The sequence below is a fragment of the Heteronotia binoei genome, chromosome 6 (assembly GCF_032191835.1).
Source record: "Heteronotia binoei isolate CCM8104 ecotype False Entrance Well chromosome 6, APGP_CSIRO_Hbin_v1, whole genome shotgun sequence".
In the NCBI taxonomy this organism is placed as follows: Eukaryota; Metazoa; Chordata; class Lepidosauria; order Squamata; family Gekkonidae; genus Heteronotia; species Heteronotia binoei.
In genome coordinates this window covers 88131957-88269322 of record NC_083228.1, presented here as the reverse complement: position 1 = coordinate 88269322, position 137366 = coordinate 88131957, and the positions used below count along the sequence as shown (strand labels likewise).

At 44.5% G+C, this 137366-nt stretch overlaps 1 protein-coding gene across 2 annotated transcripts; it reads right to left on the bottom strand.

The window, feature by feature from the left end:
• Positions 1-23348: 23348 nt before the first annotated feature.
• On the bottom strand, positions 23349-109648 carry SLCO2A1 (solute carrier organic anion transporter family member 2A1). Of its 2 annotated transcripts, none has more exons than XM_060242078.1 (14): positions 109252-109648; positions 81560-81697; positions 67428-67590; positions 60963-61172; positions 53143-53241; positions 47612-47745; positions 45962-46040; positions 42492-42656; positions 41020-41209; positions 39596-39755; positions 32133-32302; positions 31528-31592; positions 29834-29954; positions 23349-24252 (listed from the first exon to the last, which is right to left on the bottom strand). In XM_060242078.1, the coding sequence occupies exons 1-14, from the start codon at positions 109345-109347 to the stop codon at positions 24132-24134; spliced, it is 1911 nt and encodes a 636-aa protein (XP_060098061.1). In that variant the 5' UTR covers positions 109348-109648; the 3' UTR covers positions 23349-24131. The 2 variants fall into 2 exon arrangements, with proteins under 2 accessions (XP_060098061.1, XP_060098062.1); XM_060242079.1 differs by lacking the exon at positions 109252-109648 and adding an exon at positions 91887-92069.
• Positions 109649-137366: the final 27718 nt, after the last annotated feature.

Genomic DNA, 137366 nt, shown 5'->3' with positions numbered 1-137366 from the left:
GGAAGAGCCAGCCACTGTTTTAATCGTGCTAGCGGTAGTCCGGCCTGACGGAGGTGAAGCCCGAGACAACACGGAGAACAAGCCTGAGCAAATCTACTCAGAAGGCAGTTCCATTGTGGTCAATGGGACTTCCTCTCAGGATGGGATTGCAGCTTTAGGTGACTTACCCCGTTGTCACGATTTACGCAGGAGGGCAGGGGCCCCTGGCCCTTGCCCTGACCAATCCTATCCGATGGTTTATTTGATAAAACAGACTTGTAAAAGGTCAGGCCTCCTGAGATTGAAAGCATCGGGTTCTGGGGGAAGGGGGTGTGCCTCTCTGTTATGAATTTGAAGGGCTTTTTTGAACAGGAACGCAGTTCCGGCTGTCTTGGCGTCAGGGGGTGTGGCCTAATATTCAAATGAGTTCTTGCTGGGCTTTTTCTACAAAAAGTCCTGTGTGAAACAATGGTGCCATCAGGGGGTGTGACCTAATATGCAAATAAGTTCCTGCTTGGCTTTTCTTACAAAAAAGGCCCTGTGAGTTTGCATAGGACTCGGAGAAATTATAATTCAGGCTTTTATGTGGTGCAGTCCAGGCAGTTAAAGGGTGGGAAAGAGGGGAATTCTTCCCCTCCTTCTCAGTGGGATGAAGTTGCACTTTATATTTTCCTTAGAAAAGGAACTGGAGGTCATGCTTTATATGTGATATGAGGATAGAGCCAGACTGGCCATTTGAACTTTCAGGGAAATTTCCCATAGGGCCACTGGGGACTCTTGAGTGCCAGGCCCAGTGAAAGGTCTGAGCCAAGTGGCTCCTTAAGGAACTTGCACAGCTGCTGATGCTTGGCTCAGACCCTTCACTGGCCATGGAAATCAGTGTCAGCTCACCAGCCATCTCCACTCACACTGCTGCCAGAAGCAATGAGTGAGCGGATGCTGCTGGCACCATGGAGTACCTGGCTTGTACCACTGCAGCCCTGGCTTGTACCACTGCAGAGACCACTCAGCCTTGCTTGTTCCAGGGCCATTTTCACTTTCCAGTGAGAGCCAGTGTGGTGTAATGGGTAAGATCATGCCATGGAAGTTCATTGGGTGACCTTGGGCCAGTCACGCTCTCTCAGCCTAACCAATCTCCCACGGTGGTTGTGAGGATAAAGTGGAGGAGAGAAGTGCCAGCCACTCTGGGTTCCCGTTGAGGAGAAATGCAGGCACAAATGAAGTAAAAATAATAAATGCAATTTCCAGACCATTCCTGGATGCAGGGAGGAGAGTGTCAAGCATGGTGAACTTCCATTGATAATTGATTGTTATAGGGTCCTGCCTAACACTGGTCTGTGAAGTATCATGGAGGACCCAGCTTTGCTAGCTTTGTTATTCTTTCCCTACCCCCTTCTTGCTTTCTTGCCTGAAAAGTAGAAGTGAGAAACGAAATTAACTTAAGTAATCAGCACCTTCCCATACATTCCTGGGTAGGGAGTGCGACACATCTGGGGAAAGCAAGGACAGAGTCCTGATAACACTGTGAGAATGTAGACATTTATGATAGTTTATGTGTGAGAGCTATCCCGCATCCCCATCCTTTGGAATCCTTTTGAAGTAAGCCTTAAAAGTATTGTATCAATGTATATGCAGCATTACTCTCAAGAATCTGTTACACAGAAAGTATCGGTCTATCAATAAACATAGTCTTTGTATCAACTTCGACTCGTCATTGAACCCGCATGCTTGACAGAGAGTTCTTATCTTTGCTGACAGTTTGGGGTTTCACACTTTTTCATTGTAAATCTTAAAGCAACCTGAAAGCAAGGGTAAGAGGGCTATAACATGGTCCAGGACTGATCTCAGAAACTCACTTACCTCATTGTAGTCCCCCCCCCACAACCCCCCCCCTTAAGTAGAGATCTGTGTGACCCAGAAGTTGCCTTATCACACTGCTGAACATTTGTTGGCTCTGCTAGGACATGACTAATGATCCTATGACTTTTGTTGTGCTGTCCCATGTTATGAATTATTACCAATAAAATACCTAGAACTGCCAGATATAACATACAGGTTTACAGCCTTATTAGGCAACCCAAAACAAGAGAGCAATAACATTGCTGCCCTGTTTCAAACTTCAGTAAGTTAATACAACTGCTGCCTAAAGAATCCTGTTTTGCCTGTTATTCAAGCCCAAATCTGTAAGAGGAATGGTTTGCCAGTAGCATGAAGCTGCCAACAGATCAAAAGCACAGAGCAGGCTTTACAGTACCATCCTAAGCAGAATTACTCTCTTCTAAGCCCATTGACCAATTGGGACCTGAATTTCTCCCAGAATAATGTCTAATTTCCACAGAGATCGATGGAGAAAATGGCAGTCTCAGATGATATCCAGAAAGACACTCCTGTACTGATTCCCAAGCCATGCACCCCTGGAATGTGATATTGCATTGTAACCCTAGAATATTAATATGACACAGCAATGCCCTTTTGAATTGGAATGGTCTTTCTTGCGCATAAGGGAGAAAAATCCAGTTCCTTCTAGGCCCCGGGCAGGCTGGAATGATGTCAAGTCTGGTTCACAGGCTGGACAGACATGGTGGCCAAATGCTGAACGGCTAAGAAGCATCCATCTTTCTGCTCCTGGAAATGAAGAATTCCAGGCCCAGAAAGGGACACATAGTGGGCAGAGCTGTAAAAGTTCCTTCACTTCTTTTGGCAACCTTTTAAGTCCTGTTATCAAAACATAAAAAATAAGGGTTACCAGAATTGCTGCAACACAAATAAATGGCTGTTATTCTTCAGGGCAAGACAGCAGAAACACAAAGGCTAAAGGTTAAGTGGCCATCTTGTTGTGAATGTGTGGTATACCTGTAAACTGGTTTCACATTTCTGAAAGGGAACAAAGTTTCTATTTTTCTTTAGTTACTGCTAAGGCTATCAAAGTCAACCAATCTCCTGAACACTTGATGGATGCCTATCCACGTCTGACATTAAGGGAGAAATCTATCACTTTTGGGGAGCTTCAAAGGAATCAGTTTGGAAAAACAGGGCCATAAAAAGTCATTTGGCCAGTGTAATTAAAATTCCTCTATTGGGGTATGGATTTATGACACAATGATTTCTGATTGGGTATTCCACATATGACACTCTGCTTCCTCATTGGGTAATTGAATTGCTTGATGTGACGTAATTTACCCAAGAAAACAGGCAATCCCACCTGTCAGGATTAGAGAAAAAGGAGAAAAAAGGAAGAAAAGGGAATTCCTCCATCCTCTCTTCCCTCCATCCCTTCCTACCCTCACCCCCCTTCTTCTCAAGAGAAATCTCCCTCCAGAGCCTTGTGTTTCCTCTCACTGAGCCTACTCTGCAAGATCTAGGTATTGTATCACTACCCCATCCATACTTATTCAGCTAATCACTGTATTCCTCTTGTATGCTTGAAATTGTTTGATTGGAATGTAACTATTTGAAAACTTATACCTATAATAAAATCCATTATTAACCAAAGGATTTTCAGTGGTCTATCTCTGTAAACATTGACAGAGATCCTCGCTCACCTCACCTCTCGTAAACTCACCATTTTGAGCTAAGAAATATTTATATTCCCCAATAAAAAGTTAGTTGAGGTGTAACACAGAAGGGTGGTCTGTATGGCATCACATCCCTGCTGAGCTCCCACCCATCCACAAACTCCACCCTCCCCAGGGTCCATCTCCAAATCTCCAGGAATTTTTGGTTATGGCCCCCAGTTTGTCTGGTTTGTTTCATTTAATTTGTAATGCAACTGAATTTTTTAAATGTGTGTATACCATTTTTCCCCTTTGGGGAAGATATATTGTTAAATATTTGCTTTATAATAAACATGAAATGGCTTTTCAATCTCCCTTTGTATGAACAACAGCTTATTGTAACTCCCAGAGGTAGAAAAGCAAGAGAAATTAGCATTGTGAAGATAAGAATTTGTTTTGTCATTCAAAAGGTGCATGAACCCAGTAAACATCACAATAATTCTAGAGATCACAACATTGAGAAAAATGGTACATGTTAACATGGGGTAAATGCTTCTGAAAATACAGAATTAATCTAGTCAGTTTTACTGTAACAGAAGCTAAGTGGGCCCAATTTATGCTGTCTAAAGGTATGTAATGGCTTTGGAGACCTATAAAATATACAAAGAGTTAGTGTTTTATTGCCTCTAGGAAAAATGATTTTTTTAAAAAAGCACTACCAAAAGTTAGATATGTGGAGGAAAACACATCTTTACAAGTAATCTTATCTGTTTCCTCATTCACCCAGCTAACATAAGCCTTTCAGAAGCTATTTGCTCAGTGTAATTTTAAATGACTTGAATGATGAACCATCCATGCCTCCTGGGAATGCATGAGGCAGCTTAAATTTGTACCATTTGGGGCTTCTCTCCCTGTCATTCTGACCACAACTCTGTCATTGCTCCCCCCCCCCCCGCCTGCCCTGAAACTTAAGTACATCTAGGGGTCTCCTCATTCTCATTTGTGCACCAGCTTCATTTTATGACCTTCATATCAATTCCCCCAAATGGTGTGCATGGAACATGGCCGTAAATGCTACTACCTTCCTCTGATGCCCCATTTTTTACTGTTTGGCTTCACCCCACTCCTTTCCCCAGGATCTATAGTGCTTCCACAACAATCCTTTGTCTCCTTCTCCTCTTTCTTTCTTTGACTCTTCATCAGATCCTGCCTAAAGGCAGAAGGCTTGACTCACTTTACCTTGTGTAGCATCCAAGAGCTTTCTTCAAAAATCAGCTACTCTTCAAAGAGCAATGCAATAAGAAACAGTTCACAGGTAACAAGCAAACATTTCTTTACTAGGGAACAACAGAACAGCATGTGCAAATCCAATATAAAGAAACAAGAATGAAAAAAAAACCCTGAGAAGAAATTGAAAGATTTATAGAACTTGAAGATACATACAGGAAACATAAGTTAGCATGGTTAACCACCATATGGTTGCAGTGTTTAGGGTGTCATACTACAATCTTGAGCAGGAGTGTCAAATGCCTGGCCTGTGTGCCAGAACCGGCCCACCCAGGACTTTAATCAGGCCCATGGGGCTCTTTCCCCCTTCTGTCCTCACCCTCTGAAGCTCTGAGGCTGCCAAATTCCCAGCTCCTTCTTTCTTGTCTTTGCAGGCTGCAGCAGGAAACAATTCTGAGCTTGCAAAGCTGCAAAGAAAATGTGGAATGGATTTTCCTTTAAGGTCTCTGTGCCCAGGCAGGCTATTCTGGGAGTAGTCTATCTGGGCACAGAGCCCTTAATGAAAACCCATTTCATGTTTTCCTTGAAGCTGTGCTGCAATGTATTTTAATAGAGAGGAGCTCAATTTCACTTTTCAGTGTTTATATGACCAGTTAGAAGCTGTTCCTTGCTGGAGCTGTGGGACTTTGCAAAGAAAGGTTGGGTGCTTTGAGCCAGCATGTCTCTGCTGAATGGACCTTAGAACTGGTGCCTAGTGAGTACTCTAACCTGGGAACCCACAGTCAATGGGGGATATTACACTGAAGAGCCATTGCCAATCTGAGTAGACCTGGGGGCAGGGGGAGAAGCTTGCAATGCCCAGCCATTTCATGTTTTCCTAAGCCCAGAGCATTTTATATTTTTGGTTTATATTTTTTAGCTCCTGCTGTGATCCTTGTGCTTTTTCTTGATGTTTTATTTTAAAAATCGCATCACCAAATCCCACTATTCCACCGCCTTTCCATTTTAAACAAAATATTGCAAGAGTTTTAAGAATCAAAGATTTCAGGTTTTCACTGCTGGTAATATCATTAGGGTTTGTAGAATCTTTCGGGCTCAAGTGCCGTGTTCTACTGGAGAAAGTTTTCCTTCCAGACGTTTCGTTCTCCGCAGCTGAGAACGAAACGTCTGGAAGGACTTTCTCCAGTAGAACACGGCACTTGAGCCCGAAAGATTCTACAAACCCTAATGAGTTTTAAGAATGTTTGTAATTGAAGTGAAAAACAATATATGTAATTGTGTTTCTCTGTATCCAGGGCTTGTTTTATAGAAAAAGCCCAGCAGGAACTCACTTGCATATTAGGCCATACCCCCTGACAGCAAGCCAGCTGGAATTGTGTTCCTGCTCAAAAAAAGCCCTGTCTGTATCCTTTATAAAGTTTGTATTTTGTGCCATGCAGTCCCATTTATGTCAGGTCTGGCTGTCCTAACAAATGGGTTTGACACCCTTGCTTTACATTGCATTCTCAAGATCTTCCACTAGGGGCAGCATGTACCATTAAAAAGGTAAAGGTAGTCCTCTTATGGATTGCTGCCTTGACGTGGTGAGAGGGCTTGCGTGGTTCAGAGAGGCTGTGGGCTATGCCATGCAGGGCCACCCAAGATGGACAGGCCACAGCTGAGAACCCAGACAAAATGTGATCCACTGGAGAAGGAAATGGCAAACCACTCCAGTATCCTTGCCAAGAAAACCCCATGGACAATAACAAAAGGCTAAAAGATATGGCGCTGGAAGATGAGCCCCTCAGGTCAGAAGGTGCCCAATATGCTACTGGGGAAGAGTGAAGGGCAAGTCCAAGTATGATGGTATCCCAGTTGAGCTATTCAAAGTCCTAAAAGATGATGCTGTTAAAGTGATGCACACATTATGTCAACAAATCTGGAAAACACAACAGTGGCCGCAGGATTGGAAAAGGTCAGTTTATATTCCAATCCCAAAGAAGGGTAATGCCAAGGAATGTTAAAACTATCACACCATTGCACTCATTTTACATGCCAGCAAGGTCATGTTAAAGATCCTACAAGCTAGGCTTCAGCAGTATGTAGATCGAGAACTACCAGAAGTTCAAGCTGAGTTTCAGAGAAGAAGAGGAACTAGAGATCAAATTGCCAGCATACGATGGATTGTGGCAAAAGCATGGGAGAATCAGAAAAATGTCTATTTCTGTTTCATTGACTACGCTAAAGCCTTTGATTGTGCGGATCACAACAAATTGTGGCAAGCCCTTAAAGAGATGAGAGTACCAGACCACCTCACATGTCTCCTGAGAAACCTGTATAAGGGTCAAGAAGCAACTGTCAGAATGGGATATGGAACAACTGATTGGTTTAGAATAGGAAAAGGAGTTCGACAAGGATGTATATTGTCACCCTGCTTATTTAATTTATATGCAGAGTACATCATGTGGAATGCTAGCCTGGATGAAGCAGAAGCCGGAATTAAGATTGCCGGGAAAAACATCAACTACCTCAGTTATGCAGATGACACCACTCTAATGGCAGAAAGTGAGGAGGACCTAAAGAACCTCTTGTTGAGGGTGAAAGAGGACAGCACAAAAGTAGGCTTGAAACTCAACATAAAAAAATCTAAGATGATGGCATCCGGCCCCATCACACTTTGGCAAATAGAAGGGGAAGACATGGAAGTAGTGCCAGACTTCACATTTCTGGGATTCAATATTACTGCAGCTGGTGACTGTAGCCATGAAATTAAAAGACATTTGCTTCTTGGGAAGACAGCTATGGCAAAACTGGGCAGTATAATCAAAAGTAGAGACATTACTCTGCCAACGAAAGTCTGTATAGTCAAAGCGATGGTATTTCCAGTAGTAATATATGGCTGTGAGAGCTGGACCATAAGGAAGGCCGAGCACAGAGGAATAGATGCTTTTGAGCTGTGGTGCTGGAGAAGAATCTTGAGAATCCCTTGGACTGCAGGAAGATCCAATCAGTCAGTCCTAAGGGAAATCAGCCCAGACTGTTCCCTAGAAAGTCAGATGCTGAAACTGAAGCTCAAATACTTTGGCCATCAAATGAGAAGGGAGCACTCACTGGAGAAGATCCTGATGCTGGGAATGACAGAGGGCAAAAGAAGAAGGGGACAGCAAAAGATGAGATGGCTGGACAGTGTCACTGATGTAACAAACACAAATTTGAGCAGACTTCGGAGGATGGTGGAAGACAGGAGGGCCTGACGTGACTTTGTCCATGGGGTTGCAAAGAGTTGGACTTGACTGTGCGACTGAACAACAACAACAGTCCCCTGTGCAAGCACCAGTTGTTTTCGACTCTGGGGTGATATTGCTTTCACAATGTTTTCACGACAGACTTTTTACAGGGTGGTTTGCCATTGCCTTCCCCAGTCATCTACACTTTCCCCCCAGTAAGCTGGGTACTCATTTTATTGACCTCGGAAGGATGGAAGGCTGAGTCAACCTGGAACCAGCTACCTGAAGAAGACCACATGACTCCTCACTCTCCTGCCAGACAGACAGACTGTTTAGGCCAACAGCCATTGTTGTAGTAAAAGGATTGGTGTATTAGTAAGTTCTAAATCCATCTTTAAAGAGCAATTTTGGACAGATAAGTTGAAGGTATGTTCTAATCCTTTTCTTTAATTACTTTAGGCTACATTTTCACTGATTCATTTTAAAATTTTGTATAGTTGGGGTCAGGATTTTTTGAAGCAACCTGGTGGTGATCAAGGCTGATCAGGAATTACATTTTTCACTTTTTAAGACATAAAAGGAGAAGTTATAAATCATCCATCGAAAATGTATTCTCACAAATCAGGAGCTCAGAAAAGAAAGAATGAGAATACCATGAAAAAAGGGGCAACAAACTTCTTTCAAACTGTATTAAGGGCACCTTCTAAAAATTCTCATTCAACCTATCTATAGAAATATAACAATACTCTTAAAAACTCATCCCCAAACAAGGAGCAGTTGATTTGCATAATAATCAATACTCCCACTAAACTGTGGAGTTTTGTGAGCAAAAATTCTAGTTTGTTAGCTACTGGCATCACAGTTGTGAGCTACTGCATAAATGAGTTTGCTCTGAGGCCATTTTTCTTGAGCTATGATAAAAATGTTTGAGCCAGCGGCCAAAAAACTGTGAGCTAGCTCACACTAACTCAGCTTAGAGGGAAAGCTGGTAATAATATACAGGATTTTAATAAAGGAGCACAAACAGGAAATGACAAAAATGAATTGAAAGAAACAAAAATACAGATTTGGGTGGACATCAGTTTGGAAAATGAGAATAATACTGTAGACCTTGACACAGGTTGCAACACAACTGAGTTACCTTGTCAAAAAGAAATAGAAAAGTATGTTCCAATGGTCACATCTCATTGCTTGTCCTAAAGCAATTCTGAAAGACACCAGCAATCAAGATTTTCCACAAATCATTCTGAAAATTCAAAGTGCCAATGGAGAATAGCATGTAAGACACGGGCTTGTCTGGAGTCAACAGAAAGAAGCATCATATTGTTTTCCATGCCAATTATTTTGGCACAAAACTTGCAGCTCTGCATCTAAATTCTGCACTGGCATCAGCTGAAGGCTAGAACTAGAAAGGAAACCGCTTCCTGGGAAAGGAGTTAACACCATCTTAGAAGCATCAATCAAAACTGAAGCTGTGAAATGGTACAATATTTTAAAGTGTATAATTGATGTTGAATTCTTCTTGGTAGAATGTGGTCTGGCTTTTAATGGTTCATCCCACTGCATTGGTGATTCAAACAATAGAAACTTTTTAGGACTCAACTATTCTCTTGATGGGACCTCATCTTTCAGGAGCATGTACTAAGTGTACAGGAGTTCCAGAAGAGGGGTGAGCAACTTCTAGTCTCCTGAATGCTCAAATATTGTAAAACAACATATTTTGTTTGAGAGGCAGTCTGCAAAATACTTTGCAGTAATAGTAGATACCACACCAGATTCCTCACATATAAAACAAACAACATTTCTTTTGAGATTTGTAATTTTAAAATCAACACAGTATAAAATTCAAGAAAGATTTCTAAAGTTTGCAGATAGTAACAACAAACGAGGGGGAGAAATGAAGGAGAGAAATTGCTCAGTGATTGTAGAGCTCCAGCTCTTGACAATTGAACAAATATGGCTGGATGATATAACAACGCATAAGCAAAAATACAAGAACTGTGCCCAACCACAATTTTTCACCTTGTGGCTGTCACACACTTATCTCATGTGGAAATGCTGCTGCTGAATGCATACCTGAAGCAATAACCTTTTTTGGAACAATTCAAACTGTCTACCACTTGTTTAGTTCCAGTCTCAAGTGCTGGGAAATACTTGAAAACTGCATAGGCTGTTCTCTTAATGGTATGTCTGAAATAAGATGTTTAGATCGTGTTGAAAGTGTACAGCCTTTTACAACTCACCTGCCTGGAATTCAGTTAGCACTGCAAGACCTCCAAGAATTAAATTTGACATCCAAAACAAGAAATGAAGACCAGGGAGTTTTATTCTAAGTGACATCTTTTGTCTGCATATTAATGTCAGCTGTGTGGTACAAAATATTAGCTTGCATAGACAACTGCAATAAGGGAATCCAAGCCAGAAAATGCTACATTGGATATAAAAGCAGAAAACATTGAAATACTCTTCACAGATCTTACAAAACTTTGAAACGATTAGAAATGTATGTGGAATGAAGCCAAAATTGTTGCATCGACCCTTAAGCTAGAAATAAAATTCTTTTGTGGATGCGGTGGAGTTACACACAAAAGGGCAAGGCTGCGTGATAACAGACCTGATGCTAACTTGCAGGAAATAAATGACACAGATGATTCACCAGAAGAAACCTACTTCAAAAAATCTGTGTTTTATGTTTTGGTAGTGGGTGCGATAAGATGGGCTTTTTGGCCCACCATAGCCACCGCACCCCCAGATTTAATCATACATGCACATCTGCCCCTCACAGTTTGCCCATCATTGCCTCATTGTAGGACAACCTGGGAACTGAATAAAAAGCCACCCAGAACTTCCTGGTAACAAACTGCTTGCTGCACCTCTGTGGTGTGTTTCTGGTCGTCTGAACAGTTGAGGTGCACCATGGACATGTGAATGCTCCTCTGGTGCATGCACAGCCCATGCCTGTCTTGGCGTGCACCATCTGATTACCGTGGCATGCCTCAAATTACGTACTGGCTTTTTCAAAGCTGGGAGACCACTGCGACAACTTCCTAGTGAAATCCCACTCAGTGTTATAGCAGGATTAACTGTCAGATTCAATGTTGTGAAGTGCTTGACTGTGAAGCAGTTTCTTGTGGAAATACCTCACCATTTCTGATTTGAAAGTAGGGTGGCCAGATCGTCCCGCGCACCTGGGAAAGTCCCGCCCCTGCCCCCAAATTCCCGCCTCACGGGTTGGCTATCCCGGGTTCGCCAAATCATCTTCGTTTAGAGATAGGAGGCTTCTCAAAGTCTTTTGCCTTTGGATGCGGCTTCCGGGTAGCCGGCAACAGGCCGGAACCGGAAGCGAGATGTCAGGATCCCGAAGGCGCTGTAGCGGTTGAAGCAGGAAGAGAGCATGGCGGTGGCGTACAGGTGCAGGACTCCCCGCTGACGACGGGCACTGCCGCGATTTCGCTGCCCCCTGCCTGGGATGCTGCGCCCTCGCCGCCCGCCGCTGCCGCCTCGTCCGGCTGGTGGCAGCAAAAGAGCGCGGAGCCGAGGAGCGAGAGGCCGGCGGCCAAGAGCAGTCCCGAGTAGAAGGCGCCGGCGGCGGTGCCGAGGCAGAAGGGCTCCCCTTTCAGTTCAGAGCCCAGCGAGAAGCACTTGAGGCCCACGGTGGCGGCGCTCAGCGCGCAGGCGAGCAGGAGGCAGCTGGAGAGCGCGGCGCAGGCTCCCCGGACACTCCACTTCATCCTCCGCGTCTCCTCCTCCGCCGCCTCCTCCTCCCGGCCTCGCCTCCGCCTCCTCCTCCTTCTTCGCCTTCCTCCTGTCCTCATCCTCCCGTGTCCTCCGCGGCGCCGGCGGCCTTTGCCGAGGAGGCGGTGGCCGCTGTGCTCTGCGGGGACATAATGGTGGCGGCGGCGGTGGGCGGGGAAAGGGGGAGTTCACCGAGGGCGCTCTCTTTTCCGCGGCCGCCGACGCCTCTCCTCTGCAGGCAGCCCGGCTGGCTCTCGCGCACGCTTTCTGGCGCCCTCCTCCTTCCCGCCTGCCTCCCTCTCTCGCCGCGAAGCTGCTACTGCCGGGCTCTCCCGCGCTTCGCCACCGCAGCTGCTGGGAGCCAATGAATTATTGATGGCAGCAAGTTCAGGCGGGGAGCGGGGCAACAACTCGCGTGGCGCCACTGCCAGGCAGCAGCGGCGCAACTGAGCCGACCCCCCCACCCCCCTCCACACCACTGCGCCCCAACCGGGAAGCTCCATCCCTCTGAAGGTAGCGTGTGGCGCGCCAGGGAGGGGGGGGGAGGGAGCCATCAAAGTACTCGAGAGCAGGCGAAAAAGAAATATCTCTACCCCTGATGGGAGTCGGGACGTCTGTTTTCTCTCCCGCCTCCCTCTTTTGATTTCCCCCTGAACTTCGCATTCACCAGCTAGCGGAGAGCTCAGCGCCCCAAAGTCTGCCGTATTGTTACAACAACTCTTCTCAACTTTGAATGAGAATGTTGGTCCAAAAGCACAATGACACCACCACCCCACCATAGAGTTCCGCATCCTTGGCTAGTGAAAAAGACTTCTGAAAAGCTTCTATTTCACTGTATGCAAGGGTGCTAATTCAAGTAGGTGGCGGATCATAGAGTTGGAAGGTACCCCCCAGAGTCATCTAGTCCAACCCCCTGCACTTTGCAGGAAATTCATAAACACCTCCCCCTAAGTTCACAGGATCAGCATTGCTGTCTATCTAGCCTTTGTTTAAAATTTCCAAGGAAGAAGATCCTACCACCTCCCAAGGAAGCCTGGTCCACTGAGGAACTGTCAGGAGATTCGTCCTGATGTTGAGCTGGAAACTCTTCTGATTTAATTTCAGCCCATTGGTTCTGGTCCTACCTTCTGGGGCAGCAGAAAACAATCCCACACCATCCTCTATATGACAGCCCTTCAAAAATTTGAAGATGGTGATCATAATGATAGATATTCACACTGCATAGGTAAATTCAATCTGTTCCGCAAGAATGTATGGACATGGTGTTTACATAGGAATTCTGAGCAAATTGAGAGTTCTTTGACTTCTCTTACAGCAATAGCTCCTAGCTATAAAACTCTTTTAATGTTTTAGAATATATCTGCCGCTAAAGGATTTATATAGTCCTCATTTGGGAGCTGAGAAGATTGAACTAAAAGATCTATGTTACCCTCAAACCTTCTGTTGTGTGATCTGAAATACATGTTGTAAACCAGTATGGTCTAGTGGGAAACGATGTCACAGGAAGTGACTTCCTGTTTCCGGCGGTGGCATGACGTCACCGGAAGTGACGTCACTTCCTGTTTGCGGTTCTTTCCAGTTGTCATTTTTTCTGACAGCTGGAAAACCTTTTTTGAATTTTGTGGGAAGGAATGAAATATGACATTAGACTTGTTCAACTGTGGCTTGTTTTAATATTAAATAGGATAATGGAAATAAGTAAGTCTAGTTGTAGTGTTAATTAAGCAGTTGTTATATCAACAAGCTTTAAATGCTGTATTTTTAATTTAATTAATCTCTATGGGCTAAGATTGGAGCAACTCTGCATGGTATTGTGCTGTGTGTCCCACAACTGATCTAGGAAATACAAAATACTTTCAAATGAAACAACTTGCTCAATTTTGAATGATAATTACCTAGCTTGAACAACAAATTTCCTACCCTCCTACTTTGAAATATCACCTGATTTGTTTAAATATTTATATCCTGGTTTCTCTTCCAGTGAGGACCTAAAGCAGCTTAGAACAAAATTCTCCCCTCCTCCCTTTTATTCTCACAGCAGCAGCTCTGAGAGGTAGGTTAGGCTGAGACCCAGATTAGTTGCCAGCCTCCAAGTGGGGCCTGTAGATCTCCTGCTTTTACAACTAATCTCCAGCTGGCAGAGATCAGCTGCCCTGGAGAAAATGGCTGCTTTGAAGGGTAGACTCTATGGCATTGTACCATGCTGAGGTCCCTCGCCTCCCCAATCCCTGCCCTCTCCTGGATCCACCCACAAAGTCCACAGGTATTTTCCCACACAGACCTGGCAACCCTAGACCCAGTAGTGGGCCCAAGCTCACCCAGCAAGCATCTGTGGAAGATATGGTTGCCAGATCTGTGTTGGAAAATACCTGGGGACTTTGAGAATGGATCCGGGAAAGGGTGGGGTTTGAGGAAGGGAAGGGCTTCAGCATAGTACAATGCCATAGAGTCTATTCTTCAAAGCACCCATTTTCTCCAAGGGAGCTGATCTCTGCCTGCTGGAGATCAGTTGTAAAAGCAGATTTCCAAGCTCCACAGGTAGGCTGGCAACCCTAACTGCAAGAGTAAGGCTCCGAACCTGGGTTTCCCAGATTCTAGTAGGGTTGCTAGGTCTTACCTGGCTGCTGGTAGGGGAATTGTCCTAAAGTGCATACGGTACAATGACATCACTGGAAGTGATGTAATTGCACTGGGCGCATCATGCGGGGATGCTCTAGCATTTTGGTAAAATTTTACCAAATGCTAAAGTGTCCGTGAGCGATATACCTGGCAAGATTATATCATTTCCAGTTTATGTCATCACGCCGGGCACTAACAGAGCTCTTGGGGGTGGGGCCCCCTTGCCAGCCAATCCTGCGCTGGCAGGTTGGAGTTCTCAAAAACAGGGGAAACCCTGCCCTGAGCAGGTGCATAGGAACCCTAGATAGATGCTAGTCCAATAGTCTAACTACTGTCCCACACTTGCTGAGTTTGTCTTTCCTTAAGAGTGGTATTGGTAATTCTTTCAAGCTGTCCATGAAGAGAGCTTGCTATATTGCTTGGATGGGGTCTCCCCCAACCGATCTTGTAAAGCCTCAGTTTGCTGTTTTCCAAAAAGTACTGCTAGGGTTGCCAGTCTCCAGGTGGGACCTGGGGACTTCCTGAAATTACAGCTAATCTCCAAACTACAGATATCCGTTCCCCTGGAAAAAATGGAGGCTTTGGAGGGTTGGCTCTATGGCATTGTACCTCACTGATATCCCTGTCCTCTCCAGGCTTACACCACAAATCTCTAGAAGTTCCCCAACCTGGAGCTGGCAACCCTCCCTCTCCCCCCTGCTGATGGCCTGGAGAGACATGACAATCTTAGCTAAGCCTGAGCTGCTAGATAAGAACTGTCTCATTCATCAGCAAGCTACAATAAACTGCCATCCTGATCAGAGTTGCATTCTTCTAAACCTGTTGTTTTCTGTGGATTTAGAAGGATGTAACTCTACTAGAGAGCCCCATGGCGCAGAGTGGTAAAGCTGCAATACTACAGTCGGAGCCCCTCTGTTCACGACCTGAGTTCGATCCCAGTGGAAGCTAGTTCAGGTAGCCGGCTCCAGGTTGGTTCAGCCTTCCATCCTTCCAAGGTCGGTAAAATGAGTACCCAGCTTGCTGGGAGGGAAAGTGTAGATGACTGGGGAAGGCAATGGCAAACCACCCCGTAAAAAGTCTGCTGTGAAAACGTTGTGAAAGCAACATTACCTCAGAGTCAAAAACGACTGGTGCTTGCACAGGGGACTACCTTTACCTTTTTAACTGTACTGAACAATACTGACAGTGCAATCCTGAACAGAATTCTGGACCTTTAAAATGTAATTTCATCTTCTCCAAAGTGATTGTGATAGGGGAAGTTGGAGATCCCAATATATAAGTACATGACCATGTGCTGACTAATAAAATAATGAATACTTAAACCAGCTACTCAAATCATAGTAGTATGGACCTTTAGGGATGATTGCTCTTGTGTGTTAAGTGCCATCAACTTGCTTCCAGCTTATGATGGCCCTATGAATTAATGACGGTGGCTCTTATTGCACAATTTCTCATTAGTTACAGGGATCCCAGAGTTTTTCCTTGATGGTCCTTATAATATAAAATTATCCCAGAATTCCAGCTTTTGATTGCTTGGACTGAAAAATTAAGCAAGTAGGGCTATTACATATTTTTAGAGGCACTGAAAGGGGAGGGGGGAGCTATAGTTTATAGTTTTCCCTTCTATGCAATTCTTATATATACATGAATCCACTTGGGGTCTGGCCCTAATAACCCCAGGCAGGACCGGCTCACCCACGAAGCAAATTAGGCATTTGCCTAGGGTGCCGGGAGAAGGGGTGTTGAATTGGGCTCTCCCCGCCCCCTCCCAGTACCCAAGACAAATGCCTAATTTCCCCCCTGCCACCGCTTGTCCACTGGCTGGTGACAGGCCACCTTCCACACACACACCCTGGCCCAAGGGTGTGCTCAGAGGAGCACTGCTATCTTCAGCCCTACTCACTTCGACGCGGGCATCTCAGTGTTCTCTCTTAAGAGTGTGCCCAACGAGGCTTCACTTGCCCTCACTTCCAATTCTAGAAAAGAGGGGAACATCGGGCATTCTCTTAAGAGAAAACGCTGAGATGCCCACGTCAAAGCAGTTGCTACCTGGTTTTTGACACTCTTCCAGGAGTATGGGAAAGGGGCAGTGTTTTCAAGCAGACAACTAGAACAGCCATTCTTTTCCTGATATCCCAGGATCTGAGGAATGGGACTGGCAAGTCTGTTCCTTCATAGTTCTTATACCAGTTTATCTGTTGTATCGTCTCCAAAAGAATTAAAGAACTCTGGTTGGAATTGATTCCAATATTCTCTCCTCACCAAAAAACTGTATTTGAGAAGTGGGATTTATTTTATTTTAATTTAAGACTACTCTTCAGTCATAACTGGTTTCCATACAAGACAGAAAGTACAGCAATCCACAGGTTTCAGGGGGGCAGGATTCTTGGCCACAGACCAGAGGGTTCCTGGCTGCTTCCTACTCTCCTTCTGATGCCTATCAGGGCTATTTTTGTAGGGAAAGTCCAGCAGGCACTCATTTGCATATCATATTAGGCCACACCCCCTGATGCCACCATTGTTTTGCATATTTTTTGTAGAAAAACCCAGCAGGAACTCATCTGCATTTTACGCCACACCTCCTGACACTAAGCCAACTGGAACTGTGTTCCTGCTCAAACAAAAGCCCTGACACCTATCAATGACAATCAGAAGGTCCTTATTGCATGTGCAGCCTCCACCCCATTTAAGTTATAGCCTGACAACCTTGACTAATTTGGATTCACTTGGAGAGCTCAAAATGAGCTTGTGAAATTTGCTACCCTTTAGAGTTTTTTTCCCTAATCACCCCAAATGCACATAGAAAATGAATTAAAATTTGGAAATGAACTGCTGCCTGGTCCTCAGTTTCTTCTGCAATTCTATTTCTATTGTTCTGCAGTAAAAAGCAATAATAATTGAAGGAGCTCAAGAGCAAAGAAACAGCTGGCAGAACTCATAAAGAGACAAGAAAATGCGAACAAGGTTAACCAACCTGGTGTGATTGACGGATTATAAACTATATAGCTAGGAAAGTTATTGTGACACCGGACAAGCAGAACTCCACCTTCGGCATGTGAAGGGGAATGGCATTTATTGGAGCTTGAAAAGAGTACATTAAAAGAGTCACAAAAGTGTAGTGGTAAATCACACTATTCTCAGTTGCAGATTAGGAGATGCTGGATGGCAACCCAGTTTTGGTCTCTGAGTGCTTGAATCATGTTTATTAATATGACAGATATTAAACAGCTAACATTACTAATCACTTAACATTATAACAAGACCCAAAATAAAACCCAAACCAATGCTGGTTGTATGACAGTGCAGTCAGTTACCTGTCAGAAAGAATTCCACATACATGAACACAAAGCTAAAATGACTAAACTGAGGCTATCATACTTTGACCACATTATGAGAAGACAAAGTCAGTGGAAAAGACAATAATGCTAGGAAAAGCTGAAGGCAGCAAAAAAAGAGGGGGGGAAAGAGGAGGAGAAGATTGGATTTATACCCCACCCTTCCTTACCTGAAGGAGCTTTGGAATGGTTTACAATCTCCTTTCCTTTCTCCTCCCCTCCCCACAACAGACACCCTGTGAGGTAGATGGGGCTGAGAGCTCTGACAGAAACTTGGGATGGTGGCTCAGTGGTAGAGCATCTGCTTGGTAAGCAGAAAGTCCCAGGTTCAATCCCTGGCATCTCCAAAAAAGGATCCAGGCAAATAGGTGTGAAAAGCCTCAGCTTGAGACCCTGGAGAGCTGCTGCCAGTCTGAGTAGACAATACTGACTGATGGACCAAGGGTCTGATTCAGTATAAGGCATTTTCATATGTTCATATGTTCTTGAGCAGAACAGCTTCTTATAGTTACGACTGACTCAAGGTCACTCCAGCAGCTCCATTTTGAGAAGTGGGGAATCAAACCCAGTTCTCCCACATAAGAATCTGTGCTCTTAACCACTACACCAAACAGGCTGTCTGGGAAAACCCAACATGAGATGGATTCAGAAAAGCCATAGCCCTCAGGTTGTGAGACCTAAGCAAGGCTGTTAATGACAGGGCATTTTGGAGGATGTTAATTCCAAGGGTCAACCTAAGCCAAAGTGACTTGATGGCACTACACACACACACACCCTTCCTCTGAAGAACTCAAGGCAGTTCATCCTCACAGCAATCCCATAAAATAAAGAGAATAACTGGTTGAAGACCACCTTGTGCAACGCTGCTGAGTGGATTTGAACCCAGGTTTCTTCAGTCTTAGTCCAGTACTCTAACCACTATACCACATTGGGTCTCAAAGCTGCAAACCAACCTTTCGTGGCCATAAATGAATTCCAAAGCCTGGTTTAAATGCAATTAGAATTGCCTTTGTTTCTCACAGTAACACAAGAAAGCCGTGTGAAAAGCCTAAATGCCAAACAACAGCATTGTATGGGTCCATTAGCTCTGCAGAGAAGCAGCCACTTGAGGCAGAGGTTGATACTCAGCTGCCCTGAAATTATATTGTTCAGGCTGGGTTTACTCAAGATGTCTTTTTTTGCACTACTATCAGCCACAGCTTCAAGGATGCAGGATAAAGAGAAGACAAACCTGCTGGAGCTTTTGGACTAAAGGAGTAAAAAGGAGAACAGGACAAACTGTGAGAGTACACCTTGCACACCACCCTTTCTTGAAAGGCGATTCTTTTGTGGTCTCTTCCCCTCACCAAGTTTTCAGTAGAAGCTTGAAGAAATGGAATACCTATTACTGTAATCTTTCCAGCATATTAACAGGTGCAGAAAGAGCAGTTAGGCCAGTCTTCCAGGTGGGATTTTCTGATTTAAGCATGCAAAGAATGCAACTGTGCCAAAACTACCTCTCCTCCCCCCCCCCCCCGCCAATTTTCTATTTCACAAAAGTAATTCTATGAGGAATGCCAGTAGTATCTTCTGAGTAACCTGTCTCCAGCAGTGATGGATTTAGAAACCACAAGGACATTTTCTCTCTTCTCTCTCATTGCCTGAAATCAATCTGGAATTCTCTTTCTGTTCAGCCAATTTTCTCAGAACCCCACACATCCATACAGAAGGACCACAACTACTCAGCCTTGATACTGGCGGTTTCATCATTTTGAGTTACTGATCATGCCTTCAACATATGAAGCATATCATCCATACACAAAAGTTCTATGCTTAACTGAAGCCTAAAGGAAATACACTGTATGGCAGCAGCAATAAAGTTTGATGTTTCTCATTTGTAATGTCAGGAGAGAATGTTTAAACATTACAGCACAGAAATATGATGCAAAAACACAAGAGATGGAATGTGCTTATTACTAAGGCTGGCCCTGCTATGAGATACAGATAGAGATGTGGTGGCAGATTTTGGATGCCAGCAAAAAGGTAGCAAACTGTCAGATTTATATTGTCATGCCAAACACACACACACATGTATATGTTCCAGTGTGGTGTAATGGTTAGAGCATCAGACTAGGATCTGGAAGAGCTGGGTTTGAATGCCCCCTCTGCCACAAAAGGCTGCTGGGTGATGCTGGGCCAGTTGTACACATACTCCAACAGACTCACACACACTCAACAGGGCTCCTGTAAGGATAAAATGCTGGAAAGGAAGAATGATGTAAATTGTGTTGAGTCTCTGCTGGGGAGAAAGGCAGAGTATAAATGAAGAATATAAATATTCTAATAATCCAGGTTTAAAAATAAGCCCAGGGACCAACCATACATTAAACACATTTGCATCCAAGGAAGTCCTGTGGTCATTAAAAAAAAAAGAAAAAAAGGCCAATTTTGGAGTGGAATGGATGTATTTGTGTGTGTATGTGTGGAGGCTGCATGTATGTGTTCACTTAATCCTTTGCCTGTCACCCAAATTGCCCTCTCCCCATTGCATTCCCCCCTGTGGGGTTCCAGATATCTTTACACAAGCTGTTCAGAATTATACCCTGCCCCCGCAAGAACCCATCTCCTCATTCAAGATCTTATTCTCCCAAAACTTCTTTTCAATTTAAAATCTGTCCATGTCTCACCTTGGGACATATGAAGAGAGAGTGTCCAGCATCTCACCCTCCACACTCTGGATGGATGGGAATTCAGGTCAAAGAGTGTAAGTTCCAGGCAAGCATGAAATGGTACACACCTTAGAAGGACACCACTGAATTTTTTTACAGATAGTCAATGGGAGTACATTTCTGTTAAGTGGTAGCCTTCTTAAAGCTTGCAGTCAAAAGTATTTAAAAACATTGCTGCAGTGCCTTCTATTTTGTCACTTTCATTTGAGCATCTTACACACAAGGTAGAGATCAATGGTCTTTTAATTAGGCAATAGTGCCATCTAGAGGCACCTTCGTAATAACCAGATTTCAATATACCAGGCATGTCCAACTTCGAACAGGTCATGATCTATTTTTTCGGGACAAAAGTGCTGGTGATCTACCACCATGAAAATTAAGTTTCAAATTAGTTTCGAATTAGATTTTAACCCACCAAAGTTGGGTTCCACCGTTCCCCCCCACTTACAATGCACCTTCTGTCATTTACTGGTAAGCAAAACAAGCAAAAACAAAACAGACGAAGATCCAGAAATAACTGCAAACAGTTTTTCTTAAATTTTTATTGTTATAACTTTCTTTAACTGTCTTAATAACAATAACTTTCTTTAACTTTTATTGAGTAATTTGTGTTAAATGTAGGTCAAGTATTGATCCAAGCTGATCTTGCGCAATCTTTAAAACTTCGCTCTTGCTAATTAGTGAGACGTCTAAGCCTGCATTTCATCCACCAGCTTTTTGAAGTTGGGTGAATTTTGTGTGAGGGCCAGTCTCGGGGAATCCTGGAGATGTTCATCTGTCATGTTGGAAAGATGTGTACTCTGTCATTTTCAGATGGGGAAATGCAGATTCACACAAGTAAGTTGAACCGAAACAGGAGTGTATAGCTTCACTGCATCTTCTCAAATTGGGAAATTTGTCTCTAGGCACTAGCTTCCAAAACGATTCTTGCTCAGCATGGGTCTTGAGAAAAATGTTATTTTTAAGGGTTACTATTTCGTTTTCAAGAGATGCCTTGTTCAATCAGCAATTTTTACTGATAGCAACTGCTGCAGTTTCCTTAATGTCCATATCTGCTTTGAATGGGTATGACAAGTACTCCACAACTTTTTCAATTCTTTGGAAGTCACAGAATCTTTTTTCGAATTCCTGCATAACAGAGCAGATTTCTGTCACACACTTCTCGTTCTGAAAAACAAAATTTAAATATTGTCCCTGCGTATTAGGAAAATGATCAAATGTGTTGTTTGCAAGGTCAGTCATCATTAGCTCAAATTTGCTCTTGTAGGATGAAACTGTACTCATCATCTCACCAATGTATTTGTTTTTATCTTGTAGTTCAATGTTCATATCACTCAGTTCACCTGTAAAGTCAGTGAGAAATGCCAGATCACATAACCACTCATCATCCAATGCTGCTTTGTCATTTCCCCTCTCCTTCAAAAACCTTATTTCATTCAGCAAATCACAAAATCTTTGCAGAAATTTGTGCCTACTTTACCACCTTACATCTGTGTGCAAAATGATTTCCACTGCCCCTTCATCAAGAGTAAGATTGAAAAGCTATCTTTGAAGTGATCTTCCATGAACTGAATTTACAATTTTGAAGGTGATGTCCATGACAGTCTTCGTATTGAGTCTCTTGCTTGCCAAAATTTGCTGGTGAATGATGCAGTGGTAAGAAAGGAAATCTGGAAAGTCGTCATGCTGTCTACAGAGGCCTATGAAACTGTTAACCTCACCTCTCATTCCAAGTGGTTCTTCTTTAACACTGAAGTCTTCAAAAACCATCCGGATAAAGACTAGTAACTGGGCTATGTCTCTTATGTCTGTAGATTCATCCAGTTGGAGTGAGAAAGCAACACAAACTGAAACATCCTCCAACAATTGTTCAGTTGTGTCTCCACACATCTTTTCTATTCGCCACACGACAGTGTTTCTTGACAATTGTACATCTTGAACAGCAGCTATGATCTCTTTCTTATTCTTAAATCCTTCAAAAAGATGGTCTGCTGCTTCAAGAAAACAATCTTTTACAAATTCTCCATCATTGAAAGGTTTGCATTTCTTTGTGATCAAGTTGCTGACCTTGAAGGATGCCATGGTTGCATTGACCGAATGTGACCTTGGCTTCACCATCAGCTGTTGCTGTGCAGCGAATTTAGATTTAAGTTCTTTGAGCTTCAGTTTATGAATTTCACTTTTGGGTGGAAAATCAGCATCAAACTTATTGCTATGCAGAGCCTTATAATGATGCTCCAGATTACCCTTTTTGGGCAAGGATACAGCGGCATTATAAAGTAGACAACAACACTTGTCTTTCACCATGATGTAGTCTATTTCCCATTCATCATGAAAGTGGTAGGTTTTGCTCTTCTTTGGAACACTCATCTTCGTTATATTGGGGTGGCTGGGGTGCTAAGTTAACACTGGCTGAATCTGGTCCAAAACTGTCACTGTCCCAAAGTATTAAAGATCAACTGAAGACCTCTGGATGATGCCAAAACCCCACATGCAGTTCTAAAAGTAAAAATAAGAATTCATCATACTGGCACCAATAATCAAATACCACCACACCAAACAATCATAAAAAAACCCCCAAACACCTGTCCAGCAAACCATGAGACCAAGTGGGGCTGGTGATCTACCTCTGACCCCTCCGCGATCTACTGGTAGATTGCGATCTACCTGTTAGACATACCTGCAATATACCATACATCAGATGGTCTTTTAAATGTTTTTTTTTTTCAGCCTTGCCTTTCAAAACCCAAGGGAAGGTTCAGTTCATTTTAGTTTTTAGTAAATAAAATAAAATCAATGTATTTTCATTTTATCTGAAACTATGTATCTGGGATTCTTTCAGTGTCATGTATACGAAGCATTCTTTATACTTCAGAGCAAAACAATCTGTTGTAGAAACAATTCACCACACACATACTTTGATTAGCTCCATTCAAAGAATCCTGGGATCAGATGTGGCATCACTATAGCAACAAGAAAGCTTGGAGGCAAGGAGAATATTGGCAATCTGATTCTTTCACGGAGATCAATAAAGATACATGTACAAATTGGAAAAAAGTTGCTTTTATTTAAAAATTCAATATTTCATAACAATAACTTTAAACAGCGAGTGAAGTTTATATTCACTCTGACCTGTGTAATGGGGGTGTGAGGGGAAGAGGAGGGAGAAAAGGAAAGTGATATGAAAGAGATGATAGAAACCAAGAACTGTTGCTGCTCCAACAAGCAATACTGCCACGCCACCCCCTTCACCTTGGCACAACACAACACAGTCAGTACAAGACTGCATCCTTCTCTCAAAAGGGCTTCTAAGAAACTATGCTCTCTGTAACAGCTTTCATTTGCCATTCCTATCTTTCTAATGTTTTCCAAGAGTCCAGGTTGGCTTTCTTCCAACTGTCTGACCTACGTGTTTAGGAGATCAAAAGAAACGTCCACTCTTGGGCATGTCAGGTAGACCGTAGAATATAAGCACAGCTACACAATGGCCTTTGCTGGGTGTCCCTGTCCAAGACCCATGTATATTTTCTACTGAGACCTCCCAGAAATAACAGGGGGCTGCACTGGCTCTTTAACATTTACTTTCCTTTTGGACAGGCCTTGGCCATGGGGAGTCTAGCTTATGGCTCCATTTACTGGCATCAGGATGTTCATTTCACTGGACTGCACATAGCTGGAGCCTATATGCAAGAATTTAAAGTTCAGCTGTGAATATGTTGTCCCCTTAATGTAAAAAGGCCACAAAGGCTGTTAAGTAAATACAGGCAAGGTACAAAATATTGCTCAAGGCATAAAATGATGCTCTAGAAGTGTCCTTGTAATGCAGAACTATACTAGCCCACCGGCTTTGTCTTGCACATTGTATTCCTTGTTCTTGGTCATCTTCCAGCTGATTAAGGTCAACACCACAATACCAAGAAGTTTGTAGCCTACCTGGAGACCCAAGTACCTGCCAAGAGAAGGAAAAAAAGGGATGAAACTTCAATCGAATAACCCTTTAGTTGTATGGATTGGCCCACCCGTTTTGGAAAAACATCCAGGGGAGAAAAAGACTTCTCAAAAATGTAATAGGAATAGCAGTGGGGTCTAGAAAAAGAATATCTAGACCGGATTATAGGAACACGGAATTCTGGATGCCAGCACAGAAGTTCATCAAACACAAGCACCCATTGGCCATTGTGAACTTCTGAAAGATGGTAGCTAGCATGGCAAAAAAGATCCTTCTCTGGGGCTTAGAATGGTAGGCTTTCAAATTCCACCAAAGGAGGATGGAAGTCTCTTCCATTGTGCTCCAAATACCAAAAATGAAGGACGTTTCTTTTGTTAGTACCATTAAGACCCAATTGCCACAACAGATGACCCAACCTGAAACAAATATTAATAAAGAATCAGAATCGAGAGACTGTCCTTCCCCCAACAAATGGATCTCGGTAGGAAAGGGCTTCTGATTAAGAGACAGACTCAAAGGGAAGGTCACCTTAACCTATATCAGATTTGGAGACAGATCCACACGATGGAGTAGCAACAGTTAAGGTAGGATCTAATTGTCTTTTTTCTGTAAAGAGGACAGAAATTTACAGTAAGTTTGGAGTAGTGGTTAAGTGCACGGACTTATATCTGGGAGAACCAGGTTTGACTCCCCACTCCTCCACTTGCAGCTGCTGGAATGGCCTTGGGTTAGCCATAGCTATCGCAGAGCTTGTCCTTGAAAGGGCAGCTTCTGTGAGAGCTCTCTCTCTCAGCCCCACCTACCTCACAGGGTGTCTGTTGTGGGAGAAGAAGATGAGATTGTGAGCCACTTTGAGACTCTGAGATTTAGGCTGGAGGGCGGAATATAAATCCAATGTCATCGTCTTTAAATTCTGGATTTTGTTTTCACTGAAGGGAGGAAGGCAGTTAGTGTGGGGATGTTAAAGACGAGTACATCCTTTTTTGGTATTTTGTATATTTGTGTGTGTGCGTGTTTGCATCTGGAAGTCATGTTGACCTCTGGTGACTGATCCCTACTGGGGGCCTGGAGGATATTCAGAGAGGTAGCTGAATAAAGCCTGCCCCTGTCATCGATTGGGTATTTCAAGGAAGTCTCCCATCCAAGTACTAACCAGTTGACCTTGCTTAGCTTCTGAGATCTGATGAGACTGGGCTTGATTGGGCTATCCAGGTCAGGGCAAGATCAGTACATCCTTGAGAGGGTCACCCCAGCTCCAGTGCCAACCCACTTAATTCCACTTATTCATGGTTGTTCAAAGCCTCTGGAAGACTCATCAACCAAAAGGGGAGGGGCTGTGACTCAGTGGTAGAGCATCTGCTTAGCATGCAGAAGGTCTAGGTTCAATCGCCAGCATCTCCAGTTAAGGATCAAGTAGCAGGTGACGTGATGTGAAAGACCTTTGCCTGAGAACCTGGAGAGCCACTGTCAGTCTGAGTAGACAATGCTGACCTTTAAGGGCCAGTGGTCTGATTCAATATGACAGTTTCATGTGATCAAAGACTTCTTTCCATCAAAGTAAAAGTGTCTATCAGAGTGACTGGTGAAGGAATCCACCGGGGAGGGGGGGAGGAGGAGAAGGATGGAAGGAAGAAGAGATTGGATTTATACCCCACCTCTCACTCAGAGTTTCAGAGCAGTTTACAATCTCCTTCCTTTCCTCTCCCCACAACAGACACCCGTGGGTGGGGCTGAGAGAGTGCTCAAGGGGTGAACAAACATGTGGACAAAGGAGACCCGATATATGTTGTTTACCTTGACTTCCAGAAAGCTTTTGATAAAGTTCCTCATCAAAGGCTCCTTAGAAAGCTTGAGAGTCATGGAGTAAAAGGACAGGTCCTCTTGTGGATCAAAAACTGGCTGAGTAATAGGAAGCAGAGAGTGAGTATAAATGGGCAGTCTTCGCAGTGGAGGACGGTAAGCGGTGGGGTGCCGCAGGGCTCGGTACTGGGTCCCATGCTCTTTAACTTATTCATAAATGATTTAGAGTTGGGAGTGAGCAGTGAACTGGCCAAGTTTGCGGATGACACTAAATTGTTCAGGGTGGTGAGAACCAGAGAGGATTGTGAGGAACTCCAAAGGGATCTGTTGAGGCTGGGTGAGTGGGTGTCAACGTGGCAGATGAGGTTCAATGTGGCCAAGTGCAAAGTAATGCACATTGGGGCCAAGAATCCCAGCTACAAATACAAGTTGATGGGGTGTGAACTGGCAGAGACTGACCAAGAGAGAGATCTTGGGGTCATGGTAGATAACTCACTGAAAATGTCAAGACAGTGTGCGTTTGCAATAAAAAAGGCCAATGCCATGCTGGGAATTATTAGGAAGGGAATTAAAAACAAATCAGCCAGTATCATAATGCCGCTGTATAAATCGATGGTGCGTCTCATTTGGAGTACTGTGTGCAGTTCTGGTCGCCGCACCTCAAAAAGGATATTATAGCATTGGAGAAAGTCCAGAAAAGGGCAACTAGAATGATTAAAGGGCTGGAGCACTTTCCCTATGAAGAAAGGTTGAAACGCTTGGGACTCTTTAGCTTGGAGAAACGTCGACTGCGGGGTGACATGATAGAGGTTTACAACATAATGCATGGGATGGAGAAAGTAGAGAAAGAAGTACTTTTCTCCCTTTCTCACAATACAAGAACTCGTGGGCATTCAATGAAATTGCTGAGCAGACAGGTTAAAACGGATAAAAGGAAGTACTTCTTCACCCAAAGGGTGATTAACACGTGGAATTCACTGCCACAGGAGGTGGTGGCGGCCACAAGCATAGCCACCTTCAAGAGGGGTTTAGATAAAAATATGGAGCACAGGTCCATCAGTGGCTATTAGCCACAGTGTGTGTATATATATAAAAAATTTTATGCCACTGTGTGACACAGAGTGTTGGACTGGATGGGCCGTTGGCCTGATCCAACATGGCTTCTCTTATGTTCTTATGTTCTCAGAGAACTGCTCTTGATAGAACAGCTCTGAGAGAACTGTGGCTTGCCCAAGGTCACCCAACAACTGTGTGTGGAGGAGTGGGGAATCAAATTGTTCTCCTAGATTACAGTCCGTGCTCTTAACCACTACACCAAACTGGCTCCTACCACTACTCCTGCTGCCCTGGTAACCTCCATTGCAGTTGCTGTCTCTTCACAGTATGAAGGTTTCAATGCTATTCACAGAGCATACTAATTTGTGGTAATCCACTAAGGAGGGCAAGTGCTAGCATCCCAAAGCTGCCATGGATGCACTTTTTCACAAGGGATGATTCTTGAAAGAAATTATGAGAAATTTCTGTTGTCTTAGGCCTGGTCCTGTGAATAGATTCCTTCAGGAATCCCTTCAAGATTTTAAGAACATGTGTATTCCTTGTCTCTTTAATTGTAACAGAGGATTTCTGTGGCTTTGACCAAGAAGTTGGGAAAACATTCCTGAGGGAACATGCTTGCTTAAGACGAATTTATCCCTTTCCCTTTTATCCCCAGAACTCTGCATCCCCCCTTGAGTCTGTGGAGGTGACAAAGAGAAGAGGTTCTGTGTCACTTTGAACTGTGGAAAAAGTTCCTGTGAGCTGGAATTAGAGAAGAATCTGGCCTACAGTTTTCTCGCCCTTAGGGACTGAAGTATTCTAGATGCACAACTGAGGTTCTAGTCACTGAGAGTAGTTTCCTTGGCCCTTTGATGATTTATCTCTCTTCTTGACAAAGCAATGGACATAGTATTGTGGATTCTTCTCTCCCAGAAAATTCTGTGATGCTGTCTCCTGGCACTGAGGAGAGATGGGGGGTGACTACAGAAGTAGCTACATTCACAAGATCTACATGGAGAGGCAGATTGATGTCTGTGGTGTCTCCTGCCACAGCTTTTGCCTCTGGAACAGCTATAGGAATGAGCAGGGAGACCAAAGGTGGAAAAGCTCCTAGCCTTGGAAACTTCTCTGTACATCAGTCATACACGGTTAAATGGATGCTAACTTTCTCTTCTCCCTGTCCTGGTCCTGTCTTCGAGCTCCAAAGGAGCAATCTCTGATGAGTGTGAGATTCAGGCTAATGGGTAGAGTGGGTAGCTTTCTTTGTGACATGCAGATTGAGGCCAGAAAGTCAACAGTGTCCCCTGGGGTCTCTAACAGCCCTTGCCTGTTGGGAGTGCACTCAGCAGGAGAAATGCTCAACCCATCCGAAGCCTGCTTGGGGTGAAGAAAGTAGATGGTAGCATTAGGCCAGCACTGGGGAGAGGGCTGGTGTTTATGTGGTGATAGCATAAATGTACTTCATTCAGGCCTTCCAGAGTTAGCCAGAGCCAAGCAAGAGTGGGTCGGGGGCAATTTTTATCTGGTCTAGAATTCTACACCAGGCTGCCATGCCCTGTCAACTCTTGTTCTTTACTGAAGGTGACCAGTCTGGACTATTTTTATTTTTACATAGGCAGGCTTGCAAACATAGAGCTCTTCTGGAGGTTATCTGGTGCTGCAATGGCAAGAAAAGTCATCCAGAGGTTTCCAGTAGTTGGTACTTCCAGAAGTACTCAAGGGGTGGAAGAGAAGTCAAGTCCAAATATGGCCACCTTGCAACCCTATTATCTTTTCCTCTGGGACAGTACAACCAAGGCAGAGCTTTCATATCCCCCTCAAATTCTGTACTGTTCAGACAAGGCAGTTCAGTCATTCAGCTGAGAGTGAGTCAGCAAGGCATATATAGGAATCTTTTTGTTGGCATCCATCCATTTTTGCCTCTCAAAGAGTTTGTAGCTTTACTGAAGGCTGCAGAAGCCTGGGCCTTGACATGGAGATCTAAAGTGGATTCCTAGAATGACTGCAAGTCTTCCTTGGGTGTGGCTCAGGTGAAATTCCTGGGGCTCTAATCTGGTCCTAGATCTCAGTCACTTGGAAGGCCTTCCAGAAGGCTTTTGTCAACAAATGGCAAATCAGCAGCCAGAGGATGCCAAAGCACATTTGCGCACATGGCTTCAGGGGCTTGGATAATTGGGTCTTCCACAAAACATTCCATGTAATAGTAATCCAATATTTCTGAGAATCAAGTTTTTCTCTTAGCCTTAAGGCTCATCATGAAGCCCATGATGCACTTGCATATGTGGGTTAAATAGAACATGGATCACAACTCTGGAGGAAGATGGGGAGAAAATGCAGGTCCAGCCAGCAACTGGCCATGTCCAACAAGCAACAACCTACATGGATAACTGCATTGAGAGACAAGTGCAACAAAACCATGTGACAAGCAGAGTGTTTACCTCTTGGCTCTTTGTCCTATTCATTTTGATTTTGTTTCCCACTATTGGGGGGGAGCATATTGACTTGCTTCAAGGATGCTTCACTCACATTCTCATAAAGAGGTGACCAGGGTAACTCACAGCCTTGCCACTTAACCAACTTGTCAGGGTTGTTTTGCAGATAAAATGGGATGAATGGAAACCTGAACTCCTTGAAGGAGGAGAAGCCAAGTCCAAATATGATCAATAAGTAGTGAGTCGTGGCAGATGTATACCTCACATGAGAAAGCCCCAAACTAACACACAAAATTAGAGACTCAGCTGAGTACCTGCTGCGCAGGAAGTTGTTATCATAGTAAATGCAGGATCCAGTCTTGCCATTCTGTTGTCTCCACCAGATGCACGAAGAATCAATGAGTAAGCCAAAGAGGGCAGGAGCTGGCAACCAAGCTTCAGATGGAGAGAGAATAAAAGGTGAAGGTGCAGAGATTAGTTACTGCCAGTTATGCACAGACCACATCTCTTGCACCTGCATGCAGGCTACCCAAAAGACTCTGTGGTCTGAAGCAGAACTTCCATTTTCATCCCAGGGGAAAAAGTAAGAGCTTACATCTGATAAAGGGCTAAGCTCTGGATTCTGGATGTGAGTTTTGGATGCATCAGGTGCAAAACTGCAGAATGTCACTATAGCACAAAAAGTGGCCAACTATATACTTGGGGAGAAACTCTGAAGCACAGCATGAGGGCAACAGCCCTCCCTTACGATGGTCCTTTAGCAGCTGAGATTCAGATGTATACACTCTCAAAATATGGACAGTTCATTTAATCATCATGGCTGAAAGCTATAATGGACCTTTTCTTCATGAATCCACTTCTGAAGCCAAAGCTAGCTGCCAGCATTGCATTTTGTGGCAAAGAAGACAACATGTTAATCACGAACTGCATCCATATTTTAAGCCTGTATTTTTAGCTGTTTTATATTGTAATTTTAATCTTGTTTTTAATTGTTTAACCTCTGTTGGAACCCACCCTCTGAGCCTGCTTCGCAGGAAGAATACAAGTTGAACAAAATAACAAATAAATAAAATATTCTGTTTCTGTCCTGAATGTACTGCCCACCATTGTTACTTAGTACCCAAGTTCTTCTGTAGGAGAAACAGGTCCTTCTACCCAGTTCCTTCACTCTATGCATCATTCTATAAACCTCTTATCATGTTTCCCCATTTGCCATCTTTTCTAAAATAAAAAACCCCAGGTCTACTTTCTCAGCTAATGGAGAAACACTGATTTATATTTAGATTTGGTAATTAGTTTTAAAAAGACATTTGCAGTTCACTTAGGACATAAACCCATGCAACAGAATCCTGCACATTTTAATTTTAAAAAAATTAAAGACAGATAGCTAGCAAGACATATACACAGTGAAATCAAATTGGTTTCTTTAAGAGATAGCCATATAAATGTAACTGGAGCAAGTGCATCTGTCAAATATCATTTAATACTTTACTACACCTTTAATATACAGCAATGAAGACAGTCTTTTGGCTGGGAAGAAGAAAGTGATAGCTAAGGCAAGCTTTTACACCCCTACCCCTCACTCCCAAACAATTCATATGTGTGTTTTCCAACTTAGCTTACATAGGGCATGGCTTCTAATGTGAAATCAGAATATGACTTAAGATGACTGAGAAAAGCTGGTTCATCACCTTTGCTCTAGTCAGGTGGCTCTGTAGTTGGAGAGGGGATGAGGCTATTGCCAGTCAGCAGATCTCCACTCATGCAGGACCTACGACTAACAGTGGTTATTAAACCAACCTCAGATCACTATTTCAGATCCTACTTTGACCAGAACCTAACTAGCCATAGTTGGGTGTGTGGCCTTGCATTCAGAGAATTACACTAACCATCATTAATTTAATTAAGTCATGGTTTTGCACTATGTCTGAATACACTATGTACATTACACATTTGGAGTTGTCAGCTGCTAGAACAAAAGGGGTATTATGGTCAGTCAGGCACTAACCTAGTAATCTCATCAATAAGAACTGAACTCCAATGGCAAAGGACTTTTCTTCATAGCCCACCACTCTGTATAGGATAAAAACACAGCACATTGGACATGCAAAAGTCAATTACAGCTCCAGCTAAAAACAGCAGCTAACAACTACAATTGCTTTGTGGGTTTGTTACACAAAGAGATGAGCTCTAAAGGCATCTCTTTCATATAATAAACCCAAAATGAGCCCACATGAGCAATGGCAAGGTTTTCTCAGTAGGAGAAAGCTGTAGGATGTTTTTCTAAGTCAAGCCAGCTGGCGTCCAACCCTTCTTACTTTTAGGAAAGGAGTTAAAATGTATGTAGGATTCCATCAATTTTTCCCTGTGTTGACAATTCTAATAGTTTTATTCTCTCCCTCTGCTGCCCTCTCTCTCCCTTTTCTTTCTTTTTCCTTTTTTTTTAAAAACACAAGCTTTTCTTTTTAAACATGTTATGGTTAGAAAGCTTGGAGAACATATGGGAACAGATAGCTCACATATCTCCTAAACAGGAAGAGGACTACAATAGACGAACGCTGCAGTTCATCTGTTGCACCATGTCTGCTGGCCCCAAACCCTTCCACTGCTTACCGTAACACCATCATGTAGATAGGGTTTTGGCAAAGGCAAGCTATCAGTCCAGCAAATGAGATGAGGAATATAACAGGAAGCAGCCAATTGGCACAGCTAATCGGGCAAGATTCTACATTCGCCGAAGAGTCTCCAGATGCTGTGTGGATACAGGAGCAGTTCGTGTACAACTGGTTGGAATGGAAGAAAAGGAAGACAAACTCATCTCATGGAAATCAGTCATGCCTTTGCAGAATCTTCTATGACTCTAATAGGTTCTTGCTCTTCCCTGGACAAGGAGACAACATCTTGTGGCTACCGAAGGCCACAAAGTAGGTTTGCAGGAAGAGGGAAGATAATGGAATGTGCACAGTCCTACTGCACTAGCACAACTCTGCTGACAAGCAGTGCCTTTACACTTGCAGATCTTATTGTAAAATCTGAGGCTTAGTTCATCCTGAAAGTCTGGGGCAGGTGACAATCATTTAAATATAGGCAAACATGTAAAATGAATAAGAAAGGAATTTGTGAGTTGTAAACACACATTATACATATCTCAAGAGTTAGTGTAATGGTTAGACTGGCAGACAACGATTGGGAAGACAGAGGTGGGAAGACTGGGTGAAAGTTTCTCTCATGGTAACTATGACTGCCACCTTCCATGTGGGAACTGGAGACCTCCTGCTTTTATAATTGATCTCCAGACTACAGAAATAAATTCCCCTGGAGAAAATGACTGCTTTGGAGAGTGGACTCTATGCCATTGTACCCTGTTGAGGTCCCTACTTTCTCCAGACCTCACCCCGAAATCTGCAAGTATTTCACATTCCAGAGCTGGCAACCCTAAATTGGTAACCCACCTAATACCCTGAGCTCCATGGAGGAAGGGCATGATGCAGGGGAGACAGATGGGAGAGGGGGGAAGAGTGAGCGACAGAGTGCAGGAGAACGGGAACTCATAGGTTTGCTGCTGGGAAAACACACTCACTTTTTAAAACCTATTTTTGTCCTAAACAATTTGGTGAACAAATGCTGAGATAACTGAATATTCATGCTGTGCTTTAAAATAGGCTGAAAGCCTGCATGAAGCAGGAGACGAAAGGCAAGGCAGATTACCAAATCAGCATTTGATTAGTTGATTAGCACATCTACCAAATGGGGTGAATAGGGGAGGGGAGGGGCTTGAGACAGGTGAGGGAAAGACACTACAGATTTCAAGGTATATCTGCACGCAGCCACAGGCTAAATGCTAATACTTACCCAGCTGAATCTCAGTCATTACAAAAATAACCCTTCCTGAATATATAAATAACCTGAATATATAAATAACCCTTCCTGAATATGAAACTCTTTTAATAGGATTCCCCCAAAACTGGCTTGCACATTCTTAGGATATTCTAATTGGCCACACAGAGTACATTAATAAGGGTGTGAGGCACGGACAGGCTTAAAAGAAGAAATCTCGCAGCAGAGACCGAGCATGGAACTTAACTCTCCACTGCACCCTCAGCAGAGGAAAAGGGGTGGTTTGATCCTGACAATGACAGACATTCACTTGTAGTGTCCTGCAGCTCCTCCACCAAAAGGGTTGCCAATCCCCAACTGGGTAGCAGGGGAGCCCCTAAGGGTTCTGTGATTAAACCAGTCTCCAATATAATCAACAAATTTTCATTGAAATTTATAAAGGAAACATAAACAACCACTTAAAGCAGTGAATTGTACATAAGGTGAAGTCATACAGTATGCTCAGTCCTTTATAAGGACAAAATTAGGTGAAGTATTATAATATGCACAGTCTTTCTTGGGACCAATAGGCCTCCAAATGGTTTCAGCCAAGAACTGGCAAAGTAGAGTCTTCTTCACAAGTCAAACTGCTGTAGAAAAAAGCCAACAGTAGCAGACAATTGGGGGCAGGGGATTCCCCGGTTTAGAGGCCCTCCCCCTGCTTCAGGGTCATCAGAAAGCAGGGGTGGGGGACAGAAATGTTTGCTGGGCATTCCATTATTCCTTATGGAGACTGATTCCCATACTGCATAATGCAGAATTGTCCTGTGGGTATCTGGGGCTCTGGTGGGGGGGCTGGTTTTTTGAGGTAGAGGCACCAAATTCTCAGCATTAGCATCCAGTGCCTCTCCTCAAAATATCCTCCATGTTTCAAAAATATTGGACCAGGGGGTCCAATTCTATAAGTCCCAAAAAAAGGTGCCCCTATCCATTATTTCCAATGGAGGAGGCATTTAAAAGGTGTGTGCCGTGCGGTCTCTTTAAATGTGATGGCCAGAACTCCCTTTGGAGTTCAATTATGTTTGCCATACCCTTGTTCCTAGCTCCACCCCCAATGTTTCCTGTCTCCACCCCCCAAAGTCCCCAGATATTTCTTGAATTGGACTTGGCAACCTTATCCACCAAGCAGGATTAGATGACCAGGTAAACCAACAAGGGGCCCCTGCTGGCTTTTTATAGAACTGCTGCCTTAGGTTTGCTTCCCTGATCTGAGCAACAAAGCAGCCAGAATGCCTGATCTAGAGACTTCTAGATTCATGCCTCACCTAGCTTCACTGAAAGCTCTGCCAATTCCTGTCTGAAGCTTTGCCCTGTTGGAGCAAGAATCTACATAAACCCAGTCTGACAGCTACAGTATGACAGCTGGTGATCTAGCTGCCAGGCTAGGTCACAGTGACCTGATCAGCAGACCGGCTTGAGCCGGCAGAAGCCAAGTGATGCAATCTGCTGAGTCAGCACGGCCAGGATTGGCTGCTTGGACTATATATGATCTGTGTGTGCATCACACAGGTCTCTCCCTGTGAGATGGTGGTTAGGCGAAGCACTTTGTCCGTGGAGGTGATATTGTATAGACTGCACAAGAGAGCACTTGTCGTGTATATATGTTAATACACCTTTTGGCACTAGTTGCACGTGTCTGCCTGATTTTCTTTCCTGAAGCCCTGTGTCGGGCAAGTCATCTCCCTCACTCTGCTACTCCCGCTCCGACAGGGTTATGGGCCCAGGGCGGTTCCGCTGCGCGGAGGAGAGAGTTGAGAGTTGAGCTGACTGTGAGTTTGGAAAGAGCCGGAGGCGAGGAACGCCGGTGAAGGACACAGAAGCACCACCGTTCTCTGTTTGAGAGCCAGAGGGACGTCGGCAGCCAGCTGTGAGGAGGAGTCGGCACGATGGCTCAGCAACAGCTTGGAGTAGCCGTTGAGAAGCTCACCTCAGCCAACTACGCGGTGTGGAGCCTGAGAATGCAACACTACCTCAAGCGTGAAGGGCAATGGCTGTTCGTGAGTAACCCCCCTGCTGACTTATCTCCTGCCGAGACTGTGTTATCGGATAAGGCACTGGCCAACATAGTGCTATCTATAGGAGATGACCAGCTGGTTTATGTGCGAGGGAAGGACACTCCCAAGGCTGCCTGGGACGCGTTGAGTGCGGTGCATGTTAGCACCACTGCTGGTTCCCTCATGGCCTTGACAAGGAGGATGTTCCGCACCGTTATGCCGGCTGGAGGGTGTGTGAAAGATCACATCAAACGGCTAACGGACTGTTTCGTTGAGCTGGAGGCAAGAGGCAAGACTGTAGCTCCAGACGACAGAGTGTACATTTTGCTGTCGTCGTTGCCACCTGAGTACACTCCCCTGATAACTTCTCTGGAGACGGTGGACGTAGCGACCCTGACCATGGAATACGTCTGTGCCCACCTGCTTGACTTCCAAGAGAGAATTGCGGCCGTGAGCTGTCCGGGGGTGTCGGCCGGGCAGCGTGCTGTTATCGGTGTGTCCGGGAAGACAGCCAAGAATGAGCCAGCTTTTGCTGCTGGCAGGCGTCCGAAGGTGGAGGAAGTGGAGCCGACTGCGTTTGCAGTCCGTCGCTGCTATGGATGCGGGTCGTCGCAGCACCTGCTCCGAGCTTGCCCTGAGAGGGAGAAGAGGCGGGGGCGTGTGCGGCGAGAGCGGAGGACCGCCAGCCCGTGTGAGGAAGCAACCCGGCTGGTCACGTCGGCAGTAGAGAGCACAGGGTCTGCTTGGATTTTAGACTCCGGGGCAACGAGCCATCTCTGCTGCGAGAAGGAGTTGTTGAAAAACATTGACAGTCCTGAGCATAAGTATGTGAGATTGGCTGATGGGACCACTGCCAATTCTGTTTGCTCAGGCAATGTGGAATTTCCTGCACTGAAATGTATGTTGCAAAATGTGTTGTATGTACCCTCACTGCAGTCTAACCTGTTGAGTGTTAGTACACTGTTTGACCAGGGATACCAGGTGAGATTTGAGAAAACCTGCTGCAAAATCCTGGGAGGTGGGGGAAAGTTGCTTGTGACAGGAAAGAGGGAAGGTAAACTGTATGTGGTCCAGAGTGATTGTGCCCAGGTGGCTCAGGTGTCGAATGAGCCTGTGCACAATAATTGTATACATTTGCTCCATAGGAGACTTGGGCACTGCGGATTTAGGGCGTTAAAGAAAACCCTGGAGCTTGTGCCTAGTTTGAAAGTAAATCCTTGCAAATGTTACTTGGATTGCCAGGTCTGCAAGAAGACCAAAAGCAAGGCGTGTGCTGTTGCTAAAGAAAGCTCAAGGGAAAGCACACGAGCCCTGGAACTAGTCCATTTAGACGTTATTGGCCCATTGCCAAAGAGTCTGTCGGGGAGGAGATACTGCTTGGTGGCCACCGACGACCACACGAGGTACGCGTGGGTTTTCACCATGGTGCATAAGTCTGAGGTGTATAAGACATTCACCAAGTGGGTCAAAGCAGTGGAGAGACAATTAGGGGTTAATCTCCTGGCTGTACAAACCGGCAGAGGGGGGGAATTCTTATCTAACCAGATGCAACGTTGGCTGGAGAACAAGGGCATCGCCCACCGTCTGACGAACCCGGCAACGCCCCGAGAAAATGGGCATGGGGCTGTATTGCAGAATGTGATGTATTGCATGTTAGAGGATGCACAACTGCCAATGACCTATTGGGCAGAAACCATACATGCAGCTGTTTTTTTGCAAAATAGGGTTTGGTGTAATACTGTGAAAAATGTGCCTTACAGGTTACTGTTGAACAAGACCCCAGATTTGAGTTCTTTAAAAGTCTTTGGGTCACGGGCTCGGGTTGGCATCCACTCCACGAGTAGCGGGGAGGGGGATGTCCGGGCAGAGAGCCTAATTTTTCTGGGCTACAAGCCAAGGGCCAGGTGTTATCGTTTCTGCAACAGCAAAAGCAAGATAACACTTAGTAAGAGTGCCCAGTTCAATGAAAAAAGCAGCTGGCCAAGGTTGCACTCCTTGCAGAAACAATTTGTTCTGCTGCCAAGTAGCGATAACGATGTTGGAGCGCAGCCCAGAACCCCAGCCCAGGAGGTGGCACCCAGTGGGGCTGGAGAAGGTGAGCCGAATGCTGGCACAGAGCCTGACGAGCAGAGTCAGGAGGCAGAGCCTCAAATGCAGGAACTGGAGGTAAAGTGTGAGAGTCAGGAGGTTCAACACCCAATTACAGGGGCAGAGCAACCAGCCCAGGAGGTGGGAACAGAGCAACCCGAAGAAGACAAAGCTGGTCCAAGCACAGGGCCACGGGTGTCTGCCAGGTCCACCAAAGGCCAACGTCCCGCTAGGTACAAGTGTCCCTATGTCACTCTGACTGTCAATCCAGACCCACCCGGATCTGAGGAAATGTTAAAAGAAAAGGCTAAGAAATGGAAAGCCTGGGTGGCAGAGTGCGAGGCAAGGGAGAAGGAGGCTGAAGCCAAGCGTCTGAAAGAGCTGGCTGAACAGGAACACGATGATGTGTTTTACAATCATGATGAGTTCCTGAACGAATTCCGGAAAGGGTTCCGAGCTACGTAAATATGAACTGTAATGTTGCTGGTGGACATGTATGTAAACTGTGTAAAGTGTTTTGGTGCACTGGGTTTAAATAGATTAGGAGGTGTGTTGGAGCAAGAATCTACATAAACCCAGTCTGACAGCTACAGTATGACAGCTGGTGATCTAGCTGCCAGGCTAGGTCACAGTGACCTGATCAGCAGACCGGCTTGAGCCGGCAGAAGCCAAGTGATGCAATCTGCTGAGTCAGCACGGCCAGGATTGGCTGCTTGGACTATATATGATCTGTGTGTGCATCACACAGGTCTCTCCCTGTGAGATGGTGGTTAGGCGAAGCACTTTGTCCGTGGAGGTGATATTGTATAGACTGCACAAGAGAGCACTTGTCGTGTATATATGTTAATACACCTTTTGGCACTAGTTGCACGTGTCTGCCTGATTTTCTTTCCTGAAGCCCTGTGTCGGGCAAGTCATCTCCCTCACTCTGCTACTCCCGCTCCGACATGCCCCTCTGGAAGCTCTGTCTGATGGCTACTGGACTATCTACCTCCTGACTATCCACTTGGACCTATCAGCCCTGAGAAAGTCTGTTAAACTCATTTTAAGGATTGTGCAGGGTATCAGGAAAGAGGCTCACTCTTAGGTACAAGGAATGCAAATCTAAGTCAATATCCAGCACTTTGTCTAGGACACAATGGGTAGCCAAAGAGAAATGCCTCTATGACAGAGAGAAAATGCCTTTAGAACACATGGACACATGAAACTACCCTGTACCAGATCAGACCATCAATCCAAAAAAGTCATTATTGTCTAATGAGACTGGCAGTGGCTCTCCAGGATGTCAGATAGAGATCTTTCACAGCCTCAACCACCTCATCCTTTAAACAGGAAATGCCGAGGATTGAACTTGGGATCTTCTGCATGCCAAACAGATGTTCTACCACTGAGCCATGGCCACTCCCTAAATCAACTGGCTCACTCAGGTCTATCCACTCCATTATTACAAACCCAACTTGAGAATCTGGTGGTCTGCTGCCATTCAGAGTTTTGATTTTTTTTAAAAGAAGATACTTTCATTGTTAAAGAAGGAGATGCCAAGAATTGCCTTGGACATTTTGTATGTGAAGAGCCTGTTCTCTTACAAAGCCAGGGGCTCTCCTTCATTGCCATCTATTATTCCCAGTAAACAGCTGGTGCTTCAAAAGAACGTTTCAATGGCCAAACAAGCCCGTAGCAGAGGCCATCTAAAGCTGAGGTCAAACTATTTCTACTTATATACTTAAGATGTCACTTTTTTCTCCAAGGGGGACCAAAAAGCAGCTTACATTGTTTCCCTCTCCTCCATTTTATTCTCATGACACTTTGTTGTGAGGAAGGTCAGGCTGAGTTTGTGTGACTGGTCCAAGGTCAGCCAACAAGCTTCCATGACAGAGTGGGGATTTGAACCTGAATCTCTCAGATCCTAGGCTGACACACACTAACCACTATACCACATTGGCTCTCATATGGCTATCCACTGGGCTGTTCTCCCATCCTCTCCATAACCTGAGTAGCCTTGGTCCAGCATTGTTCCTCAAGCTCGTTTCACTCTAAAGCTCATGAAATTAAATCAGCAGCTACTAAAACTTCCACATCCTTTTCCTGGCTCCTGAAGACCCCATTAGAGCTACATACCTTAACCATGCTTGAAGAATCACCTGTGATGAAGCTAGTACAGCCTGCATGGCAGGGAGAGATGTATTCCACACCATCAGCTCCACAGATGGGGTAGAAGATAGAGTCAGGGCAGAAGCACAGTTTGTTGCACTCAACCTGCAGTGAGGGACTTGATGTTCTGCCAGAAAAAACACATCAGACAAAATAAAATGAAATTAAGCAGGACGGGTGACAGATATTTTCTTGAACATACTGGGTGATTAACCTCCTTTCCTCAGTCTCTGCTGTTGCTGGGTTTCTGCCATTCAGAAGCCTGGCTTCTGCCCACAGTTCTTCTGCAGGTATCTCTGAGGTTTTCCATGAACTTGGTCTCAATTATTACCCACATACATATGCAAACGCCTTGGATGGGAAACCAGCCATCCGATGCCTGCAGTAATCCACCCAAGTGCTTCACCCCAAAAGCAATAAGGACAAAGAAGAAAAGAAAACCTTCATTAAAGCTGGGAGTATTGTAGGTGCAAATTGCAACCCTTAAGATAATGCTCTGTTTTCAAGAGCAATGACCTGTCTAAGCCAGTACAGTGGGAGTTCTTTTCCCCACTGAGATCTTTCCCAGGCATAACTATCAGGGGTTGAACCTGGAAACAATCACCTTGTACAAATACCACTAGTCTAAGCCTCACTGAAATACAGGAAGAGTCTGAGGGTTTGTCTGGACTCTTTGGCATTGAAAACAAAATTTGTGAATGAATTAGATCCTGATTGTGCTCCAGTGCCTATGTGCTTATATCCCTGAATGGGAGATCACAAAAGCCAGGATCAAGATGTTATCTTCATGCATCAAACTCCCTTAATTAATAGCAACCTGGAGCCTTATTTTAAACAGATATCAGCATGGCTACAATATCCGCTCTGTGGGAGAGATGCCATCACAAACAGAATGTGTTAGCTAAATGGATTTCACTGAGTGTAGCATCCATTTCATATTCAGACTGCTGTCATCCTACTTCTGGTTCACCACTGTGGACTCAACTGAGTACATAGAAAGCATCCCGGGCAAAAGGCAGGATCTTTTTTTGGGGGGGACATCTTCACACTCACAGTGTGACATCAGCATGCAGACACTACAGCCAGAAGGAGAACAACATGGCTAGATATCTGTTTGTTTTGTTAAAATCTGTGTAGTACTGGAAAGCAAATACTGTACATAGAAGCAGACTACCTTTCCCCTAAGTATTATGTAGAGAAGATATCAAAGAAGGAATGGCAGAGAGACCTAGAGGTGTTGCATGTTGGGGGAGGAGTCAAAAGAAGGGAGAAATTATTCAGAGTGGAATGATGTTAGATAGATTTGTAGGGGGGAGATTGCTACCCCAGATTGAAAGTAACCCTAAATTCTACATTTTCCTACCATGTCTCCTGAGCATAGAACACATTACCTGGGTGGATAAATTTCAGCCACCATCTTTGTGGAACAGCCCATAAAGAAGAGAGGAAGGCAGGAAAGCGTGGAGATGAGCAGCACAACTGTGGAGAACCTTGGGATGGTTTTCAGGGAGAAGCCAAAATGCTTCATGAGGATGCCTCCAAACAGCATTCCTAAAGCAGCAGCAGGCAGGTTGATGATTCCTGCAAGAGGTGAAAGAGGCCCTGAGGTGACGGAGAGCAAAACCCCTCTGAGCAACAGAAGGAAGCCAGCCTCACAACCAGGCACAGAGGGAACGATGCACCCCACTGCCCAGTCATGCACCCCACTGCCCATGTCTTTGTACACAAGCAAGGTCTACAGCAGGAGGTCCTGGGCACTGGCTTGGAGGCTGCTCACAACTCACAGAATGCCCAAGTGGGAGCATCTTCAGGGAAGGAATCTGCATGAACCCTAGGGGCAGATAGCCAAGTGCAATGATTCCACATGTGTGCAATTCAATTGGCCACAAAATGGCAGGGAGTGTATGGGGAGTGGGAAAGCAGTGTTTTAGAGTGCTCTCCAGTCACCAGTAGAGTCCTAGATCATGCTGCCATTGGGGGCAAAAGAAGAGCAGCACTCGTTCATGGTTCCTCCCCTCCCCTATCTGTTACACCAAAGAATACTTAGCTGATCTCTCCTGGTTCCAAGGGGTTGATGCTCTATTAGAGCAGAAATGGGCTTAACCCATTGATACAGCAAAGCTGGTGCATTAGCTGGGCAAAATTTCATAGTGGCTTAAAAAAAAAAACCTCAGGGAAGAAAAGAGAAGCACTTTTGATTCTCAGCCAGGATTAGAAGTGCCTTTCACTCACACTGCTTCTCAAAAAATCACAACAACTTCCTCAATGGATTTTTTTTTTTACTTCAAGGACAATGAAAGAAATCACATTTAAAAATAAAATATTTACTTCTTTCATACCCACCTTTCTCCCTAACACGGACCCATAGCAGCTAACACTATTCTCTTCTCCATGTTACCCTCACAACAACCCTGTGAGGTAGGTTAGGCTGAGAATTTGTGACTGACCCAGGGTCACACAAAAAGCTTCCATGGCATAGTGAGGATTCCAACTCGGGTCTCCCAGATCCTAATCAGATCTGCCAAACTTTATCAACTATTTTTCAGTGCATAATGCCTAGTTTGGTTACGGGACGTCCTTTTACCTATGGGATACAGGACTGATGGAGCTAATGGATCAGATGGCCTGTATGACCCCTTCAAATTCTGTGATTCTATGATTCTCTATGCCCCATCCCCACCTTCATAAGACTCCCAGTCAGAGAGACATGAGCCACTGGCCAACATCTGATACAATACCAAGACAAACTGAATCCATCATTCTTAGGGCTGTAGATGTGCCCTGTCTACAGCTTCTTATAGAGAAAAGATTTGTGCTGCACAAAAACTAGACTGTCAGTACTGAACCATTCATGTGCTCTCACCTATGAGAAAGTTTGCATAGGAAGGACTGGTTCCAAACTGTTTCTCCAGGTATTTGTTGAGAAAGGTAGAGAGGCCAGCAATGACTGAGGAGAAGCTGCACTGAGCTACAACCAGCAATATGAAGAGTGGATTGAGAATCAGTGAGAGGATGCCTCGAGGGAACTCTGAAACCCAAGGTTAGAGAATTAGGCAGAAAAGGTTAGAACTACAGGAAGGGTCTCATCTACAGTATATACAAATGATAGCATCCTTTAAATTTAAAAAAGTCCTCTCTACTGAGTCTTGGCAGGATCCTATAGCAGCCATCTTGGACCACACGGTCTGGCTGGCTGCAGGGAGCCTGAGGTAATGTGACATCTTTAGACCATTTGGCAACTTTCTAAGTTTGTTAGTACCTTCTGATTGTAACATCTAGTTAGAGTAAGTTTTAGAATCAGAGAAAGAAGGATGCATTTATAACCATCTTTCTTTTATTCTTCTGTGTGTTGATACGAGTTCGGCGTTAAAGCATGCTTGTAAATGATTACTTTTTGAAGAAACATTTTACTCTTTCTTTTATTCTTCTGTGTGTTGATACGAGTTCGGCGTTAAAGCATGCTTGTAAATGATTACTTTTTGAAGAAACATTTTACTCTTTGATGCTGGTAGTGTTCTCTGGGCCACATAGTTCACCAACCGCTGGGACATACCAATTTGTGCATGGGAGAGACCCCAGGGAGTAGGGAGGCAATAAAGACACTGATTGCCGACTCTCCAGGGGAAACCCAAAGCTGCATTTGGTCCCTGTGGTAACCAAGTGCTGGGTCACAGAAGACCCGTGAGTCCAGGCTTCAGACTTGGGAGGGGAGATTGAGGCTGATTCCGCATTAGCCTTTGCTCTGGCTCTGGCGCTGTGTTTCCTTTGGGGCAGATGTGGGTTTCCACATATCTTGACCCGGGGCAGCAGTTTGACCCGCCTCCAAAGCGGTGCCACCCCGCATTTAGGAGATTGTCATTTTGCAAGAAGTTTATTTTTGATGCGGGTTCGGGGCTTGAGATTTGTGTGTGGAACTCATGGCAATGTGCTGTCAAACTCACGCGTCAGTAGTACACACCCACATAATTCCACGCCCAAGATTCCGCCCAGTTATTACGTCACACTTTCTTAATTTTACTCCCTTTGAAAATTATCCGCCATTATCTGATAATTTTTTTTTTTAAAAAAACAAAGCAGGTTTCGCGTTACAATGCTCCAACATATAATGATGCAACGCGATTTTCTTCTTTTACTTTCACTTGCCCGTACTCTTTATGGTATTCCACGTGATTTTGATAATGTGTGATTGCATTGTGATTACAGGCGTGATTAATGCTACCCTCCATTATCCGGGAAGTACTCCGCCAAGCCATTTGTTCATTCACAAATTTCTTCCCCCCTCCAACTGAAATCGCTCCGTACTATTATAATATTTTTTGCCAATAATATCGTTACAATGCAACAAAATAAATAGTGATGTTATGCAAACTACTTTTAAGATGCGCAATCGCCACCTTTATTGACCCCCACCGTGTGGCCTCAAACGGGAATTTGATTATAGTTATAGCCCTTTGTTGATGTGCTGGGGAAAATATTTTTTATATCCCCCCCACCTTCAGGCATCTGTTTTTAATTTGTTATAGCTTTTAATCATCCACGGCACGCAAGCATGCAAACAGCGCTTAGAAGATAATTAAATAAAAATGGTGGATCGCCAACTCAGGTTTCCCGGGGCTTAGATAAACTACCAATGGCAGGGCGAAAGGAAAATACGTGACTTTGCCAGTATTGTGCCTCTGGTATTACGTTGTAATGCAAAATATATATATATATATATATACACGATTGTATTGTAACGCGAACACGCATGTGTGTAAAAAAAAAAAAAGGAAAATCCATGGATAAGTAAGGAGGGAGGGGAAAATTGCTTTGATTGTGGTGGAAACTCCGGGAGCAACAGTAATGCGGAATCAAAACACACAGAACAGATTGGGAATTGAATCCAGGATAAATCCTCTAGTGCGGAATCAGGAAATCACACCCGCATAGAACAGCCCCGGAGCGAGAGGGAGGCAAACACTAAATGTGGAATCAGCTTGAGAGTCCTGTTCCTCACCTAAAATGAATAGGTGGTGGCAGCAAACACCACTACAGTGAAAGGAAGAGGAATAGCTCCCTCCAGGAGCTGGCAACCCAACAGAGAGGGTGGGCAGAACAGGATCTGCAGGACAAGTAGCCCTGGTCTGTCACAAGCTGCATGGGCACCTGCAATTTTTGTTTGTTTTGTAAAAATCTGTACTAAGGGCCTGACTACAGGTTACAAAGTTTGGTGATTTGGGATGCAAATATGATGAGTTGTTAAACATCAGAATAACTCTAGCAGGGTTTGAATTCAGCAGGAGCTCACGGGAGCACAGCTCCTGAACCTCCAAGCCAGGGTCTGCATGCAGTTGGGAGTTCTCTCCCCACTGCACATGGATCCCGGGGCATACACAAATGAGATATGCTACTGAGCTCCTGCACCTTTTTTCTACACAATGACCCCTGAACTCCAGTATTATGGTATTGGATTGTCTGCAAATCAAAGCTTATCTCTGTGATACTTATAGACCTGTGTTAAAAGCTGAGCAAATGTTAACTATATGTGAACAACACCTTTTCCCCCTAATCTTAATATCACTTTGCCTGTTATATTACTTAAGCCTGATAACAGTTTTCTTATAAGATGGCAAAAGATACTGGTAGTGATTCAGATGGCAGAAGTGAAGGTACCTATTTACAAAAAGAACCATTTCCACAATTTGCTTTTCTTATAGGAAAAATCTAGTGAAAATGATCTCTCAATGACATATAACTTCTTTTAGACTAGCAAAGACCTATGCAACTGGTTTTGTGAGCATGCATGTGGTAGATATGTGACAGTACGCAAACAGGCAGGAGAAATAAATCAGTCAGGGTGGGGAATCAAATTCCCTAAAAAACAGAGATCTTACTGTTTTGTGTAGCTAATATGCCTAAAAACCATCAAGAAGTAATTTTATGTATCATTATCACAGGTAGATGGGTATTTGGTAAGAACTGGAAGGGTGGAAAAGCCCCAAACTCATTACTTATTGTTGAAAGTAAGAGAAAGTAGTTTTTCCTTGGTAAAACTAATGGCCTGCCAGCAAAACAGAGATACTTGTAGATATGGTTAAGGGTTGTACAGAGCATTCTCTGTACAAGTGTGACAAACATGGTCCTTAATTTCACATAGTCTTGTATCTTTTATGTATATTATTTTATTATGTGCAACTTTTTATTGTATTACATACATTTAAAAACCTTGTAACCTGTAGTTTGACCCTTAGCTATCAAAAGTAATTCAAGAAAATGCTGTCTTATTTCTCTACATAGAAGCAAATTTTTGTAATGCAGCCGCTTAATCAGAAAGATGGAATAAGAATCTCTTACTTTTAATAAATTCCCACAGAGTTCCTTCTTCGGCCTTTGCTTTCTCAATCTTCTTCAAGATGTCCACTTCAGATTCTACCTGTGGGGAGAGGAGCAGAGAAAATGCTTTGTGTGTGGACAACAAGCAGCAATGAACTGTTAACATTGCCCGGGTGAAAGGGACTCTGAAAACTATGCTAAAAATTGTAGCATCAGAACACGCAGGGCAAGCAAGTGATGCGGGATGTAAATTCCAGGACAAAGGCAGACCCAGAAAAGGGACAACCAGACTTTTTCCCTCTTCACCCAGTTCTGTCCATGGAGTAATATTATGGGATGGCTGAATATTCTTCCTGAGCAGGATGAAAGGGCTGAGGCAAGAAACAAAGACTGGCATATCTGGGTGAGCAAATAGTGCCAGCCTTATGATAAGCTTGCCTTTTTGAAAACATTTTTATTTGACTTGGCTACAAGCCAAGGATGAGGTTTATGTCCCCACTTTACTCAAGAATCATAACTTCATGAATGGAAGCTGAAGTAGAATTTGTCTCCCCCTGTTTTTTCTCAGTGACTGAAATATTTTAAGGCCTGCTATAGGAGACGGGCTTTTCTTCATTCTCATTTTCATCACTTGGGTGTTCTTGTTGCTTTGTGGGGGCATTTTCTGTTCCGCATGTGTTTTGCATCCTCTAGGGGTCAATTTGATATTACATCACTATATGTCCAGTATATTTCCCTGCAGATTTTAATGGCAGCTTTTTATGCAGGACATGAAGTGATATAATATCAAACTGGCCACTTGAGGGAGCAAAATACATGCAGAACAGGAAACACTCCCCTCCCTGGAAGCAACAGGAACACACAAACAAAGAAAATGAGAATGCGGAAAAGCCACACCTTGCATAGTACCACTGTCTACTTGGGCCCTTTTTAAAATATACCATTTTATTGCCCCTTTTTGAATTTCCTCCATTCTGCTTTAGCAGAATCAGAATTGCAATGAATGTACAGAATGAGCACAGAAGCTGGTAGTGTTCTCAAAAAAATTTTTGTGGTTGGGAGAAGCACTTACAAGCTACGTTCTCTGCTGTCCAATGGTACTGACAGTATATTTCTTTCATTCCATGTGCTCATCCTTTAGCCAAAGTACAAGAAGGTAAACTTCATTGTCCACATGACTGATTTTGAAGAACTACTCTCAGCAATTATACAAGACCTCCACGTACTGTGACATGACATGGGAGTTAAATTACAGGCACTTTTTTCATCCAAGAGTTGGAAGGCCAAACCTAGTTTACAATGTGAACTATCATGCTCAAGCATAATGGAATCTTACTTTAGTAGGAATAAAAGAAGGCTTTTCCTTCACAAAGATTATGGTAGTTGAGCCAGAATAGCCTAGGAAGTTGCTATTTAGAAGAAAAAGAACTAGAGGGAGTCCTAGTTCAGACATCCTGCAACCTAGGAAGCAGACAAATATATTAGGTGAAAACAGGTCTAACATCCCAGAACATTGCCAGAACATCCCAAATGGCAAAAGGAGAGAGAAACAAACTCTCTTCTGTACAACAAGTGAAGTCTGTCAAAGGTTAGGCTGCTGTTTTGGATCAGCCACCCATCTGTGCTGTTATAGTTCAAAAGGCTTAGCTCCAAACTAGCCCTAAGACTTACCCTCCCTTTGATCATATACCGAGGGAAGAAGAAATAGGGAATGGATGTGAGCACCAAGCAACCTGAGGAAATGAGGAGTCCAAACCACCATGCACCAATCCAGCGCTGGTCATCAGGATGCAAGTCTATAGTACCTGAAAGACACAGGGAAGAAAGGATGAAGCTGGCCTGGCCAAGTTCAGAGCCAGCATGGACTCACCCCAAGCTTTGGTAGACTGCTTGCTGGTGGCAACTCACACCAGATTTAGGGTTGGTCTTTTGAAAACAAATAAGGAGAAATGTACATATTTGATCACTTTTTAAAAAAGTTTTAAAATGAATAAATGATCAGATATGTTTTTTAAATTGTGCAAGAAACTTGGTGAACACCTTCAAGCATCTACTGATGAAGCAAGGTCACCTAAGCCAGCTGTATGGCCGGGGGGAAGGGAGTACTCCCTTGGTGCTGGGCAGCATTCAGTGTAACCCAACTGCTGTATGAGCATGGAAGGGTAATGTTGGTGGGCTTGTGTGCCTCCCAGCACATTTCTGTGTAGAAGATAAATAAGGTGCCAAAAATGTTATTCATTCACTCTCGTTGCTAAAAGAAAAAAAGTTACTAAAATCTAAACTGAGGTTTTAAGAACTAACTCTGTCATTACAGGTACAATTCAAGAGCCTCAAAAAGAAAAATAATAATTTTTCAGCACTCTTGTGAAAATACAGACCTGTGCATTTATTGGCCCTCATTTGCTTCGCTTTGTATTGCCCTCAATGACAAATCTGGTTGGTTTCATAGTTCTGATTTTAAAGCCCTGAGATTGTGAACTTAGTGGAAGCAGCAACCTCACATCCTGCCTACCTGTCCATACCACCTCTTCCACCTTGCCCCTCATCTCCTCCTCTCCCATCTCTGTTGCCCCACCTCCACCTGAAAGATGGAACAGTTCATTGCCTCTGCTTCCTCACTCTGCCATCCCTCTTAAAAAACTGTAGCAAGCCATGCATGCCCTATAGGGCTTTTGTCGCAAGGCTCCTTCCTCTCACAAAAGGCATTATTTGGACTGCTTAAGCAACCACAATAAACAGAAGGGTTGCCTGAGTAAGCAAAATGACTGCTGAGCTCTCATGGGAGGAAGGAATTTTGGGAGACTTTGGGACATTCTCTAGGCCAGGGCAGGCACAACTTGCCGGACTTTTAAAAAAGAACTGGTGGGGAGAGGGCAGGAAGATGAGCTTCCAGGCAGAGGCAGACACAGGTGCAGCAGTGGGGGAGCGAGCATGGCATTGAGTGCCCTCTGGTAGCAAAATGCATTGAGTGGGCACTGTGAGCAGAGGTGCAAAAATGAACACTGGGAGAAGCAGCCACAGTGGAAAGCTCACTTTGCAACTAAAAAATGGGTCTCAGGGAGGTAGTGATACATCCTACAAATCGTTTACAATCAGAGCCCCCTCTCTTTTCTTTTTAGATATTCCTGATGCTGTTTAAATTCAATTAACTAGCGATATGTGCAGACAGGGTAGTTGGAAACATTAGCTGCTCTCTTCCTAGAAAGAATCTCCCATCCCAGTGTTCCCAGGCTGGGCAGAGGTTTGTTGGCTGAGAGCCAAGCACACGCTTTGTCACTGATGTTAGCAGTGCAGTAGTTTTATTGAGGCTGCATTCCCCAGGGACACTAGACAAGAGATAGAAAATCATTCCACTTCTAGAGCGGACATCCTTCAGGCAGGAGGCCTTGATCAGAAGAGGTTTGCACTTCACTGGAGTTGGCATGGAAAGTGTCTACCCTCATTGTTATGAGGGGAAAGAATAAAGAAAAAATAGCAGTCTCCATTGCTCTTGCCGCTTTGTGTATACTTCCTGTCCCCAGGATTAAGAAGTGTGCATGCAAAAAGAGCCCACGCCCCACCAAAACAATGGTACAGCTTCCCTGGATGTGACTATCCTACTCCAGATCTGGTGATATCATCAAGGGGCGACCACAGAGAAGGGTCCTAGAGTTTTTTCTTCACCTGGTCTCAGCACATTTACTTTCAATATCTCTCAGATTGTAATATACTGGGTTCGATGCATTTGAGTTCACACAGAACTTGCTTTATTAACACTACATACTAAGACAACATGGCGGGGTTGAGACCTCACTTATATATGCATGCAATTCAATCCCCCCCGCCCCTGTCCCATACAAAATCATGGCGGCCAAACTCCGCGCCAGAACCGCTCATTGGTTGCTGTTCAGAGTTCAAGTCAACCCGAGACATAGACAATCCTGCGATTTCCCAGATGCCAGCAAAAGCTACTGTGAAGTAGTAAATTCAGTGCAGTCACTTCAGGGTAGCTGCTTCAATACATAACACAGATGATAAACCTGTAAACCTACATTGCTCCAAAGAAATGCAGAATTCTTCAGCATTAAAACAATTTAAAAAGAAAGCCCCTGGCAGTTTGAACACCCACAACACTCAGGGGCGGGCCGACACCCCATGGTGCCCTAGGCCGACTTGCTGCCTGGTGCCCCCCACTCTGCGACCCCCCTTTCTCCCGCGTCTCCTTCTCCTCCCTCTCTTCTCCACAGCATGTTAATTTCAAAGCCAGAATGGGCTAGGCTTGCCAATCCCCAGGTCCCAGTAGGGGTTCTTCCGCTTTCCCAGGCTACTTCCCACCCCCAGTCAGCTGGCCAGCAGGGGGAAGCCCCGCCCTCAGAGGGCCATGTGCATTTCCAACTCCGGAGGCTTCAGTCTGCGATTGAAAGGCTTCCTCTTGGGAAGGGGTGTCTGTGTTACTTTGAAGAAGTTGGCAGCAACTTACGAGACCAATCCCTTGCTTCAGTCACAGGGGGAGGGGGGGAGAGGGAGGGAGGGAGGGAAATGTCTGCTGAGCACTTCATTATTCCCTATGTAGAGATCGATTCTCATAGGTTATAATGGGGAATTAATCTGGAGGTTTCGGGGGCTCTGGGAGAGCTGTTTTTTGAGGTAGAGGCACCAAATTTTCAGTATAGTATCTAGTGCCTCTCCCCAAAGTACCCCCCAAGTTTCAAAACGATTGAACCAGGGGGTCCAATTCTATGAGCCCCAAAAGAAGGTGCCCCTATCCTTCATTATTTCCTATGGAAGGAAGGCATTTAAAAAGGTGTGCTGTCCCTTTAAATGTGATGGCCAGAACTCCCTTGGAGTTCAATTATGCTTGTCACACCCTTGTTCCTGGCTCCGCCCCCAATGTCTCCTGGCTCCACCCCCAAAGTCTCCTGGCTCCACCCCCAAATTTCCCAGATATTTCTTGAATTGGACTTGGCAATCCTAGAATGGGCTCTAGTGCTGCGTTCCGGCTATCTAAAGACCCCTCCTGCCTCCTTCTCCTCCCTCCCTTCCCCACTGCATTTTAATTTCAAAGCCCCCCAACCCCAGCGATCTGAAAAATCGTGCCGTGGGGCTGCGCTCCCAGTCTGTCAGGAGTAGTGTTCTGAAAGGGCAGTCCCACAGCTGTTGAGCTGACTTCTCTCAATCCAGGAAGTGGGAAGGGGAGGAATCAGCTGCGGGACTGCCCTTTCAGAACACTACTCCTGACAGACTGGGAGCGCGGCTCCATGGCGCAGTTTTTCCGATCGCGGGGGGGGGCGGGGGGGGGCTTTGAAATTAACATGCAGTGGGGAAAGGAGGGAGGAGAAGGAGGCTGGAGGGGGTTTTAGATAGCCGGAACGCGGCACTAGAGCCCGTTCCGGCTTTGAAATTAACATGCTGTGGGGAAGGGAGGGAGGAGGAGAAGGCGCAGGGAGGCAAACTAGGCGGTTGCTGGGGGGGGGGGTGAAGGCTGATTTTGCTGCCCATGCCCTGCTGGCACCCTAGGCAACCACCTAGTGTGCCCATTGGGGGAGCCAGCCCTGACCACACTGCATGGTTGGACCTGTAAGGGAGCAAATTGGCAGAAACAGTGAGCAGCTCTCAGGTCATCCTTCTAAGCCTACTGAGTTCAACAAACTGGTGTAACTTCATAGGACCAATATTCCCATCTAAGCTGTGGAGTCTTGTGAGCAGCAATTCTACTTTGTGAGCCAATGGCATTTAAGTGAGCTACTGTATAAATTAGTTTGCTCTGAGGCCTTTTTTCTGAGGTTAGACAAAAATGTGTGAGCTAGAGGCTAAAAAACTGAGCTAGCTCACACTAACTCAGCTTAGAGGGACGGCTTAGGATTGCAGTGTTGTTAAACACCCATCTTCTAGCATCAGTCTCTGGATCCAGTTATCTATAGAACAGTAGAACATGAAGTCTATCACACTACACAAAAGAGCTACTGTGGAAAGAGCTACTGTGGGAAGCTCTTTCTTATGGTCAGCTTATCTTATCTAATTAAATGTTTACATGCTGCTTTTCCATTTGAAAATACTCCAGAATGAGTAAGTTCCACCTTCACATATGCTGGGTACTCATTAGTAAATGTTCAGGATACTCATTAATAAATGTGATTATGTAATTTTTTTTTGCAAAGCAGATGACTCCCAATCATTGTGCATTGGTTATCCACAACTGCACATTGTGATCCCCATTTAAAAACACAGACAATGGTACAGATGCCCAATTATCTTGTTGTTCAGTTAAGGTTGCCACATTATGATGCTCACAGCAATTCTATTTGCTAACCTGCTACCTGCTTTTTGGCACTCATCTGCAACAGTGAAAAATCAGGTCGAGGAAATCAGGGGAAACCATAGGGCATGCATCCTATCTTCCTCCATCTTAAGTGGTTTGACCACTGGTGAAAGGCTCCTGAGGGATTATCTACATGCTACAATGTACACAAATCACAGCATCACAGGATGCAGTGAGCCTGAGAAAGGAGCAAACAGCCTTTCCTCCCTTGGCTATTTCTGCTTGCAAAAACCATGTGAAAGGGAACCCTGAAACTCCTCCTTCCCCCTGGAGTGGCATCATGCCTCAGAGTGTTCTGTAAAGGTGAGTCCCCCCATATCCATGTGTAGCTGGGAGTCATGTCAAGGGACCTGACATGGCTTGTGTACATTGCAACATATAGATAAGACGTCAGCCTGTAGGAAGGCTTCAGACTTTGCTGGTAAGCTACATGTCATAATCTCTATCTTCGACAAAAGCCAGAGAAGCCATTCTATGCATTCAGCAACAACACTAGCAATAAAGATACAGATGTAGGTTCTCCATGGCCAGGGGTCAGTTTCCAAGTCTCAGACATATCATGCGACTCAGAATAAGGGCTCATGAATGTATGAGCTCTTAGAGTAGGATTGCCAGCTCTGGGTTGGGAAATTCCTGGAGATTTGGGAGTGGAGCATGGGGAGAGCAGGTTTTGAGAAGGTGAAGGACCTCAGTGGGGTGTAATACCACACAGTCCACCTTCCAAAACAGCCATTGCCTCCAAGGAAACTCTGTAGTCTGGAGATGACTTATAATACCAGGAGATCTCCAGGCTCCACCTGGAAGTTGGCAGTCCTAGCTTAAAGCCTAAACTGTAAGGCCTCCATCCTAATTGGGCGGAAAGGCAACACAAAAATAGTTTAAATATTTAAATAAAAATACTTACTCAGGTCAACTCTCCCAGTGTCCACATAGATCTGCAATGCTGCTGAGCCAAGGAGATATCCAAATGCAGGGCCAAACACGGATATGGCAAATAAAATTGCTGAAAGTGAAAGACATGGAATGAATGAGTTATTGAATAATTATGCATATATCAGTTAAGCTGCTTCCAACCCAATGCAATCATTCTTTACAGAGCATGGCTTTTTTTAAAAGAACACAGGAGATGCAAACAGTATTTAAAACTAAATTTTTTTTTCTCAGCACTACGATGCTGCACTGCTTATTTATCCAAAGAGAGACTGCCATTTGAAAGGATGCCATCAATCTTGTTGACATTAAGCAATTCTTAATTAACAATGCTCCATCCACGATGTGTCTCAAACTTTGGAAAGGGTTCAGCAAAGATACATGGACAAGGACATACATTCTGGAACTGGCACAAATGCACACTGAAAATAGAATGCTTATTTGCAATATGCAGTGCTCTTTGGGGGGGGACTGAAAACTAGAATTGGAGGACTCCTGAAACATTTGGGATAACAGATGGATATAGGCAGAAGCACAGAGATGAGTTGTCAAAGGAAAGATCCTGAATTTGTGAAGAAGAATCACTCCCAGACAACTTGAAAGCTTCAGGATTGTGCCTTTTTACCCAAAGCATTTGCAGAAGCTAATGACAGAGATGGATTTCGCACAGCAAACTCCGCTGAGTGGATCCGGAGTGGATCCGGAGGTTTTCGGAAACTCCGGCAGAATGCTGAAAAACATACTCCGGCGTAAAATCCCTGAAGCGCCAGAGCAAACTGCAGCGCCGGAGCAACATGTGCGAAATCCAAGAGAAGATCCGGAGGTAAATGGGGCGCTACGCTGGAGCAAACGCTAGTGCGAAAACGGCCAGAGTGTTCTTCCATGGGGACTGGAAACATGCTTGCTTGCAAAAAGGAAAACTTAGATTTCCTCAGTATCTTATAGCTGCCACATTCTATAGACACCAGTCTCTCAGGGCAGTTGAAGTCAATGACCTTAGAAGGGTGTAACTCTGTTTAGGATTGCATTGTCAGTAGTAATTACAGTCAAATGTATTTCTGGATCGTAATTTTATGAGTACTTTAGTCTGACTTTGAACAAAAGGTGACAGTGGCAATCCTGAACAAAGTTAGGTTACTTGAATTTGTTGAAATCAAGGGAATTCAAGCAGCCAAACCATATGCGAGATTGCTGCCAAACTCAAAATGAACTATTGCCAAGCAATAACTATAGAAGTGGGACTGCAGCTCAGTAGTACAGCGGCTGTCTTCCTTGGACTCCCTCCATGTTCAATCCCTGGCATCTCTGGTTCAGAGATCCCACTTAGGAGGTACTGGGAAAGACCCTCTCTCTGAATGAGACCGCTGAGCCACTGCAGGCCAGAACAGACGACATTAAGCAAGATGTACCAATGAGGCAATTTCATATGTTTATCAAATGTGGCACAATAAAGTCTATCAGGAGAGGATCTCTGATGCCTCATTGACAAAACATTTTACCGCAAAGCACAGATAAACATATTCTTCTCTGCATCAAACCCAAGGAAACAGTAAAAGATTTTTATGTATGTCAGAGGTGAAAATAACTGACTTCAGGAAAGTTATCTTTTAAGAAACATTTGCAAATAAATTACACTAATTTTTCATTCCTACAACTAACACACTTAATGCTCCTTTAATTGCGTTTGCCTGTGTCCTTTATAAAATTTATATCTCTGCTACCTGGCATTACATTTTGACACATATGGCCTGTCCCAACAAGGTCTCATTTATGTCAGTTCCAGCCCTTGTAACTAATAAGTTTGACACCCCTGTTCTAACTACTACATCACATCAGATCATGTAGGATTAATATGCATTTCAAAATATTCCTTGAGGATAACTAGGCTTTGTGGAGCATGGATTCCAAAATCCATAATTTTTCACAAACTTAGACTGGGAATGCTCTCAGTCTCTGAGAGTATCATCTCTCAGTTCCATAAAAATTAATGGCACTGACAGGTACTTAGTGAGGATCAACTGTTAACAACATGGGACATTCTGGAAAATAAAAGCCATAGAGAACTTGGACTTTTCAGCACTCAGCACGGAAGCACCTTGTTTTTACTTATTTGACTACGGCCACCCAGTCTTTTGTACAAAAAATATGAATTAAGTGTTCTCAGACTGAACTGTACTTGCTATAAAATGGCAGCACTATTTTCACAAGACTGAGCATTTCAAGGAAAAGCACACTAACTCAGAATAACAGGTGTCTACAGGAAAGCTGAAGGAGCAAGAATTCCCATGTGGAATAAAACAGATTCATGCTGGCTGAGATGTTTTGATCTCACTTTCCATATTAATAATAATAATAAGTTTTTATTTATACCCCGCCCTCCCCGCCAAGGCAGGCTCAGGGTGGCTTACAGAGCATGATACAATATCATGGTACGACAATAACAGATAAAATCAATCAACAATATAAATAGAAAATATAAATTAATTTTAAGAATAAGCTGAAACAATACAGTGGTGCTACAGTCTCTGTTTATCCAGGCAGCGTAATATTCGTTCTGGTTACATCTTAAAGGCTTCTTGGAAGAGGGCAGTTTTGCAGGCCCTACGACATCATTAGGAGTTTTGGCATCATTAGGCATCATTAGGAGTTTTGACATTTTGCCTTGTCACCCACAGTTGCTAATTCTATAGAAGTGATGCAGGGTGAGGATAGTAGGTGAGTCATGATCCAGTTGCCTGCCTGTGCGTACTACTCCATTACCACATTGTTTCAGAAAACAGATGTAGTAACAGAGCAATACATATGGTAGGACCGCAAGCTATGTTTATGGCGTAACTAGGACACAATCACAATTCAACCTAGACAGCTCCTTTCCCCTTCCGGTGACATGCAGAAACATATTATACAAAATAAAGAAACACACACATCTGCTTTGTCTGCATAACGGCCTGAGCTTGCTTTTTTCTATTTTAAGCAGCCAGATCTTCCTGGCCCAACGACTAGTATTGCTAAAGTATTATTGCTGGTTATGCACTAGCATGCACAAGTGCTGTAAAACTGAGCCCTCTGGTCTCATTTATCAGTCATCTTTTACAGCTTGCTAATCATTATGTTTACTATGCTTTTCACTTTCTAAACTGGAAAGAAATGTTATCACTTAATTGGTTTCCTTTTTAATAACTGGAAAGAGATAGTTTGGAACAATGAACCCTCATTATCAGAGTACTCTGATAACCACAATTCTTGCTTTGTGCAAGCCTCTATGACCCTTTGCCATGTCCCATCCTCAACTTGTTTGAGTCACTTTAATTATTTGGCATCTAACAAAAATGCCAACATCCAGACAGGGAACATGGAAGTGAGAGAACAAACCCTCAGCTGAACCACTTCAGGCATGAAGGTAACACCTCCTCCCAGAACAAAGTTAGAGTCCAGTGGCACCTTTAAGACCAATGAAGTTTTATTTAAAATGTAAGCTTTCGTGTGCTAAAAGCACACTTCATCAGACAATAGCATGGAATGGAATTAGTAGTGGGCAGTGAATTAGTATGTAAATTCTAGGTCATTCCCCCCTTTCCCTCTGGCCTGAGGTGGGGTGAACAGTCCTGTAAACAACACAGCAGCAGTTCTCTACATAGGCAAACAGGACAAACCCTACACCAAAGGATAAATGGACACAAATCTGACATCAGGAATTACAAAACTGAGAAATCTGTAGGAAAACGCTTCAGCCTCCCTGGACATTCAATGAGTGATCTCAAATTAGCTGTTTTTTTGCAAAGAAACTTCAAGGACAGAATGGAAAAGGAAATTGCTGAATTACAAATTATTATGAAACCTGGAGCAAACAACTCCTTGGGACTGAACAGGGATATTGGTTACTTATCTCATTACATGTGCTAAACCCATTCTCACCAAGTGGAGCTATACATTCACTGTATTCTAATGTTTCTCTCTTTTGAAATAATGTATCAGAATAATGTCTGTGATATTATGCAATATATCAGAGTAGAAATCTGACAGAACTAAAAAAAGGATGCTGTTAGTTTAACTCATATTTGAAAGATATGCATCCACTGTATTCTAATATATTTTTCATTTTAGTATTTGAAAGAGTATACTCCAAACAAACAAAAAATAATAATATATGTCTCTATGCACAAAAACAAAGCTATCCTGACCTCCCAGTTAAAGCATGCCAAAAACTGAGTTTAAGAGACCCAGAACAGAACAGGTTTGGACAGAAACAAAAACTAAGTAGTAACACAATCATAAAGCCTTGCGCAGATTAGAACACATATCAATAGAGTACAGAGGTACAGCGAACATCTGCAATGTCCAACTTCACAGAACTGAAGACCTTCTTCAAAGGTGGGTGTGTTGGTTGAGGGTCATAAGAAATTCATATATATGAGAACTTGTAATCACTGTTTTTGAATAGACTTTGTTAAAACAAAAAGTAGCAAAAATGAGCTAAAGATTTTATACTGCTTCAAGTACAGATAACTTTGTATAGTCTTTAAAGTTATAAAATAATGAGTTAGCCAAGAATGTATTAGCTATTGTTTGAAGATGTTAACTTCCTATAAACAGAGGAAGCTGAATAGAGTTTCTTCTCCAAATGGGACCCCTGCCCGTGACCTACTTAATTTGGAGTCATATAATTGCTCACTTTTAATTATTTAGGGCTGTGGTCAGACAACAGGCTTGGCCCTGTTTGGCTGCACCCCCGATTTCTCCAGAACTATTTTTTCCCAGAGAGTTTTGACCAGACACACTACTCTAACCCCCCTCACCCCATGGTCGACTAATCAGACTACTGCTGCATGGTCACCATGGAGTGTGTGGGTGGACAGCTTCTTCTTCTTTTTTTTAAAGTCTCCTTTGTGCATGTGCCAAGCTGCTTATTTGCCAGGAGCAAATATGCAGTTATGTGCATATTGCTAACCATGGGGGGAAATGGTGGTCAGGAAGCAGAAGTCATAGACCTCCCAAATGGCTCAGCATGCAATGGAGAGATCAGACGTCCGGAAATATATGCTGAGAACAATTCATCCATAAATACTGGGCTTCCTCCAGTGTTGGGAAAGTCAGGGGTAAGGACAGGGAGCTGATGACTGGGGAACAGGAGACAGATATCACTGTCTGGACATGCACATTAAATCCAGTAGAGAGAAGTGAAAACATCAAAACAAACAACTCATCTGATCGCACCCACAATAACAAAGATAGATGGTATAATCCGGGGGTGGCCAAACTTGCTTAATGTAAGAGCCACACAGAATAGATGTCAGATGTTTGACATGAATGTCAGATAAATAGAAAGCAACTTTAACTTTAAATGCATTCTGCAAGCTGCCTGCTGGCTTGGAGAAGTGATTTAAAGAGGCAAATGCCTTCTCCAAGCCAGCTGATGGGGTGGTAGGGGCTTCAAAACCCACGCAATATGTGTGAAAGACACATGTGGCTCTGAGCTGCAGTTTGGCCACCCCTGGAATAATCTGTTGATTTAGTCAGTATAAAAAATATAGTAGTTATGCTCTAATGAAAGCTTAAAATGGAAGCAGAAATTCCTAAATAGTATAACTTGTTTACCCATAATTAACATGAAATGTTACTGAGGAATATCTCTGGCCAGTAGTTAAAGATCTGATACAGGAAAGCTAATGAGACACTTAGAGCTTCTTAAATGCACGTCTGCATCTGAATTAGGCCTGACCTGAGTCATCCAGAACCTGGCCCGTAGCCAGAAAATTCCAGTTAGTGGGGCCCATGGAAAAAAAATTTGGATGGAGGGGCCCCCCTCTGGTGGTCCCCACTTTCTCCACTGCCACTCCCCCCACGGCTCCAGCAGCACTGCCCCCCTCCGCGCAGCACCTCCCCCACCCACCCACTCACGCAGAAAGGGGGCAAAAAACTAAAGAGTGGGCTCCTGGGGCTCCTGCAAGGCACCCCCTCCCAATCATGTGGTCGCTGGGAAAAGCCATGCAGAAGCTGGCGGTGTCTACACCAGCTTTCCGGCGCAATCAGCAAGTTAAGCACTGGGGTAGCCAGCACTGAACTTGCTGATCGCGCCAGAAAACCAGCGTAGATACTGCCGGCTTCCACGAGGCTTTTCCCAGCGATCACATGATCAGCGGGGCCTGCCTTGCAAGAACCCCAGGAGGCCGCTCTTTACTTTTTTGCCCCCTTGGTGTGTGAGTGTGTGAGTGGGTGGGTGGGTGGGAGGGGGAGATGCGGAGGGGGGCGGGACCACCAGAGCCACGGGGAGAAAAGTGGCAGTGGAGAAAGTGGGGGCTGGGGAAAGGAGGGGCCATAAAGGTCAAAGGGGGGTTGGGTGGGGGGCTGTGTCTCCCTGCCCCCCAGAACTATCTGCTTTCAGGAAGAAAGGCTGAGTAGAAGTATAGGCAGCGAACAAACAGTAGCTGGAATGCTAATAGCCAATCTGGGGCTCAGGACCACAGCAGCCCTTTGGAATTCTAGAGGAAATGTTTTACAGCCACAGAAACAAATGGAAGCTTTTTAGATCAGGAACTAGTATTCTCATAATTTCCAGCTACCAAATCTAAAAATTCCCAACTTACTGAAGAGCCTCAGGCCATTGTAGTTTGTACAGTGGCAGTAAGACTTTGGCCAGGCATTCGAGTCCAAAGGGAAGGTATGTCAAGAGCCGGTTCTAACTGGGGTGCAGCAGTCACCTTTGACTTTGCAAAGTCATTCATGCTAGTGGCATCTTGTGCTGTATGATAGGGATGATTCAAGGAGGCTTGGGCCACTTGTGTTGGCACAATGCTGGAAAAAACCCAGACAATGGATTTTAAGACTGGACTTCACACACACCTTCCTCAAAGCCTCCAGTTAGAGAACTGGCCTGTTAAAACCACTGCATAACACCTAAGGCAGTAAAAAAGCTTTTAAACACCTTCCCTTCCTTTTAAAAAAAGTTTTCTCCCCCTCCACTCATATGAAGCATAAACCTTTAACTAAAAGCTGAATCAAGCTCCATCTTGACCATCAAGAAAATCAGTTCACAATGTTAAAACTTGAAGCTGAACTGCTTGATAGTATGTGGAGTCCTGTTTCAGTCCATGTTCTCCCCATGATCCTCCTATTTATTCAGAAGGCCTCTTTTCATGCTCTGATGAGCTTTCTTTGATAGAAGCAGGGCTTTTTGTGTAGAAAAAAACCCAGCAGAAACTTGTTTGCATATTAAACCACACCCCCTGATGCCAAGCTAGCCGGAACTGCATTCATGTGCATTCTTGCTAAAAAAAAAAAAAGCCCTGGATAGAAGGGAGTTTCTTATGGTGAACGCTGCAATTTTCACTCACAAGAGTACACCTCCTCAGACACCACTGTGATTCAAGGAATCACACTGAAAAGAACTTTGAGGATTTTCAGCACTGTCAGGCCTGGGAGTTAGGTCCTTTCAACATTACAGTTTACATTACAGGGCACTGTGTAGTGGCAGCAGTGTCTTGGCACACCTGGGTTGAAACCTCTATAATACTCACTGGATGACCTTGGTCCTAGAGAGTGGATGTGGGGAAACTGACAAGGAGAGAGCCATGCAAAGTCCCCTGAGTCCCCTGGAAGAAGGTGGGATGTTATCAATAGATGGGAACTATCAGATCAGTGCCATTTAGTAGAACTGGCTAGGGAATGGCTAAGGAATGGGAAGACACTTTTGCACAGCTAGGTTCCTCCCTCAAAGCACACTTACATTAAGGTAACATGAGCCCAAGCTTCAAAAAGAAAGGCACTGTCTTACTTAAATTACAGGAAGGTATTTACCTATATACAAAGCAGAGTTATTTGGCTCTGCAAAATCATCCACATAGGAGATTCCAAAAGGCTGAATTGGGACAGTTCCAATTCCTGCCAACAGCTGGGCAAAAACCATTAGTCCCCACAACGAACTTTGTTCTGGCTGGACATGCTCGGTGATGTCTGGGCGTTCATTCTTTCCAAGGCAGATCTCAGATGTGATGCTGCTGTTCTTATCTGGAAGAAAACAGTGCAACAGTTCTGAAAAAACAAAGTGCCACTTTACCACAAACAAAATCTGCCTGAAAATATACAGATGGGAAAACATCCCATGCCAATACTCTTTGCACATACATTACTCACCTGTGCTGAAAAATTAATATACATCTTTCTCATGTATGGAAACCTAACACACAGTAAGTAAACAGAGGGCAATATGTGGGGCCAGGGAGGCACTGTGGCTTAATGGCAGAGTATCTGCTTGGCAAGCAGACAGCCCCAGGTTCAATCCCCAGCATCTCCAGTAAGGATCAGGTAGCAGGTGATGTGGAAGACCTCCATCTGAACCCTGGAGAGCTGCTGTCAGTCTGAGTAGTGAACACTGTCTCTGATGGATAAGCTGTTTGATTCAGTATCTAGTAGTTTCATATGAGGAAAGTCAAATCCCCTATTAGTGTTTTTCTGTACCAGGTATTTAGCATGTCATATAAACAGCAGTGTACATGGGGGCACCAGAACTGTGTCCTGGATCCACAGAAGCCCATGTGCGTGCTTGACTTGATTACATATGAAGTGGGAGTAGACTCTTCCTTTCAGTGACTTCCCCTTACACCTTGTGGATTGCAGCTCCAGATGGGCCACTTCCTTCACAGATCCCTTCCAAAGGGATTCCTGGGACTACTTGCCACCAAAGGTAAGAAACTAAGACACCCCCGCTCATGCACATGTGGGACATGGCATGTTGGAACTCTGCTTGTATCTTTTGTAAAATCATCTTCCAGAGATCAACAACAGTTTGTGGCATTAGCAGCTGCACTTGCACATTTGAAAACCTCACAAATGAGGCTGACTTAAATGCTCTGAGCTAAATACATCCCTAATGATCCCGCATTCCTGGAGAACTGCCAGAGCCATAAACTTCCTCATTTTAATCAGCAGCTGTCATCACCTTTTTCTTTCAAGGTATTACTGCAATACTGTTCTCACAGTTATGTTCAGAAATGGCTTTGAATGAAAATTCATTGATGTGTTGTGGAATCTAGTGTTCTGTGGTGGAATCTATTGTTCTATGGATAGGTCGAAGGCAAGGAGATAAAAAGCCAGCTAGATGATGATGGAAGGGTTCATGGGTTGTCCATGGCTCTCATGTGCTTTCACATTATCCAAGAGCTTTTGCTGTAAACAAGCTGTCTCTGGAAGAAACAGTGAAGAAAACCTCAATTTATGAACCAAAGGACTTGCAGCTCCTTTTAGAGTGAACAAAATAATACTCATTATTGCTGGGACTACACATCCAATACAATAATTAAGCCAGATGTGACTTCCCTTACCATGTATGTCAATGCTCTTCTTTCTTGTACCTTCTTATTTATTCATTTTCTGCTAACATTCCCATTAACTCACAGCATTTAATGAGCGTCTCTGTGGTCTTGTGGTAGGGTTTGATCAAATTTTACTATGGCAGAAGCAAAAATGCTGCCCAGGTAATTTAGGGGTTTCAGTTAATATAGTTTTCCACACACAATAGCACAACACCACAAACATGTTCATTAAGAAACCATTATTACATGAGATTGGAATGTATTTCCAGAAAACAGGGGGTTTCTGAATTATCTTAGACTTTTTTCTTTTAAATTCAATCACCATGGGGGCTATATTAAAGATGCATTTCATGCCAAAGTTTATTTTTGTTAAGTGAAATTGGTTTGGGATTAATGAGACAAAAATACCAACTAAATTAACTTTGTCCTAATGTATGTAAGTGATCCTATTTCATGGTTTTTTCTTCCAAAGTACCACTAAGCAAATTTTGGAGAAATATCCTGGGGAAAAATAAAGTACTTTGTGTGAAGGGTAAGGAGGATTTGTGGGGCCAGAAGGCTGGCCTCAGCCATGTCAGTGGAAACACTGTGAAGGTTAAGTTGGTGGAACAGGTGTGGCCCAAAGGATGAAGGGGTGGGTGGGGATGTTGTATGACATCCCTGTTTAAGGGAGGAGTTTCTCCCTTCAAAGGAGGAGGAGGATTTATATCCCACCCTTCACTTGGAGTGGTTTACAATCTCTTTCCCTTCCTCTACCCATGAAGTAGGTGGAGCTGAAAGAACTCTCAGAAAGCTGCTTCTGAGAGAACAGCTCTGTGAGAACTGTGGCTGACCCAAGGTCACCCAGCAGTTGCATGTGAAGGAGTGGGGAATCAAACCTGGATCTCCCAGATTAGAGTCCACATGCTTAATCACTACACCAAACTGGCTCTCAAGGACCATTCCCCTCATTCCCCAGACAAGGACATCTTGGTAAGAAGTTAGGGGGCAGAACAGGTGAGTGGCACCTGCACAAGTCAGTGAAGAGTCAGACAGCATAAGCTATGTGTGTAGACTAGACCTAAAACCAATCTGGACATATGAAAACAAAATATTTAAAGGGGCCTCGGAGAACAAGAGACAAACAATCATCAGGGTGTGTCATAAACAAACTGATATAAAAGAAAGCATTTCATGTTTATAAAGAAGTTAAAGACACTTAGTTCAGAGAACGTTGTATTTGTGGACATTATTTCATTTGAACATATGAAGCTGCCTTATACTGAATCAGACCCTTGGTCCATCAAAGTCAGTATTGTCTTCTCAGACTGGCAGCGGCTCTCCAGGGTCTCAAGCTGAGGTTTTTCACACCTATTTGCCTGGACCCTTTTTTGGAGATGCCGGGGATTGAACCTGGGACCTTCTGCTTCCCAAGCAGCTGCTCTACTACTGAGCCACCGTCCCTCCTCCCGCCTCCCCCCACTCCCAATAGGGACATAAAGTGGTTTACATTGTTCTCCTTGCCTCCATTTAATCTTCATAACAACCCTATGAGATAGATTGGGCTGAGAGAGTGGAACTGGCCCAAGGTCACCCAGCAAGCTTCCATGGCATGAGTGAATCACAGAATCATAGAACTGGGTCATCTAGTCCAACCCCCTGCACAATGCAGGAAACTCAAAAATACCTGCCCCCAAAATTCACAGGATCCTCATTGCTGTCAGATGGCCATCTAGCCTCTGTTTAAAAACCTCCAAGGAAGGAGAGCTCCTGAGGAAGTCTGAGGAAGTCTGAGGAAGTCTGTTCTACTGAGGAACCGCTCTAACAGTCTCCTGAGGAAGTCTGTTCTACTGAGGAACCGCTCTAACAGTCAGGAAGTTCTTCCTAATGTTGAGCTGGAAACTCTTTTGATTTAATTTCAACCCATTGGTTCTAGTCCTACCTTCTGGGGCCACACCATCCTCTACATCAGGGCCAACGGTAGCTCTCCAGATGTTTTTTGCCTACAACTCCCATCAGTCCCAGCCAGCATGGCTAGTGGCTGGAGCTGATGGGAGTTGTCGGCAAAAAACATCTGGAGAACTACCATTGGCCATCCCTGCTCTATATGACAGCCCTTCAAGTACTTGAAGGTGGTGATCATATCTCCTCTCAGCCATCTCCTCTCCAGCCTAAACACGCCCAGCTCCTTCAACCTTTCTTCATACGATTTGGTCTCCAGACCCCTCACCATCTTCGTCGCCCCCCTCTGGACCCGTTCCAGCTTGTCTATAGCCTTCTTAAAATGTGGTGCCCAAAACTGAACACAATACTCCAGGTGAGGTATTACCAGAGCAGAGCAAAGTGATACCATCACATCACGTGATCTGGGCACTATACTTCTATTGATATAGCCCAAAATTGCATTTGCCTTTTTAGCCACCACATCACACTCTTGACTCATTTTCAGCACATGGTCCACTAAGGCTCCTAGATCCTTTTCACACATACTACTGCTAAGACAAGTCTCCCCCATCTTATAGCCATGCATTGGATTTTTCCTACCTAAATGCAGAACTTTACATTTATCCCTGTTAAAATTCATTTTATTGGTTTTAGCCCAGTTTTCCAGCTTGTTTCGGTCTTCTACTGTATTTGCAACCCCTCCCAATTTAGTATCATCAGTAAATTTCTATTCCTTCATCCAAATCATTTATAAAGATGTTGAACAAAACAGGTCCTAGGACAGATCTTTGAGTCACTCCACTTGTCACTCCTCTCCAAGAGGATGAGGAACCATTCACAAGCACTCCTTGGGTGCAATCTGCCAACCAGTTATAGATCCACTTAACGGTAACAGGATCCAAACCACATTTTACCAACTTGTCAACAAGGATAGTATGTGGAACCTTATCAAAAGCCTTACTGAAATCAAGATAAACTATGTCTGCAGCATTCCCCTGATCCAGCAAGATAGTCACTTCCTCAAAAAGAGAGATCAGGTTAGTCTGATATGACTTGTTCTTGAGAAACCCATGCTGGTTCGTAGTAATCACAGCCATCCTTTCTAAGTGTTCCAGGACTGAATGGGGGTTCAAACCCAGGTCTCCCACATACTACGTGCTGACACTCTTATCTTAACCATTACACCATACTGGCTCCCTATTAGCAAGAGATCATCTCCAAACTGAATTTTTTTAAAAAATTATCACAGAGAGAATACATCTGCAAGTCTTGCAGCAAAAATACCCATTCAGGAAGATACCTGAATCTCAAAACTGAGAAAATTTGTCCTGCCTAAATACATATGGTGATCCAATAGCACAAAGGACTGAGGATCCTGACATCTTTTTCTTCTACCCAGAAGCCATTTCCAGCCCTAGGGAAGTTCATTCCTGGGGCTGCAGGATGTTATTAGCCAAGGCTTGTTTTGTAGAAAAAGCTCAACAGGAACTTATTTGCATATTAGGCCACACCCCTGGATACCAAGCCAGCCTGAACTCTGTTCCTGTGTGTTCCTACTAAAAAAAAGCTCTAATATTAGCCACTCATATTATCTAATGTTTCCAATCACTAATTGTATCTTCCTGAATCCTGTAACTTCTGTGGACCTAAATGGACCCTACTGTTAGCTTTAGTGCTGGAATTATGATTTCAATGGTCATTTCTCATCCTATTAAAGATCATTTCTCTTGCACATCCTTTGACAAACAGCCCATTACAGGCTACAGTGCACACATGTAATGGACTATTTCCCACCAAACAAAATGTATGAAAATGCACAGCAAAGATCTATGAACTGGAGACTGAACTATGACTGACTCTTGTTCACAAGAACTTGCCTGCAAAATCCATATGGATTTTCAACTTCACCATGACATTTTCCATATGCTTTCTCTTCACAGGTACAATTCCAATGTGGTTGCAAACAGAAACAAAGTACCACAAAATTAGCTAACTGCATACAAAGATTTTGGGTGTAACTAGCAGTCTTAGTGTAGGAGAATCTGTGGAGAAGAATTCAAAGGCGGAGTTCCCAAGCCTTCTGATGCTTCTATTTCCTTCCTTTCTGAGGGCAAGTGGGAACAGTGTTTTTCAGTTTACTTCCTGCATGCAAGTGCCTAGATGCACTACAGATAAACATGACAGAAGAACTAAGAGTTATTACATGATCATTTTCTATGATTAGAAGGTATTGAAGGAAGCCATATGTACCTGTCAGCCATCTTGGAGGAGTTTTCCTTTTTCACACATCCCTTCTTTGAGAAGAGAATAATGACTGATGTGTTGACTTTCTCAACATATGTCTGGCACCAGCTTGAGTAACATCAGCTGGTGCCATGAGGAGCAACACTTCCTCCAGCCAGCATATGAGGTTGTTTGTGGGTACAGGTGATGCGGACATGCGCTCGATAGGAAATGAAAGGGGCAAATGTTTGGAGGCAAAGCTGATTATGAGAAGATTAGTGCACCTGTCCTTTTTTGTGTTACTGAACTTAGAAAGCAGGGAAAAGCATACGTTTTACAATGGGGCTATGTTTACCTCTCTGTTGCAAACAGCCTTTGCACAGTTTTCATGGGTCTCCCATTGATAGTGATGCTTTGAACAACATGATTAATTACAGAACAGCATCCATTGATACCAGACATGAACCAAAACATTTGTTGCCTTAAGCGACTCTGGCACTAAACCAGGTTGGCACACCCACAACAGGCAAGTCATTGCACAGAGACGGCAGCATGCCTCAGGGGTTCTTGGAAGAAAGAATGGCTCAGAGCCAAGTAGTTACACATTTAATGACGTTTCTCAAGCTTATTTACCTGGGAGACATCATACCTGCCTCATAGGATACTGTGAAAGCTGATCTATATGAAGCTTGCACAGTGCTAGTGCTTTAGGATAGACCTCCAAGAACAGGAGGCAGCACGTTTTCACAAATTCCCCAACTTTCTGCACAAGGGCTGCAGCAGAGACCTTTGGCAAAATACGTACCAACATGTACTGCAGAGTATTCATATAGGGGTGAGATGAAATGCGGGAAGGTCAGAAGCAAGGCTCCCACTGCCATCAGCAGGCCTCCAAGACCTATTACCCTAGGCCGGTGAACTCGATTCCCAAAGTAGCTGACAAAGATGATGAGGATGACATTGCCAATCTGTGAAGATCAGAGAGCACAGTTGAGAAAGTGAAAACAACCCTGAGCCAGGAGAAACAGCAATGCCTGCATGGGACAAAGTGCATCTGGACCTCTACTTGCTAGTTGTAGTTCACTCTCAGCTTCTCACATGTGCCATGATTTTTTTTTTTTAAAGTAGGAAGAACTATGGCAAACTCTAGACATTTCCCAGGAGTGAAGCTGCTGCTGACCCACACATTTGAAATTGACACACAGCTGCAAAACTTCTAACTCCTCCTTTGCTGAATGAGGACATTTTCACACAGGTTATCTGTCCCAAGTTCAATGCTTTTTGGAAGCTTTTTTTCTCCTCCCCCACTCACATCACGTTGAATTAGTGTGCCTATGCAGATTTCCATGGATTTCTAATGGATTTCCAACCTTTCACAAAATTACTTTGCTCCAAAATAATGGGAAAGTTCATAGTAAAGTCTGTTTGGCTGCTTTGAGGGTGGGGAAATTTTGATTTTCTAGCCCACAGGGCAGCAATTTGCTTCCCATGAATTGCCAGCCCCCAGGTCCCTGTGGGGGATCCCCCAGTTTTGCCAGCTGGCCATTGAGGGGAAGTCCTACCCCAACAGCCACAATGTACCTTTAAACCTCAGCAGGCTTAAAAGAACCTTGCGAACTGCTTGTATTTTGGACTGTGTGTGTCTTTAAATCTCAGCAGCAGGAAAGCTGCATGGGCAGGGGAGTGTGTGAACCATGTGAGAAAGGAAGAGAAGCCAGTACATAAGTTATGGGTATAGTGAAATGGAGTTAACTAGAATCTAGGCTGCTCTCCTTTTGTTTTCCTGTTAGTCTGAAGAAGTTGGTTGAAATACAGCAGATGTTTATATTCATCAACTCCTGTGAGTAAACTGCCCCAGTGAATCACAGAAGTGTGTGCTTGCAAAATATTTATTTTGGCTGCTTTGTGTGTGTATTCACTTTCATTTAGTGGAAGTGCAGCCGGCTGGGGGGACGAGGAAATGAAGACAGTATTTAGGGAGCTGCACTGCTGTATTTTTATTTATTTTAGGGAATGGGAAAGTATCCTAGCTCCACCCCAAAGTCCCCAGATATTTTCTGAGTTGAACCTGGCAAACCTAAAAAATTAACACCAGAACATTGTTATAGCTATATACAATAATAGGTGTACTAGATTCTCTGAATTCTCAGCTTTCATTTTTTAAGACTCTATCCCCTTCACTTACAGATATATAAAGAAAAAAACTCAGCCTCAAAAGGCAAGCAGCTAGAGACTTACTTTTAAAAAAATGAAAGCTGAACATTCACAGAACCTGCTAAACCTAGTTTGCTGATTTTTTTTTAATTGCAAGAGCCTTGGTGTCCCAGGGAAGGGGGAGGTGGTGAACACTTCTGGGGTATTGGGGGCAGGGAAACTTGCCATGTGGAAGCCCAGTTGTTGCTGTGTTTTATCTGTAGCCATATCAGCAACTGTGAAGCTACAAAAACCTTTCCTCGTGTGGAAACTCCCTCAAACTCGTAAGGCTTGGGACAGCCACAGCAGTGACAAGAACCAAGAGAAGAGATCCCTTCACTCATGTTGGTGAACAGACTGTCCTTAAATGAGACAACGCTGCAGAATAAGGAATGTTGACTTGGCCCTGCAAAGAATCCCAAACCTTTTGCTTTCTCTCCTCATTCTATATACTTGGGCCTATTCAGCACACAGCAGTGTAAACAATTAGGATGATGAAAACAACATGAACAGCTTGCAGGACACTGTGTGCACAGGGAGAGGGAACTCAAATACAGGCCTACCTTCTGTACTAAACCAATAACATCCCAACACCCCTCTCCACCCATGATTAGCTGGGTTGTTGAAGAAAATGAAGTTGCAGCGCTTATGGCAGGGCTAAATGTAAGCATGGGAACAGCCAGGAAGAGCAAAGGAAAGCTTAGTAGGATGCTAAAGGAGGCTAGATGGTTGCAAAAACTATGGGCTGGTCTATATGTACATGTGCTTCTCCTGATCACTGAGCATTTGATGATTTGCAGCTAAACAGTTCAACAAATCTGCTGAAAAGGACTGTGCTTGAGATGATCTGAAAGTTCTATCAGCAATCTTTTAATGCCTGACCTGATATTTGTTCTGTGAAGGCTGAGTTTACACATTCAAGTTACTGCCTGATGTTGCTGCAATTGTCAGCCCTCCCCTAAGAGTTCATTTAATACACATTGTAGGTAGGGTTGCCAACCTCCAAGTGGTAGCTGGGGATCTCCCACTATTACAGCACATCTCCAAGCATCAGAGATTCCTTCACCTGGAGAAAATGGCTGCTTTGACATTGGACTCTGTGGCATTACACCCCACTGACATCCCTCCTCTCCCCAAGCCTTGCCATCCTCAGGTTCCACCCCCAAAATCTCCAGGTGTTTCCAAACCCAGAACTGGCAACCCTAACTGCAAGTTAGTATGGATTCCAAGTATCAGATTTAGGAGCTTCTCATTCAACCATCATAGCTGAGGAGCACTGAATCGACAAAATCACACCCAGATAAAAAATCTAGCACAGTAAGATTCCTTACCATGCATTTCCGATTGCTTTAGGAAAGCCAAATATACTTTTACTTCCTCTTTTTAGTGAAATGCACTGAAGAATTTGTTAACAAAGGACTAAATCAACACACACTAAGGGGAGGCAGGGAGATAAGGCCAGTTGGGTTGGTTTGCAGGCCCATAGCGATGGTGGAGCATTTGGGGGCCTGCCAGAAACTTTTAAAAATATTTTAAGTCAAGTCAGCCAGCAGGTGATTGAGCTGCCAGTTCTCTACCTGCCAGCCAGGCACCAGGCAGGCAGACAAGTAGCCGGCTCTCTACGTGCTAAAAAAGTGAGTGAATGGCTTTGGGGGGAGGAGGCAGCCTGTTGTCCCCTGGATGGGAGTTTTGCTCTCAGTGACGCTGGAAGCAAAGCAGTGCTGTTGGGTCTGCCGCATCTTTGAACCCCTTGCCCTTACCCAAAGCACTTCAAAGACAGAATCCTTCTCTGCTGGTGCCTTCTGCTCCTGGGAAGGGGAAGGGAGGTGGGCAGCTTGACTGGAGGTGTGGGATGCCCTTTTTTTGGGGGCATTAACAAGCCTCACCCTGATGCACATTTATGACATTTTGTGAGGAAGGGGCTTTCGCTTTCTGCTGTGCCAAGTTAATCAGGGTGGCGATCTGGATGGTGACGAGAAATCCATTCAGCCTATGCAGGTTGTCTTGTCATCCTAGGCTTGCCAATCCCCAGGTCCCAGCAGGGGTTCTTCCATTTTCCCAGGCTCCTTCCCGCCCCCACAGGACCATGTGCCTTTCCACCTCCGGAGGCTTCAGTCTCCGATTGAAAGGCTTCCTTTTGGGATGGTATGTCTTTGTTACTTTGAAGAAGTTGGCAGCAACTCATAAGTAGAGAGGCCAATCCCTCGCTTCAGAGTTGCCAGAAACGGGGGGCGGGGGGAGGGAAATGTCTGCTGAGCTCTTCATTATTCCCTATGTGGAGATCAATTCTCATAGGGTATACTGGGGAATTGATCTGGAGGTTTCAGGGGCTCTGGGGGGGGGGGCTGTTTTTGAGGTAGAGGCACCAAATTTTCAGTATAGTATCTAGTGCTTCTCCCCAAAATACCCCTCCAAGTTTCAAAACGATTGGACCAAGGGGTCCAATTCTATGAGCCCCAAAAGAAGGTGCCCCTATCCTTCATTATTTCCTATGGAAGGAAGGCATTTTAAAAGGTGTGCTGTCCCTTTAAATGTGATGGCCAGAACTCCCTTGGAGTTCAATTATGCTTGTCACACCCTTGTTCCTGGCTCCGCCCCAATGTCTCCTGGTTCCATCCCCAGAGTCCCCAGATATTTCTTGAATTGGACTTGGCAACCCTATGTCAACCTTAATTAAGTTAATTGCCTGGGGCAGTCTGCCCCCTAATAATTTGAAATGCCCTGCCCTGACTAAAATATTCCTGGCTATGGGCCTGAGTGTGTGTGTGAGTGGAGCCCAATATGGAGAAATTAGATACTAAGTTTGGCCTGGTAGTTGATAGCCTTGCTATCGAGCCTGGAATAGTTAAGGTTGCTTTCAGAGGCCACCTCCATAAACAAATAATGTCACCAAAGAACTACTAATTGCAAGCAATTCAGCATTCTTTTCTGCCAAATATATTTTGGGTGCTGGAAGCCTATTCAGGATGCTGATTTGAACTGAGTCTGCCAAGCCATTCACAAATCTACTGAAGCAGAACATTATTTAATGGCCAGCATCAGGCCTATTGTAAGCTCTTGGAGGATTGGCTACATCAGGGGTGTGTGGCCTAATATGCAAAGGAGCTCCTGCTACAAAAAAAGTCCTAGCCAGCAGCATAATGCAAGCATATGGACATGCAATTTGAATCACATTTCTCCTGGTGTCAGTTGAACAATCCAATTTTAGAAACTGTACCATTGGAAGTATGTGGATCTAGGGGGTTTTTTTGTATGTTTTCATTCCCTTCTTTGCTGTCACAAAACATCCCCATATTACATGGGATGCCATGGTTAAGCATAAAGTGTGGGTTTCATAAAGTTACAATTACTCTGCTGGATCCAAACTTTGAGGCAACTTTAACATTTTAAGCAACACTAATTGTGCCCAAGCTTCCGTTTCTTATGTACATAACATGGGCCCCCTCTGCCTCGTTTTGTAGCTTTTGGAATTGCTCTAACAAATAAATGAAAAAATGCTATAATTTACTGGCATGAGGGCCCATATAAAGTATGAAAAATGCCCTGAAGTACAAACAAAGGACTCAGAGAGGATGGCAATGATAGCAGCTTATGGGTTGGAATGGCTATTAGCACAGCAAAATGCACAGAGAAAGCCACCACAAAGTACAGAGGACAAGAGATTGACTAAGTGCAAGCAAACATCTTGTTTGTATCAAAAGTACTTAGGAAGTTCCTGTGTCCCCTGCTGTGAATGTGAATGGAAGGGTATGTTTCAGGTTTTTGCTGGAGCATTTCAGGGCATGAGTGGGTATTTCTAAGTGCAATTTTGACACATTCATATTTTCCCCAAGATTCAAAATCAACTGTAAGCTATACACCAAGGATACAACTAGTGCTATGCTAGATGATGCAAAAAACATATTCTGATAGAAGGCAGATGTGAATGTTGACATATTATCAGCCTATTTTCATTACTCTCCCAAACATGGTGACCACTGCTTATGCTGACAGCAAGTTGCTCATACTAAGAAACTACAGCATTGATACGAAAGGCAATCAACAGGAATGTGGTATTTGCAGAAGTACGCAAGAGATCAGTGTGCACAGCATTTTGCACAGGCTGACATACGACTTGTGGTAATAGCCCCAGCACCGGGGCTGGCCCAAGATGATCTGCTGGCCTAGGCAGCAGAACTGGGCCTTTGCCCCCAAATTTGGCCAGTGAGCTGGGCTCTGGGGAAGCTGCAGTGGCTTCTGGGGAAGCTGAACTGGGCTTCATGGAAGCTGCCACGGCAGCATTGCTCCGCCACCCCAAGTCCAGCTGGTGAGCCAGGCTTAGGGTTGCCAAGTAGCTTTAAGTCCCCGGTGGGGGACTGTTCTCTTTCTCGCGCCAGCACGCATGGCACAAGGACATCACCTGGAAGTGACGTCATCACACAGGCAACATTGCACAGCGACCACTCTAGGCAATTCTGGGAAAACTATGGTTTCCCCAGACACTCTAGTCATTTGGGAGGGGAAAACTCTATGGTACTATTGTACCACAGAGTTTCCCCTCCAAAATGGCTAGAGCATCCGGGAAAACCATAGCGTTTCCCTGGAAACACCTAGAGTGGTTGCCGCGCAACATCGCCAGTGTGATGATGTCACTTCCGGGTGATGTCATCGTGCCAACGACATTGAGGAAGTCTCCCCCCTGCCAGCCCAATGTGAGCCGGCAGATTGGGAACGTCATGGGCGGGAGAACCCCTACCTAGACCAGGGGTTTGGCAGCCCTAGCCAGGCTCCAGGGAAGCTGTACAGCAGCATGGCTCCACCTCTGAGCCTAGCCAGCAAGCTGGGCAGTTCTGCCCCTGAGTCTAGAGGCTGGGGAAGGGAGGAGCCCTTGGCTGCAGGGCTCTTTATGAGCCAGAGTGCTTGTGTCACATGGGCCCAAATTCGGCCTCCCCGGCAGGAGGTGCTATATTTTACAAGTCACCTAAAGCGGGGAGATAAATGCTGCCAATTCCAAACAGAGTAGTAAGAAAAATGTGATGGCAGACAGGAGGAAGACCAAGCTAGCCAGCCAGAAAAAAATTGCAATTTGCTTTCCTTTGCTAGGGTGTAGGGTTGCTAAGTCCAATTAAAGAAATATCTGGGGACTTTGGGGGTGGAGCCAGGAGACACTGGGGATGGAGCCAGAAACAAGGACGTGACAAGCATAATTGAACTCCAAAGGGAGTTCTGGCCATCACTTTAAAAAGGACTGCACACCTAAATGCCTTCCCTTCATTGGAAATAATGGATAGAGGCACCTTCTTTGGGGGCTCACAGAATTGGACCACCTGGTCCAATCTTTAAGAAATTTGGAGGATGTTTTAAGGAGAGGCACCAAATACTATGCTGAACATTTGGTGCCTCTTCCTAAAAAACAGTCCTCCCAGGGCCTCAGATACCTGCGTATCAATTCTCTATTATACTCTGTGGGAATCCATCTCCATAGAGAATAATGGAGTGCCCAGCAGATACCCCCCCTGCTTTCTGATGACCCTGAACCGGGGGGAGGGTCTCCAAACCAGAGGATCCACTGCTCTCACCTGGGGATTGGCAACCCTTCTAGGGTTGTGTAGCAGTAAGCATAGACTAGAAGGCCCAGGTTCAAACCTTCACTCGCACATCACACTCACTGGGTGACCCTTTTGGCTACTGATATTTTTCTCTGCATGGTCAACCTCATGGGGCTATTGTGAAGGTAAACCAGAGGAGGGGAGAACTATATATGCATCTTTGAGTTCAGGTGGGATAAAAATGTCACAGATAGATCTGCTTGCCAGAGGGAAAGTATTACCTTCCCAAGTTGCTATGGTCGTTTTCGCACTCACCTCCAGCCGGTGCAACCCCCCTCTTCACCGCGCAGGATCTGCGCGGATTTCGCACTAAATGCCGCGGAGCAGCCTTTTGCGCCGGAAACTCCCGTCGCAAAAGCCGCTCAAACGGGAACTGCTTTTTATTTATTTATTTATTTATTTGGGATTTATATCCCGCCCTTCCCACAAATGGCTCAGGGCGGCTTCCAACAGTTAATCAACATAAAATTTAAACAATTTCAAATATAAAACAATTAAATATTTAAACAGATTAAAACATTAAAAACAAATTAAAACATTAAAAACAGAGTAAATCAGTTTCCTGTAAACAGATGGCTGGCCAGTTAGGTATAGGCTAGCCGGAAGAGGGTCGTCTTACAGGCCCTGCGGAACTGCGCCGAGTCCCGCAGGGCCCTCACCTCTTCCGGCAGCTGATTCCACCATACGGGGGCCATAACGGAGAAAGCCCTTTCCCTGGTGGCTTTCAGACGGGCTTCTTTTGGCCCGGGGATAGTTAGGAGATTTTGTGTTCCTGACCTCAGTGCTCTCTGGGGAACATGTGGGGAGAGACGGTCCTTCAGGTAGGCAGGTCCCAGGCCATATAGGGCTTTAAAGGTAATAACCAGCACCTTGTACCGGACTCGGTATATCACTGGAAGCCAGTGCAGAGTCCGGAGACCCGGCTGGATGTGTCCCCACTTTGGGAGACCCAATAACAGCTGGGCCGCGGCATTCTGCACCAGCTGCAGTTTCCGGGTCCGAGACAAGGGCAGCCCCATGTAGAGGGCATTGCAGTAGTCCAACCTTGAGGTGACCGTAGCATGGATCACTGTTGCTAGGTCGTCGCGCTCCAGAAAGGGGGCCAGCTGCCTTGCCCGCCTAAGGTGAAAGAATGCGGACTTGGCAGCGGCTGCTATCTGAGCCTCCATCTTTAAGGAAGGCTCCAATAGCACCCCCAGGCTCTTGACCCTGTCCGCCGCCATCAGCGGCGCACCATCAAAAGCCGGCAGGGGGATCCCCCTACCCGGGCCGCGGCGACCCAAGCAAAGGACCTCTGTCTTCGTAGGATTTAGCTTCAGCCCGGTTTCCCAGCCCGGTTGGCGGTTTATGTTTGAGTGGCTTTTGCGACGGGAGTTTCCGGCGCAAAAGGCTGCTCCGCGGCATTTAGTGCGAAATCCGCGCAGATCCTGCGCGGTGAAGAGGGGGGTCGCGCCGGCTGGAGGTGAGTGCGAAAACGACCTAAGTGTATGGATGAGCTGGAGGTTGGGGGTGGGGGGTGAGAGAGAAGTTTTGCAGCACTACTGTTCTCTTCACACAAGACTTACCAGGAAAAGGTGCTTTAAAAACTAGGATCAAGTGCATAATGCATGGGGTTGTATGATGTGCAAATGAGACCAAGGCAGAGCACTTTTCTTCATTACTGTAAACTGACTACTGGAGATCTTGCAAAATCAGCAGCCTCATTCCAACATGCTTCCTGTGCCAATGTGAGGCCTGTGAGGCCAAATCACAAAGTATCCTAGTAATGGAGTGGCCCTACCTCTATAGGCGAGGCTAGGAACTCACACAATGAATACTGGATGAGTTCACACTGGTCACAACTAAAGCTGCTCCGCAGGCACATTACTTGATGCAGATGAGCTGAAGCTATGTTTTCAGGGCACAAGAAGCTCAGATTGTACTACCGACTGTACTTCTCTTCTAGGGATACCAATTAGTTAAACTGAAAGAAAAAGGCTCCCCTACTCATATGCTACAATATGCCAGAGAAGAATAAACATTTGTCCTCTTTTGCCCTCCAGACCAGTTCCAACTATCCCTGCCTACTCAGAAAAGATTACACAGGTAGCAGGAATAGCCCCAGCAGGAGCAACCTGGAACCCTGAACTTGTCTGGCCCTGGAAATATAACACTGGGTCTGTAAGCTTCTAATTTCTGGGTTCCCTTTAGCCATGGACTAAAGCAAAGGTGCTATAATTGACAGCACCTTGTGCTGTATTGTTTTTCCTCCCAAGTCTCTGGAAGTGATCGATGCTGGAGACAGGCTATTAGGCTACAACCGCAGGCTCTTATTTCTCTAGAACGTTCCTTGAGGAATGTGGCAGACAGCAAATCTAAACAGATGGGTCATTGTAGGAATGCTGTTAAACAGTTCTTATGTTCCTAGTTAATGTGAGGGTTTGGCAAATCCTTTTCCTTGTAGAGCTATGCGAGACAACAGGGCTCATCCCTGATGTCTAACCACTGGTTCTGGTCTCTTTTGTCTGTGCCAGGACCTGAGGCACATGTTTACTTCAGCCCCATCAGTTTTACATTTCTGCCAACGTGTGGTACATGTGCTAAAGCCATGTTGAAAGTACAGCCTGTGCACATGCAGCAGGGACCTCAACAATTCAATGCTTCATTCTCTCTCCCCCTCCCCCAAGACTCGATGGCACCTTTTGCCAGACTCCAGATGCTTTGCCAAATATCAACAAAAATCAAAACCACTGATAGTTTTTAGGGCTGAAACCCAAAGCTGCCCAAGCAAGGCAAAATCTCGACTGTAGCCACAACTAGTGCACAACAATGGGGTGGGGGATGGGGAGAATCTTCAATCAAGGTGCCTCCCACAGATTAATGGGTAGGCTTACTTGCTTCTTTTCATTCACAGCAGCAATGGCAGTGGGTGGACAAGATCCCATATCTAGACTTGTTTATATTTTATTGAATCCAAACCTGATTTGGGAGTTGTAGGAAGCAATTTGTTCTTTGTTGCTGACAACAAAACACAGAAGAAAGTTGGCTTCAGTTGCAAAGCATGGCTTTCAGTGGCCCCTCTGCTGGCTGTATAGTGCAAGTCTGCCCCAAACACTTTTGCACTCTTCTCTCTACAAGCATCCAAAGTTATTCTTCTCCTTGGATCAGTTCCAAAGGGAGACCCATGAGTTTGAGTCTACTGGAAGAAGTGATGCAGAGTGGCTGGGAGCAGTGGATGGAGATGCTCACCTTTGCTCCAAATCAGGAGAATGGCCTAGAGTATTTGAGCTCCTCAGAATACACCTTAGGCTACAGAACTTTTTGATGAAGGAAGAGGAAGCAGAGAGTTCTGAAGTCTTTTAGGAGAAGAAGACTTCAATGTACTCTGCCTTAGGGAACAGAGAATAATGGAGGAAGGGAAATAATTGGAGTTAGAGGGTCTTCAGACAGAGCTCAGACAGGCAAAGCAAACCAGGAATCCAGCAATAAAAACCTTGCTGTTAACTGGGTTCCCATCCCAGACAGATGACTACATCCCTAAGGAAGAGGGAATTCTCATGGGAAACACTGGCAGAATCTTAATTATGGGGGTACGACTAAAGGCGATGCTATAAGAAAGCCTATCAGGCTATGTGAAGCTCCAGTCTTAAGTCTTGGATCAAGCAGGGTCTGACTCACTCCTCCATAATAAATTGGGGGGTTGCACCTTCTTGTAATAAAGCATTAGTGTGTAACATAGCATTACACATCAGATGCAGCAACGCTTCTGAAGGCCTGGCAGAAAGTGCATATCTATTAAATCCATGGGTGTAGCACGTCTCGTTTTCAGGGAGGCCTGGAAATGTAGGTCAGGTCCTCCTCTTTCTCAGAGGAACAGTTAGAAAGTCAGAGGCCAACAGACCCCAAAAGGACTTTTTTATGGCCTTCATCCCTGGAAGTCTTCCTTATTACTTGATGGGGGAAGGTGCTGCTACTCCAAAACTGTATCTGTGCTGCCTTTCTAAAATCTCTTCTTCACACACAGACAAAACTGCCAATCCCTGCCAGCAGTCCCTTGTAATGCAAGCAACAATATAAATAATACTGCACTATTTCTGAGCCCACAGGTAACTACCAGCACAATGTGGTAGAAAAACTGGTGCAGAAGGGTTGATGGTAGGCTTCCCAACCCTCCCGCCCTGGTGGGGGACCCCAGGATTTACAGCCTCTTCCCCCGCTCTCCAAAAAAATGGAAGCGGAGGGAGGGGGGAAACGGCGCCAAGGAGCGTGGCGAGCCGCGAGTCCAGGTCCTTCTGAGCCCATCTCGGAGGAGCAGCTAAGGCTCAGAAGGACCCGGATTCGCGGCTCGCCATGCTCCTGGCCTGCCTCCACCCTCCCCTTCTCTGATTTTACCTCAGAGGCGGAGCGGAGCGGGCGACGCCGTTGTGCTGCCGCCTCTTCTCCGCTTCACCGTAGCTGCTCCTCCGAGATGGGCTCAGGCTGAGCCCATCTCGGAGGAGCAGCTATGGTGAAGCGGAGAAGAAGCAGCAGCCGTGCAGCGGCGTCGCCCGCTCCGCTCCACCTCTGAGGTAAAATGAGAGATTGGGTGCTGGGGCGGGGGTGGGGGGAGAAACAAGCAGCTCTGCAGCCTGCCCCCCTCAGCCTTGATGGGTTGGCCGCTGGAGAGAGGCAGGCAGCGAGTGGCAGAGGAGGAGCTCTGAGGGGACCACGCCCGGCCTGCAGGACGGGGTGGAGGAAGGCCGTGAGGGCAGCTGAGAGCTGAGTTGCCTCCTGCTCTGCTAGACGGTGTGGACCCCGGTGGGCTTCTTTTTCCCACAGTGATGCCTTCTCTGCGGCTGGCCTCGCTGCTGCCCGCCGCCTATTCTGCCCCTTTCCCGGCAACTGCTTGGCGCACGGTGGGTGGGGATGAGGTTTCTTCAAAGTCTTGGGGGTGGGGAGTTTGCAAAAGGGGAAACTTTGCAGAAAGGGAAACCCTCACCCCTTGGGCGACGCTGGGCCGGTCGCTGCTGCATCTCCCAGGCTTGTTCCTTGCTGCCTCCGAGGCCTTCGTCCCCCCGCCACCAAGTCCTTGGGATTTCCCATCCACCACCAGCATCCTGGGTTTGGCTCTTAAAAAAATTTGCATCTAGTTATTGGCCTTGGTGCTTCCAGGTCGTTTAACATACTGGAATTAAATAATTGTTCTATGGAGGTGCATCAAGTAAACATCTCTTAAGGCCTCTAAGCTGCTGTTCCCTCGAAGCTGCAAGAGTCTTGTGAGCAAAAATTCTACTTTGTGAGCTACTGACATTAAAGTGGTGAGCTACTTCAAATAAATTAGTTTGCTCTGAAGCCATTTTTCCTGAGCAAAGACAAAAATATGTGAGCTGGAGGCTAAAAAACTGAGCTAGCTCACGCTAACTCAGCTTAGAGGGAACACTGCTTACGGGAGGGGGGAAAGTGGTGGGGGAAAACTCACCAGTCCAGCTATCTACGGAGTGACTCCAGTCTAGGTAAGCTCCTTCTCATTTTGCAAGGCAATCCTAAAGAGTTGCACATTTCTAAACCCATTGCACTGTCGGTTTCGGTTTCTAAACCTCTTCATCCCAGACACCAATAGAGATTTGTTGCTGTCCTCTGTGTGTAAAGGGCAGCACTGGTTATTTGAAATTCCACAGTTCTGTGGTCCTAAAGGTAAAAGTAGTCCCCTGTGAAAGCACCGGTCGTTTTCGACTCTGGGGTGACGTTGCTTTCACAGCGTTTTCACGGCAGACTTTTTACGGGTGGTTTGCCATTGTCTTCCCCAGACATCTACGCTTCCCCCCCAGTAAGCTGGGTACACATTTTACCAACCTCAGAAGGATGGAAGGCTGAGTCAACCTGGAGCTGGCTACCTGAACCAGCTTCCGCTGGGATCGAACTCAGGTCGTGAGCTGAGGGCTCTGACTGCAGTACTGCAGCTTTACCACTCTGCGTCATGGGGCTCTTACCCAGGGCTTAATTTAAATTCCAGGAATTATTTTTTGAAGATCATAAGTCTCAGAAATGTGTGAAGCAATGCCTGAAAAAAAGGGTTCCTGGGCATGTGAAGACTGGCTTGCTCTGTCACTGAAGAACATGTTCTGGCACATTTAAGTGTTAAGTAACTGTATTTCCAATGTTAGCTGGTTGCGGGTTTGCCCCGTATTTCTGCTTGTTTTTTAGAATTTGAACTTCCCTGGATCGGAATCCACACTTCTAGTATTTATTATTAAAACAAGCCCCTCCCCCCAACTGAAGCTCAGCCTGAGCCCATCTTGGAGGAGCAGCTACAGTGAAGCGGAGAAGAGGCGGCAGCAGCGCAGCGGCATCGCCCGCTCCGCCTCTGAGGTAAAATGAGAGAAGGGGAGGATGGAGGGAAGGAAGACATTTAAAAAGGTGTGCCGTCCCTTGAAATGCGATGGCCAAAACTCCCGTTGGGGTTCAGTGATGCTTGTCATACCCTTGCTCCTGGCTCCACCCCAGTGTCTCCTGGCTCCACCCCCAAAGTCCCCAGATATTTCTTGAATTGGACTTGGCAACCCTAGTTGATGGGCCCCTCCTAACACTTGCAGTAACAGGAGAACACCTTAAGAAAATGTTCTTCTTTGAATGGCGATTTTCAAGTTACTCAGCACCAAACTATATGTTTCATTAAATGCTAATTTGTCCCAAACAAGGCTCAGTTGTGTTGCAATGTCATAGTGGTCCGCTTTTCAACTGCTGCAGTTGCCAATGCTACAGGACAGAGAAACACAGAACATCATGACATAGTAAGTTCTATAAGACGCAGTGGGGTAAGGTGAGCTAAATGTGAAATTGCTGTTTTGGCAAGAGCCACACATTTACATAATACTAGTCTGGCTAAGAGTTACTTTCTAGACTATGCTGCCAAAGCTATCCTGACTCACTAGGACATTTTTCTACTGTACACAAACAGCTCTCCAGTTGGAGATTGGTGGCAAGACACCATAACAGGCATCATCTTCCACACAACAAAGCTAGCACTTTTCTCTCCCCCCTCCCCCACCACAACCTTACTCCATTTTGGGGCCCTCATCCACTAATCAACAATAATTGCTTAACCATAGATATTTGGTAGGTTCAAGGCAACAGACAATGAGCCCAGAAGAGAAGTACCTCCAGACTCCTTCGCATGGACTATGTTCAATGTAGTTACCTCATGCAAACTGGAGAGGAAGCCGGAGGAGAAACTGGAAAGGCCAAAGCGTTTCTCAATGGTCGTCAGAGAGCTCTTGAAGTATGCACTGTAGAGGAGCTGAGACAGCTGTAGCAGGCCATGGCAGAACACAAATACCTGTCAGCAAAATCACACAGAATTAGGTGCATGATCAAATGAAGCCCTGGGGATCCACAACAGTCAGCTGCAGCACCCTCATGCTTGCATTGTTGAGGCAATATTAAGGCGACCAAAGCTTATGTACACACACATACACACATGAGAAGACAGTTTCAGGTGGGTGGCCATGGTAGTCTATAATAGAACAAGAGTCCAGTAGCACTTAAAAAGAACAAAACTTCCATGTTATGAACTTTTGTGACTCAAGCTCACTTTCTTTAAAAAGGTGTTTGAGAAAGAAGGATATGGGAAGAGAGGGGATGGAGATTGGATTTATACCTCATCCTTCACTTGGAATCTCAGAGAAGCTTACAATCTCCTTTCCCTTCTCCTCCCCACAACAGACATCCTGTGAGGTAGGTGGAGCTGAGAAAGCTCTTTTGAGAACTGCTCTTGAGAGAACAGCTCTGAAAGAACTTGTGACTGACTCAAGGTCATCCAGCAGCTGCATGTGGAGAAGTGGGGAATCAAACCTGATTCTCCTAGATTAGAGTCCACCACTCTTAACCACTACCCCAAACTGGCTTTTTTCACCTTAGAGTCCTTTGGTGCTCATCGTAGATTGCTGGAATTCATGCTGACGGTCACATTTTAAACTTTACCCGCTGAAGAGCAATGGCTCAACTCCCTACCGCAAGAGTTCTATAAATCTAGAACATGGCTGTTAAGATGAGATTCCCAGACAACACCAGGAATGATGGTATTCAGAGAAAGTTCCAAAACACATCAATAGGCATAAAGAATTTAGGAGGTCTTTTGGTTTTGTAATTTGAATGTGATTGATTTCAAAGTTCACACACACACAAATTAAGCATTCCCCGGACTGCAGAAGGCCTTATCTTCTGACAAAAAAGGGGTCTCTGTCATATATTACTAGTTCAGCTAATGCTGGGCACAAGGACCTTGTCTTCACTGCCTGCTTTTAATAAGCAGCGCCTATTCAAACAAGCAACCGTATATGACACAAAATAGGCTGGTGACAAAAGAACTTCCTCAATGGGCACGTGGTATCTTCCTATAATGAATATTATACCTTTATTTTATAGTCCACAATTTCTCACTGGGACTCAAAGTGAATTACTGTAAAAATAATGGTATGTTAGCCATCCTTAAAAAAAAAAAATAGATCTAACTCCTGTCCTACACACACACACACACTTGCAGAAGGTTAAAAGAAATGGATTATTGGCCTCTTTGAGCCATATTTGAGTCATTAGATCTAATTCAGTTCTAATTTTACAGTAAATAGGAATAAAAGATTGTTTAATCAGGACAAGAATATCAGGACCCTCTCACCACCCCGAGGTGGTCTTCTATAGGACCATGCTATATATTTGATTTACATCCTGCTATATATTTGATTTATATCATATGGTGCTGAAAGCAGCTTACAAGATAAAAAAAATACAAATATGAACTTCTTTTCCCCGCCACCATACCCAATATACCTCCCCCCCCCCCATTCTGTCTCTGACATTATACTATTGGTGGTACTGTAAGTAGCTGGGAAGGGGGTGCTCTCTAGCCCCTTCCTCCTACAAATCTTGAATGTCCCGGAAACCAAGCAGGGAGGAGCCAGGCATCATGGATCTGCCCCACTGGCTCCTTTGGAAGATTCACAACTTCCAAATGGCAAAACAAAGGTGAAATAAAGATGTAGCACAATAATTTTTTTTAAAAAATTCCTCAATAAACCTAATTAAAGACAGCAAATAAATCTGGGTTTTTAGAATGCTTTGCATGCAGTCCAGTCTCTAATGAACTCTGCCATCTAACTATCCACAAAAACTACCCACAGACACTTAACAGGCCCTTCTGCAGGAAGTGCCACCCCATCCCTCTCTGTCAATGCTAGCTGGAGCATTATGGACTTTCCCCCTCTCCATCTGCAAAATAAGCTGCAGTCAATATTTGTGACTGTAATGGCCTTTAAAAGCAGTTTGAGCTCCACTGTTAAATGACCAAGCTTGCAATTTTTCTTCTCTACAGTCCAGAAAACTGCTGCAGAGAAAACCAACTTTGGACCAGGGTATTTGTGAAGGGAGGAATGGCATCTTTATTAATTGAAAGCGGACTCCTAGTGCTTAGGGAGAAGGAAATGTCTCTCTGAAGAACAGTATGTGCTTTATTAGTTAAAGCCCATGTCTTAACCACAGTTTGTGCTGCTGTTTCATGATGATGCCAGGTATCATGATCAGGTGATAGCCAGATATGTTCTGTTATCAGCTACTGTTACTGCAGGATAGAGTCAGTACAGGCTAGAATATAATCTTATTACATTTGCAGTTGTGTCTATGTAATAGGAAATAATTCATTAATCAGTACCGTGCACAGTTCAGTACAGGGTGTGTTTTCTAAACCAAGATTCCTTTTTTTGTACCAGCAAGTGCTGGGAAAACCTTTTTAAAATCCTACATTATTTTATGTAGCGATATGTGTGATCATCATGTACGATTTAGACCCCTAAACCTATAATAGTGCCTCCCCAGATATTCAACACATTAGCCCTTTAATTAGGTTACATGTGAAATACAAAGGTAATCTCCCTAACCACTTCACAGCTGTAGCAGCCAAAAGAAGGAGGGATGACTGGAAGACATGATGGGGGAATATAACAGACATTTATAAAATTATGTACAGTGACTAGTGGACAGGGAGTTTCCCCCCCTCCGATATGTATAAAACTGTGAAATGCTATACATTTCCCTTGGTGGGCTGTCCCAATAAAATGTATGAATGAAAGATGCAGGACAAACAAAAGAAGGTACTTTACATGTTGTATAAGTTATGAACCTCACTCTTCCAGTATTTGTGCGAACAGCCTCTAGCTTTGATAGCCTTAAAGGGGGAACAGACCAATTAACAAAGTACATGGATTGTCAGCAGCTGCTGACCATGACAGCTCAGGGGAACCTCCAGGTTCAGTGTTGTTGTGTCTTGCATTTCAGTCTTGAAATTACAACATAGCGGATGCTACGGAGGTAACCAGTGGAAGTCCACTGGTCCCCGGATGTAGCTCCGCAAATACGCTCCGCCAATCAAGATCTGTGGCGGGAAGTTAAACTGGCCAGGATTGGACCTGGCCAGACTGAGGGTTGTTCCGGGGTATGTATATAATTGGGACCTGGCCCGCGTTGCCTTGCTTTCATGATGTAGTTGCTAATAAAGCATGTTGCCTTCAATACGTCTTGTCACTCAGTACATTACAGTGGCGACGAGGATGGAATTCTAGCCAGGTAACTCCCAAGTGGGACTTCGCTGACCTGGCCAGAGATGAGGAAGGCACGCATTCAAGGGAGATGGAAGCGCCCACCGCCGCCATGGCTAACCCAAGTGGGACGACGGGCCACCTTGCAGAGTTCGAGCCTGCCAACCTGATAGGTGGGAGACCTACACGGAGTGGGTCGACTGCTACCTACGAGTGAACATGATTACAAATGACAGCCATAAGAAAGACGTGCTTGTTAGTGTCTGCGGGGAGGCCACATTCGAGATCGCAAAGGGTCTCTCGGCCCCTGCGAAGATCACGAAGAAAACGTATGAGGAGATAGTCAGACTCCTGACTGGGCACTTCTTGCCCCAGCCTTCCATCATTGCCCGCTGATTCCTCTTCCACAAGAGGGATCAAGGGGTGGGAGAGACAGCCACTGTCTACCTGGCCGCCCTCCGCCAAATCGCAGGGAACTGCAGCTTCGACAAGCTAGAGGAAGCCCTGAGAGATCGCTTCGTCTGGGGCTTCCGAGGCGAAAGACTGCAGCAAAAGCTCTTCGCAAAGGAAGAGCTCACCCTCCAACTTGCCTTCAATGAAGCCACCATGTTCAAGAGAGCAACCAAAGCTTACAACAACCCGCAAGAGGAAGCCGTCCACCAGGAGGAGATGGCACCGGGCAACCCAGAGGAGGAGGAGGCAAACCAGCTACATTGCCAACTAGGAATGGGGCCGAGAGTGCCCACGCGGCCACGAGCGACAGAGAGACCAGCCAACACCAAGTGCGCCAGCTGTGGGGATCCACACGAGCGCCGGGACTGCCCCTACTGCAACGTGGACTGCAGGAACTGAGGAAGAGTGGGCCACATAGTACGGGCTTGCTGAGCCAAGGCCACCCGCAGACACCAGTCCACCAACCATGACTCGACTGATGCCTACTCAACTGCATTGACCAGCCTGCAGGTAATGAACTTGCCCCTCACCACCCCAGATAAGGTCAGGGTGTTGGTCCTAATCGAGGGCGCTCCATGCCTGATGGAGCTGGACTCGGGCTCCTCCATCTCCATAATTTCAGAGGAGTCTCTAAGAAAACTTTGTCCCCGTGGCTGGCCCCAGCTGCGACCGGCAGACTTCATACTGCGGGACTTCCAAAAAAAACCCTGTACAGGTTTTGGGTTGGGCCACTGTAAGGGTAGAGCCAGTTTGGTGTAGTGGTTAAGTGTGCAGACTCTTATCTGGGAGAACCGGGTTTGATTCCCCACTCCTCCACTTGCACCTGCTAGCATGGCCTTGGGTCAGCCATAGCTCTGGCAGAGGTTGTCCTTGAAAGGGCAGCTGCTGTGAGAGCCCTCACCAGCCCCACCCACCTCACAGGGTGTTTGTTGTGGGGGAGGAAGGTAAAGGATTATTAAATTTTTATCATTCATTTTTCCCCCACAAAGCGGCCATCACAGAACCCCTTCATAGGCTCCTCAATAAAAACGCCCCGTGGGTCTGGGAAAAGAAGCAGGCTGCCGCTTTTCAGGCAATCAAGGATCTCATAGTTTCCAATGATGTGCTCCACCATTTTGACGAATCCTTACCAGTGATTCTGGCTTGCGATGCTGCCTCGTATGGGGTGGGCGCTGTTCTGGGGCACCAACTCCTGGACAGGAGGGAGGTTCCCTTGGCCTATTATTCAAGGACCCTGATCCCCGTGGAGCGCAACTATGCCCAGATAGACAAGGAGGCCTTGGCAATAGTGGCGGGTGTGCATAAATTCAACGACTACCTGTACGGTAGGCGTTTCATGATTGCCATGGACCATAAGCTGCTACTGGGCCTCCTCGCCCCAGATCGCCAGACACCACAAATTCAGTCACAGTGCGTCCTGCGATGGAACCAGTTCCTAAACTCGTACACTTATGCCCTGGTCCACTGCCCCGGCAAAGCTATGGGACACGCGGACGCCCTCAGCCGCCTGCCGCTGCCCTCCATGTACCCGGATCCCGCCCCCGCTCACCATGTGATGCTTATAGAGACTCTACCAGAGAGCCCCCTCCACACCGCTGAGGTAGCTAGGGCCACAGGTAGACACCGCATCCTCGCCCGTGTTTTAGACTGGGTGGGAAGGGGGTGGCCCATGGGCAAACTGGACGCAGAATTAAGGGCATTCGCATCATGCAGAGAAGAACTGTCCATGTACAAGGGGTGCCTTCTCTGGGGTAGCGGGGTGGTGGTTCCCCCCCCTCCTTATTGCAGAAGCAAGTGCTGGAAGCCCTACACGAAACACACCCGGGGATAGTGTGCATAAAGGCCCTGGCACATAGCTATGTATGGTGGCCTGGGATGGACGAGGAGATAGAAGGGTGGGTTCAAAGGTGCCAACCCTGCCAAGAGTCCCGACCTGATCCGCCCAGTGCCCCTGTCCACCGCTGGGAGTCCAACAGGAGGCCGTGGTCCTGGTTACACCTAGACTTTGCGGGGCCATACCAGGGCCAAATATTCTTTATCTTAGTCGATGCATACACCAAGTGGTTGGAAGTGATTCCCGTAGCTTCAACCTCCACCGCGGCAGCGGTCAGAGCCTTGCGAAGGGTCTTTTGCACTCATGGGATTCCCGAGACCCTCGTCACGGACAATGGGACCGCTTTCACCTCCCGGGAATTCCAGGAGTTCTTGAATCGCTACCTCATCCAGCACATTCGGTTTGCCCCTTTCCATCCAGCCACCAACGGCCAAGCAGAGCACATGGTGTGCACCACTAAAGAGGCCCTGGGTCGCATTGTACAGGGAGATTGGGATCACCGCCTGGCAGCCTTCCTATTTGGTAACAGAATCACCCCCAACCCCGTCACCGGGTTAAGCCCTGCCGAGTTACTAATGGGGAGAAAGTTGATCACGAGGCTAGACAGGTTGCATCCTGACTGGGCTACGGACCTCCGCAGTTCCCCCAAAACCAGGGAAGCCGCTAGGGGATTCTTTCCAGGGGATCCAGTCTACGCAAAGAACTTTGCAAGCGGGCCAGAGTGGTTAGCCACCCAGGTGCTGCGGTTCACCGGGTCCCGCTCCTACGAGGTCTCGTTGAAGGGGGGCCAGATCCTAAGGAGGCATATTGACCGGCTGCACCATCGCACATTGCCAGAAGGACCAACAACGATCGGGGGAGCAGAAGCAGGGGAGTACTAGCAGCAACACCCCTGGAAGCTGCCCAGCCTATGCCGGCTGCACCGACTATGCGGGCGGAAGAGCACCACAGCAGAGGGAGCACCCCCCCCCCCCCAGAGAGGAGATTCCGGAACAGCAACAGGCGACAGACTGCCCTTTTCCAGCGCCACCCCACCATGAGGAACCAGCCGCCCCGCCAGCCACAGCAGTCGCTCCAACTCCCCAAATAACCCTGAGGAGGTCGACCCAGGAATGCAGGGTGCCAGCCTATTTGAAAGACCTTGTGTCTTGAACTAGGGGGGGAGGAGTGTTGTGTCTTGCATTTCAGTCCTGAAATTACAACACAGCGGACGCTATGAAGGTGACTAGTGGAAGTCCACTGGTCCCCGGATGTAGCTCTGCAAATACGCTCCGCCAATCAATATCTGTTGTGGGAAGTTTAATTGGCCAGGATTGGACCTGGCCAGGCTGAGGGTTGTTCCGGGGTATGTATATAATCGGGATCCGGCCCGCATTGCCTTGCTTTTGTGATGTACTCGCTAATAAAGCATGTTGCCTTCAACACGTCTTGTCACTTAGTACATTACAAGTGTGCTACCAAGCATCAGGCACTGGGAAGCAATTCTGAAGGCCAGCCTTCATTCCGTATGTGCAGACTTTTCAAAAGCATCTGGCTGGACTTTGAGCAAAACAGGATATGGAGCTAGATGAGTTAGTCTTATCCAGCATGGCTCTTCATATAAGGATGCAGCTCACTCATCCCAGAATGAACATCAGCATGGGGAAGATCAGCTTGGCCTTAGCTACAGGCCAGAGGATCAATAGTTGATGGGAAATCCTTTCCCCTTCCCTTCAAGAAAGTACACAACCACAGCAACCAGTTGCCCTATGGCAGCAGATGCAAGGGGGTAGACTATCTGGCGCCAGGCGCTGGCTAATAACCTCCAGCATGAGCATGCTTAACAACTGCAAGCTGTTGTCAGAATCACTGCCATTGGACCACAGCTGTTTTGGTCATATTCACAGAATTCCATTTCATTGTGGTTTTTCCCTTCTTCAGCTATAAAATCTTACATATCATCTAAGCTGCTCAGAGTATTGCAATACATAAAAAAAGAAGGTTGGATACATTTTTGTTGAGAAAAAGACAACAGACCAGAGAAACAAGGACGATAGCCTTCTAGAAGCTGTATATTGACTAGGCTAAGGAAAGGAAGTGTTCCATATCCTGAGACACAGCAGGCTGTTCTTTATTTGATCTATATTTAGCTGGCTCCCACTTTTCCTTTAATCTGTTTTAACTGCGCCCCTTACACATAACAATCATGAAACCAGGAAAAGCAGGCCACTCACATACAGAGCAATGCTCTATCTGCTTGATAGATTCCCCAGGTATGCAGAAATATATGATGTTGCAAATTAACCTGAAGGAAAAGAAAAACTTGTAAACATTGCCTGGTGAGGACTAGAAAATGCTGCACGCATTGAATGCTGGCAGCCAGCAAAGCATAAGTAAAAGGAAGGGAGAAGAGAAATCAGCCTGCTCAAGTTCATATGCTGTGTGCATGAGAGTTTTTATTTATTTCATGTCTATACCACCTATAGCTGAAGCTCTGAGTGGTTTACAACAAATCTAAAAAATAAAATACGATAAAAACATTACAAATTAAGGTAACATAAAACATTAAAGAACAGTAGAAGTGATCCAGAAAGGTCTGGCCCAAAGTAAAAGAAAAAACACTTGGCTAATCATGTTGGACCCCTGCGTAGCCAGGGAGGTCTTTATAGACTTCCCTCTAGTTGCAACCTTCTGAGCCTATTAAGGGGTTGGCACCCGGAGAAAGCCTAGGATTGCCAAGTCTAACTCAGAAAATATGTGGGGGCTTTGCGGGTGGAGCCAGACTTTCATATTCCCTAAAATAAATAAATATGCTGCACTGCTGTCTCTCTCTCCTTCGCTCACACTCATACACAGCAGCTAAAATAAACAGGTTGCAATCCCACACTTTTGCTATCTTACTGGGGCAATTTACTCAGAGTTGTTGAATGTAACAATCTGCGGTATATTCAGCCAAGTTCTTCAGACTAATACAGGGAAACCAAAGTTTCTAGCTAGGGCTTTTTTTGTAGAAAAAGCCTAGCAGGAACTCATTGGAATATTAGGCCACACTCCCTGACATCAAGCCAGCTGGAACTGGGTTCCTGTATGTTCCTGCTAAAAAAAGCCCTGGTTCTAGTTTACTCTTTAATCTCTATTTTACTGTGCAAACAACTTTTAAAGAAATATAAAAGAAACTCTCCATTTATTGTGCTGGTTTCCCTTCCTTTCAAGCAGTTCACTGAGAACAGCTATGTTGTTCTGCTGGCTTGCCCCACCCCCATTCAGCCTGGCTCCTACAGATTTAAAGGCACACACCCCTTCTAAAAAGCAAGCCTTCCAAAGTGGAAAGGCACTGGGTGGCTATTGGGGCAGGACATCCCCCCACTAGCCAGCTTACTGGGGGCAGGAAGAAGCCTGCAAAAGGGGGGATCCCCCACTGGGACCTGGGGACTGGGAAGCCTAGGAAGACCCCAGAGGTTGAATGCAGTGTCCGGATAGATTGAGGTTAGGAGAGGCAGTCTGATAGGTACTGTGTAGAGCTTTATAGGTTAGGACCAGCACCTTGAGTTGGGATTGAAAACATACGTGTTTGGACCTCCAGGTCCCAGTTATTAGTTTAGCTGCTGCATTCTTGTAAGCCGCCCTGAGCCCACTTGCAGGATAGGGTGGCATATAAACTGAAAAATTAAATTAAATTCTGCACTAGTTGCAGCTTCTGAACCATCATCAAGGGCAACTCCATGTGAAGTGTGTTGCAGTAAACTACTTTGGAGACTACCAGCACAGATTACTGAGGCCAGGCTCTCCCTATCCAGATAATGGTACAACTGGGGTCACCAGCCAAAGCTGTTGGTAGAAAGCACTCCAAGCAACCAATGCCACCTGAGCCTCAAGTGACAAATCTGCTTCTTCAAGTGGAATACAACTCCATTCAGAACAGGTTGTGACCCTCCCTCCTAACAGGCAAACGGAAATCTTCAGAGAAGCAAAAGTCTGCTGCCTGTCATTCATACTACTGAACAGCAAGAATCAGAAAGCAAAGACTCGGGGATAATACTGAATCTGGAAGCTGAACACTTCAGCCACTGAGTTGCTTGTGAAAGTGGATAACTTGCACCAAGTGAGCAAAGAGGCTGCAACATTATGCATAAGCCGACCCAAGGGGGAAAACAACTAAGAACTCTCAAAAAAGGCTGGCTATAAAACCAGTCAGGTGCACAGCTATTTCATCCTCCTCCAGTTAAGTGCCTAGACTCTTATCTGAGAGAACCAGGTTTGATTCCCCACTCCTCCACTTGCAGCTGCTGGAATGGCCTTGGGTCAGCCATAGCTGTCCTTGAAAGGGCAGCTGCTGTAAGAGCTCTCTCAGTTCCACCTACCTTACAGGGTGTTTGTTGTGGCGGGGGGGGGGGAAGGTAAAGGAGATTGTGATTGCTCTCTGAGATTCAGAGTATAGGATGGGATATAAATCCAAAATCATCATCTTCTTCTCCACTGTGAGTTAAGTGACTCTCATACAGCAGGGAGTCAGACCCCCAAGCCAGATCATGTTTCTCAACTTCAGGCAAACCTTAGCAATACTCAGGCATGCTATGAGATGCAAAAGCAAGACATGCATCCACACGCTCCTATCACCAGGCACATGCATCTAGGCTTTCTTCAATCACCTTTTCAATCACTCTAATGTTTACCATTAAGCATAGATGAATGATCGTGGCTGCAGGCTGTTTATACAAGCTGCTTCCCTGTCTTCCAAGCCAAGCTTGACTTTAAAGTTAGACAAATTACACAGGCATCTTTTTCTTCACACCCAGATGCTACATAGTCTTGTACCAACAAGATGTCCTTAGGAAAACACAGACTTCCATCTCATGCAGACAGGGGCAGTCTTAGCCAATGGGCACCAGGGCCGGTGCTGGGGGGCTCCCTTGCTGGAAGAGGAGGAAAAAGAAAAAGAGTAGGATCCTGCAGCCGCCACTCATACCTGCCCTATAAGAGGCTTGGGCTGCCCAGCCTTGGCAATAGCCACTTGGGTCTATGCCATCTGGAATGTGGGCAGTGAGCTCGCTCATGCCTGTTCTATTTGGGGCTTAGGAAACCAGCTGTTGGCAACAGTTCCCATCTCCCATTCACAGGGTGAGGACCATCCCTTGCTTGGCCCCAGTGGGATGGTGACAGTAGTTATGGGGTCCCATCCTGAACTTTTACCCAGGGCCCAAAAGAAAGTGGGCTTCTCAAATATTTACTTTCTGATGCCATATTCCAGATATGCATTATTTATCTTACTTTGCTAAATTCTTCAGGATCTTGGCATCATTAACACCCAGTGACTGGATTGCTTACTTTTTTGACAAGATTTTGTTTTCATCTGTGCTCTGCAATATAATATATAATACCCAAGCCTATTTTTGTAGGAAAAGCCAAGCAGGAACTCATTTGCATATTAGGCCACACCCACATCACCATTGTTTTGCATAGGGCTTTATTGTAGAAGCAGCAGGAACTCATTTGTATATTAGGCCACACCCCCTGACACCAAGCAGTCCGGGACTGCGTTCCTGCTCAAAAAAAGCCCTGAGAATACCATACCTTAGAATGCACAACCTTCTGTTATTATCCCTTCTCCCATTTGTACTTCCTGCCCATGGAGTGTAACATCTCATGCATTTAAGAAAGTGGGCTTTTGAAACATTACTTATGTATTATCAGTGGGGGCTTCCACTGACCTTGGGGTCTAGAGATTTATTTACAAAATTTATAGCCCAACTTTCTGCCCAAGCAGGGCCATCAAGGCAGCTGTGGATGTTGTATGACAAGTGAGTTTTTGCTATGCATCAATAGGCAATATATAGCTGTTCTGTCATTGGCAGAAATGAGTTTTTCTCCACCTTGTCATCTGAGATCCCTTAATGGAGATGCCAGGGATTGAACTTCTGAATTTCTGCAACTGCCACAGCCCTTCCTGTAGGACAGTGATCAAACTTGGGACCTTTGCATGCAAAGGTACCTATATTCTGTCCCGGGGTACAGTCTTGCCCTTTCACTGAGAAACTTTTTTCTGTTGTGTTTAGGCTGTTTTAACAGGGATGGGCAGCAAACCATTTGGCTTGAGTATCACTAGGCTTTGGTCTCCACCCACTGTTTAGGGCTACAAGTTGGTCTTCTATGTCCTTCTCTTCTTGCACTATTTAAGAATTTTGGTGTGGCGGACTGATGTTCCTACCAAATTGAAGGCCAGACTAGATACAGCCCTGATGCCATAATTTAACCTCTTCTGTCCCATAAGATACTACGAGAACGCATAAAAACTAGAGCATAGTTTGCTTTGTTTGCTGACTAGAATCCACGTACATTTACAGTTACTATCTGACATTGTATCTGACATTGCCTGAACTCTTTCATCATGTATACCCTCCTTTTTCTCACAGCTTATATAAGATAACACAGTCAGTCAACAACTTCGTTTACCCTTAAACAATTACTAAGACAACACTCAAACATCCGTTATGAAATACAGCCTATGTTGTAACACTTTAGAAGTATCATTCCCAAGTTTAGCAGAAGACATAGGGTACAACAGCTGGAATGTCAGCCACTCAGGCCAAAATCAAGCATACAGTAGCCACCAAATTTATCGTCTCTAAAGATTACGGGTCAGGGGTATCATGTGTCTGATTTTTCAATGGAAACAGATTGTCTTTTTACCTTGCTATAAAAAACAGTGCTCTAGAGTCAGGGCACAAAGCCAATTATAGTGGTCCCTTCATCTCTGAAGGAACAGTGCCAGCTTGAGGAAGTCAATCTACCTACTGCCAACACCAGGAAGCTACTAAAGAGCTGCTGCTTCATGTTGGGGTATAAGTACAGTTAAGCCCAATCATGAATCATTCAGTGCTGCCAGCATGGAACAAAGAAGCCAGAGTAAGGAAGAAGAACCTCTCTTGGCAACTTTGTGCTATGTTCATAGGCAGCCCTATTCAGCAAAATTCTTCTACCAGGATTCTGTGGAGTTCCTTGCTTCTCTTAGCATCACTGGTTTTGCAGAATTCTATAACTTCTTAAGCACTCCACTTTCTTCAAGTGATAATGATGAATTTGTACAAATTGGTGACTTTGGATTTAATTATTGTTAAATAAATTACTTGTCACCACAGACAGGGGAATTAGAACTCCATGGGCTACTGCAGCATGCCAGAGCGGTTCACCCCAAACAAAAACACCACAACTGTGGTTGAAAACTGCTGCCATAGAAATGTTATGTGCATGGGAGGGGTAATAACTAAATTTGTCTACTATCATTTAAAAAATTAGACTTATATGTTTTTCTTTTGCACTGTACATTCTTGTGAGTTACTGTGGCAGCTACTAGTGTTGGATTGGGGGGGTCTATGAGGTGCAGATTCGGATCCCCAATTTGCCATGGAAGCTTGCTGGGTGCCCTTGGGTCAATCACACACACTCAGGCTTGCCTATTTCACAGCATTGTTAAGAGCATAAAACTGAGGAGAACAATGTACACTGCTTTGGGGCTCCATGGGGAGAAAGGCCAGGTCATAAATTAAATTTAAAAAGTATTAAGTCAAAGAAAGAGAATTATTGACATGCTGTGGGGCAGACTGAGGCAACCCAGGATAACAAAAGATCTCTCAAAGCAAGAACCTTCAAGACTCTTAAAAGACACTTCCCTATATCCCTTTGCCCAACCATTTCCTAACACCCTTGAAACCTAATAAAACATTTAGAACAAGACACTTAAAATGGAATACTTTAATCAGCATTTTTTCCACAAGAAAGAAATTTTTAAGCATCATGTAACATGATAAATTGCTTTTTTAAAAATACAAAAGTCTACAAATCTAAGAAGCAGAGCTGTTAACCACCAGGCGCAGCTTGGAAATCTCCTGGAATTACAACTGGATCTCCAGGCAACAGAGGTCACTTCCCTTGGAGGAAATGGCTGCTTCAGAGGGTGGGCTCTATAGCATTATACGCCTTTGAGGCCACTCCTCAAACCCCAGCCCTTAGGCACCACTTCAACAATTTACCAACCTGGATTTTGCAACCCTAAAAGAGTAAACTTCTACAACATAAAATACATCTTTGAGAAAGACAACTGCCCACAAAAAAGCACATATGAGAATGTTTCCCAGCGACTAATATTTATTGATGAGGCAGAGAGTAGTGCCCCACCTTAATCACTGGTTTTTGTAAACCTAATTTTTTTAAAATGAATGAAAGCCAAATGGGTTTTCGGCCCCAAATTTCTGTGTACCCTGCAGACTCTATATTCCTCCACAAAAGCCCAAGTTAAGGCAAACAATCTGAAATCTGGTGCACTTGATACAAATAGGGGTACTAGGCAAGGATGCCCACTATCCCCTCTCCTTTTTGCACTTGCTGTGTGTGTATGTATGTATGTATGTATGTATGTATGTATGTATATATATATATATATATATATATATAATCATCTCCAATTGACTCCCTAGAAGTAATTTCAGATACCGCTAAAGAAAATTCAGCTCTGGCAAAGAGCTCTTAATGATTTCATTTGGTCTTGTCACAAACCCAGAATTGGATTTCAGACACTCTGCCGGCCTTCAAATTTGGGTGGTCTGAACATCCCAAACCTGGCTTTATATTATGCTGCTGCTTCTCTGGTTCCATTGACTCAAGTGCTAAAATTGAATTCTGTTGAAGCCTGGATTTCAATGGAAAGCTTTTTCTCCTCACCATTTTTGTTACTTTTGCCTGGTCCCCTTCTAAAAATAGACCTAATTTGATTTCTTCTAACCCCATACTGGACAACATGCTAAAGATATGGGACAAATACAGGAAAATTTTAGCTCCAGGTACCTCCCCTTTAATGACCTTCGTTAACTAGGATTGGTTTCCAGCAGGGAAGGATCCAGGCAAATTTAAAGAATGGAGATTCACTGGTCTGTTGTTCATAAGTAACTGGATTAAAGATGGGGGACTCTTAGATAAATCCTCAATGGAAAAAAGTTTGGAATTAAGGTCTCCTGGTTTAAATATTTCCAATTTAAAAATCTTATCACTAAACTAATCAGGTCTAAAGACTTACTCTGGCCATTAACTCCATTTGAGGAATTAATTTGGAAAGGGAATGAAGGTAAACAAGCCATGATTTCAGTTCTCTATAAATTATTAGTAACAGCAGTATATAAGGACCCCCTACCACACTAAAAAAATGGTCACATTCTTTAAAACTTACCCTTTCTGAATCTGATTGGAAACAGATATGGAACTCTCCCTCCAATAAATCCTGCTGTTGGAATATTAAACTCCAATTTTATAAGTTGCTATCCAATTGGTATTTAACAGAACACAAACTAAGCCTAATAAACAAGTCTTTGAGCCCATTATACTGGAGATCTTGTAATCAAGAAGGCAATACCTTACATATGTGGTGAGAATGCCATATTGTTCAGAATTTTTGGAGGGTCATTCATAAAGAGATTTCCAACATGGTGGGTCTTCCATTGCCTTATTCCCCGGAATTCTTATTACTGGATTTTTGGGCTGATTCACTGATAAGATAAAACCATCAAAACTTTTGTCTCAACATTGGTTGCCTCTGCTCGCTTGGTTATTGCCAGGAATTGGAATCCCCCACAAGTTCTTTATTTAGACAATGGTACCAGAAACTCTGGGAACAATTTGTGATGGGCAGGATTATGCATAATCAATTTTTGGGGGACTCTCGTGCAGTAGTTCCCTTATCAGAGTATGATGAAACATGGAAACTAGTTTTAGAGTTTTTGTGTGATAAGGGTATAATTCCCTTGATGCAACTAAAGCTAGATGGTTGGTAACTGTGAATTTAGGGTTTGTAACGGAGTGTTGATGGTATTCTTGGCTATTATGTTTTATAGTTTGGTTGTGTTTTTCTATTGAAATAAAATATTTCTTAACAAAATAAAATAGAATGAATGAAAGCCTACAGGGTGCTAGGTAGCCATCTGCAAAAAATTCTCTTCTGCTTCCTTTCTTAATAATATGTTTGGAAAGGCTTTTTAAAAAAATCAAGTTTTGATTAAATGCTCAGTCTCATTCCCAGTAGCAACTTTGGAATCCAACGGCATCTTAAGGAGCTTTGATTCTTGAAAGTTTACATCCTAGAAACCTTGTTGGCTTTTAAGGTGCTACTGGACTTAAATCTTGCTTTTCTTTTGCAGACCATTATGCCTACCCTCTGAAACTAAGTTGAAGAAACTTGATGCAAAACTTTTCAACATCAGAAAAGAGCGAGGATGAAGGGCTGTGTGTGCACAAGACCATTGCAAGAGAATGAAGGACATCATTTCTGGGGTGGCTTGCTTCTCCATGATTCCCCCCTCTGGTTTTGTTATAATTAGAGATACTTTATAGACTAGGATTGACCACAGTCAGACCTGGAGTTCTAAATTTGAAACTACACAAACTAGACCCAGTGGTGTTGTACTTAGAGCCAAACACTCCAAAAAGATGCTAAACAATTGGCAGGCTTTGGGGGGTGGGGGTGCAACAGAGACTTCCCCTTTACCTGTGGAAGGTATGCTAGGATGGTGCCGGAATGGTTCTGTCTGGCCAGTTTCTGGTGTCATGGCCCACTTTCTCTCATCAGCTTCCCAGTCATGATGCCAGCAGAAAGGGAGCAGGGAGGGCTGGAAGGGGCCTGAGCAGCCCAGCCCTGATTGTCAGACTGCTGGCTCCAGACGAAATTCCAGTGTCCTAAACTCTGTTGCTAGCTTGTGCATTTTTAAATATCTGCCAAGCTTCATTATTTAAAGCCCAATGTGCATAATGTACATTATGCACATTGGGCTTTAAATAATGCTTATGAAGTTCTTGTTATGCTTGCTACGTTTCTTGGGATCCCCACCCCTTTTTGCTATGTGCAACTTTGAAACTTTTTAACTGCTACAAGACTGTACTATAAATTATTGTATAGTGAAGGAGCTGCACACAGTGGATTACCTCTAACACACCCTTGTGAAAGAAACTAAACTAGAAGGTTCTGATTGATTCAAGGTCACCAGAAGGATTTCCAGCTCCAGGCTGGGAAATACTTGGAGATTTTGGGGGAGGAGGGTGGGGTTTGGGAAGGGAAGGGACTTTACTGGGTTGCAATGCCATATGGTTCACCTTCTAAAAATGGCAGTTTTCTTCAGATTAACAGATCTGTCATCTGGAAACCAGTGGTAATCCCAGGAGATATCGTCACCACCTGGAAATTGGCAACCCTAGCCACCAGGAAGAAGGGTTTTGAACCTTGGTTTCCTGGGATAGACTCAACCAGTTTTTCTGCTGGTGAAAAAAAGGAGGGGTCCCCTTGGACTATGCAAAAAAGTTAAGATGGAGATCATTGAACCCAGACAGACAAAATCCATGTGCAATAGGAACTGTAGTAAGGAGGGGAATTGAGTAAGATTTAGGGGGAAAGCTGGCTTGATCCAACTGTGTGATCCTAATTCACTTCATCTACTACATTAATATAGCCCTACTAGTAGTTAGCAGTTAGAAAGCACATTAGAAATCCTCAGGCAGCTTTTTATTGGCAATCTCTACAGACAAGCCTGTAAAATAGGCCAACCTTGTACAAGATCCTTTTAATTGGACTGGCCAGGCCTGAACCTGGGACCTTTTGCTCTTCCAGTATTGGATTTCAACTGTAAAGCTTACTGGGTGACTCTTGAGCAATTCACTATCTCACAGGGCCATTTTGAAGATAAAGAAGAGAAATCTGTGCATGCTGCCCTGAGTCCCTGGTGAGGGGAAAGGTGAGATACAAAAGAAATCAATCTGTAAATACCTTAAATCTATGACTAACATGCTGTTATCCAATTTAAATTTGTCACCTCCAATCCAGTCATTAGAGAGATCATTTCTATGGCCAAAATATCAAATACCTTGTGGATTGGGGCTTCCCCCAACTCTAAAGTGGTGAATAATTGTCTTAGTTATCCAGTGATCCACTGGTCTCTGCATCCATTTTACTGGCAAAAGAAAGTTCAGAGAAAGCACCTGCAGAGCATCCCATTTCCTGAATCCTGTTGCCACTGTTTTCACTTGTTTGCTTCCCAGTGTGTGTATGTGTGTTTTTATGCTAGAGCTTGATCTTTGTACTTTCTTTGTGCTCTCTCTTTCTCTCTCACTTTGCAGATAAGTACCAGAGTGCATTATTGCCTTCCTCTGGGGCTTCAGATCGCTTTTGCTTTTCTTGACCTACACCCTTGTGCAACGTCTCTTCTCACACCAGCACCTGAGGCTTGCTCTGAGAATCAGCAACACTCCCCTGCCTCATGCTAATCTTATCTACAATGACCACTCCTTGCTGAAACTCAGGCACCCAGCCACCCCTCCCTCTATAAAATGGGCTAGCCTACTCTTTGATCCCCAAAATGGTCTGGCTAAGCTAGCAACCACCAATGCTCCTCATAGGATTTTCTGCTTTTTGATTACCAAATTGTCCATATAAAAACTCCACCTGCCATGACCTTGGAGAAATGCACCAGCCAAAACAAAAATCTATAAAAGTAAAGGCACCTTGTGATATACATGCACATAAAAAGGTTTCAGAAGTTCAGTCTCAACCACATATAAACAATGTAACTTCATCTCCTGTGCTCCTGACCTTTCTCTTCTCAACTGTCTTGCTCATTCTCTGCACCCAGACACAAGGCAAGGAAACTCTCAAAACCACATCTCTCTCATTTGCAAGGAACGCTTTTCCTCTGTTCTACCCCCCCTAATCACAGTGCTGCCAAGATAAACGTAAGCTACATCCTGATTCAATCACAAGTTATCACACCCTGTTTTCCCACCAACATTTCAGCAGCAGCCATGTAGAAAAGCAGCCAGCAACACCACCCTACAACAACATCCTTTGAACTGTCCTGAATTTGTTCTTAGCAAAAGCAGGCAATATCAGAACTTGAAGGAATTGGATTCCCAGTAGGGTTGCCAGGTCTAATTCAGGAAATATCTGGGAATTTTGGCTGGGGGTGAGGGGGGGGGGGAGCCAGGAGGCTCTGGGGGTGGAGCCAGGAACCAGGTTGCAACAGGCATAACTGAACTCCAAAGGGAGTTCTGGCCATTTAAAAGGGACTGCGCATTTTTTAAATGCCTTCCCTCCACTGGAAATAATGAAGGATAGGGGCACTTTCTTTGGGGGCTCATAGAATTGGACACCCTGGTTCAATCTTTTTGAAACTTGGAGGGTGTTCTGAGGAGGGGCAGTAGATGCTATGCTGTAAATATGGTGCCACTATCTAAAAAAAAAGGCCCCCCCCAGGGCCCCAGATACCCATAGATCAATTCTCCATTATACCCTATGGGAATCGGTTTCCATAGGGAATAATGGAGTGCCCAGCAGACATTTCCCTCTCCCCCCCATCCTGCTTTCTGATAACCCTGAAGTGGGGGAAGTGTCTCTAAACTGGGGGGTCCCCACCTGGGGATTGGTAACATTAGTTCCCAGTGGATTCACTATAATGTGCACAGTCTGAGGAATTTCATCAGAAGTAGCTTCCCTATAGGCATAATGAGAGCCACCATGGGTTAGAGTATTGAACTGGGCCCAGGCAAACCTGGGTTCAAATCCCCATTCACTATGAAATCTACTAGGTGATATTGGGCCAGTCACTCCTACTCATCCTAACCTAATCCAATTGGTTGGTGTGAATAGGGTTGCCAAGTCCCATGCAGCCTCCGAAAGTGACGTCATCATGCTGGTAACATCTATTGTTTTCACAATTGCTCAGGCAATTTGGGAAGGAAAACTCTACGGTACAAATTGCTAGAGCATCTGGGGAAACCATAGAGTTTTCCTGGACACTCCTAGAGTGGCCAGCATGTGACATCGCCGGCATGATGACGCCACTTCTGAGTGATGTCATCACGTCGGCAATGTTGAGGGAGGACCCCCTGCCAGCCCAATGCAGGTTGGCAGGTTGAAAAGGCAGGAGAACCTTCACTCGGCCTGAGGACTTAGCACGCTAGGTGTGAAGATGAAATGGAGATAAGTGACCCACATATGCCACCATAAGCTCCTGAAGAAAGGGTGGACCAAAAAGGATTGCTAGAGTAAGCAGGCATGTTTCCCTTGGCAAATCATCCTTCCTTACACTTGACTGCACTGAAACCAGAAGGGCTTGCTTTTGTCATATAAGAACTATGCCAAGGTTAGACCTTGCCATCCTTCAAATAAATCCACAAAAATAAGTTAGCTTCAAAACTTTTTAAGAGGCCACTTGTTCCTCATCCCCAGGTGAGTCATTTGTGGCACATATCTTTTAATATACAAAACTCTGACTGCTTGGTCTGGAGGTGATTCAGCTTTGGCATTCTAATAACTGCTTGTACTTAAGTAAAAGAATAATATATAGGGAGCCCCTCCCATATTTCCCTTTCTCATGGGTTCTTCATAGTTCCTAGCTCTGCCACCAGAATGGTTCTCAACCAGTGAATCCTCTTTGTCTTCACGTTCAAGATTTCAGATAATAGAGTCATTTACACATCTGCATTCAGCGGAGCAGCCGAATGAATTGGCTGCTACAAAACCAACATGGATTCTTGTGGCTCAAGCCATAAAATCCCATTCTCTTGCCTATCCATCTTTCCTTTCAGACCTAATTCTGTAGCATTTTCCTCCACCATCTCTTCCAAAGCAAATCTTCTTTGGCTACTGAAAGCTGCTCTCATTTAGAATATAAGAGCACCCATTTCTTCAAGTCATTTTCCCAAATCATTTTGCACAGCAGCCCTGACCAAAGATAATATGTTTGTCTTTCCAGGCCATTTCAGAGATCTCAACCATTTCCAAGTGCTCTAGCATGCCTAATGTTATAATCTTTGGATCCCTCGTATCAGTGTTTCCAGTTTTTGTTGTTGAGTGGCCAGCCCATCATCATAGGTGGAGACACAATCTCCATTTTCTCTTTATTTGCCCCCTTGGCTCACAACCACTCCCTCCCACTTAGGCTACCTCAAGCCTCCTCCCCTCTGTTTATACCCAGCACTATATAACCTGCAGTGTCATGACCTTTATCTGAGCTTCTCTTATCTAAATATCAACAGAACTGCAGCATCAGGGGCTGCCTCTTAAGAATATAAGAACTGCCAGGCTGGATCAGGTCAAGGTTCACATGGTCTAGTATTCTGTTTCCAACAGCAGCTGGGCAGATTCCCATCTCACAGCCAGAACATAAAGGCTATGGCTATCCCCAGTTGCTCATTCCCAGGATTTGCTCAGAGGTTTGTGCTGCCTCTAGGGATGCTAGCCTCCAGATGGGACCTGGGAATCCCCTAGAATTACAGCTCATCTCCAGTCTACAGAGATGAGTTCCCCTGGAGGAAATGGATGCTTTGGAGAGTGGGTTCTATTGCATTGTAACCCTACTCAGGTCCTCCCTAGATTCCACCCCCCAGAGCTGGATTAACAATTAGGCCAAGTAGACACTGGCCTATGGGCTCCCACGCCTTTAGGGGCCCCAGGCTGACTTCCCCATTTTCGCCCCCTGCTTGCGGCCCTCCCAGCCTGCATGTGCAGCCAGCAACTGAGCTGCTCTTTGCCTGACTTGCCTGGTGTGTGCGACTGCTGCAGGCATCATCACCAAGTTTGCCTCTCCCTGCCTCTTCCCCACAGCTTTGTCAAAGGGGCTTTAGAGAAGGTGCCTGCAGGCTGCAGCAGGGGCTGTGAGCAGTGGGTAGGGCTCTCTGACTCTGAGATAATTTGTGAGCCCCCCCCCCCATAATTTCAACTGCCCAGGGGCCTCCACAGAGTTTAATCCGGCACTGCCACCCCCAAACCTCCAGGAGTTTCCTAACCTGGAGCTGGCAACCCCACCCCCTGCCAGTGGTTTGGGGGGGGGGGGCGGGACCAGGCAACCCTAGCTACCTCTCAATGTGGAAGTTCTATTAATCTGTCACAGCTAACAGTCACTGGTGAATCCATCCTCCATGACTTTCCCTAATATGCCACAGGCAGAATTAGGGTTTATATAGCTTGAAGTTGTACTTCTAAAAGACTGGGAAAAATAGATGAAGTTCAAAGAATTTCTTCTGCCCTGCTCATGATTAGTGGAGACAGTACCTTGCAAACCAACTGTACATAAATAGATTTCGCCTTGATTCAGGCTGCCTCAGGCAAAGAAGGCCTGTGCGCCATCATCTCATAAGGTACTTCTCTAAGTAAATATGGGGAAAATATAGCTAAAAACAATTGTGTAACTGGGTTTTATTAATGGTTGGAGTCTGGTGAAAAATCAGGGGTCACAAAGAATTTTGCTCCATGGTCCAACTTGTTAGTAACACTTGCTCAGGAATGGAGGGCTGCACACCTTAGCATGTGGCTTTGTGGCTTAACTCTCTTCTTGGAACAAAGCAGGTGTCAAGTATAGCCTTTAAGACCAACAAAGTTTTATTCAGAATGTAAGCTGCCCACCTGGATCTTTCTCTTGTTGGAGTTATCTCTGCAGGAACCTGTGGCACAACAACTGTTCTCTTATTTGCAACACACGGCAGTAGAGTTGTCAATCCTCCAGTTTGGAGGCCCTCCCCTCACTTCAGGGTCATCAGAAATTAGGGGCAGGGGAGGGAAATGTCTGCTGGGCATTCCATTATTCCCTATGGAAACTGATTCCCATAGGGTACAATGGTATCTGGGTCTTTGGGGGGACTGTTTTTTGAAATAGAAACACCAAATTTGCAGGATAGCATCTGGTACCTTCCAAGTTTCAAAAATGATTGGACCTGGGGGTCCAATTCTATGAGCCCCCAAAGAAGGTGCCCCATCCATTATTTCCAATGGAGAGCAGCCTTTAAAAGATGTGTGGTCTGTTTAAATGTGATGGCCAGAATTCCCTTTGGAGTTCAATTATGCTTGTCACAACCTTGCCCCTGGCTCCAAACCCAATGACTCCTGGCTCTACCTCCAAAGTCCCCAGATATTTCTTGAATTTGACCTGGCAACCCTCAGGGCAGCTTTTATTGCATCTGCTGGTCTGAGACAGGGAAGAGGGCAGGCTAGTTGTATCTTTTAGTAATGTACTAATAGCTTTAGGAATTTCAAACTGGGTGTTAAAGGGAAATGCTTTTCCACACACTTTTCTCAGAAGTTTACAATGGTGGACAGCCTAGGGGCAGAGGTTCCATATTCAGAATTAGTTCAGTGCCCTATGGGCTTCTTGCCCCATTCCACCCCCCCCCCCACCCGGTGAATCTTTTGCATACAGATAAGGTGATCAGCCAAGATTAATAGAAGCATAAATCAATGCATAACTAATGGCTCTTACACTCAATCAAGTGTATATAGAATTACAGTCTCAATTACACACAAAATGTATTCATAATTACAGTTTTTTCAGTCCAGCATATTCATAGTTCTGCTTACGAGCTGCTACTTTTAAGGATTCTTAATGGGCTAGCTAGCAACACCCCCACCCACCCCTTTCATACAATTGCTGCTTATTTAAAAGGTCCAGTTCAAAATGGGCTCACCTGGACCTTAGATGTTCTTCCATTTAATGCTGAAATACAACTGAGATATACTTCCTCCTGGGTAATTCTGGCAGCTCCATTCAGAAGTTTTTTTTCAGCTCCCCAGTTACTAATTTCATGGAGGGGGCATTCAAAATTTCTCTTTTGCTGACTCTCATCCACAATCCCCAATAGAATGATGGAGACCAAATATCAAAGCACAAAGGTATGAGAGGCACTGGCTCCTCCTCCTTTCATCACGAGGGTAGCATCAGCAACTGGGGCCACCTCAGACAGTCATGTTGAAGTGATTCAGCAATACAAGCAGTTTCCCCACAGCAGATGAAACAGAGGCAGGAGGCAGGAAAGAATGCTCAGTGGCCCTCTGCTTTATCTGAAAATACTGTTTATTATTTCTGGAGAAACTTTTGAGAAAAGCACTCTGTAAACACAGCATCATAAAACAAATAGAAGTTCCATTATCTTGAGCTGACAGACCAGAGCTTGGAGTGCATTTCATGAAGGAATGCCTTGTACTGGCACTACAGCAGTGTTTCACGGCTACCAATGGTGCTTATGAGAGTTATGCTGTTTGTTTAGTTACCAACACAGCTAACACATTTTGTACAGGTAGGTTCTTGGAAATGCTCCAGCTCTTCTCAAGCAGAAACAAAGCACCTACTCAGAGAGAGTCTTGCTCAATTGTAGCTCTAAACATCATGCCACTGGGTGTAGTGGTTAGAACACTCAACTAGGGTCTGAAAGACTCATTCAAATCCCCACTCTGCCATGGAAGCTCACTCACTGGGTAGCATTTGGATGTTCAGCTTTCACTCAGCCTAATCTAACTCATAGGATTGTGAGGATAAAAGGGACGAGAAGAGAATGATGTTGTAAGTCACTTTGAGTCCCCCCCCCCCACTGGGAAGAAAAGCAGCATATACAAATTTAAATGAATAAGAAAATTATTGTTGCCCTAACAGAGAGGAACTTTAACTCAAACGGCTATTTCCTTTGACTTGATGGTGGCTGATTTCAGAAAAGTCACCTGAATGGGTACAATCACCACAAGAACTAAGGCAATACCAAAATATAATTCTAAACATCATAACCGCTATATGTAATAGCCAAGTGGCCAGTCCCTGAATGCAAGTAAAACAAGTCCCTCCTGCGAGATAGCAGTCTGTCTACTAGGGATTCACCAGGCATGCAAAAGAAAATGACTTTGAAGATTAACCAAAAAAAGGAGAACATCACACCCAACATCTAGCACATTTCTGCTGACATCCTTGGCCTTCTTGACAATGTCTGTAAAGCTTATACTCTTAAAGCCTCTGAGGTGTGGGAGGGATGTGAGCTCACCAGAAGGGCATAGGAGGATGTCTGACTTTGACATCAGTGTCTGTTTCTTGTGGATTCTGTTTTCTAAAAAGATATATTTATTTTAAATGTTGTTGTTCGCTGTTTTGAGTCTTTGTTGAGGAAGAAAATAGGATTATAAGTATTACAAAGCAAGAGACAAACCTTCATTGGCCAAGACATCCCGACAAGACAGGAGCGACAGTCTGCACTGATACCTAGACTTGGAACAAAATATCAGGCACTATCTGACCATGGTTGCTTTGTAGTGCTACCTGACCATGGTTGCTAGGGGCCTATTTCCCTCACGGAACCTTTAAAGAACAGCAGTTAGAGCAAAAGAACCAGGGAAAGAACAACATACAATTCTGCCCCGTGTCTGCAGCAGTCACCGCTGCTGGTGCTAGGAGTCAGAACCCTTTCTGCCTCTACCTGGGTGAAGAAAAGCCTTACTTCCTAAGGACAGGAACGTCTGTTACTGTCTGGCTTTGGTTGCTAGGAAGCATTCTTCAAGGGGTGGGGCCAATTGCCTCACTTAACCTTTAAAGAACAACTGGGAAAGGAAGACTTAGGATAGGGCAGTTTACAGCAATAGCCTCAGAATCTTCATATGAGCCGCTGTTGCACATATATATCTATATATAGTATTAATCTTTGATGTGTCTAGTGACACATAAAAGATTAATACAGTTTACTCCAGATAGATATAGTGAGTCAGAGTTCACCATCAGATCTACATCCATTAGGTGTGTTTCAAAGACAGGATGGTTTAGAACACAATCCAATAAATAACTAATTTGTTCACTCAGACTGGAAACAGAGTAGGTGAAGTCTCCATCTATTGTAGAGAGACTTCCACCCATTATATACAAGACAAGCTTATTAACATGCAACAAGCTTTGTTCAACACAATTTTTTGATGTATGTTAATAACTGAAGACACTGTTAGCTCTTGTGGGGATCTCTGAGATCCTCTTGTCTTGGATGCAGGGCGGGGTAAAACATTTTATTTGCTACAGAAAGCAGATGGTGGCAACCACATCTCTTCTGTCAAAGCACTTCCTAAGTCACATCTGTTATTATTCTCTGCAAAGAGCCAACTTAGGGGTAGCTGCCTACATACGAAGTTGTAGAATGCAAGGGTGAGCATGGGCCAAGGAGATGGAGTTTGGCATGGAATAACACAAGGAAAGGGAAAATATTTCTTAAGAACTAGTCTCCAGGGTCTCTTTCCTACAGGTCCTATGCAGCTAAAGCATGCAGCTAAAGCTTTGGAATGTAGAAATGATTTTTTGGGGGGGAGGGGGGAACCTGTTCCTGCTGGCCTGCAAATAAGAGAATGTGGGCTTATGCTTCTCCATCACTATCAGCCAAAGTCCTCAGGACAAGCCCCAGAGTCATCTCCGATGGCAGGTTTCTTTATTTATACGTGGTCCACTCTTGTAGATTCAGGGCAGCTTACAGCAGTCTCATCAGGATCTGCCTCCATCCCCAAAGCATATAAGCAATCACTCCACTCCATTTGTACTCCATTTAGTTATCCCAGCATATGTGTCTCCTCAGTCATCTTACAAATGTTTTGCCCTCTTTGGGCCTTTTTTGTGCACCTTCGAGACTCAGTGTTCTCTTGTTTCAGACAAACAAAAACCTTGCTTTTTATTATTAGAGTTTTCCTCTTGGTCATCTTGTTACAGACTGCCTGCTTACAGGTTCTTTTCTCTGCAGTCCATCTCGTCGCCATAACCCATAGGGTCAAGATGTCCTTCTAAACCAGCCTTCTTCCATAAGGCTGCAAGCCTGTAACACCCCCTTGGAGTGGGTCCCATTGATTTCAATGGGATTCTCTCCCAAATATGTATGCTTTGGATAGCAGCCTAAGACATGGCACCAAAACTCCCCTCTGACTTAGGAAACTTGTTAGTCTTGCCTTTCCCTCCACTTTCTTCTAAAATCTTTGAACTTCTTTGGTGGCCCATCAAAGGTATGCTTGTTCTCCCAGCTGCTAAACAGCTGCCTTTCATTTCTTCCAGCCCAAGAAAAAAAAATCACCACTAGAATCTATTCTGCAAAAACTGCATCTTTCAGCATGTTGACAAAAGCGTGTGCACTCGTGACTGCTATTTTATTTGAATGCACAACACACACACATGCCCAAGAGGCAACCCCCCCCCCCAAGCCTCATGTGGTTACAGCAAGCCATCACCACCAAAAGGCAGGGAAGTGAGGCTTTTAAATGTCCCACTGGAGGATTAACAGCAGCACCACAAAAACACAAGCTCCTATTCCCAAATGACTGAAGTCAGATGGCATCAACACCATCAAAGCAACAATAATTTAGCCTAGGAGTTAACTCACTGATAGATGAATTGCCACCCAATCCAGAAAAGAGACTTAAGCAGACTCCCATTGTTTTACAAAAGGTATTCTGACAGTACAATCCTATGCACATTTATCTGGGAAGAAACACCACACATTATGGGACTTGCTTTTGAGCAGACACACATAGGGGGTGCACTGAAACTGTGAATCAGGGTGAAAGCACTCCAGTGTATGTAAACAAAGTCATGTGTTTTGCTGAGGAGAAGAATACCTTAGCAACCAACGCTATAAAGTCAGGTTATCGCAACAGCCTAGAATTTATTTGACATCAGAACTCTACCTTTAAATAATGTGTTGCAACAAAAGTTACCTTTACAGACAAACTCTGTGCTTGCTGATTCAGAAGTATGTTTCGCTGAATATAGTACTTACTTTCAAGTAAGCATATATAGAACACAGTCCAGGGAACTATACTATTATGAATTCACATGCCCTTATGTTTAGGGACTTAGATATAAAGAGATACTGCCCCAGGTCAACTGGATCAACAAGATTAAGGCTGCAATCCTAAAGAAACTTTCCTGAGACAAAGGCCCCCAGAAAAGTAAAGGGCTTACTTCTGAGTAGCCCTGTTTAGAACTGCTCCTTAAATCTGCTCTAAAAATTCATAATCCTTCTAAAAACTGCAAAACTCACACACTTGTTCGCACAATCACATCCGCAAGAATCTACTGCCCATGCAGACGCAGCCGGATTTTAAAAGACTCCCAAGACACAAGTTTAATTGTGACTTCAGACGTGGATTTATTAAAGTATATTTACTTCTTTAAATGCAAATGGCTGGTTAAACTCCTTCTTCCTCCTACACTCCCCCAACCATCCGTGGTGAGGTTGTACCTTCATTTGGCAGACGTCGATCCCGAAGCAGGTGCTGAAACCGTGTCGGCTGTTGCCGATTCTGGGCGCTTTGCCGTTTTCGGGCTGAACTCCCATGGTGGGCTCCGAGCAGTCTCAAGCAGTTCCTCCGGGGTCCAAGCGCGTGTGAAGCGGGAGCTTCCAGCTCCACGGACTGCCTCGGTCAGGTGCCTGCCTCGCTTCCCCACCTTCCCAGGCGCTAGAATGGAAAGGCAGCCAAGCGACGGTGCCCGAGCGGAGCGTTTTTATAAGCCCGCTCCGCTCATTGAAGCGATGATGAAACTGCCTTTCTCCTCCCCTCTTGCCTTTAGCGCGTAAAAGCCGGCGCTGGAGAGCACGCCGCTCGCACACCGGCTCTCGCCAGCAAGCCTGACCCTTTGCCCTCTGGTCTGTAGCACTAGCGCCCGAGAGGATTTTCACCTGATTTGCACATTCGGGGGGGGGGGGGGGAATCGGCCCCGGACGAAGCGGAGCCCATGAGGGAGAAGCGGCAAGCCTTTTCCAAATCACCAGGCACAAAAGCCCCCTAAGCGCCACTGGGGATTTTGACGCTGCTGGCGAGCCGGCGCGATGCAGCTGGGAAGGACAGGCCCTGGCATTCCGCACCGCAAGAGAGGAGCAGCCACCTGTCTAGGCACACCTGGTGCGCCACGGGCCTAGTTGGAGTCTCTCTAATCCCCCAGCGAGAGGGAGCCACTTGTTGCTACCTAAGCTGCCCACGGAAGGGCTTGTAATCATTTGCACACTGAAGGCTGCCTTCGTGTGTGTGTCTCTGCGGTTGGTGGTGGCTTGGGTCTGGCCTTGCCTTTACAAACACCAGGGTTTCTGACCTGGCTGCATACAGTTACACAACGGAATCAATTGCGGTAGCTTTACTCGCACTGCACTTTAAGCTACAAAGTTCAACTAGGGGGGCCTGGCCCAACTGGGAAGACCTTCTCATGAAGGGTTGCCAGTCTCCAGGCAGTTGCTGGGGATGTCCAACCTGAAATCACAATTGGTCTTCAGGCAATAGGGATCAGTTCCCCTGGAGAAAATGGCTGCAATGGAAGGTGGGCATTATACCCACTGAGGTCTGTCTCCTACCACACCCAGTCTGCAGCTCCCCAACCCAGAAGGAGGAAGGAGGTAGCCGGTCAATGCCAATGGCAGGACCATCAAAATGGCAAATGTAACTGAAGTTTTCTTCAGTGGAAATAGTTGCCAAGTGGTCCATGAGACCACTTTGGCCTCATCCCACCATCCTTGGAGGCTGCATGACAGGCAAGTTGGTGTGCTGGTTGCTGGGCACCAAATGGTCATCTGTGGTGAGGCTGCTTGGTTTAATATTAAACCCCATGATATGGCTGGAACATGAACTCTCCAGCTGTCAGTCTACACACATCACAACAGAATGAAGTGGTGCAACAGTACTGGGATAGTCACCCACCCCAAATCCTCCCTACTAGTAGAAAACTAGCACAGTAGGGAGATTGCTGGGTTACAACCACTACTACTACTGTTAGGCTAGTTTCTATCTGCAGGGAAATGCTTTAAAAACCACAAAACAAAGCATCCACCTAAAATCCATTGTACCTTCTCATTCTGGCATGTGTGCTTATCTGGGCTAACAATTTCTATTATGCTGACTACCTGCAACTTGCAAGCAAAAACTAATTGAAGCTTTTAATGCACTCATTAACAGGTACACGTCCACCTAGAGTAATTTCTGAGATGGTAAATTACTGCAAGCAAAAGCATAGCAGACTTTGGCTGCTGGACATGGACTCTGGGCCAGCAGGGAGCTCATATAAATACTGCTCGTTCTGTTCTAATGATGCAGCCTGTGCACATTTTACAAGAGATGGGGACAGTCTATAAATCTCCACCCCCTCTGTCCATGTAATACTGAGCACTCTATGATCTGTGCTGAGAGAAGTGCCCAGATAAAATGGGAAAGGGAAGAAGATTTGAAAGATGGAGAGAAAGGTGAGGCTCCTTGGCAAATACTGAGTCAAACCCAGCCCACCAGGCCTGTAATCCAGAGCATATTTGCTGTACAGGTGACTGAAGAACAATTGGCTGGGCTTCGGTCTGTTGAGCATCCACAGAGAAAAGCTGAAAGAGAAGCTTATAGAACAATTTGTCAATCTGTTTAGCCAAAATCCTCAAACACCATTTTTTGTTCACAGAATATATCCCCTGTGTTTGTATGATATTTTCATTTAGTTTATGGACAGACAACCAGAGAATTCATAGTGACTTTATGCTGGATGCCTGGAATCCCACAGCAGAAATGTAGCCTTAGGTGGATGGCTTTAATCTCTTTGAGAGTCCTATAGCATACTCTGCATATATCCTTCACAAAGAGAGTTTCTTTCTCTGAATGTGGAAATGAAACATGATGAGGATAATGTTTCAGGCCTAGTTTTAATTTGAATAACTACTTCACATATTTTAGGAAAAAATACAAAATGGAGTCTGACTTAGGGCATGTTAACAAACAGAAAAATGACCTGACCTGCCATAATTGGGGTCAGAAGAAATGTACTGGAGAGGGGAATCCCAGGGGGAGTAGGAGAGTAGTTGCTTTACTCTTTCCCTTCTAATCATTGTCCCACTCAAGATCTTGCCCTGCCAGTGCCTTTTCACCTAAAGTTTTTTTTCTGTAGTCCATCTACCTCCTCCTTCCATAAAATTTTTGTGGAGGATTTTAAGCAGAAAATGGCTGAGGGAAAGGGTTAAGCACTTCACACCCTTATTTCAGTAAGGAGCTGGGTGGCCCAGGCTAGCCTGATCTCATGAAATCTTGGAAGCCAAGCAAGGTTGACCCTGGTTAGGATTTGGATGAGAGACCACAAAAGTTGCTATTTTGAGGAAGGCGATAGAAAACCACCTCAGTTAGTCTCTTGCCTTCAAAACCCTCCAGGGTTGCCATAAACTGGCTGTGATTTGATGGTGCTTTACACACACACACCCTTACTTCATTCCCAATCCCACAGTTGCTTTTCATTTAAAGATAACAGTTGGGAGATTGGATTCAGGTGGGTAGCTGTGTTGTTCTGAAGCAGCTAAAACAAATTTAGAGTCCAAAGGCACCTTTAAGACCAACACAATTTTATTCAAAGTATAAGCTTTCGTGTGCAAGCACACTTCTTTACATTCAGTGAAACAGAAGGCATTCAACGACTTTCACCCCACCATCAATCTGACAATGAAACACTCTAAGAAAGAAATACATTTTCTGGACCATACTGTAAAAATACACAAGGGAAGCATAGACACCACATATTGGAAACCTACTGACCGACAAACATACTTACATACTTCCTGCCACCATCCTAAATACACCAAAAGATCTATTATATGCAGCCAGGCTCTACACTACAGCCACATCTGCTCCAATCCTACAGACAAGAGTTTCTCACCTAAAGGATCTACAACAAAACCTTTTTGGAACTGAAGTGTCTGCCTGATGAAGTGAGGAAACAGATTAACAAGGCCAGAATGGTACCCAGGTAAAACCTGTTACAAGACAGGCCCCAAAGAGACAATAGCAGATCACCAAGCAGAACACCAGCTCTCAACTCAAAACAATTCAATGCACCATTAGTGATTTACAACCTCTACTGGATAATGACAGCTCTCTTTCACAGGTACTGAGGAGCAACCTTTTTTTTGCACACAGACAGCCCCCTAGTCTCAAACAGCTCATTCACAATAGTGCAACATCTAATTTGAATATGGACACTGGTACCAGAGCTTGCAATAAACCCAGATGCCAACTTTGCTGCCACATATACTCAGATAACACAGTCACTGGACCTAACAACATCAACTACACAACTCAGGATTATTCACTTGCTCATCTTCTAACATTATATATGTAATTAAAGCCAACAGTGCCCTTCAGTTCGCTACATAGGGCAAACAGGTCAAATCCTACACCAAAGGAAAAGTGGACACAAATCTGACATAAAGAATCACAAAACTGAATATTTCAGCCTCCCAAGGCACTCAACTGAGGACTTCAAGATAGCTGTTTTATTGCAAAGGAATTTCAGAAACAGACTGGAATGAGATATTGTTGTATTACAAGTTATTAAAACACTGACAATGGAACCCCCAGGGCTTAAAAGAGATATCGGCTTCTTATCTCACTACACATGCAAAGTCACTAAGTTCTCACTTATACTTAGAAATTAAACTGTGTTGGTCTTAAGGGTGCCACTGGACTCAAACTTAATTCTCACATCTGTTGTTAACTCCTTATTATCTGTATGCCAATTTGCTGCTATTCACAGGTCTTCACGTGTTGTTCCATTCTTAGCTGTACTTATTGCTCAGTTACTCATGTATCTTGACTCTAATTAGCCATTCCTGGTAACTAGCTCCTTCTACCCATATGTAACATTTGAGGAAATCTGTTTCAGCGTATCTGGAGTATATCTACACAGGTGGGCAGCCCAATCCAGACATTCGTGGAGGCCAGCTGCTCCGGCGTGGGTGGATCTACGGCGCCACTTGTTGGCTTCCAAAGAGGAGACGTTACGCCACACTTGCAGAGGAAAGAGTGGCCCAACAAGCGAGAGAGAACCTGTCGCCATGGTGAATCTGCCCAGGTGCACACCATTGGCCTGCTGTTGAGGTGGGGGTGGGGGAGGCGCAGGCTCACATGGGACCATGGGATTGGCCAGCCCATTGTACGTGACCGGGCAAGGGGGGGGGAAAGCCCACGCCTGAGAGGCCGTCAATCCCCCCACTCCCTCCCTCTGTCAGAGACTCTGCCAAGGGCAGGCAGGCAGGCAGAGGCATGCGCGGACAAGCAGGAAGTGCCAAGTGCAGGAGTTCCCTGTCCTAAACAGCGGCTGGAATGCATGTCTGAGAGCGGTCAGACCAAGTCCGAAAGATACCCCCTGGTGTTGCCCTGCTGCCACCCCTTGCTATGTGCAAGGAACACCTCCCCGGGGGCCGCAGAACTCAGAGTGTGAGCTGCTGGGCAGGCATCCACTTCAGTGCCTCCCCAAGTGCCCAGCGCACAACAGCCCTGTGTGATCAGGTAGGCCGTCAGCCCAGGCAGGCTGAGGGGCAGCACCCCCCTTCCCCTGTCCAGCCACGCGGGGGGCAGCGTGGCGACTCATAGCCCATTCCCCCCCAAGAACCAAGTCTGCCCACCCTCCCAGGCATTCCCCTGGAGAGGCTACTGATGGAGGGGGGGTTGCCCCAGGAACGTGCAGCAGATGCCAAGCAGGAGAGACAACATGGGCACAGCTCAGACTTTATTTTTCCGGAACAGAGTGCAACTGTCTCCCTGGAGCGCGCTGGCAGTCTCGCCGTGGGCGGGGCTCCATTCCGAGCAGCAGGCAGAAGCAGCTGAGCGAGTGAGGGGGGCATGGCGCAAAACACACAGAAGCCTCTGTGTTGGAGTCCCACCTGCAAAACGGAGACAGAGATCAAGAGACCTGCAGGGGCGGTAGATGGAAGAGCAGGCTGCATTTCAGCCGGGCGCTCTCTTAAAGGGACGGTCTCTGACCCACCTTCCCGCATTGGGGCAGCTGCCACACACCACCCCACACCCCCGTGCCCTTCCAGGGGTTGGGAATGTGGCAGAGGGAAGGGAAGGGAGCAGGCAGCAGCATAGGGGAGGGGGGCAGCGCTAGGGCAGCCCCCTGTCCACGTAACTCCCCTTCATTGTGGCGGTGCTGGTCATATGTTGGTGCAAACCCTTCCTACCTCCATGTAGTGGCTCGTCTGCTCCCAGAAGACTTCCCACCCCCACCCCTCTGGATTGTGCTGCTAGTTTCTCAGTTCTTGTATGCCAGAATTGAATGTTGTTGGTCTTGGAGGTGCTACTTGACTCAAACTTTGTTCTTACATCAGTTAACTCTTGTATTTGTATGCTAATTTACTGCCATTCACAGATCTTACCAATTGCCTTAATTCAATCTGAGCTATCTCGCTCTCTCGGCCTGACTTTGCGAACGAAGATTTAAGAAGGGTGCAGTAGTCCACGTCTGCTGCAGGCTCGCTGGTGGCTGACAAGACCAATGCGGGACAGGCAGATCCGGCCACAGTGGCTGCAGGGAAAAATCTGATTTGGGGTTGGTGCTGTAGCAGTGCGATTCTTCCTCAATCTCCTTTTGTCCTCAAGACCAGCTATGCGTGCGTTCTCAAAGGAAGAGACAGCCTGGTGGATGGTGTGCCTCCATGCTTTGCGATCTGAGGCTAGGCCAGACCACTGGTGATGGTTGATGCGACAGGTGCCAAGGGATTTCTTCAAGGAGTCCTTGTACCTCTTCTTTGGTGCCCCTCTATTTCGATGGCCGGTGGAAAGTTCGCCATACAGAGCAATCTTGGGAAGGCGGTGGTTTTCCATCCTAGAAATATGCCCTGCCCAGCGCAGCTGCGTCTTCAACAGCAGTGCTTCGATGCTTGTAACCTCCGCCCTCTTGAGGACTTCAGTGTTGGTCACAAAGTCACTCCAGTGGATGTTGAGGATGGTGCGAAGGCAGCGCTGATGAAAGCGCTCAAGGAGTCGCAGGTGATGACGGTATAAAACCCACGATTCGGAGCCGTAGAGGGTTGTCATCACAACCGCTTTGTAAACATTGATCTTTGTGCCTTTTTTCAGGTGCTTGTTGCTCCACACTCTTTTGTGCAGTCGGCCAAATGCACGGTTTGCCTTTGCCAGCCTGTTGTCGATCTCCTTGTCAATCTTGGCATCTGAGGAGATGATGCACCCCAGGTAGCTGAACTGCTGGACTGTCTTCAGTACTGATTCACCCACAGTGATGCAGGGAGGGTGATAATCTTCCTGGGGTGCAGGCTGGTGGAGAACTTCTGTCTTCTTCAGACTAACTTCTAGGCCGAATAGCTTGGCAGCCTCTGCAAAGCAGGACGTCATATGCTGCAGAGCTGATACCGAGTGGGAGACGAGTGCAGCATCATCAGCAAATAGTAGCTCTTGGATGAGTTTCTCCATTGTCTTGGAGTGAGCCTTTAGTCGCCTCAGGTTGAACAGGCTGCCATCGGTGCGATAGCGGATGTAGACACCATCGTCATCATCTAGATCTACTGCGGCTCTTTGAAGCATCATGCTAAAGAAGATCGTAAAGAGAGTTGGCGCGAGAACGCAGCCTTGCTTTACACCTGTGCCTATTGGGAAGGGCTCCGAGAGGTCGTTGCAGTGTCTGACTTGGCCTCGCTGGTCTTCACGTAGCTGGATGATCATGCTGAGGAACCTCGGGGGACATCCTAAACGTTCCAAGATTTGCCACAGGCCTTTCCTGCTAACGGTATTGAAAGCTTTGGTAGATCGACAAAAGTCACATATAGACCCTTGTTCTGTTCCCTGCATTTCTCTTGGAGCTGCCTGAGAACAAATACCATGTCGGTGGTGCTCCTGTTAGCTCTGAAGCCGCACTGACTCTCTGGGAGGAGTTCTTCTGCAATGGTGGGCACCAGTCTGTTCAGGAGTATTCTGGCAAGGATTTTGCCTGCGATGGAGAGCAGAGTTATCCCCCGGTAGTTGGAGCAGTCTGACTTTTCTCCTTTGTTCTTGTATAGAGTGATGCTGATTGCATCGCGAAAGTCCTGTGGTAGTTTGCCTTGTTCCCAGCAGGTGACAAGTACTTTGTGAAGTGTGCTATGTAGTACTGTGCCCCCATGCTTCCAGATCTCTGGTGGGATTCCATCAACTCCCGCTGCCTTGCCACTTTTCAGTTGCTTGATGGCTTTAACAGTCTCTTCTAGGGTGGGGATCTCATCCAACTCTGTTTTCACTGGTTGAAGTGGGGTGAGGTGGATTGCTGAATCTTGAACTACGCGGTTGGCACTGAAGAGAGCCTGAAAATACTCCGACCACCGGTTCAGTATGGATGCCTTGTCTGTGAGGAGCACTTGGCCGTCTGCACTACACAAGGGACTCTGAGCCTGATATGATGGGCCATATTCTGCCTTCAGGGCTTCGTAGAACCCTCTTAAATCACCAGTGTCTGCACACAGCTGGGTTCTCTCTGCAAGTTTGGTCCACCACTCGTTCTGAATGTCTTGAAGCCTGCGCTGGAGGTTGCTACATGCAGCGCGAAAGATTGCTTTTTTCCCGGGACAGGAGGGCTGAGCAAGATGTGCTTGGTAGGCAGATCTCTTTTTCGCTAGTAATTCTTGGATCTCTTGATTGTTCTCGTCAAACCAGTCCTTGTTTTTCCTTGTGGAGAACCCGAGGACTTCTTCAGAGGTCAACAGGATGGTAGTTTTTAGGTGTTCCCAGAGTGCTTCTGGAGAAGGGTCTGTGGGGCAACTGGGGTCCTCAATTCTTGACTGGAGTTTTGCCTGGAAGGCAGCTTTAACTTCAGCTGACTGAAGGCTGCCAACCTGAAGCTTCCTTCGAGGGATACCTCCTCTCCTGGGTGTGGGTTTAAAGTGAAGACGGAGATTGCAGCATACAAGACGATGATCCGTATGACATTCCGCACTGGGCATTACTCGGGTGTGTAAGACATCTCGAAGGTCTCTCTGGCGCACCAGAATGTAGTCGATAAGGTGCCAGTGCTTGGACCGTGGGTGCATCCAGGTTGTCTTCAGGCTGTTCTTCTGCTGAAAGATAGTGTTGGTGATGATGAGCTGGTGCTCCGTGCAGATCTGTTTTTCACAGATCTGAGCTATAATCACCCAGTTACTTATGCATCTTGATTCTAACTAGTCCTTCTTGGCAACTGATCCCCTCCCCCGGCTATAGGTAATGGTTAAGGAAATTCTGTTTCACTGTATCTGAAGAAGTGTACTTGTACACAAAAGCTTATACCCTGAATAAAGCTTTGTTGGTCTTAAAGGTGTCATTGGACTCAAACTTTGTTCAGCTGGGAGATTATTTCAATTGTTTATATAGCATCTACTTTGGCCCTGAGGCTTTACAAAAGATGTAGGTATAAGGAAATGTATTTAAATTACTAATTACTCTTTGAATGGCTAAATAAGTTACCAGGCAATGTTTCATGACAGCATTATGACTTGACTAAAATGTGTTGGTGTTCAGATGGGGTAGGCAAACAAATCTGAACCTATTAACATCTTTAGTGAGACCGAGCTGGACAAAGAGTGCTGCTAGGTATCCATTCTGTAGACTGGAGTGACTCTGATTAGGTGAGTGGGACTTTATTATCTCAGAAGTAAGTCCTGCTGAGTTCACTGGTACTTCCTGAAATGTAAGTGTGCATAGGACATGTAAGCCTTAATATTTGAATTCTTTAATCATTTAATATCTGCAGAGTTTTGTCATGAACCTTAGGGGTGTTTACATGTGTTTATGTAGTAGCACCAAGGAAACAGAAACTGACCAGAAACTTGCTAAGGAAATGAATTATTCTCAAAAGTACAGAATTATAGTGCAATTTGAGGTTCTTTTGGAAATGGTTATGTTTATATATTAGAATACTTCAAAGGGACCATACACCTTTTAAATGCCTTCCCTCCATTGGAAATAATGAAGGATAGGGGCACCTTATTTTGGGGCTCATAGAATTGGACATCCTGGTCTAATCTTTTTGAAACTTGGAGGGTGCTTTGAGGAGAGGAACTGGATGCTATGCTGAAAATTTGGTGCTTTTACCTCAAAACACAGCCTCTCAGAGCCCCAGATACCTGTGGATCAATGCTCCATTATACCCTATGTGAATTGGTCTCCATAGGGAATAATGGAGTACCCAGCAGACATTTCCCTCCTCCCCCACTTTCTGATGACCCTGAAGTGAGGGGAGGGCCTCCAAACTGGGGAATCCCTTGCCCCCACCCGGGGATTGGCAGCCCTAGTAGGTTAGGAGTTTCAGTTGAAAAGCTGGACAAACATTTAAGAAATAAATTTGCCTGCATTTACAGCATTTTTTTTAGGACAGGTTTAAACTGTGGAAAGCAATATTGAAAGTAGCCCTGAAAAAAATACACAGCAGTGACCTTTCTTTCAGTTATCTTCCATCTCATTCACAAATCCATCTGCCTTATAAAGATCTGAGTTCACATTCCAGTTTGTTCTAAGAAACACAAGCAGCCTGATAAAACATATCTATTGCTTGGTAGAGAAGTAAAACACAGTGCAATAATAACTCTGTGAAATAATAGGCCTTAACCTATGTTCTGCGAGATTTCCTAAACTACAACCTGCATGGGACAGCCTTGAGAAAGAACATGCAGGGTAATTAAAAGAACACTTGGCTGCCAAGCAGATGGACTAAAAGTGACCTATGATACCAGATAATTTGGAATGGCAACTCTTGAACATGGCTTGGCACAAGTGATTTATTTCAGTTATACCTAAATTAAATAGTATTTTCACTATAACCAGGATGGGATAGATTCCTGGCAAAGGCCGAAAAACCTCAAAATATGAAGTTGGTTCCAGCATTCAGCTTTATAATAATCTTGTTTTTGTTTAAAAGCAGCTTTTGTCTTATGACTGTGAACACTTATGTGAACAAAGCCTTAGAGAGACATCAGGAGCCAGAGGGAAGGCTGAAGAAGAGCCCAATGGCTGGGATTTGGATTCCAACTGTTCAGAAGCTATGATTAACTGCAATAATTTTTTTTTAGGTCACAGAATGCAGCCTTCCTTTAGCTTGCACAGAATTTGAGTCCCCATTGATGCAACATTTTGATTTTCCTTTAAAAAAATAAATAAAAAAATCCGCTTATATTCACATAGCCCTAGGTATAGCATACCACACATATTTAACCAGAAACAAATGATCTTTGCTGAATGATTTCAAACTACCTCAAGCTTTCAGAACAATAGCAGAGGTTCCATAGGCCAAAGGTTGTCTCCATGGGCACCTGAGCCTTCTGATTCCATTGGCAGTGATGTTTGCGCTTCAGGAGGCTGTTATTAGAGGCATAAGGATCAGATCTGAATGGAAGGGAAAATGGCTGTCAACATCGTTCTGAAAATAATTGCACAATAGCTTGTGTGAGAACTCATGCAGTGCTCTAATATATTCTGCAGCAGTTCTTGTACTGTTCCTTGGGAAAGCTTTGGCAGAAATAGAAGAGTATTGGATTTACTTGCACTTTTTGATTCTCTTGGCACTTTTATAGTAGAGCACAACTTTACTCATCAGTGAAAGACAACCAGTTTGGTGTAGTGGTTAAGTGCATAGTTTGGGAGACCTGGGTTTGATTCTAACTCCTCCACGCATGCACCTGCTGATGTGATCTTGGGTCAGCCACAATGGGAGAGCTCTCTCAGCTACACCTACCTCACAGAGTGTCTGTTGTGGGGAGGGGAAGGGAAAGGAGATTGTAAGCTGCTCTGAGATTCCTTCAGGTAGTAAAGGGTGGGGTATAAATCCAATCTCCTTCTCTTCTTCTTCCTCATCATCATCATCATATGGCCAATCACCTCTGGATGCAAGTCATGATTTCTAGGCAGTGCTGGATGGCAGGTGTGGTACTTTGCTCTAATGAAATTGTATTCACAGCTTCCTGCTATTGTCCAGATTTAGCTGCATTATCCACCACCACCACCCCATTACCCTGCCCACCAAAGGTGCATTCTTCCCAGATCCCATGTCTTCAATCCTGTCTTCTCTAGAGAATTCCATCCTACCATTTTATCTTCTTCATTTCCAGGCTGAGCCTTGGCATGTCAGGTTGTGTGGCCTGTGGCTTTAGCACATGGAAAACAAACTGATTGACAGCATCCAGAGGGGGAAAGGGATTAAGTTTCAAGTTCTTTTTATTATTCTATAGACAGTATGTACAAGTTACATAGTCTATCTGGCAGCAAAACAGAAACTTTATATGATTCAATTCATTTACATTTTAGAGGGCTCTGGGGATTTCTGAGATGCTGAACTGAGTTTCCCCTAACAGAGAAAGGTTCTTTGTCTTTTCACAAGCCAAAAACATCAGTACTTCTGCACGCTGGTAGCACACTGAAGAGAAGGGGGAAGGGCTCATAGCAGTTAACAAAGAATGACATACAACTAAAAAGTTGTCTCTCTTTTTTATTTTATTTAGCTACTTATAATCCCATTTTTCTCCCAGTGGGGGAAAAGCAGCTTAAAACATTATTTTCCTCTCTTCTATTCTATCCTTATTTTTTTTAACCTATAAATAATTATTATCAAGTCAGAAGTGGGCTAAAACATTGAGTGAAGAATGTGATTGTCAAGATTGGCTCAACAATGAGATGGTTTGTTCAGAAATGGAAGCCATTTTTCTAGGTAGGAGGAAGGACTGCTTTCTGATTCATTAATATTTTCAGCAATTTTATCAAATATAAAATAGTCCCAGACTTTTATATACCATTGATGGATTGTAGGAGGTGTAGTATTCTTCCATTGCAAAGCAATCAGATGTTTGGCTGCCATAAAAACTATTCTATCCTTATAATAATCCTATTCTCAGTGAACTATCAGGACAGAGCTGTGATCTGAACCTAGGTCTCCTGGATCCTTGTCAGAAACTATAACCACGATGCCACAATGGTTGGCACATGCATTTCCTGTGGCAGGTTTCTCTGTGTGGACTTGGGAAGCAATACAAAGTCCATAGATCTAAATACATAGGAAGGAGCAAAGCAGTCTGGGGATTGCATATCAACTACACTAGAGGGATCCAAGTGATTTCTTGTAGTTCCATGGCTGCAATTGTATTTGAATTAGGGTTAAAACACATGCTCTGGAATCTTGCAGCAAAAAACAACAATACCTACTGTTAAAAATGAATCTGCTCTATACTTACAAAAGCCACTTACATGTCCAACATACATGCCACATTCCCACTGTTGTCTATTGCATTACTTCTAGAATCTTAAAGGGCATATTTGTTATACTACCACTTCATTTGAAGTACTTTTGAAAGATAAGATTTTCAGAATTCTTTAATAGGGAGCTCCAGCTAGAGGGTCATTTGGAATGAGTTTACTTTCATTGCTTGTTCCACTATGGGGAACCTCCCCCTCCCCGCCCCTGCATCTGTCTGGAAACGGCTTGAGCTGGTACAGCCTGCATCTTATCCTGTGATTAGTCCTTGATTAGCTTTAAACTTCCTGAGTTTCTTTTTCTTTCATATAAAACTACTTCATTAAAGAAGTACAAACCTCCATGTAATTAACCTGAACAGATCTTTACACTCGTTACTTTCCTGGCCATTGTCCCATCGCTTTAAAAAAATTATTATCACTGCCTTTTTTCTTCAAATAACAAGTTGATTTTGTACAAATAGAATCATTACAGACACCTTGCTACTTCAGATATTTCCTTCCTCCCCCTCTACTCATCACCTTTTTGGCACACTGTGAATTAATTGTTACTCTGTGCATAGTTCCATTTGTTTAACTTAATATTTCAGGAAATAAAACCAAGCCCCACCCCACCCCGCCCTCCACAAACCCCATAGCCATGGGAAAAGTGCAAAGCACAGCACTAATACCATGAGGGATATGCAGAGACTACATGGAACATAATAAGGACAGTCAAAGTTCTCCCAGGGGAACAGCAATCCTCCATTCTTGGTTTTAAGGAGCCTTGTGACACAGAGTGGTAAAGCTGCAGTACTGCAGTCCAAGCTCTCTCCTCACGACCTGAGTTCAATCTTGGTGGAAGCTGAGCTTAGGTAGCTGGCTCAAGGTTGACTCAGTCTTCCATCCTTCTGAGGTCAGTAAAATGAGTACCCAGCTTGCTGGGAGGAAAGTGTAGATGACTGGGGAAGGCAATGGCAAACCACCCCATAAAAAGTCTGTCGTGAAAAAGTCATGATGCGACGTCACCCCAGAGTTGGAAATGACTGGTACTTACACAGGGGACTACCTTTACCTTTATTCTTGGTTTTCTTTTAGTCAATTGCCCACTTAATGCAATGGTATATCCATTCAATGCTGCACAGTAATTCTTTACCCCAAAGATGATCTGACCTGGTGTGAACAAGCTGTTGGCAATAAAAACATTGCTGTCAACCACTTGTAGCAGAATCTCAGATCAGACATCTGATTTTTTACCGTACTACCTTTGTCCCACTGGTTTAGTCACTGTCAAAGATGCATCCAGGATGCCAATCAGTAGGAAATCACAACTGTACAGTGGTGCCTCAGCTGGAAGTAAATATTCTTGGCACTGAAAGTGTAAACCTAGGGTTTTTGCCTGGACACAAAGCATTAGATTCTTAGATTCATTTCACCTTCCATACCTGAAAGCATTTTAATCTCTTAATGAGGAATTAGCCCTTTCTGGTAAACATGAACAAATAAAAGCAAAGTGGGACTTGCTTGTGGGTTGCTTCTTGTCTTTGAAAGAGGCAAAAGGGCGTGGGGCTGGCAGAGTTCTTTGACAGAATTCCCCAGAAAGCTTTAATGATAACCAGATCTCAGCTTTCTTTTCCTTTAATTTTTTTCTTAAGTGCAGTGTGTGTGTTTCTGTGCATGTGTGTGTTTCCGGTCTAAGGCTGCAAATGACTGGTCCATCTGCTTTCAATACTTCACTGGACAACAACAGAGTTCTCTGCCATATTTCAACTCCTTTTCCTGACCAGACCCTCTAGGATGGCTTCTTGGCCTTTGGAGTCTGGACACATCATGGGTTGTCACACCGACCCAGGTTACAATAATGCAAGCTAACTCTGGCAGTGGAAAGAATAATATTTCTTGTACTTGAAGCAAGAAAAGATACTGATGTTTGTTCACTGGGAGGGAACTCTGACCACAACAGGAGCAGAATTTTCATAGTATTATGTACTTGCTGAGCAGGGAGTCCACCATCTGGGTTTTGGGAGCACGTATTCCAAATGCTGTTTTCATTAGAACCATTTTATTTAGCGCATCCTTCCATCCCACTCGCTACTCAGGACTGGCAATGGGATTTCTGTCATGAAAAAGCTAGCTTGAAATAGCTTTTCAAGTCAAAGAGGTGGTCAGCTGGGGCCATTTGGAAAGCCAAATATTCAGCAACATCATATAGCAACTCTTCGTTGGAAGAGCAAGGCACTGATTTTAAGGTTTTTTGGCATTTCATTTTGGCCTTCCTTGGGAAACATAAAGTGCATTCGAACAGATGTTTTTTTTTTTTTAAATTTGCTTGCCACATTTGTGCCTTGCCTTTTGTTCTAAGAGCCATGTAATGCTTCCACCCCAGTGCCTGACAGACTGCTATCAGAAACTAGGGGGAAAGTCATTCTATCAGAGGGAAACTTATTCTCAGGAAAATTTCCTCGCAGCTCACATTCTGTCTTAAGCAGGTTTGGGAGGCCTTTCCCTCTGGATCTGCCAGTGCCTCCTGGTTTTATTTACCTTCTCAGATTGATGATGGGAAGATCAACGAACAGGGATCTTTGGGTAATGCTGACCACACAGCAAGGCACACAGATAAGAACCAGTCTTTTTATATCTTGAAAAACTGCAAGCTTTATTCTACTGATATGCTTCTAGAGAGTATATAGATTGCAGTGGTAGAGACTAATAAATGAAACAGAGAAAGACTGCTAACCTAACTTGGGACTTATAGTACTGAAACATATAATCTTGCCTCCCCATTGGGAGATTCAAATGACTTGGGATGCTCTATTGCATGGTCAGGCTTCCCACACAGTGAATACACAGTGTTATCTCCAAGATCCCTATTGGATTTATTTACAGAAAACTTTGTATTACGTGTTCTTTCACGCACTCACACAAGCATACACACAATTCATTCGACTACTTGGAATGTTCTTCTTGCACAATCAGTGCCCTTCTAAGAACATAAAAGCAGAACTGACAATTCCAACATGCTTCACTAGAAGTAGCTCTGTGCTTTTTTATAGTAAAAACAGAAACATGGAAGTGATCCAGTGGGTTATCTAGTTCATATCTAATAACATGTTAAGAAGCCAAAACAATCAAGCTATGTTTTGCTGCCCTTGTCGATTGAACTGAATGGGGAAAGTATAAGATGCCCTCCTGTTTCCATTAACTTCAGGGATGCTTGTGCAGGAGAACTTCCCAGGGTAGTGTTTTTATTTTCTGCATACTGAAGTTACTCCAGATTTTCTTGGGAGCCTATTAGGGTTGCCAGGTCCCTCGGAGCAGCTGGTAGGGGATGGGAGGCACACTTACTGGAAGCAGGGAGGAATGTCAGAAATTAATGCAATGTGCTTATGCTACCCAGAAGTGATGTAGGCATGTCGGGGATGTCAGGGGGTGATGCTGTTGTTTTGGGGCAAAACTCTATGGTAAAATTCTACCATAGAGTTTTGCCCCCAAATCAGAGCATTGCCCTCTGACATCAATTTCCAGCATTCTTGCCTTTTGGGGGATAATTATTGAGTTGGAGAGTGAAGGCTGAAACTGGGAGACCCCTACCCCCACAGGGGGTGGGGGGACTGGTATCCCCAGAGTCTATCCACAAGCACTGGAATAGATTTGGGCAGGGTTCTTCCACATATCTGCCCTCCCTGTGCATTTTTTTCAATTGTGGAGTCAGTTTATTTTCTTCTTCACACAAGGGAGGGTGCTGCTGTCGTTAGTGTCATTATCAGTGGTGTCATGGCACCCCTCTTATGTTATCTAAAGGCCCTCAAATATTAATATAACTGTCTTGGGGTGGGGGGTGGGAAAGGAGTGGTTTAGCAAGGCCGACAGTCCAATCATTGAAAAGTGGGCTGGAGATGGGTGGGTGTGGGTGGGAAACATTATGCACTAAGAAAAAGCTGCCTCAAAAATCAGCTTCCAGAAAAAGATTGGGACAAAAGTGGTCTCACAAGATTCAAGAAAAACCTGGGGGACAAAAAGGTGAAAACTAAAGACACAAAAATGCATGTGGAATCAGGATAAATCAAAAGCAGTATGGGGCCAGAATTGATGGAAAAAACCCATGTGGAAAAGCCCTTTGTCTCTGTCACAGGAATCACCAGTATCGTGTGGCAGATAATGTGCCCCAAGCAATCTTATGACAGATCATGAGTCTAAGGTATTTGTGACAGGAAGTTTCTAAAGCAAATATTTGCTGTTTTCTTTGAGCTTTTAAAATAAATATTTTAATGGCTCATTTACTAATACAGTTAGCCATGGGCATCTTGGATATGTCATAGGATAAAGTTGCCAGGAAGTTATATCTGTGATGCAGGAGTTTAAAGAGAACTTTTTTATTGGTGACCTATGAGCAGGAGATTAGAGGGAACTCACTGAGAAAACACACACAGACACACACAAGTCAGCCAAGCGGACAAAGAAATTAACCATGTCATGATTATGTAATCACATCTGATGACATAGGCAGAGCCTGATGAAAACAAACATAGCTGCATCCACAATAACAACCCCAAGTATTCTCGCTGTTGTGATTACCATGTCACATACCTTGTAGTTAAATGTGAATGGATTGTGCTCAATTCTTGACAGAATCTAATATTTCCCCGTAGCTGGTCAATATTGAAAACAAACTAAGAAAACTGAATATTTCCTTTGAATCTCTTCTCTCCCTTTCAGAATTAGAGGCAATGTAACCAATAAGGAACAGATTATTTGAGGTAGCGCTATCTGAACTGTACAATGCAGCAAATGCTCCCCTCTTAATCATGGGATCTTGCCATGCTAGCTGTGGGCCTTCCTGCTAGCTACTTTTACCAACTTCAGACTCCAGCATTACGCAGAATCTTTTCTCTTGCTAGGTTCAATGCCTTTCCTTCAGCGTTTTTAACTGGAAGATTTAATAGTACACCTTTTGCTAACAGACTATGCCCTTGTGCAAGTGGATCCATTGAAACTGTGTCTCATGTGTTATTAGAATGCTGTTATTATGTTAATATTCAGTGCAGCCTTTTATTGTTAATCCTTGATAGTATCGTCGAGCTTCTGGATTCATATATACTGCTGTATCTATTAAACAAAAAGATGGGAACACAACTGATGTTGTGGCAAAGTTTTTGCAGGCTGCTTTTCTAATTCACAGTAATGTATTGTAATTTAAATTTGTATTAGACAGATTTACTTTTGAATTATTTTTGTACAGATTTTAGACCCTTTTAGAATGCTCTTTTGTCTTGACTCATGTTCGCATGTTTTATCTCTTCGTAAGAATATGTGTGTACATCTATTCCCCACCCCCCTTTTAACTCTCCTTTAATGCCAATAACGGTAACTGAACTGATACTTTTGCTGACTGGGAACTAGGGTTGTCAGCCTCCAGATGGGGCCTGGAGATCTCCCACTTTTACAACTGATCTTCAGCTGGCAGAGATCAGCTCCACTGGAGAAAATGGCTGCTTTGAAAGATGACTTTATGACATTGTACCATGTTGAGGCCCTCTCCCAGTTCCACCCCCAAAGTCTCCCAAGTATTTTCCAACACAGACCTGGCAACCCTACTGGAAACTATTGTTTCTCCATATTCTGTCTCAACTGTAACCACTTGTCCAGAGTACAGCTTGCACATCCAAACAATCCGTTGTGTTACATCCATTTCAATTATAACATTTCATAAGCCACACAGTCAAGAGCTTTGCTGTAATCCAGAGTTCCCCAACATGGAGCCCACCAAGTGTTTATAATAAGTGAGAGATTCCAGGTGAGGCACTTGCCCTGAAGACCTTCTGACTGGCAATTGAAGATCCAATCGGCTGGGAGAAAAATAATGGTGTTTTAGCAGCAACTTCCAACACATTGTTTATTTTATTGTCTCATTCCTCTTTCCCAGTAAGAACATAAGAGAAGCCATGTTGGATCAGGCCAATGGCCCATCCAGTCCAACACTCTATCACACAGTGGCCAAAAATTTATATATATATATATGTGTGTGTGTGTGTGTGTGTGTGTATGTATACACACACACACACTGTGGCTAATAGCCACTGATGGACCTCTGCTCCATATTTTTATCTAACCCCCTCTTGAAGGTGGCTATGCTTGTGGCTGCCACCACCTCCTGTGGCAGTGAATTCCACATGTTAATCACCCTTTGGATGAAGAAGTACCTCCTTTTATCCGTTCTAACCCGACTGCTCAGCAATTTCATTGAATGCCCACGAGTTCTTGTATTGTGAGAAAGGGAGAAAAGTACTTCTTTCTCTACCTTCTCCATCCCATGCATAATCTTGTAAACCTCTATCATGTCACCCCGCAGTCGACATTTCTCCAAGCTAAAGAGTATTCTTTTAAAAATTATCCCTCTTCTCCTCTGCATTTACACTTCCTCTGGCTGGCTGGCTGGCTTTATCTTCTGTGGCAACCATTTTATTTTAGTTAATTTATATTCCACCCTCCCTGCAAGCAGGCTCAGGGCAGATTGCAGCATATAAACAACATATATATTAAAACAGTTAAAATAAATATTAAAACAGGAATACGTGGGCCAGGAATACTCAGAATGTATTTCTGTGTACTTTGTGCTTGTTTCTATCTCCTGTGGCAGCCATTTTATGATTGTACCACCACCCTGTGTCAGAATTCCATTGGTACCCAAATGTTCAAAAAGGTTGGGGACCCCCTCAATAATCCATGAAACAAGCTGATTTTCTTCTGGAAGTTTCTCATATAATCCAGTAGCCAACATAAATTTGCAATATGATCTCTAGTGCTTTTTCCTTTTCTGAATCCAACTTGAACACTGCATTTATCATTCCCTGTATGGTAACAGTCTTCGTTATAAGATTTTGAGCACCAGTTTACTTGTGTGAGAAATTAATGCAGTGGTGCAATAGTTGTTGCAGTCTTCGATAGTTTCTGGGAATTGTAATCTAGATAGAGCACCTCCAGTCTGTGGGCCATTGTTTTGTTTTCCACATTTGTTGGCATATTTTTAATATCTTGATGGATTTTGTTTCTGTGGCTGAGAATAGCTCTATGGATATCACATCTATTCCTATTGATCCCCCCTCCCCACCCACATTGCTCTGAGTGCATCTGTCACTTTTAAAACAAAAAAACTTGTAGGCTCTTCTTCAAATGATTCTTCTTTTGGAATCATTTCTTCTATATAGTTCTTCAGTGTATTGTTCCCATCTTTTCTTTATTTTGTTCTGTTCAGTTAATGTATTTCCATGTTGATCTTTCAGCATGCCTAACTGTACTTTAAATTTCCCTTTGATTTCCTGGATCTTGTGGAACAGATATCTTGTTCTTCCTTTCCTTGTTGTTCTCTTCTATTTCTTTACACTACCTATCAGGGCTTTTTTGAGCAGGAATACACAGGAACACAGTTCTGGCTGACTTAGTGTCAGGGGATGTGGCCTAATATGCAAATGAGTTCCTGCTGGGCTTTTTCTATAAAAAGCCCTGTGGGAAACAATGGTGACATCAAAGGGTGTGACCTAATATGCAAATGAGTTCCTGCTGGGTTTTTATACCCCCAAACGCCCTGCTGGTTATTATTATTACACTGGTTATTATTATCCTGGTCCTCTTTTAGCAGACAGAATAGAGCTTCTCCATCTTCTGCTTTTAATTATATAAAATGATTTCTACATTTGTAAATTATTAATTATGTAAATGATTTCTATATTGGTCATCTGATGATGTCTATGTATACAATTGACTGTTTGGTTGCCTGAAACAGTGTTCAAAAGGAAAAGTTGTCTTCACAGAATCCTATGAGTCACTATCCTACTTCATGTTGTGTTCCTAGTCCAAATCTTCCATCAATATTTTATTACGTTTTGTTTCCTTGTTATAAGAACTTCTTGTTTAAGTGTGTAAACAATTTCTTCCTGGGCACTTGCATAAAAGCTTAATTTCTTCCTCATTAGCATCTGTTGTTGGGGTGTGAACTTGAATTATGGTAATGTCGACAGGCTTTCCATGAAGTCTGATTGATATTCTTCTGTCAGAGTTTGCATTATAGATCCGTCTGCGATACATCTTGCCTCACTGTTAGAGCAACTCAGTTTCTTCTGTGTTTGTCATTCCCAAAGTACCCCATAATTTTCTGACTGAAAATGTCCTAATTCAGTGCACTTTAGTTCACTCACTTCCAGGATTGCAGTGTTAAAAGTTTCATTTCTTGTCTGATGATTCCAAGTGTACTTTGATTCATACAGTATACTTCTCATGTTCCATGTTCTCATTATGTGTGTTAAACAGTGCTGGACTTTCCTTTGCATCAGTTTGTGTACACTGTTATATAGGATAGGCCATTATCTGACACAGCTGGAAGATAAGTATTCTCATTGGAGTTTTGACATGAGGTCAGTCAGAACAAGGGCTAGGCACACAACACTAAAGACAACAATTGATTGAAAATTACACTGTTTGAAATCTTCAAGGGGGTAAGTACTCATATATAAACCTGAGCTGCATGTGTGCTTTTGGGATGGTAAAGATCCAGAGAACATCTATCACTTTCGCACTTCATTCTTTTCCTGAGTAAATATGCCCATTTCCATCAGCATTTCTTCATAGGTCTTGCATTCCAAACACATCTTATCTTTGTTCTCTGAACCTTCACCAGTTTGTCAATGTCTTCTGTGAACTGGGGCACCTCATACTGAATGCTCTGAACTGGCTGAGGCCTGATTAGAGTAGATCAGAAATCTAGTTTTCCATTCCTTAAGACACTCCTAGTTGCCAGGAAAGGCTTGGAGTCTTGAAGCTGATACTTCAGGATTTGAGACTGGTGGGACCTGGACCTCAGAGACCTCTTCAGGCACAGATAGGAATAACAGTGTGGACAAATAATTCTTGCAACTGGCTGGCTTCTGGATCAGCCAGGCCTGGTAAATACTAGGAATTGGCCTTTCTTTGCTTGGTTAAACATGTAACAAGATTCTGCTTGCTGCACTTTAGTCTTCAGCTTCCAGTTGTTCAAGTCATTGATGGTCAGTGACCTCAGGATCACTGTGCTGGTGAACAAGATGCAGCTGATAGCAAGAACAGAAGTATTCTGTCTCATTTGTCAGCAAGTTCTTGTGCTATGAGGTTACAGCCTATACTGACACTTTCTAAGGCAACTCAAAATGGCATGTGCCAACCACTTACTCTACTATGATTTTTCTTTCCTGTCTATACTACTTTGTCTTAATGTAAGTTCTAAATAGGGTAGGGATGTCAGCCTCCAGGTGGGACCTGGAGATCTCTCAGAATTACTGCTCATCTCCAGATGATAGAGAACAATTCACTTGGAGGAAATGGGTGCTTTGGAAGGTGGACTCTATAGCAGGGGTGGCCAACGGTAGCCTCCAGATGTTTTTTTGCCTACAACTCCCATCAGCCCCAGCCACTGACCATACTGGCTGGGGCTGATGGGAGTTGTAGGCAAAAAAAATCTGGAGAGCTACTGTTAGTCACCCCTGCTCTATAGCATTGTACCCCAGTGAGAGCCATGTCCTCCCCAAGCTCAACCTGGATCTGGCAATCTCACCCTCCCTCCTCCCCACATACTGGTGACCAAATGGGACCTGGCAACCTTATCTCCAATTAAATGACATAAGTACCAAATATTACTAAGTATGTGTGTGTGTGTGTGGGGGGGGGGGAGAATACTAAATCCATTAATTTTGAGAGCAGTATAAATTACTCTACCAGCAAAAAGCAAGTCTCCTGGGACTTTCTGCAGCTTTCCCCTCCTGCTGCAATGAAGTGAGCAAAACCAGCTTTGGGGAGGGTAGTCATGCTGTTAGCTTTTCTGCTGCTGAAAAATATGTGTCCTCTCTCTCTCTCTCTCTCTCTCACACACACACACAAATAAAAATTACCATTACTAGAAAGAGAAATGTACTCTATCGTCTGACATTTTTTTCTTAAAATAAGTAAACATTAGTTTGGTGTGAATAAGAAACCTTGCATAATTTCTTTTAATGTTTTTAAAGTGATAATGTGCATATATGCTTATTCTAAGAGAACTGTATTCTATCAAGAATAAAATATTGTGTTTTGTAATCTGGAGGAATGTGCCTGCACTGCAATATGAATTTGATTTTCAGAAAAGATGTCCAAGTTAACCACAACAAATAAGGAATAATTTGACGATTATTACTAGGGGTACAGATAAGATAAGAGTGTGTCTAGTTCGCCTTGTATGAATAGAACTGGCTTAAGACTGAAATAGGAATATTGGCATGGTTGGTTCAGGTCCCCGATATATTACTTCTGGATTGGAGACAGGATGTAACCAGCCTTCCTCACTAGGTGGGGCTGACACATTTCCGGTGGGGCTAGAAAGAAATGAATAGAAAATCAGTGATTTCCATCTATACTCCTTTTGTCAAGATCAAGAATCTGCTTTTATTGTTTTTTATCTAAGGATCATTAGCACCAGAAATATACTGGCTGAACAAGAAGTTATTTTTCCTGTTCTTTATTCAAAAACATTTTTTTTAAAAGTTCAGAACATTTTACTTTCTTATAATGAACAGTTCCCCTTAAATTAATTTATTTGTTTACTTTTTTACACCCTGCCTTCCTCCCCAATGGGAACCCAAAGCTGTTTACATCATTCCCCATAACAATCCTGTGAGGTAGGGTAGTCTGAGAGTATGTGAGTGGCCTAAGATCACACAGCAAGCTTCTAAGGCAGATGGGGGATTCAAGCCCCCAAGGTACTACTTGTCCCTTTTAAGAGTCCCATTGTGCTCACAAGAGCTAAAGCAGGGGTGTCAAACTCATATGAGAGCCGGATCTGACATAGATGAGAACTTGTTGGGCCAGGCCATGTGTGTCATAAAATGTAATGCCAGGTAGTGGAGATATAAATTTTATAAAGGACACTGACAAACACAACTGAAGATATTTTAAAAACTTAAAACAAAATATGCTTAAAAGAATGGCACTCTTGCAATAGTTTGTTTATTTAACGGTTTCTGATAACTGACACTTTTTGCTCTGAACTACTGCATCAAAATTTGAAGACAATGTCTGTGCTATAGCAATCTTGAGTATCCTCAAGGTGTTGCTCAGGTGTGTGTCTGTAAATTGCAAACTTTTGATTTATTGACATTCATTACAGAAATCTCATGGTCAGTGCAGCTGCTGGGGGCTAAGGAAAGGAAGACTGTATTCAGCGAACTGCACTGCTGTATTTTTATTTATTTTAGGGAATGGGAAAGTCTCCTGGCTCCACCCCCAAAGTCCCCAGATATTTTCTGAGTTGGACCTGGCAACCCTACACGTTCAAAGCACAGTTTTTCTTTAAAAGACTGGTACTCTAGGTACACATTAGCCACACATTAACTCCAACTTTAACTGGAGAGGATCTAAATAGTTTGGAAGGGAAAAAAAGAAATGTGTATCCATTTATTAATGAAAATATTATGCACTCCAGCAATATCAGTTACTGCCAGCCTCCACACAAAATCATGGGGATGTTTTTAGTTGGAACCAAGGGTTACCAGCTCTGGGTTGGGAAATACCTGGAGATTTTGGGAGTGGAGTCTGAGGAGGGCAGGATTTGGAGAGGGGAGGGACTTCCAACAGGGTATAATTCCATAAAGTCCACCCTCCAAAGCAGCCATTTCCTCCAGATGATTTGATCTTGGTTATCTGGAGATCTCCAGGTGCTACCTGGAGGTTGGCAACCCTAGGAACTTAGGGACATGCTTTAACTTCTTGGCAAAACAATCCCATCAAACGCATGAGCATACTCGATACATAAACCCGAAATGGTTTGTGAACGAATACAGATGCTGCTCATACAGAGAGCTGCCCCTTGTTGCAGGTCCAGTACCAAGAGAGAAAAGCCCCCTCCTCCTGGGAGGAAGATTAAACCTGTGGCCGTTTTCCCACTGACCTTACTCCGGAGCGACGTCCCTCTTCACCGCGTAGCGTCTGCGCGGATTTCCCACCAACTGCTGCGCACAACCAGGAAGAGCCGTGGCTTTTGCGTTGCAGATGTAAACTGGTTTTTAGCGGTTTACATCTGCGACGGAAAAGCCGCGGCACTTCCTGGTTGTGTGCAGCAGTTGGTGGGAAATCCGCGCAGACGCTGTGCGGTGAAGAGGGACGTCGCTCCGGAGTAAGGTCAGTGGGAAAACGGCCTATGTCTCCACCAATTTTACATCACTCCCTCCACCCCTTAGACCTGGTCCACCCAGGTCAAGGCTTCTTCCTGTTTTCTCCAGGAAGGCCCCTTCTGGAAAATCTCCAGGAGGCTTCCTTAGGTTGCACCAAATCCTTCAGTGGACTTTCCCAGCTGGGTCATTAGCATTTCTATAGCTGGACTATGGCAGGCAATTTAACTGACTCCACCTATTCTTTAAACTAAGGGGGAGTAGGGAGGGTAGTACACTGCCTGCCAACCTTCCTCCAGGAGAAAATACATTTCTTCACATACCTAGTCAAAGTTGTCACGGACCACTTAGATAGGCATTTCTGGAGTTTCTTTCACATACTTGGGGACAGGCTATTTTTCTTGTACATGATTGCATTTGGGACAGGTGTGCCCCTTAGCTTCAGCCCTAGAAAATACCAAGCAAAATCAGCCAAAGTGTTCTTAAGCAGAAGCCCTTTTAAAATAAATGGGAGATGCACTGGACCTAACAAAAAAGAAGCAAACCAATTTACTCCTTGATACTATACTTATTGTAACACTGTGTGTTTGTGCCTGTATATATAATATTAATCATGCTGCACTATACCAAAAGCAACTCTTATAATGAAGTTTACCTTCTAACTTTTAAATCCAGCTTTTGAGTTTTGCTTACTTAAAACTTTCCTAATAAACTGTTAACCTTTTGGAAATATTTGGGTTGTGCCCAAGGGTATGTGATTGGAGCCAAAATTGTTCAGTAAATTTTAATAAGAGTCAAAAGACCAATGTTTTATATAAACCTAGGGCAGGAAAATTTTATTCTGAGTCCTACAATGACAGCTTTACATGTTTTAGAGAAGAAATCCCTCTTTCCTTTTCCTTGGAAAATTAGATCTTGGTCATTCTGTGCCCGGGCTATAAGTTCAGACCAGACTTTTCAGCACTGTTCTTCCGTTATCACAGGGATTCACTTGAAATGCAACCAAATATTTTAGATTGCTTAAAATATGACCAGAGATTTCTGGCTGTACTAAAAACAGTACTAAAAAGGAGTCCCACCCCACTTTGGGATGCAGTAATTGGGGAAGATGATAGGGGTGTTGTGGTGGATTGCACTTTTTAAAAGCTCTGAACTGCTGTACAAGCAGCTGAAAGACTGTGAATGGTTTATTATTCCCAGAAAGAGATTCATGAGTGACAGGTTGCTCCAAGCAATCTGATTGGTTAGCATCAGCTGAGCAGAGAAAGTCTGGAGAGAGCTGCATGTTGAGGAGATATTCAGTCAGATTTCTACCTTGACTGAGAAGTTCTGATAGTCTGATTTCAGCGCTAGCTGAGAAGAGTTGTGTACTGTCAGTTTCAGAATTCAGCCTTAATTTAGAGCAGTTTAACACAGACAGGAGAACTGGGGAAAGTTGGCAAGAATGAGAGAGTAGTTAGACAGACATCCCGATTAGGTTCAAGGAAAGGGGATGAATCTTCTAGAGAGAGAAGAAAATTTCATACCCTGTCAAACAGGGAGTTAGCTCTGAAGAGTCCAGAGATCCCTGGTCTGGTGTGGTTAGAAACTGCTTGTAGAAACCTTAAGAGTCAGATAAAATTCAAGACAAGTACTGGTGTTTCAAGAAAAGAGGTTTGGGTACTGGAAAGAGTGCACCATCCTTCTGGAAACCAGAAGAGCTAGAGAATACTCAAAGAAAGTGTACTGGAGTATTTGGAGGAAACACTGGAACCAGGGCCGGCGTATCCATTAGACAGCCTGAGGTGGCCAGTTTTGGCCATCCCGCCTGCCCTTGCCTCTGAGGCAAGGGAAATAGTGAGCTTGGCAGCTGCTGCCACAGGGATTCCAGGCTCAGTGTGTATGCATGCTGCTTGCTCCCCATCACTCTGCACCTTGCATCTGTGCTTCCAAGCACATACATGAGGGGTGGAATGACGGCACGTGTGTGTCTGTGCTGAGCTCAGAAACCCTGTGGTGGCCGCTGCCGAGCTTGCCCTTGCTGAGGAGGCAAGGGGCGGTGGGGGCACCTGGCCTGGGGCACTGGCCTTCTGCAGATTCCCCAATGCAAATGCTGACTGTAACTCTCATGATGCTTATTTAATGTATACGGTAATTCTGAATTCTTTAAAAAATAAAAAAGTATTTAAAAAAATGAAACATAAGAACTAAAGTCTGTGTATGTACTGCTTTTACCTCAGTAATTTTATCCCTGATTCCACTTGATCTTCCCCTCTATGTTGAATAAAATATTTTGTTAATTTGGAATACAAAAACTTCTTGAGTGCCATTTAAGTTGTATAAATTAAAGGTGGCTCCCATTTCTTCTTCCAGGTTCCTGGGCTGAGCAAACAGCCAAAATATCATGCTTTTACTGGGTCGGATAGCCAGAATTCTTCAGGAAAGAAGAAAACAGACAACTAGGGTGGCTCAGTCACAAAAGAGAGTACTAAAAACAGAAAGAAAATCTTGCCTCTAAGGGAAGGAAGTTGATGCAGCATCATAATTTCCATCCATTTGCTAGCTAAAAGGTGCTTAATCGCCATTTGGTATTGAACACAGATTTTCTTTCTGTTCAGCCTTACTGAACTGAAGTGTGAGAACTAACAGCTGAAGATATCCACAAATCATTTTCTGGATGTTCATGTGAATGTGAAATATTTCTTGAACAAGTGGGGACCTATGAAGCATGTTAATAAATGATAAACTAAAAACAGAGATGACATTCAGAAGAACATTTTCTGTGCAGTTTTCTTTCTTTTCATCCTTTCTTCCTCTGGAAAGATGAGATTTTTCATTCATTCTGTCTCCTTCAGGAATAATTTATACATACATACATACATGCATGCATGCATGCATGCATATTTCTTGATAATGCTTATTAAACAATGAGAACCCTCTGAACGTAGCTTCTCCAGTTTGACTCAGGTTGATTATATAAATCTTACAAAAGATTCCAGGGAACACTGACTCATTGTTTTTATGGATTGATTTCTAGGGAAAGTTGATTTCACTGGGAAAAAAGTCATTTGGAGACTTGGCAAACGTGTGGCACTTCATTTTATATACTGTTCCAGGGTGTTTCATTAAAATTTACTGGGAATGTCTCCTCTTTCCTCTGAAGGAATGTGGCAGGTTTCATTTATGCTCCTTCCTTTAGGTTTCCTTTAACTTCATGGATCTTGTCTAACAACTAAATATCAGTA

Coding starts and splice junctions, on each gene's coding strand:
- SLCO2A1 (XM_060242078.1), bottom strand. CDS start 109,347: ATGGGAGTTCAGCCCGAAAACGGCAAAGCGCCCAGAATCGGCAACAGC. Junction 47,746..53,142: donor CACTGGGAGAGTTGACCTGA/GTAAGTATTTTT, acceptor TGTGTCTTTCAG/GTACTATAGACTTGCATCCT. Junction 41,210..42,491: donor CTATGCAAACTTTCTCATAG/GTGAGAGCACAT, acceptor CACCTCTTGCAG/GAATCATCAACCTGCCTGCT.